We start from the raw sequence: 113,226 nt of genomic DNA on the forward strand, positions 1-113,226 counted from the left end.
ATTAACAATATGTCAACCACACTATAAATAAGGCTGGCTGAGGTAAAACAAACGTCGTAGTGAATCGAGAAGCTAGTTGCGTTAGGAAATTGCGTGAACAATAACAGTTATGGTGTGAATTGAATTAACTAAGTTGGAAAAGTGTATTTATTATCGGTTTGATGTAAGTCACATAGAATTGCATTAATGTAATGGCTAATGGACAAGAGAAAAATTAGACGAGTAGATATTTTTGACATAAAAAATATTTCATGTTTTCTTCCGAGATTAGAATTTTCATTGCATAATGATTAACTAAAAGGTACAAATTTTTAACACATTTGACAATTCACCTAAATATTTGTAATTGTCAAATATTAGTACATAACTAGATGTCGCTACACAATTCATAACGCCCTCTTTATTTTGTATTTGAAAATTAGACTGTTGGAATTATTCTGTTTCAATTAAACAGTAAGGGCGAATTAGTGTAAGCCTATGCGGATACAAAGTTAAAGGTAAAATTATTAATACATTTATCTATTTTGTCATTTACATTTATATTTATGATAGTATTGGATACACAAATTTATGCTTAATTAAGATACTTGTAGAGTATTATACTTATTTATAGATGACGTAGCCTCTCAGCAGTTTTTTCTCTTTAGAAAACATTGCATGTAAACGAATATAAACTTTAAAGCTAAGAGTTTGATTTTAAATTTAACAACTATTTATATTTAAATTAATGTTAGTAACATTAAAATAAATATTATGAATAAAGTAAAGGTTGTGGATGTACTTTACAAGTTCAATACATTTCTTGGGATAACCAAATTATTACAAATAATATAAGTTACAAGTTAGTTTGATGTAAGTTCTTACAGTGAAACAATAATGATAATATTTACAGTAGGGTTAACACACCTCGTAATCCTAGTTTTACATCAGGTAAGTAAGTATAAAAAATTTTGAAACAGTTCTAGGGCACAATCATTAACAAACTAATGTTGTAACATTACTAACAATAATAACATTACAAATTCAATTTACACTCGGCTACTATGTTACATGTAAACTTTTACTTTTATGATATCCACTACCATTAACTTAATACTTAAGCATCATTATAAGTGTCATTATTAGTGTTGCAATTACTATTGGGAATCTTACTTGTATCAATAATTTAAAGAGACAGTGGCTCCCTTGTAAGATATTTGTTTAGTTTATTTAATATATTATGATCATTTAGTTAAACTTTAAACTTCATTTAATTACCCCAAAATGGCACAGAGGATCCAAAACTAAAGTAATCCCATAGTTACTGAGTAGTTTATGGAGGATATTTAAATATATTTATATTTATACTAATAACTATCATAAATTTGTTTTACACTGAAATCTTGTTCATACAGAATATTATATGCTTATAACATTTATGTACAACAAGTGACGGGGCCTACTGTTCCATCTACTTTGTTACATCCACTTTAGAAAAAAAACTAACTCAAGACAGGCCTTTATTGTCCAAATATTTATTAAAATTTCCCTTAAACTCCTCTAAATTTACTGCATCTACTGTAAGTAAAGGCAATCCATTCCAAAGCTAACTACTGTGTTAAGAAAATAAAACTATCCTAGCTGATTCCTGCCCTGTAAGAATTTATATTTATGCCTCTGGTCCTAACATTTTCACCATTAAATATTAAAAGAAAATGCATTGATACTATTAGTTCTGTAAACAGTATTCAGCACCTCATGGGTCATCCCATGTCAAGTCATCCAGAATTTGGAAAATATTCCAGGTGACCCCATCAGAATGCCTTGAAACATTTTACGTGTGCTCATCTACTCATACAATGAAGAATTGCCAAAGATTAGATCAATATCTCTAATAGTTTCTGACTTACAGCCCTGTAAAATTGAATTAATTTTTTTTTATTTTTGGCAAATTCATTTTCGGGCAACTTTGGTTCCAAAAGCTGCAAGAGTAATGGTGGTAGAAGGCTGGAACTTGTTACACTGACTGAATTAATTTCATAGATTTCAAAAATGGTCTCAAACCAAGTTTATCTCTCTTAGGATTTACATAGTGAGGCTGTAAAAAACATTGGTTTATTTAATAAGCCATAGCTCTAAGTCTTAATAGGACACAAAGCTGAATTTTGTTTTCAAATTTCCTATAACATATCAGTTGATAGATCAGCAATTGTTGTAATTAAAAGTCTATTAGATTTCCTGTAAAACAAGGTAGCTGCATACAACTTTTTGATATTGCTAAAAATAGCCCTACTTCAGGCCACAGTTTGACCACGTCACCAGTTATTCAGCCTTTTCAGATTTTTACCATATTTTCTTACATCTCTGAATATGATCTACAAAAAAAATCAAGGTGTTCAACCTACTTTTTGAGTTATAATTTTTTAAAGTATCCTCTGACCATATGTTGTTTACTTGAAAACTTCAATTCAGGTGTTACTGTGTGCAAATATATCCATACAATTTTGAAATAATTTATGAATATCATTGAAATATTCTAATCAGCCTTTACCATATATTCTTACAACTCTGAACATGATCTTCAAAAAAATCAAGGTTGTGAAAAATAATAAATTATCAAATTTCAAGTGTCTCTGATATGTACCATTGGGCAAAGGACCACATTCAGAGCATCCAGTTCTTTCTTGTCAATCAGGAATCAGTCCTGCAGAATTGTGTAAAGTTTGATCTTCTTGAGCACTATGAAAAATGCAAAACTGTGGCAGGTATTAGGTCACATCATAGCTTTATTCCCCACTCTACCAACAAATTGTATATGAGAAGGCTATCAGATGATGATGTGTACACAGTTGTAACTGTGGGTAGTAGTAGTGAAAGTGATGCTGCAGCAGCTCAAACAGGGTCTAATGATAGCAATGACAATTATCAGCCAGGGAAATATGTGGCATGCATATACGATCATGAATGGTATGTGGGAAACATGAAAGATAGATCAGATGAACTTTCAGATGTGTTGGTGTCATTTATGAAGAAATCAAGAAACAAACTGTTCTCATGGCCTGCAAGGTCATGTAAAGATGAAAGCTGGATTCCTTTCCAACATATTCTTTGTCTGATAAGTGCACCTATCGTGCAAGGCAGTAGTGCTTGTCACTATGTTCTAAATCAGGGGTTCCCAACCTTTTGGCACTCGCGACATGAAAATGTAATTGATGAAATAAAATTAATGTTATCCCAAGCTACTTCTAACAAGGCTACGCGACTCCCCTGCCAAGGCTTCGCGACCCCTCCGGGGGGTTGCAACCCACCGGTTGGGAACCCTGTTCTAAATCAAAGTGATCTTAACATAATCAAACTTGAATTTCAGAAATTTATTCAAGCTGTCTGAACAAAGCAATGTTTATTTGATGTTATTAAGGCTAATTTATTGCCAAAGCAGTTTGTGAAATATTTCATTGTCATGATTATTTCAGTTTGGTGTGACTATAATTTTTCTCAGTTATCCCCTGTTGTAGCACTATGCTTTTTGTGTCTGATTTACCTTTGTATTTATTATATTATGAATCTTAAATTCAGCCATATCTGCATAACTGTAATGCATACACAATATATTTGCATTGCCATGTGATCTAACTAGTTATGCCAATAAACTTGTTCAGAAATGAATTAATTCTTTCTTGTTGTTTCTTACAACTTCATTATTTAACATTGTGAAAGGCTGGTTAGAATATTTTAGTGGGATTCATAAACTTCTGACAGGTATTTTTCAAATTTGTATGGATATATTTGCACATTGTAACACACCTGAACTAAATTTTTTTAAATAAAAACATATGGTCAGAGGATGCTTGAAAAAATTGTAACTCAAGAAGTAGGTTGAACACCATTCTGAATTTTTTTGTAGATCATATTCAGAGATGGAAGAATATATAGTAAAAATCTGAAAAGGCTGAATAACTGGTGATGCGGTCAAATTATGGCCTGAAGTAGGGCTATTTTTAGCTAAATCATAAAAAGTTGCATGCAGCTAAATTTTGTTACAGGAGATCTAATAGACTTTTAATTACAACAATTACTGATTTACCAACTGATATGTTATAGGAAATTTGAAAACAAAATTCAGCTTTGTATCACATTAAGTCTTAGAGCTATGGTTTGTTATATAAACCATTGTTTTTTACAATTTTGGGTTTTCAGGTGATTTTACTGCCTCACTATGCAAATTCTAAGAGAGAGAAACTTGGTTTGAGACCATTTTTGAATTCTGTGAGATTAATTCAGTCAGTGTAGCAAATTCCAGCCTTCTACCACCATTACTCTTGCAGCTTTAGGAACCAAAGTTGCCCAAAAATGAATTTGCCAAAAATAAAAAAAAATAATTCAATTTTACAGGGTTGTAAATCAGAAACTATTAGAGATATTGATCTAATCTTTGGCAATTTTTCATTATATGGATAGATGAGGACATGTGAATTTTTTCAAGGCATTCTGTGGAGGTCACCTGTAGCCCCCTGGATGATTTGACATGGAATGACCCTCATTTGGATCCATTTTAAAATCTACTTTTTCTAAAGAAAATTTTAGAGATCTTAGTTTGTAAAATATGACATCCTTTACATCCAAGGTATCCTAATAACCTTTCTCTGAACCCTTTCCAATAATTCAGTGCCTTTTCAATAATAAAGGCTCAAGGCTGAACACACTAATCCTAATCTGAATGTGACTCAACCAATGACTGGTACATTGAAATAACATTTTTAGGCTTATGTTCAATATTCCTATAGATGCAACCTAAAATTGTATTTGGTCTACCACTAGCAATAGCATACTGCACAGACATGAGGCTGATCAATCAGAATACCAAGTATTTTTCTTCTGTAACAGTGTTAAGGTTATTCTCATCAAAATTATAATTCTAATTATAATAATGCACATCTATTATCTGCATTTATTTGCCCAGTTAACCAAAAATGACCTAAATTCTTTTAAGTACCATCATCCTTCTAACAGCCAGCAACACCCAAGTCTGTAATACCTGCAAATTTATGTAATTTATTCATCATCCATGTGCAGGTGTAAACATTATAGATTACAAGATGTGCTACTCCATTCTGCAAGAAGTACGTCCATCCTTGCCGTGCACTGAGAAGTGTAGACATCAGCATTGGGTCAGAATACTTGTGTTGTTCTCTTGAAGACTGTAATTCTTTTAATTTGAACAAGTGCTATCATATTTTACTTTGTTATGCACTTGTTTGTTTTTAACAATTATTTAAATAAAATGCTGATGTCCTGAAATAATGAAAGTGAAATTGGGCTTAGTAATTGTTTTAAGTAGAACAAGAAACTGATGTTCATATGCTGAAAAATTAAGCCATGAAATTCAGAAGTATAATAAACTCTTAATAAAGTAAAAGTTTAGCAATTCTGTACACATTTAAATTTTTATCTGTAAATGTACTGTTTTCTTGCAAAATATTTCCCTTTGGGGAATGAAGTGGGCAGTAAAGTTTATTCTGTGCTATATAACCATTATATCTGGTGTGTTATATTATCTTTTGATATCTGGAATGTAGAATGGTCTGACAATGACTAAAATGTCTTTCTTACCTTTAACAGTTTATGTACTTTCCTAAGAAATTTCCAAAAAGATCATTTTACAACTTTACACAACAAACTTTTTGCAAGAATGAACATTATAATAACTGTCAAATGATAACATCCACTTACATAATAAACATCACATGCTTTGCTATGCTTAGGTTCCACACCTATTTATTTTTCCAGGAAGTTACATGTAGTATTCTATTCAAGTTTAAGTGATAAATGAACTAAGTTTTCTTATACAGGTGATTTACAAACTGTAAAAGAATACTACATTATGCAAATTGTCAGCACAATTCTTCTATTGTAAATTTCAAGTAATCGGATCAAAAATTATACATATAGGTACAAATACAGAAGTCAAAGGTTATTAGATAAGAAAGTAAGGATGCCGGTAAATTGCTTTTCATAATGAAATTGTGAACATTTTATTCCAGATTGCTGATTGTGTCTATGGGTTATAATTATAAGGCATTTCTCTAAATCATGGGGTCTTGGTATTCTAGTGACTCAAATCCCAAAATTCCAAATATGTATTTGTTCGATTTTGTCATTACTAAAAGTAATTAAAGTATATGTATTCCATATCTAACTTAAATTATGAAACAAACAATAGAAACACAGTTGATTAGTAAAACTTTAAGCATTTTTATGAATAGCTTTGTTATTAAAATTGTTACCTTATAGGTGCTTGAATCTGATTTTTTTTATTCATCACTATCATCCATAAGAATGGTTGCTTGTTATCTGTGGTGTAAGCAGTTAAACTTTCTATTAGATTTTAATAAAGTTCAAACATCTACTGTGGGTAAATTTGTTTATGCAATTTTAAGTATCAATGTGAAGAGAATAAAATTAGGATAACAGTGGCTCACACCTCTAGTCTGGAAAGGGTTACTACAATCCTGAAAATTAGGATAACAGTGACACATAACACCCCTCTGGTCTGGAAAGGGTTACTACAATCCTGAAAATTCCAGGATTTACAGCCACTCATTGCATCACACACTCACCTTGAGGATTAGATATATAAATTTTAATTCTGGATATGATGAATGAGCATATTTTGATATAATTGGCATTCAGCTGTATGGTAAATTTACTTGTATAACAAGCTAGATGACAAAGTCTTTAAACTTCTATTTATATTTATACATGTAATGCTGGTGAGGAATTAAAGAGAACTTTTAAAATGGATTTTTTATTGAACCTAACAGTATTATTCTCCCAATAAATCAAAATAACAGCTTTTATCAAATGACTTTTGCTTTTCTCTACAATCATATCTCATTCACTTTGTACCTTTTTGAAATAAGTACAAGATTTTATATTTGTTATTAACAAATGAAAGGGTGTATGTATATGTAGACATCTGTTATGAATAGCTTTGTGCTATTAGGTGACATCATCCAGAAATAAAAAGATATTTAAAATAAGTTGAGAGGAAAAATAATTATTTTTCTAAAATCATATGGTGTGTGAAATTAGTTTTCTAAAGCTTTTATAAGCAAACTGTTAAAAGAGAAAACACCTGTACATGTACCTTTCTGTGACAATGCAAGTCAAACTAGTTCTGATGTGACTGTGATTGCCTGGATTTTCATTCATCCTTATCTTTTTAAATATAGTGACCACACTAGATGTTCTGGAATTAGATCATACTAAATTAATTTTCTGTTTCCCATCAAGAAAAACATCCAAACTAGGAAGGGTAATAATGTTCTGTCTTGCACTAGTGTTGTTTAAAATGAAATAAAGCATACACTAGTTTTTATATGGTCTTTTTCTCATTAGTTTATTTGATTGCTTAGAAAAATAAACTTTGGAACATTTTGTGATAGCACTTAATCTTTATAATGTCGGTCAATAGAAAGCTATAAAGTACAGAATGCATAATCTTAAATGTTTGAGATGCAGAATGCCAAAGTTAATGTGGTAATGTTTACAAAATGACCTTTGATCTAAAGTTACTCTGTTTTAATTCAAACAGCTGCTTTATATATTAGATTGTACACAAAACCCAATAAGAGTACAATAGAAATATTAATCATATTATGAAAGTGAAATAAAAACATTTTCTAGAGAGATAAGTCAGATAACATTTCATTCAGTAGCATGAACTAAATTATAATAATATAGCAGTTAAGGGATAACATAGAGTGGGCTAGCCAATTAACTTTAATAAAACAACTTAAATCTAGTCCTGCTCATTTAAATATTTATTAGGTCTTCTCTTACACTTTCTTAAATTTACTGCATCTACCACATTGAAAGCATTCCATTCCATAGGCCAGTTTAAAAACTAAAACTGTTTAAGCTAATATCTTGTACCTTGCCAAAGTTTATATTTCCATTCTCTTGTTCTATCATTCTCACCACTAAAATGGAAATATCTGAAGCATTAGCACTGTCAATTTTGTTAATAATCTTGAACACCTCAACCATATCTCTATTTTTTTCAAAAGATAATTTCAAAGATTGTAACCTTTACTTGTGTGAAAACCTTTGTCTCTATCATTTTAGTAGTCTATCTTTGAACTCCTGCCAACATTTCAATGTTCTTAAGGAACCCAGAACTTAACACAATATTCAAATGAGTATTGGGGTCAGTTCTTAGCTGTTTTACCTTAACAACACTGAACAGTTGGAAAGAGCTCATAGTAGTGAAATTATAACCACTTTTTGAGTTTAACCTTATATTCAATGTTTTTGTAAAAGCAACCAAAAATCCTCCTTTCACTAGCGACAGCACAATGCTTGGATGGCGTAAGAGATTGACAGCCAGTAAGACCTGCAACATTAATATTTTAACATTTAGTATTTTCAAACATGCAATTAAAAATATTTTAATTATTGATACGTTCTACTAGTATAGTTATGTTTCAGCACATAATATACTGAACATGAGTATGCAATTAATTAAAAATCACAAGTGTAAATGTTTTCATCTTAAGTCTGCACAATATTATAAGTTTTGAGAAAAAATACATTCATTAGTAGCTTGAATAATGTTAACAGTTTATCAAGTGAAGTTTAACTTACAATAGGCTTAAACGTACTGTTGGTGTGAACCTACTTTCTGTTCATTATGAGGAAAGACTATAAACTGAATAGAATAACCCACTAACACATGTTGATCACGTGCAGATTGAACTGGACCTCCCTTAAACTTAGACTTTGAAATTAAACAGTCTTTGGGATACTAAGTTTATTGATTATAATAGGCTTAGTTTTTAAAGCTTGATACTACTTAACCTTGTTTGTAGGCCTAAGTTAATTTCGAAGCTTTTATAATGTACTATCGTATTTCTCAGATGATATATCACATCCTCATACTGAATAGTTATGTCAATTATGCATCTGCCAATAAAACGTTCATGCCACTAGCCTTGAGCTAACTTTCTTCTAAAATTCACTAAACGTCTTTGCTATATTTCTACAATTCATCGTTTTAAGGCTTTGTGTCATGATTGTCATATTTAGTAAAGAAACTTGCACATTACTGTTTTCCATCTTGTCCTTGACTTTCTTCAGTTGTATCACATTTAACCTTTTTGCTGAGATATACTTCATCTAAGTGCCTTACATTTTAACATTTGTTTCCCTCAGGGACCTCTTTGTTGCACTCCTTTTTCGTTATTTTTTTTCTCACGTGTTTCTTATACTTAGGAATCTTGAACTGATGCACTTTGTCAAGAGTTGTAATCATAGTTTCCATCTTTTTTTTTTCAACAAATAGGGCACCCAGTTGTGCAGTGACATTTGCACTCCTTTTTCGTTATTTTTTTTCTCACGTGTTTCTTATACTTAGGAATCTTGAACTGATGCACTTTGTCAAGAGTTGTAATAATAGTTTCCATCTTTTTTTTTTCAACAAATAGGGCACCCAGTTGTGCAGTGACATTTCTTCAGACTTGCAATGCTAGAAACTGGGTTTTGATGCTTGTGATAGCTGTTGTTTGTTGTGGAATTAACTTGCTTTTGGAGCCACCCCTCAACTCCAGTTTGGTGGAAGCTAATTTCTTTCATTCTGTTAATCTGTGTACTCCATTTGTTGCAGCATATTGTTACACCAGTGATATCTTGGAGGTTTACTTTCTTTCACTTACCATGGAACAGTGGTTTTATTCCTTGGGATATGATGTCCAGGATTGCATCTCACAGGTTTTTCTTCATATCCAGATTCATTTTTCTCCTCTCTAGGTTCATCCACCATAGTCAAATACTCTGTTCACTCAATTGGTCAGCATTAAGTTTATGGAATTATAATACTAAAACCTAGAGCTAAATTCACGATAGTGGACGAAATGCAGATAGCTCATTCTGAAATTCTATGCTAAAGTAAACAGGTTTTAGGATTTTAAACTGTGTTCAAAATTTAAAGTTTAATGTATGTGTGGCACAGGTAGCTTGGAGTCTCTTTTGACTAGAAAACCCAGTGTGTTTTCATCAAATCCAATGAGTTTTTGCTCAGAAGTTAAATTCTTTAGGCCTACTGTTCTAATACTCCATGGATGTTTGGCCTCTACTTACTCTGTCCATCATGGTTTTCACTGTTTTTCCCTTTGGCATGATTGGTTCAAGGCTTTACTCAAGTTGGCTGTTTGATGAGCTTGCCACCATCTTTTGACTTATCTCTTTGGTCTTCTTATTGTGATTCATTCAGACACTTCCTTTGTTTCTTCATTCCACCAACAGGGAGACATTTGGTTTCAGGCCACTGTTTTACTAATTGTACTATTTCTTACTTGGTTCCTGTTCTGGACTGGAACATCTAATTAATGTTGGGGCTTTTACATACCCTTTATAGAAACTTAGACCATATTTTCTCTAAAGACATTTTCTTTTCCTTCTTATCTATGGAAAACACCACTCTGACATGCTTCCTGGACTCTTCCACAGGGGCAGGTTAATATTATTCTTTGACTGCTTTTTTTTCCAAAACCTGAGCTGCTCAGCAGGAAGATCAGATGTCTTCTTCAATCATCCTCTTCAGAGTAATCTCCTAGTTCTATAAGGGCGGTTCATTGTTATTTTAACTCGTACTGTCCCATTTCAAAGCAGTTGTCAACATCTTTCCTTGCTATGGGATTCATCTTTCTCTAATAACTTATCTCATTCCACTTTGACCAGTTAGGAAATGCATCTCATTTGGATAATTTATTCTTCTGTGGATCTCGTAGCTTCTGCTTCTAGGCATTGACTTACCCTGGATGAGGTCTTGTAGGTGGAATGAAGATGATGATGAATATCTCTCCTTCAACATTTTTATGTTGCATTACTTACATGACATTGCAATTTCATTTTTCCTTTGTTGTTGTTTTTTCCTTTCACTCCTCTAATTATTTCTATATGTTATGGAGACAGTAAAACCAGCTGCATGGCTGGTGTTACCTTACAAGGATTACTCTTTTTCTGCAATCTACATCAAATAGGGATAACATATTGTTAAGCTGTTCTGCCCTTGCTTATAGTGCTTGCTGTTGAGATGGGGTTTTTACAAGTTTACTTTGGCAGTATATATATATTTACCTTTGAGAGGAAAAAAATAAAAAAAAAGTTCTTGCAAGTATCCTGCCCACATATTTGGCTGGCATCTGCTGTCCCTCTCATGAAAACCTATTTTATTGTATTTCAGTGCGGGACCTTGTGCAGGAGTATTGATTCTTTGATTACCTCCCTAGCTTTCTTCCCCATGCTACTTCCTCTCTCTTGTTTATTTTAGCAGGGTAAAAGGAGTAACCTTGCTTTTCCAGCCCCAAGAAACAGAAGTCCTTATTGAAAGTTCCCTTTGAGGTCAGTGTAATCCCACTGGTATGAGACCAAGTGGACACAACTTTTGATTGGAAGTACAGGGTGGCCCGTAAGTCCCTACCCATCCATATACAGATCTAATTTGTCCCTGCTGCTAATTTTTTTCCAGTACTGTATGTCTTGACTTATTGTCCTAGCCACATTATTCACTCATGCTCAGCTGAGAGATTGTAGCCAGTTGAATGATCTTTAGTAATTTAGCACTGTGCAGAAAGTTATTTTGCTGTTCCACCTTTCTTGGATAACGAGTATTATTTGGATTCTCCACTAACATGTGCATGGGTGGGTGGCATTTCCCATTAGTTTTCTCTTTTCAGTGCTGTAAATTCACAAAGGAACTTTAATTTCTTAATCTGCACTAACTATTTCATCTTGTCAATGTGGGATTCTAGCTCTTTGTAGAGCTGTGATATGATCAGTTACCTTTGAGCAGCAATTACATTTATAAATATCACATAAGGTAATTAATTTACTGAAATTGTGATTAAATTACTTGTCAAAACAATAATAACCTAATTGAAATTAGTGTTTCCAATTATTTCAACAGTTGATTAATAGAAACTGATTATATTTATTGCCTTTAAAGTAATCAACTAACTGAAATTAGTTTTTCTGATTTTTACTGTGTTTGTTGTTAAGCACAAAGCCACATAATGGGCTATCTGTGCTCTGCCCAAGTTTAGCATCTTAATTTTTTTATTATTATTGTTTGATTCTTGTCATTACATTTGCTACTAAAGTTATCTGTCACTGCCCCTAATTTTGTACTGTTGACTGGAGAGAAGCCAACTGTCTAGCAACATCCACTGCCAACTTTTTTTTTTTCAACTGCTGATTGGAATGAAAGCAACAGTATGGCATGATCCACATTAATACTCATAAGGGTTGGAGTTTCAAGGCTTGTGGCACGCACTAAAATTCATCTTGGCAGGTGGTCAAGGGAAAGTTTTACTTCTTTGGAGTGGGAACTTTTTATCTGAAATACATTTTCAGGTTAGGAAGGTAAAATGTTAACATTGGGAAAGAACTTAGCATGATTCTTAGAAAATTAAATTACTACATTAGTAACAAGTTTTTGTGTTGTGCCACACAACCAAATCGTTTTCTTTTGTTACACAGTAGTGTCTTATGTGGTGCTTTATTAAATTAGGAAAATTATAAGACATAGCCTATTTTTCTAAAATAATTTTGATTATTTGTTAAATTATGTAGATGCTTTGGTAAAATATAGTTAATTACTAACTACTAATTTTTCAGTTAGTGAGGTTAGACTGACTGTCCATACATTACTTGGGTATTGTGTATTTCCAGGCTTAAAATCCGTTGCACATTGGTAATCTTTATTCTTGCACCATACCACTTTAAAGGTTTCATTTAAAAGTAAAGTTAACAGCTCATAAATCTCCCCTTGTTTCTATCATTATCCTTGGATAGATATTTTATGAACCAGATGACTTTCTTCAGTTGTCTTGCAGCTTACCTGTTCTAGTTTAATTCTAACATCATTCAAGGAAATCATGTTATTAACCTGCATCTTTCGTAGCAAAAGCTATTGAGAGAAAAGTGTTCAGTCATCTCAGAATGGTAAACTAACATAACTATTTTTTCATTTAAAAAAAATGTCAAGCATCTCTTAATATTCTTTAATGAAAAGTATTTACTATCAGTGTCAACATTTTCAGCCTTATATTTCTCAATGCCCTTTAGTAAACAGGTATTTAATACTTTTAAATTTTTGTGCTAGCTGGCTCTTTAAATTTTGTAACTGTTTTGCTCTTCCTTAATTTTTCATTTGATTTATTGTGTAAACCATTTGGGCTTTAAGTTTAGAATTTGGTCTTATTTCTTAAACATTAATATACATGCATAATATATATTTTTGATATATTGGCTTATTTGTTACCTCTCTCAACTTCCTTTTAAATAAATAGAATATTTTGAACTGTAGTATCTCTTTTTTCTTTTTTTTATCATGATCTTAGTATCAATAATTAAGAAACATTACTGCCCAAGAATCCAACTTAATGTTATACAGACGTAAATAGTAAATTCTGACAAAATCCCTTACTTTTCTATTCATACATTTACTTTACATAAATTCTGTTGTTGTTCACTGTTGTGCTTTATTTGTGGAAACTGTTTTTTGCATGCCACAATATTTTCATTCCCACATGCCCCTCATTTCACCTTGTTTACCTGATTCTTGCATGCAAATTATCATGTGAGAAACTTGTGATTCTTTCTATGCTATTCTTCCAAACTATCACTTCAAGTTTAGGCAGAAATGTAAGCACCAGGTGACAGGGGGTTGGAAGGTTGAAAAGTGTGAGCAGAAACAAGTACCTGTTGGAAATATATTTTCACTGTAAGAAAACTAACTTCCAGTAAGCTACCTTATTTCTGCTGACATTTGTAGCTAGAATCCCACGTTGAATATTTAACAGTTGTGGTCCAGAAAGTGATATCTGTTGTAACTGTGTAATTATTAAAAGTTGGATGTTTGTTTGATTCATTTTGTGGATATATCTTCCTTTTATGGACTTAACTATTGTGGCACTTCTTCACAACATTATATCGCCTGTTAACTAGGTTTTCCTTGTTAACAAAGATCTAATTTGTATGTTTCATTCATTTCGTAGACATATCTTCCATTTATAGACTTAACTTTTGCAGCACTACTTCACAACATTATATCACTTGTTAACTAGGTTTTCCTTGTTAACAAAGATCTGACTTGTATGTTATTTGCATGTTGATGATTGATATCTCATATCATTGTCAACAACAACACTATCACATAGCATAGTTTCTTACAAATGTAGTTTGTTGTGTGAATCATTATGTACAGTTATTTTTCTAATCATTCAAGCTTTAGACTCCTACCTGATAATGAGCTCTTGAAGAAGCTTTAATGTTTGTGTTTAAATAAGTGTCATTATGTGTTGAAAAAAATCTTGTTAAATCTGTCATTTATGCTCTATGAAAGGTATTCAGAAAGCAGGTAATATGAGTTTTGGTACTGTTATCCAAAAGTAGAGAAAATCCTATAAATAAAATCCAAAAAACTGTGATATGGCAAGAAACTTACCTTTTTCTTTTCATAAGTATATTGAAAAATCATTATTTAAATGTTAACTTTCTAAATAGTTTCTGACAATGATTTCAACACCTTGGTAGTACACTACCAAAGTAAAGCTATAGGCCTTTGAATTTCTATATTCTATCTAGACCCTTTGGTTGTTGTGTTTTTTTAAGCCAGTGGTGGAGATCATGCTGATGTATATTGTGTAAAAGAAACTGATTAACCAGTTGTTTTCATGTTTGTTCTCAGCTTAAATAACTATGGCATGATATCCCAAGGTAAAAGATTTTCTCTTGAATTCTGTGTACATTAAAAAACATGTAAGATAGCATGGTTCATTATGTAAGTGCTTTGTGAGTTTGGCACTCAACCATCAGTTACACCTGTTATTAGGGTCACCTGAATTGTATGAATGTCAAGCAGTGTATATTTCATGCAAAGTGGTATTGGGATTGTGTTTCATGATGACAAGAACCCCGCTTGAAGTAAAAATATATTGGGACAGCTTGTATGGATATTAACACTTTTACTAATAAAACATAAAATACTGGGGTTGTGTTTGTAATGTTGATTTCAGAATGCAGTTGACTTTAAGTAGTGAGGATAGGAGTTGATAGAAAAGTTAAGCCCTTACATTAAAAGTTGGTAGGGAATTACTATTCAACAAGTTTTGGGCCCTTGAAGATCTTAAACCTACATTCACTACACTATCTATACCTATGTAAATTTGTGTGTGTGGATATAAATACACACACATACACACATATAATGCTTTATTTTTAATATTCCACTCTTGATGGTAATGAAAACTAGTGGTTATGAGTGTGCTTAATTTTAATGAGAAACTGTAAAGAAGCCTATATTATCAGCATAAAAATAAACCAGAAATGAATAAAAAGTGTTAACATGTCATATTTAGATAAATTGTTGTGTGCTATGAATAGTTGACAAATTTAACAACTAGAGACCACAACAGCATATACAGTCCATGGCGGTTGGCTGTTGTATTAGTTAATATATGTTCAAACACAATAAATAATAAAATTATAATTTTTTGTAATTGAACTACATGTACAACCTGTATTCTTTGTCATGCCCAACCAACTTAGAATTAGGTTAAGTAAATTCAATTTGCCTGAGTTGCTAGAATGGTTTTATGTGCAGTATGAACAAATACAGCCATACTGTATTGAAAAAAGTGATTTTTATAAAAGTTTTAATTTTTAAGAAAATGTTTCACACTTCATAAAAACAATGAATACTAGCATCGGACATAATGACAAAATGTTTGATTGGGCAGTTCATAGAAATCTAAAGATAAATTTTGATGGGTTTAAAACAACCAAGTTCAGAGAAAAGGTTTGACATCCTAAAGAACAGTGCAAGTTACTTGTTAATAATGTGAAATTATTCAGAATTGATAGGCTTGTGGGATTTACTTACCAAGAAAATACATGATTTTGCTACAGATAAAACAAAATACAGTTTATGTTCATTCATTTCTATAATGCTGTGATTTTGTTTTTCCTTTTAGGTTTAAATACTGAGTTAAAAAGTGAGTTTAATGTTTCTCAAGGCTACTAGCTTTTAGATTCTTGACATATTTGATTACTCATTGCTGAAAATACCAGTAACAACTAGGTTACTTATTCATTTCATTATACTCATTATAAATTTAATATTTCATATTTATGTTAGGTATATTAAATTATCTACAATAACCTACCAAGTTAATTTGTAGTTTTGATATTTGTTGTTGCTTGCTTTTATCTGTTTTTCTACAAGTTTTTTTACTAAAATGTGGACTTTATTTTTTATATACATCATGTAATAAATCAAGTTTAAGTACTGAAATCTTGACCTTCCATACATATTACATCATTTAAATAGTGCTTCCAGTCATTAGTAATGTCAGTTAATTAGAAATATTGTGATTCAGTGACTGTTTCATTATAAACTCAAGTTGGAAAAAAAACAATATTTTATGTCTGTATAAATACTTCCTCAAGAAATATCAGAATTGTTAGCCAGTATAATTAATCACACATGCTTGGTCAGTAGTAAAAGGCTTCTTACAGAATATTCTGTGGGTTTGTGAGTATTGAAATTACACAAGTTGGTAATCAATAGTTATACACCTTGGATCTTCCACAACTATATGTAGTCATTGCCTCTCCTATAATGGTTGTTCAAAATATTCTTCTTTCAGTGGGTCTTGGCATTTTTATGGTACAGAAACAGTAAGCTTTTAATGGTGGACTAATATCACTATCAAGATTGAAGAAAATAATACTGTGAGCACATACCAGTTCAATGAGAATTATCTGGAAATGAATCATGATACAAACTTGTTTTCTTTGTGTGCAAGTATACCTTTCTATTGGTAAATAAAGAAAAATAACTTATTGTATTCACACAATTTATAATTCAGTGTTTATCTTTGCTTTAGTCTAAACAGTTATTGTAGTTTAAATTAATGTGAAAATAAATCTATCGTTTGACTTGATCACTTGTCACTGAGCTACAACAGTTGCAAGGAATTCAGACCATGGACTGAAGCAAATCGAAAGAATGAGACTTGCCTCCATACACTAGTTGTTGGATTACATATTATATGGTGTTCTGAAGTCTCCTTTACTTGTGTAGCAATCCTATACTTATGAAATTCTTGAATTCCCATGTAAATATTGGATTACTGTGTGTGTAAAAGCTGTATATAGTGTTTGCTAGACTAGAATGTTGAGTATTTACAACTAATTTAATATTTCGCCAGCTTTATAAATTGTTTCAAAGTAACTTTGGTTCCTCATAAAACATGATGCTGTTTATATAGAACAATGGTATGAACTACATCAGTGATTAATTATGTAAATATATTTTGAAAATATTCCATCTTCTGAGTTATTCCATGTCTGAGTTTACGCATACCGTGTAACAGTCAATGACCTTAGGAGAGCTACAGAAGTATATTAAGCTAATCTTAGAAAGAAAAAAATAGTTCCTTAAAAGCTATATTCTGCTTGCGTATAACGTGAAGGAAGCGTGTGTTTAAGAAGTAGTCTGTAACCATAGTGTCCGTAGCTAGAGTCGTCAAAGCATTTGACCTTGAATTTAGCGAACAAACTATATAACCAAGTTTTTCAGACTGCTGTGACAGTAGTGAGGCAGTAATTCATTCACTGTTAAACTATTTGTGCACGTGAAATGTTGGGACCATATTTGGTAGAAAGCTTCGGTTATTAGGCATTCAAGAACTAAGAAAGTGCAATACGAATTTTGGATTTCAAGTCATGATATTCAAGACTTTCTCAAAACATTGACAATTACCGTTCAAGGACTTGTTATGGGTACGAGTTACAGCAGATGTTTGAATTTATTATTTTTGCCTCGTAATTAGATCGTAAGACTTAATCTAGATATCTTACATTTGTGAAAGCATAATTTAAAACTAATACTTTTCGAATATACTACAAGCTTTACTATTATTATTTTATTTTTAAAAATCTCGAGAAAAATGTTAACGTATTTGTCATTTACACAAGCATTGTAAACAAAACGTAATTGTACAGAAGTAAACCACCTAGTGAATTTCCGAATCCAACATACGTTTGAAATAAAATCGAGTGCAGTATATAAAATAACAAAAAATTGGGGTTAACCTAAACGTATTGTAATATTGTCGCAATTATCTTCGTTACGAATTTGGAAGACTAACCCGAAAATAAGTTAACACATTGTGACCAAATATCAGTCATCATGTTTTATGCGAATATTAAACGTGTTTGCGAAAAAAAATCAGAATTGTTAATTTATCACATCACGCATAACTTTATTTCGATATATAAATTAGAAAATGTTTATATTCACATTAAAATAAGTTACTTCAATTTAAGTACGTTAATTACATACTGCTGCCTTCTAAAGTTTGTATTTTATCCGTTTCTACAATATCTACTAACCAGACGAATATTTTTAACATATGCTAAGATATATATGGAGTCGAGACACCAATTTCTATAAGATATAGAATCAGACCAACGTGTTTGTCTTAACAGTGGTGAGTACACTTAAACAAGAATGGAATTTGAATAAAATTAAGTAGGGTTTGTCATAGAATGTGGACCAAACAAATATAAAGTTGTGCCACAAGATAAAGTATGCATAGGTTATAGATGTTTCATAAACAGATGTAATATTCGTGAAATTCATCGTGTGTGTGTGTATGTATATATATATATATATATATATATATGTAAAAAATGGTCATACATTTTACATACAACTAAGAATATTGCAAATTTTCATGTGATCAGAATTTTAATTATCCAGACAAGACTTTACAATACGTATAAATTGCCATGAGAATCCTATTTGCGATAATTAGAATTCAGTCGTATATTAAGTGTTTTCGCTGAGAAAAAGCCGTAATGGAGTAGTTGAAATCCTCCTTAGTTGTGTGTGTTTGCATGCGTGAATAAGATTACTATATGCTCACTTAAAACGAGTGGACCAATCACAAAATAAAGTAAAAAGGTCTTAAGTGACAGGATGTCAGAACAGAAAGTGAAATACGTGTTGACCTAAAGAAAAAAGAGGAATGATTACTACACTTCATATTTTGCTCAAGTTTTAAACAATTTAGTTTCAAGTTTTCTAAAACTCAGAATTTAAAAATAACTATTACGTTAAAACAAAATGAAAAGTTTACACGTGTGGGAGAGATTTAAAATAATTACAAAAGTGAAATCTCGCTTTTGATCATCAGATTCATGAAAATATGAACTACACGAATGAGAATAAACAATAATCAAAAACTAGTTAAAACTGGGTTAATTTAAAATTTTATTTTAAAGTAAAATTTGTAAAAAACCGAAGTATTCGTAATCTAAAAAAGAAATAAAGCACTATTAATATATATAATTCGATTCGTTGCCTATGTGTGTCAGCTTCTTAGACCTGTACAGTGATGGTGTGTTTTACAATCAATATTCATAAAATTTCATGTTGCAGACACCCAATGTGTAATGTTATCCCCTCTTCTTTGATCCAACGTGTGTTATTTGAAATAAACTACGTAACATCTATTGTAATTTTGTACTTTTACAAAATTTGTGATTTAGCGTTTTAATAAAGTGTGAAGTGATTAATGTATGTGTATCTGTGTTAGCAAGCCTTTAATTGCTGAACTGTTCGTATTGGCTGCACGTGATAAGTTATGTCGCTGCTTGTTGATGCATTAACTTGGCATGGCGAATTGTAGTCGTCAGTAGAAATCTTGTGGAACGAATGTGCCTCGGGTGGCGGTATGAGATATGTTTACTCTATGTGTTTGAATAAGTTATAGCCGTTGCAGATTAGTGTCTACTATGACAGATAATTCTACAAACTCTTAAATAGTAGATATTATGGTACGATAAGAGAAATAAAAATGTTCTTTCTTTTAGTTTAATCAGTAAAAATCGTATAATTACAATGGTCGGTGCATAAAATAAGCAATTTTCTTCATCCTAGACGTATATACATCAACACAAACCTAAGAAATATTTGAACTTTCATTTTATAATTTTATTAATCTACACCAAAACTTGTGCTGGGCCAGTCGTTTCCCACTGTGTAGATACTGTAGGCATTATTTTCTCAAACTACAAATCCCGATTTTGGTTGCGACAAATGTAATTAGCTAACAGCATGTAGGCAAAATAGACATTTTTTATCCTGACCAAACGTACTTGAATGCAACCTCAAACATTCATCACGCCAATAACGATTTAAAATCTCATCTGTTACATCTTACTTTATTTAAATTCTTAAGCTGTTATTTTGCCTTTCATAACTAGTCACGTTTGATTTATTCCCTTTACAAGTCTGGCCTTTAGGCAGAGTTTATTCGAAGGATCGACCATTGTGTGTAAGGCTTCAATTAAAGTCGTACACAATAAGGGTTTAAACTGCAACTGTTTTTGTAAAAACTAATTTTCATTATCAAGTTATCTCCTTTTCAGTATCAGTCGCTATCCTAATTTAGTAACATAAAGAATAAAAACCAACATTAGGCACCTGTTAAAAAAAAGTCCAGAAATGTTGGTTCAGATAGTCATTATCATTGGTGAGAAATGTTTCTGATGTGGAACATTTGTGTAATCAAATGTACGCGAATCAAAGCTTGCATTACAAAATGCTCTTCCAATGAGATGTCGTTTGTAGACCATTAAATAATGTTTTAATGGGTGAAATGGCAAGATGTAGTTCTATCGTAATTATTTCTACGGTAATCGTTCGACTTAGAAAGGTGGATACAAAGTATTAGCACCAGAATATAACGAGTTTGACGTGGGACAAGATACCATCATTGTTACAAGTACTTCAGGACAGCGTACGAGTGAAAATGTGCAGTAACAACACTCCTCATTTGTGCTCTGTGCGTGTCTTTACTCGTGATAAGGTGTGACTCTTGTAACCTGTTTTACTGCAAAAATGAGGTTATCACCCACTGTTAACTGAACACGGTTGTGAGGTGTTTGGTATTGGTTTTGTGTAGTGTCACCGTATCAGGACATTTTTTGGAGAAAGTGTAATGTGTATTTTAAAGCTTACACGACCTATACAGTATTCAGTTGTAAGTGGATAGTGACATTTTACGATTTAATTTTATAGTTTAAAAATTTGCACACACATCATGTACAACAAACATATATAATTTTCTGGTTTGAAATTGTTTTTATTTTTGAAACGTTTGATACCTATAAAGTTTTATGTTATATTTAAATCTGCCGGCTAAAGTACGTTATATCTATCAAACTACTGAAACATTAGTACACTAGTAATGCGATATAATAATATTCAGTATTTGTGTATTTATGTGTGTTACGTAACTCTTCTTATACAGCTGGTCGCAACAACATTCAAATGATACTGAACGAATCGTCTCGAGATTTCCCGACAACCCCTTCTAAACTGCTGCACTCTCCAGCTTCTAAAGGTGATGATAAACGAATTGTCTCGGTACCAAGGTTTGCACAAAGATAAGTTTTCACCCAGTTCTTTAGGGAATCTGGGTATTTCGTAAAGACACTTTTACGGAGATTCCCCGAAAGCGGCCTTATAAATATGGAAAATTGGGTTTCCTAGTATTAAATTTATGTGCTTAACAATGGATTAAATTATTCTATTATTATGTTTAACTAGGGGATTATTATACACTTTGTACTTACCCAGTTGGTTAGTGTGACAGTTTCCTCTTTATTTCCTAATATTTCTGTTAAGATTATGTTTTCATTTGCTTAAATACCGTCGTAAACTGCCCCCCAGTGGCTTAGCGGTATGTCTGCGGACTTAAAACGCTAAAACCCGGGTTTTTAGCGTCATGGTGGGCAGAGCACAGATAGCCCATTATGTAGCTTTGTGCTTAATTCAAAACAACAACCGTCGTAAACGGCACTGTACATGTTCATACATCACTGAAGGCATTATAGTTTTCTTAATCTGATTTTATAACACAAAAAAAAAACGTTATCTCGATAATGTATTAAGAGTAATTTGCCATATTTCTTTTATAATAATAAACTAAGTGTTTATTAATAAAGAATAAATTATAATTCTAATACGATCAACACAGGGCTAACCTAGGAATAACGTACATTCGTGTTGTACAGTATGTCGTATATCACCATTACATTGGAAGTGTCCCATGCCAGAACATACAGTTGTGAAGGCACGTGATGTCTGTCATTTACTGCACGTATTGTTTTTGCAACTTGAATTTGTTTCGTCAGTTCTCAACCGGACCAGTTAAATTAGGAATGAATGTGTTTATATACCGTATGTTTCATCGTACTGAAGTTAGTTGTGTAAAATAAATGGACGATGTAGATGGTATGTAATAATTTGTTCTTTCTTTAATTGTTTGAATCAGCTGGTATATGAATGAATGTGTGCGTGTGTGTGTTACCAATTTGTTAGGAAAACGCCTTTGCCCACACTTCAATTTTTGTATACTTACTGTCACATAGTTGTCAAACATAAGAAATTTGAAACTAAAACTTCTGAGTATGTGTGGTAATTTAAAATAATGCTCATGCAAGGTCAACGTTTTGCTTTTCAGAATGATTTTACACGCACGTGTGAGAACATGTCAATTTCCTGTTCACTGTTACATGTTAGAGCCTTCTGAATGGGAAGTCTGTTCTTTTAAGTACGCCCCCGTGCTGCACTCATGATCTGAAGAATCCTGGGAAAAATGAGCTGTTTATTACTCATCATGTAAAACACATTCTGAATGTAACACTTTTTTAAAAGCCTGTTTCGGTGTTACGAAAGTTTCTCCATTTTCTATTAAAGATAATTGTTATAATAAGTGGGCTAAACTATGTCATGTAGAAAATATATTTCTTTCGTGCTTTGACCCTCTTTAGGTATTCACGTATCTGTAAAAGTAAATATTGTAAGAAAATAGTTAAGCTAAGATGTTTTAATAGATTTGTTCAACTAACGACAATTTTTATAGGCACGTATACATAACACTCCAAACCCTCTTTTCACACGTTACATTGTTGAATAAGCTGGTAGAGGCTTTCAAAACAGGTTTTTTTTAGTCGTATAATTGGTGGAACTCATTTTTGATAATTCTTAATTGTGTACAAGCAACCTAGCAGTGCGTAGTAACTAGGATGCTCGATCTACTGGTTGCGGGACCGAAACCCATCATCGAACCACTCCTTTCAGTTGTGGGAGCGTAATGATGTGGTGTTGACTTACTGTCTTTTCTGCAGTCTATCTCTTGAAAAGTAGGAGCGACTAGCGCAAATATCCCTCTTGTAGCTTTGCGTGAAATTGCACAACAACAAAAGGCCTACAAACATTAGATAATTCCATATTTTTGTGCGTATGTACTTCAGATAATAGCATATTTTTTAAATATTAATATAATTTAATGTTGGAGGTCAGAATATATTTCTCATCTTAAAAATAATAAAAGTTTTAACTTTCACAATAATTAAACGTCTGACGGTGTACTTGTAAAATGCCAATATCCATGTTACACTTCTATGCAGCAGGCTTTTACAGTTATTGAAATTTTTAAATAGCTTGACTGCTGAATAGGAAATTACAGGGGTGAACTGCCATTAATATTTGCTTTCTCAAGTAATTGTATATGGTTTAGTTTGGAGTACAAGTTGTAATACTTGGAGACGAACGAAACTTGGCATAAATCATCCGAACCTTCCAGTCTCACGTGAGTTTTAATATCTGATTTCACTGCACAACAAAGTTTTTACTTCTTGAACACTGTTGGGTGTTCCTTTTAGATTTTTAGCTGCTGATCACGAAAGTCACATTCAAATATGCCCATCACGTACCGTTGCATCAAAATCTTGGTTTCACCAGGACATTGCTACAATGGAAAAACGATATCAGGGCAACTGGAATCCGTCAATGCTTGCTGACTGCTGTTGGATATTGCAACCTGATGCACCGGACATTGAATACAAACGAAAATCAGGAGCAAAACACTTTTAATTATGCTGAACTTAATAGCTTATTAGAAACATAAACGCAGTTAAATACGTTATTGCCGGTAAACAGTTAACTGTCTATTTCTCATAGTTCCTACGTGATGAAGCAAAACCAAACCTATATTTGTGCATATCTATCAGGTACCTGTCACAATCAGCAAAAACTTTTCAAGAAACAACACTTTAAATAAAAAAAAAATTGTTGTGCAGTGTTTTTGGTGATCCAGCAACGAGGCTCAAGTCTCGCTTCTAAATCAAACCATATTAGAGATCAGGTCAACCTTCCAGTTGTAAATTGAAAGCATTATTATTATAACTGTTGACTGTGACATGCATGGATAATCGATAAAGTCAGACCCATTCATCAGGTCTTTATTAATTGTCCTAATTATATGTAACGGTATGTAGTTAAGCATCGAACAAAGAAAGAATATGCTCCGCGTATCTTTAAAATTATTAATATACCAGTTTCCAAAAAGTGCACAATGTATTTGTCCTTTTATGTTTTAACTTGTATATATCGCAATGAATGGAAACAGTGAATGGTATTTAATGAATTAAAAAAAAAAATTGTAAGTCACATTCTTGTTTGAAGAAAGTAATCCTGTTTTTATATACACATGATTTGTACGACTGTCAATACGTGTTTGTGTAATTTCACTATTGGAAAGAGTTATTTGTTTGGATGAAATATTGTGTGCTTCTTTGTACAACAGCTACATTGTGCCTGTTGTGTGATTTCATACGAAAGATGTTACCGATCTATAGTTATTTTTATGAGATACAAACTAATTTTATAATGTAAATAAGGTATGGTAAGAATACAGTTTTGGATGACATTGAAGAAAGATCAATGTATGGAGCAAGAGAACGTTCAGGCTTACGGTTAATTATTTTAAAACATTATGAACTTTGTTTTTATATGAAACATGAAACATCTTAAGTGTAAGAGGTAAGAAATTGTGTAACAAATGACCATTTGCGGAAAGGTTTATCGATCGATAAGTCCCATTACAAATTGTTAGGGGCCCGGCATGGCTAGATGGTTAAGGCACTTGACTCGTAATTCGAGAATCGCGGGTTCGAATCCCCGTTACACCAAACATGCTCGCCTTTTCAGCCGTGGGGGCGTTATAATGTGATGGTCAATCCCACTATTTGTTGGTAAAAGTAGCCCAAGAGTTGGCGGTGGGTGGTGTTAACTAGCTGCCTTCCCTCTAGTCTTACACTGCTAAATTAGGGACGACTAGAGCAGATAGCCCTCGTGTAGCCTTACTCGAAATTCAAAAGAAATAAACTGTCAGGGAACAGAATTCGATGGCTATATAGGCTACTAACCATGACAACGAATTAATTACAAGTAGTTGTATTTTCAAACCCATTTTTTTTCAAATTCTATTATACGCAAAATGTATTGTTAGTATATTACTTTATTACAGGGTCTTAAATAATGCACAAAAGCAATTTGAATTTTTAAAAAAGTCATTAATATTTCGGTTAATTCCACTAACTACCGCTCGATTTTCCCCGTGCAATTTACATAAAAAAATTATCTTATTTCTTTTGGTAAAGTTCTTACACTAAGCACTTAGCATAAAATCGTTCAGTCTGTGGAATGTGAACTTCAGTGATCGCGAAAGTATAAGAACAACACTACTTTAAAGGTTGAGAAATAACTTTTAAGGTTCGCCTGTTCTGCAATGAATTTGAAAGAGGATCAGAGAAATAACCTCTGCTATAAAACTGCTTTTTGTAGCCAAAGAACGAAAAAACATCTCAGATATATACAAACACACATGTGCGCGCGCGCGAAGTTTATTATCATTCCGAATATCTAAATCTCAGTATCTGGTTAATCTATACCGAAGCGTATGCGTTGCAATTTCCTTATAAAGTCAAGTTCGGGTGTCAGGAGAGCATGGGGAATCACAGAAGTTGCTCTAGTAAAGAATACAAGTATGATGATTCCATAAAAAAACATAAAAATGTGATTAAAATACTTTTCATACTAAAGTTTCTAGGTTGAATGCTTAACATATTTTGCAAGCTTTCTACTTGTATGACACAGTTTGTACTAGCCGCGACCCCCTAATTGTTTGCGGTAGTTTTCATGCCCTTCGCTTGAATTTTCCTTATTCTGTTATATTCATGTACACCATTTAAGCTAGACTTCCTTGAAGGTATTATGTTATATCGATAAATCTTGATCTACTTGAAAAATTAGTCGAACAAACTCACGTAGACGTAACTTTTATTTAATAAAAACTACAAATAAAGTAAAAATAATGTTTATAATAGTATAAAGAGTGTGAAACAGATGTAAGCGTTCAGTATATACAGTTTTACAAGTTGAAACAAAGAAACTCGTAAAAACGAAAAATAAAATCTGTAGTTAAGTAACAATAAACAGGTGTTTATAACAGTCTATGAAACGAATCGAAGCTACGTTATTGTAAAGTAAATGTAAAGTTGTAGCCAAATGTTGCTGAATGTGCAAAAACGTCTGAATGAGTGTTCACAAAGTGAAAAAGCATACAGTTTTGAACGAACTGTTCATGTGTTTATTAAACCTAACTAAGTCGAGAAAGACTATAGAAACTGTATTAAGTGTAAGGTTCATTTTTTAGGAAATTACGTGCAGATTAGGTTTGGGTGAAATACTTTGTAGATTAAAAAAACTCAAGATCGAAGCTAGTCGTCACATGATGACAACAACATCGTATATCATACTCGTTGCATTAAAAAGTTTGACTAAGCAAGAAACAGGCAAGATGATTCTGAATGGAAAAGTCGATACGTTATATAGACTCCTCGAAGAAAAGCTTTTCTAACGATATGACATTTATAGCATTTGCGAGAGAAAAGTTCTGGGCAGACAAACACCAGTGTATTACTGATGTAGATGCATTTTGTTTTTTGTTAACCTTAGGTTTCATATCGATACTCAGGTTTACACTTAACAAAGTGTCGTCTCCATTGAATATAATTGTATTCCCTGTTAATTCTGTTATTTAACGCGATGTAACTGAACCAGTTTCGGGTTGAATCATTTTAATATCAGACTGGTGGGTTTTTTAAATGTAATGTAATTCTAAATAATTCATACTTCCGACCGAAAATAAGTTACAATTCAGATTTAAATAAACTACCAATTTAAGAAACAACGGTGTTGCTTCTATTCACACTAGGTCATTGGTGGTTAGTGATGTTTTTTTATTCAGCATTTAGTATGTAAATTACATTTAGTAATGAAAGGGTCATTGAACAAACAGGAGTTTTCACACTTAAAGTTCTATTAGAATTTAACTTCGTTAATTAAATGTATGCTTTTAGTTTTTGTTCTTAGTAATAGTAGCCCCCATTGGTACAGCGGTAAGTCTTAAGAATTTACAACGCTAAAATCAGGAGTTCGATTTCCCTTGGTAGACACAGCAGATAGCCCGATATGGCTTTGCTATAAGAAAACACACACACACACACACACACACACACACGTAATAGTAGATTGTTTTTGGTTTGTTTTGAATTTCGCGCAAAGCTACGAGGACTATCTGCGCTATCCGTCTCTAAATTAGCAGTGTAAAACTACATGGAAGGTCATCATCACCCACCGCCAACTCTTTGGCTAGTCTTTTACCAACGAATAGTGGGATTGGCTGTAATTTATAAAACCTTCACGGCTGAAAGCGTAATAGTAGAAGTAAAATGCATCGGTTCATGTAGTAAACGTGGCGGAAAAGGCTATTACCGAATTTGACATTCCATTTTGATACAACACTCACACTACAATACAAAAACAAAAAAACAACAGAAGAAGAACTATGACTTGTATCTTAGAACAGTTTAGAAATTGTTAGAAATAAGTGTTCGAGAAAGTTTGGGAGAAACAGACCAGATGTGTCCAGTTTCTTTCAGACTCTTTAATTTTCATTCAAACTTAACCAACCTTTCAAATTTGGAAGGTGTGCGTATTGTCTTTCAACAGTTTGAGGTGTTACAAATATCATCCAACAGCAATGACGTACATCGTCTGATCCATAGTTATTTGTTGTACAGTTGGGCCTGCACAGAATTACCAGGACGCGCTGCCTTGTTACGAACCTGAAGCTACAAATTGTCCTTGAGCCAACTGTTAATGATCGTTTCGTTTGTGAAAGATGGAACTCTATGACTTAACCACTGATACTATACAGATATTCTGTTTTATATATTTATCAAAAAATGATGTTTGTGTATTAGAAAACTAATTACAGATAAAATGACCATATTCTCATTTCGACTGAGCGTTCGTTCAATATTTTAATTTGAATGAGTCACTGACCCAGCTTGAAGTGGCCTGTTATCTATCTATCTAGCCTGCGGTGTTTAACAGCTCAGTTGGAGTTTGCGCCATACATTTTAAACACACGTGCTTCAGTGTTGAGAAACGTGCTGCGTTAGTCGAAACGCACCTCTATTTGTTGTTAAAATTAGACGGTGGGAAATTAAGTATAGAATAGGGATTCTGTAAAATGTTATTAAAAAAAACCTTAAACTAACCTTACTGTGAGTAATGCCTCCACAAGATTATTTGAGTGTTACGTAAATATATTAGACTAACCGATTCAGACAATCTTGAAGCAGAAGATTGGTAAGACTTTTAACAAAATGTTTACTAACCCTAAGAAAATTGCTTATTCGTATGGACCTTTCTGGTTTTCGTACGAAGACTTCTTTGGTCCTTTATTGTACGTTGTAAAGTACAGATGACAGATCTTCAGTTGAATGTTCTTAATTCCACATAAGTCTTAATAAACCGTGGAATTATTTTTTGTTGGTCCCTCACTTGAAAAATGTTACTTCTGTACAGTGTACTGCTTTATATCTTACTAAAATGTATTTCAAAGACATTGTATCCACTAACGCGGTGTTCTCATATGCGTGCAATAAAGGGTGAAAGCGTCTTACGTTAGTCAACTGTAATAAATTTGACTGATGTTAATCTTTGTTTTTCACGCTGTTTATATCTTTTAGAGCTTATTGTGGTAGTGCTTTTAAATAGATATTGTTTTGCAGACAATTTAGACAACACAATTTGATGATGGGAGTTTTGGAAACGGGTAAAATACGTAATAGTCTTCGCTTGCAATACTTGTGACGTCATGCAGAATGAATGTATCAGAACGCGAGTCGAACACACGACGTGGGAGACAGCATGCATGACTCATGGTTTTTGTTACCAAGTGATGAACTGGGGATGGATCTCGCTGAAGCTCGTCCCGTGGCTCATGGTGTGTTTTGGGCAAAGATTGAGCAAGAAAAATTGCATTGCATTTATTTCTTTTAAATATATTTTATTCAGTGAGTGGTGGTTCAAAACATTAGCTTTTATATTCTTACAGTTCAGTAAACTGTCAGAAGGGGAGTTTTAAGTAACTGATTATTAAATGCAGAATAATTTTTTACTTACAAAACTATTAATGATAATGTTTTACTGCTTTGCGTGGTATTGGCAATAATTTTCAAATATAATTATAAGAATGAGAATGAATGAACAAACCTCAATTAAAGCACCAGTTCATGACAGAAGTTTGGCTGTGTGGCTTTTAAACTCAATTTTAGCACTACATAAACAGTATTTTAGTCAGTAATGGAATATTTTGAATAATATTAAATTTAACCCAGTATCATCTCGCAACTAAAACCGATAAACATTATAAACCTGTCTTTAAAACAATGATAATTAATTCAGTATTTCTTATTTTGTCAAAAACTTTGATTTCATAAGTTTCCCAACAATACATTATAAAATCTTAAAAGTTGATCATATGTTTCAAACTGTTTTTCACTAAATACTAGTGGTCTATGATCTTACCTCATGTGGTCCACAGAAATGTTTCATAATTAAGGAAATGAGGTGTTAAAAACTCTGCTGTATAAGCAGGAAGATGTATCAATTTAGCAAAAAATTAAAAGCCTATATCATATGGCTTTTGAGTTTAAAGTAGGAATGTGTTCTTTACTTGGAATTGTTGCAAACTGCAAAATGACATAAACTACCAGCTGTTTTTGTACAAAAGAAGAATGGCACTTATCTGAGCTTTTAACAGAACGTTAAGATCAGAGTTTAAAATAAATCCAGTATTAGATGTTTTGCATTCAGAGAATTGGAAAATGGTTGGAACTGCCTAATCTTTCAAGTTTTTATTTAAAGTGTTTTGAATTATATAATTATGTGGACATTTTTATGTAATATTTTTATACAAACTAAAAGTTAGTTAAAATGTTCATGAGATTTGAAATCTGTTTCAGCATCTTTGTAATCATTCAAGTTCTAATTATATTTCAATTTTAAAATGCACTGCAGAATTTCCCTTAGAAAAACTATATTTGAATGTTGTTACATAACTTTTGAGGTTCAAAGGTTGTGTATGGTACTGGCAGGTATTACATGTACAGCACCTAACCTGATGTGAAATGGTGAAGTGAGTGGTGCTTAACCTACTTTGTTGCCACTGTGCTCTTCTAGTAATTAACACACTCATTAGAATTTCATCTAGCCCACTTAGAAAAACATAATTTTTTTAGGTATATTCGTATATTTTACTTGAACTTAGTGTTTTTACATTGTTTTGTGCTTATGCAATAGTATTTATGTAAGTTACAATTTTCATTTATCTCCATATTATTTAACTATAGGGATGAGAAAGGTAAACAGTTTACAGAATAATCCTTGGTATTACTATCTTTTTAACAGTTTTTAAAGAGGTAACTATATAGACCAAAGTTTATAGTGGTAAAAGATGCATTCATGTATGCTGATAAACTCCTACACAATTTTACCATATTTTATTTAAAAGTATTTTACATCATAAATGAGTTGCAGAAGTTTTGCTTAATACAGAATATCAGTATTTGCATGTCACCATAGTAGTTTAGAAATGTACAACATTCCATGTGATTTAGTCTTGTGTAAAAAATCTAGTATTTAAGATTTTGGAATTTTAATTTAATAATTGCATGAATGTAAGTAACTTTTATTTTAAAATCCATTTTTGGTAGAAGTACAGCACATAATATTAAATCAAAGTGTTTTGGAACTTGTATGATCTGTAGTTAAGTAATTTGTTTCACATAGATGATCTCTACTTATATCTGAAACATTGTGCAATTTTTAATAAAATACTATAATCTGTGGTTACTATTAACCAGTCTTACAGTGGAACAGCAGTAGGTCTATGGATTTACAATGCTGAAATCAGGGCTTCAATCTCCCTTCGTGGACACAGTAGATAGCTCGATGTGGCTTTGCTGTGGAAATCACATACATACCAAACAATCACTGTTTTCAAGAGTGTTCTGCTATTTGTATACTTGAATTTTGAGTTTTCTAGTCTTTAGCAATTAAACTATCTCCTTTTTCCTTATGCACCTTTTAGATACATTGTAATAGAACTGTACCTTGGACACAGATAAATTCTAGTTCATTTGTTTTTAAGTGCTCTATGTGTAGTGTACTTACGTGCTGCATTTTCAGACTTTTAACAGTAAAACTACTACTTTTACACTTACTGTACAATTTCCAGAATTATATACTTTATTGATACAGAAAGTCTAGTTCATGTAGTTATGTGTGCTGCATGTTCTAATGTTTTAAAATTTCTAGCCTTTCAAAGAAAAACTACTTCCTTTCACATTTATTCTTTATAGCTCCAAGAATTCTACAGAGAGAATGAGAAAATGTAGTTTACATGACATATAAGTTTACTACATTACTTTTGTGTTAGATGCTAAACTTTCACAACAAAACCACACGTATCTGTCATTTGTGTGTACTACCAACATTTCTTATAATACAAGAAAAAGACAAGACATGTATATATCATTTACTATTTTGTTTGAGCAAATTAAAGTGAATAATTTTCATTTAGGCACAGATTTTCTTATATAAACACTTATGTCCTGTTTGTGTACCCATGCAGTATCTCTGTGGCACATGATGCATGTTAGTGAAACAAACATTCATCATGTATGTAACTCATCCATAATCAAAATTTTAAAAGTAGAGTTTTGTCTGTGTCTAAAATTTTTTGCAACTTGTAAGATTGTGCATTGAAATTCTGTGTGAAGGTATGGTTGTCAGCAATCTTTGTGAAGCTTTCAGGAAATAAGTTCCAGAAGAAAAAAAAGTTGCCATTATTTTTTACCTAGTTTGTGTAGTATTCTGTACCACACCCTGCTTTTACCATGCGAAATGGGTGTGGATAATGATTGAACTTAGGTATTGCTTTTTAAATGACATGCATGTTACCAAATAAGGCTAAACTTCACTAACAGTAACTGGCCTTCACATATGTTATAAAATGAACCATTAGTGTTTGTTCCATTGTAGCAGATAAATGTTTCTTTAGAACCACCATTTTTGAAAACTTTTTTAATATTCAGTTTGTCAACCATATTTATAAGTTTTGTGAGAAAAACTGTGAAGTTTTATGGAAAGCAATAAGATGGTATATTCTTTTTTTATGTAAACAGCTTAATACAGAACATTAGTAGCATTATAGAAATTTATCTACTTATATAAGCAACATCCGCTAGTTTTTTCATATTTCTGAAATATAATTTGTGTCTGAGATAACATCATGCAACATCAAAATGGTAGTGGGCTCATATGCTTAGGTCTTAAAATCAAAGATTATTTATAGGACCATAAGTGTTCTAATTTTCACATTATTTTTTTAATCTTAATATTCATGTGCTTAGTAGAGTTTAAATTGCTGTTTCTTATTTCTCAGTAAAATGTAAGACTTGTTACCAATACATTATTTAATGTTGTCTAAACATATGCATGTCAAATTTACTAATAATGTATCACAGAGATTAACTGATATTATCACATTTTTTCCCAGTAGTTTAAGATAACGGCTAAGATATTAGTAATAACACTGCACTTGTACTGTAAAGTGTTTAGGTGAAATGAAAAGATTAATGTGAAGTTTATTAGAAATTACCTGTAATAAAATGTTTTAAGGTTATGTTTATATTTCATATATACTTTTTAAGGTCAAAGGCAAAAAGAACTGTACTAGTAGATATGTAAGATATCAAAATGTATTATCAAAAACATCCTTTCAGACTTTCTGAATAAGTTTAATCATTTTTTGAGTAGGCCAAAGTTGTAAACAATATATTTTGATCCACAAATGTGTAATAAGTTGTTTTTGAAAAGAACATTTTAAACTTGTCAATAGTAAATTTTGATTTGAGAAAAGGAATAAATTTATTTAAATACTATTTTTTATTTGAAATAAAATGCAAACACTTTTTTAATTGTAGATTTAACATGATTTAATCCTTTAGTGGATTTTATTTTTGTTTGATTAATTAGAATTTATGAATTAATTTTATATTTAACTATCATTTGTGTTTAGATATGAGTTAATATTTAGAAAAGAATCAGTACCTGAGCACCATGTTTGTGGTTGCTATGGATACAAGAAGCAGGATCAATCCCCATCTTGGTGGGGCTACACCAATGAGCCCAGAGAGTGCCATGGCCTCAGATGTTTTTGATCAGTTTCTGTGTGCAGGTACTTTCAAAGCTACATTGTCAACATATCGTTACCTGTGTGAAGTGCTTCGAATCAAACCCACAAATTACTCAACATTCTATCCAAAGTTAAAGGCCAAGTTGCGTTCTTGGAAAGCAGCATCTCTGTGGTCAAAGCTAGACAAAAGAGCTAGTCATAAGTGTTATAATCGAGGAAAGGCATGTCCAAATACTAGGGTAAGTAGTACATCCATTCATCTCAAGTTGTTTACATTCAAAAAATTAGTAACTTAGACTTGTATGGTTTTCTTCATTAATTACCTAATGGGAACAGTGTTTACACTTAATAGGATGTAAGTCGCTGTTGAGTGTCAGCATCTGGGATTTGTCTATGTACCTGCATGTAGGTCAATCTAGTGTAACAGAAGAAATGAAGTACATTGTAGTTTTCAGTAATGAAGCAAATCAAATTTTAGAATTATTTTTATAAAAATGTTCCATTATTTTATAGTTGCTTTTTTTAACTTTGTATTTCTTGGTAACTGATTGAGTGAGTTTTGGGCCATGTTATTTACAAAATACACAAAATATAAGTAGCTTTGAAAATTTTTGCAGATATTTATAGTTTAGAAATTAAAACTATTCAGCTATAATCAAAATGTAAAATATTAACATAAAACAAGTTCAAATGTATGGTAATGTTGTGATTCTCTTGTACAAATTACATATATTAATCAAAATTCTACAAGTTTTAAGAATACTGTTTACCAGTGAGCTGAGAAATAGGATGCTATTAAATATAATCATTAAATAAATGTGAAACTTTTTCATTGAAATGTTAGCCAGTATATTAAGAAAGGGAAGGTAAATCGAGCAAACAGTTTTAAAAATAATATTAAGTGTTTACAACTGGAAACTAAATACTTTGCATGAAGACATTGTAATTGTAGTACATAGCTGATGATCAGTTCTCATATTTTCAACACTTTCATGTCTTTTGAGAATATTATTTCTTCAGTATTCGACATCATGAATTTAATTAATTTTTAATGTTGCCATTCTAATTTAGTCATGCATACTGACTTGCTCTAATATTTGTTTTTGTTCATTATGTTAATTTTAATAGAATTTTACTTCCCTCAGTAATCAATAAGTTGTGTTTTCATTGAAAACTGCTACTGCAATTTTTCTTGGAAACAATCAATTTTAAATCAGTATTAGAAGATATCCTTTAAGTAAAACTGCTCTTCTTGAAAATATTATTCATGAGATTGTCTTGAGGTTGTTTTTAATTTAAAAAAAAAAGCAGTTTCTAAGAGTTACAATGTAATTCAAGTTACTCGTTCAATATTCTAACAATTCAAGTTGATATTGTCATAGAACTGTTATAAATGTCTTTTTCAGAATAAATTGTGTTAATTTTATTAAAATAGTATAATGATATGGTCTTGAGAAGCTTTGGTGGTGTTAGGACAAAATAGTGTTGTAATTGCAATTAATCACTAACTTTTTTTGTAGTCTAAGAATTCTGTAGATTATGTGTATTAATTGTTTAAAAATTAAAAGCTTAAAATAATTTAACTTCTTTTGAATAATTTCAGATGAAATGTATTAAGCTTCTTACCATTACAATAAACAGTTATGTTTACCTAGTATAGCCTTATCTTTTAGTTTGTGATGAAACGGAAGTTCTTGTATTGATTAACCCTTTTGCTACAGGACATGGGTCAAAGGCTGTGTTCACATTTGTTGACTTGCATTCAAAATTTTATTAAACTAGTATTTTATGAATTTATGTCAAGAAGTTTGGAATCACATTGTAGATTATAATTCAAACTTTAATATTATATCTGAATTAGTTTCTTAATTTAAAAGTAAATATTAAAAGAACACATCTAAATATAGATTTTAGTGAGTTGCATGGTATGTTGAATACAGCACATCGTAAAATTAGATGTTTGTGATGTCAAAATACTAGTTTCACACAAATTAGAAACTTGAATTACCAATATTAACAAACTAGAGTATAAAATGAGGACCTCAAATCTTTTCATTTTGCTGAGATATGGCTTATATACTGAATCAAACACAGTGGCCCCATTCAACTCCACTTTCCATTTTCTTAAATGGTCCCTTATATACTCTTACTACAGTATATGATATGTGCATAATTAATAAATAGCTTAGAATGTCCACAGAGTGATTTTACCTACCATTTTAATCTTTGGAAATGTTTCAATGTTCTTTCAATCCAAGTTTTTAAGGAAGTAGGTTGTCTTTAGCCTGCTCAAAGTTTCATATTGTTTTTTTTAAAAATCTAATTTTTTAAAAGGTTTAGTGATCTATGTCCAGCAGCAACTGAGTACATAGGGTGATAGCAAGAAGTGATAAGTGTTTGCTTTACCTCTTGATTTATTGTTTAATATTTTAAGAAAAATAAGTTTAATCATTTTTTTCAAATAGTAATAATTCATATAAATATGTATAATGTATAATAATTGAAATGTGACTGTATATTACAAAATACTAGTCCACTAAAACACAGCCAAGACTCAGAAGACTAATGGTCAGTTTTAAATTGCTTGATACATGACCTTGTATCAGTGCATGTTATGTAATATTATGTAGTCATGACTGGAGGGTCAGTGTAATAAAAAAATAATAAGCATATTTAAATATATATATATAGCATTATGAAACTTGAGCAACTTACACTAAACATTTGTACTTTTTTGTTATAAAATGTAGTCACTCTAGCATTGGAAAAAAGTAATTTATATTTATTTCATAATTTTTTATGATGGTTGTGATTTTGTTAAAGTACAGACCCCACACAGAATATAGAAAATAAAATATAAATTTTTACCGACAAAAAAAATTTAAATGTATTTAGGAGGTTCTAGGAATTACATAAATAATATTTGAGATTTTTGAGGCAAAGAATAGTTTGTTGTCTTTTTTAAATCATAACGTGAAACCACTTTGTACTCAGACTGGTAACAAAAAAAAACTATTTCAGTAAAAGTATTTCAATAAAAAATCTTATTTTTTGTATACAAAATATTTGTAATCTTTACTAAAAGTCTACCAACTTTTGTGAAGACATACACATTGTATCAAAAGGTATAAGTACAAATGTGTAAACAATCTTGTGTATATCATCTTGAGCTCGTAGTTAGATTTAGAATATTTGAAAAATTCATTAACTTTTAATCAAAAAAATGTCTGCAATTTTACATTGCAATGTTTCTGTAAGAGATATTTATATAAACTAAAGGTTTTCTATTTCAGTGGTAGTTGAGCAAATGTAACCATGTTTCTATTGTTTGTGAAGTTTAAGTATCAAAACTTGCTAACTTAAAATGTTTAATATATCAAGCCAAAAAACATAGTATTTTCTTTGCAATAGTCTTAGGTATAAATAATTAACTTTATTCTTTTGCTGTTTATAGTTCTTGTAATGCATAAAAGAAAGAATGCATGCACAAAAATGAAACGGAAAAAATTTATGAATAAATTGATTTTGACATATGAAAGTGACTTATGCTCACTAGTATCATCTTCCCTTCAAATGTCTGAAAGCTTAGTATTTTAATCAAAAGCATTCAAAATGTTTTATGTATAAACCTGACTAAATATACTATATTCTGAGTATTTATGGAAACATGTTAAAGACAGGATTATTGCTAACTCTTGGAAAAAGTTTGGGATTTGATACGAGAGAAATTATTACCTAGAATATTAAAAATATAATTGTAATATATTTTACTTGAAGATTTGAGGCACTGTGAAATACATTTGTTGCCCAGTGATGCCTTTGCTTAGAAGATATATGTAAATATAGCTGTTGTTTGCTAAATGCAGAGTAAATGAATGATAAAAATTGTCTTTGTTTTTAAAATTATAAACAGGTACTGATCATTGGAGCAGGCCCTTGTGGTTTAAGGACAGCAATTGAAGCACAACTCCTTGGAGCTAAAGTAGTTGTAGTTGAGAAAAGAGATCGCTTTTCTCGTAACAATGTGCTTCATTTGTGGCCAATAGTGATTCATGATCTCCGCAACCTTGGAGCCAAAAAGTTGTTTGGGAAATTCTGTGCAGGATCCATAGATCACATAAGTGAGATTCATTTGTTTATGTCTACAGTTCCTTTAAAAAATCTATCATACAAATAAGAGAAATGTATGAATGAGCTAATTGTGAAGCGTGTGAAGAGAATAAATAATATTGTATATGTAAAGATTAAATACTTATGAGCATACATACATTTTCAATATGAAATTTCACATAATTATAGGGATGTTTAATTCAAAGTTACAGGTTATTGTGATGTTGAATGACACAAAAACAGTACTGAAAAATATTACAAATGAGTGAGTTTATTTTACAGAAATTTCCCAAATAAGATTTAGTTTTCATGTAATATTGTGAGAGAAAATTTCCGACATTAGAAGTAAGTAGCATAGTTCTGGTTTGTAGGTAAATTTTGAAGTATATACATATAAGTAAATATTTTAACCCTCTATCTTTATTCTGTATATCTTTATTAGCAACTGAAATTCTAATATTTCATTTGACAGCTACAATAAAGCTTTAGAGCTTCTGTGCATTAAAATATGCCATTTGTTAATGCACAGATATACAAGTTTGATATTGCTGCATACATTATCACACTGTACAAGTAAGGTGTTGGATAATTCAAACTGTGTATTTTGAAATTTACTATTTTTCTTACACTATGGATTTGTGAGCTGTAAGGTGGCTACTTTCAAAATAATTTATTATTTCACCACTTTGTCCAGTATATACAGTATATATTAAAACAGGTTTGAATATAAAAACCAGCAAGTCACATTACCACACAGCTAATATAAAGTCATGGTGGAGTACCATATATCAGAATTACAGTTTGATATTGTTTGATGTTTCATAAGTAGTGTAATGCCATTAAAATTTATTATTTTGGCAAGGATACGTAAGTTTTTTCTAACACAAAATATTCATATATATATAAAGATGTGTTGAGATTGGGAAATTGAGAATTTCCGAAACAGGAATATTTCCAGTACTTAATGGTGTTGAAAAAGAAAGGAATATAGATCAACCTGGGGATCTAGGACCACCCAGAAAGAGACCTGCAACAAGTCACACCCCAGTTGTAGCAAACAATGTGATATTTTGTAACAAGTGAGAATTTGCTAATAGAAAGATCAGTGGGAAAATTTGCACATTTCTCATGGGTATTAGTATGAAAATAGTCAAGATAAAGCTTCCAGTCATGCTTTTCTTTAACTTATTGCATACCTCAAGTATCTCTAGAATGAAATTGGTATTAATGCTATTTCATACAAGACATACTGGCCATATTGCTTGATGTAGCATCTTTGGATAGCTCTGTGAACAGATTGTCAAAACAGGCATTGGGAAACCAACATCTTTGTACAAAATACAGATTGTGGTAAATTGTATAGGTAGAAATGGCATGCTTTGGACATAACAACCTTATGATAGTCTTTTACAATAGCAAATAAGCTGTGGGGCTATTGTCAAGATGCATAGCCATCAGATAGGTGCAACATGGACTGTTGTAGTGTATAGTGGCTCCAAAATGATATTAATATAACATACTCAACCCTCTGTAGTCAACCAAATATAAATTTGGTTATCAATAGAATAAGCTGATTAAAGTTTTGTGTAATAATTTTTAACCTATTATTAGCATTGTATTAATTTTCTAGGAGTATTGCAAGTTGTCTTGATATATAAATTTCTTTTTTACTTTTAATTTTTCAATATTTCAAAGGTATAAGGCAGCTACAGCTTATCCTACTCAAAGTGGCACTGTTGCTTGGTGTAGAAGTTCATGAAAATGTCACCTTTAAATCTCTTATTGAACCTCCTGAAAACCAGTCTCATGAGCGTAAGTAGGGTAAATTAGCATAAAGTGCATTGAATTATAGAAAGGAATTGTACAAAAGTAGTGTAATAAGCAGTAATTTATTGCCACTGTTTCAGAAAATTAACATTTTCTTTGTACTAAGGTTTTTTAGAAAACTATTTTCCATTATTTGCTGTTTGTACTTTTTTATGTCTGATTAAATATTGGGTTGAAAATATATGGAAATGTTCAGTCAACTGACTCATTGAAATTAAATAATATTCATTGGAAGTAACTTGATTTTTTTTCATTATGAAGTTTTATGAAAAAGTAAACTGAAACTTGAGATACTCTTCTAACACTTATTGTGTAGCTATGGAGTTAGTGCTTTTTGTTGAATATAATATGGAAGCTGAATAAAACTTCATGTGTTTGTGTGTCAAAAGATGGATATATTTGAGGTAGACTCAGATGATTGAACAAATCGACAGCAGTGTTGACAGATATATAATGATAGATGAACACAACTAGAAAGAGACAGATGCTAAACTGTTTAATATGCTTGTTTTCATATGTACCTTTGAATATTTCATGTTTAAAAATAATTCTGGGTATAAAATAGTATATCTTTGTGTGTGCGTGTGTGTAATTTCACTTTTTTATAATTGAACATAGGAGTTTTAGACTTTTACTGATCACATTTTGGTTTAATTTGAAGGAGTTGGGTGGCGGGCTCAAGTGCTACCTCCTGACCACCCTGTTTCACAGTACGAGTTTGATGTGCTTGTTGGTGCTGATGGTAAACGTAACACACTAATTGGTAAAGTATTTAACTTTCTATTTTTGTTGGGCATGCTGTTATAAGTGTTGTGGTGAAATTGATTTGATATTGTTCACATTCTATATCAATTTGCATGCCTAATTATCTTGTTACTAGACATATCCATGGTTTGTGACAAGATGGATCAAGTTTTGGGCATCATATTATGTTTCAAATTGATTATTTACAAATGTATATGGTTGGTAAACTTCACTCCTGAAGGGGTTATATTTCAGGGTCTTCTAACATAATGCTATAGGCTACAATACCTGTGTACTTAAATGACTGAAGAAACGTTTTGACTCTTGGTTATTGTTATGAGAGTGGTACAGCTTTTAAATATGATACAAAACATCATAAAAGACTTGCAATGGTTTGGTACTGATTATAGTTAACAGCTCTAATTGTAAGCTCAATGTCTGGAGATCATAGAAAGATGCCAAGAATACCTGTGTTTACTCTCATGCTCATAATATTGCTAGAAATTGTCACTTCCATCTTCACTATACATTAAAATGGCATTGTAAATATAAGTTTATAGCATATGTTACTTAAGAGTTTGAAATGGTGTGTGTTGAACACTAAAATAAAAATTCTTAAAACCAGAAGACTTTTGGAAATAGATATTTGTGTGTTTGTTTGATATTCAAATACTTATGGCCAGGTGGGTTAAGGTGTTTGATTCGTAATCTGAGGGTTGTGGCTTCAAACATGCTCACTCCTTTCAGTTGTGAGGGAGTTGTATGTGACGGTCAATCCTACTATTTGTTGGTAAAAGAGTAGCCCAAGAGTTGGCAGTGGGTAGTGATGACTAGCTGCATTCCCTCTAGTCTTAAACTGCTAAATTAGGGACAGCTAGCTTAGATAGCCCTCGTGTAGCTTTGTGCTAAATTCAAGAACGAAAAAACAAACAAAAACAAATTATTCAAACTTATTGGATTTTGTGTCAGCTGTGTAAATTTAAGAAAATCTTAATTATGTTTACTCTTTTTTTAGTAATAAATATCCATTTTCTCTAAATAAGGTACTTTTAAAGTATTTGAAAGTTGTTTTCTGTTCTTTACTTACTAAGCCAACTCTAGTGATATGTTGATGAGCCAAGTCATTATATTCAATATTCAGTACACTGTATTTTATTTTGACTTTCTAGTTTGTACTTGGAAACCTAAAAGCATGCACCCTTGAAACATGTTTGATTTATTTATAAGGAAAAAGTTACAGTAAATACATTTTTGCATAAATTAATGAAACTCATAAAATATTAATTATTTTTGATACTTTGTAAAAAAATAAATATCTTAATTCAGTGGTTAAATTTTAACATCACATTTATAATAGTTTCTTAAATACCTGTTGTGATGTAAAATATCTTTTTTAATTAATTTAGTTCTGAAATTATAGGCTTGTTACTTAAACACCTGTCTTTTAAAAAGTTTGTTCCTTGGAGAAACAAGTTTATATTATTCATTACTATGTTTAACAATGAATGCTCCAGTAAATTCACAATTAAAAAAAGTATTGTATAAAACAGTCTGTATATATTTTAACATATCATTTTATTCATGTTATGAATTTTAAAAACAATTTATAATGTTGTTGTAAAATTAGAGCACTTACAGCTTAATATATTTACAATTAGTTTAAGTATATAAATTATTTTAAATTTTTATTTTCCATATATCAACAAAATGTTTAATGGATTTTATGGTATGTTCTTCTCGTTTAAAAATATATTTTAAATTAATAATCTATCTGAAATATTGTTTTTTTTAAGTTAAATGTTTTTGTTTTTAAGTGTAAGCAGAAAAGCATATAGAGGTAAAATAGCAATTAATATCATTATTACCTTTATAAAAATTATACTTTAATGTTCTCATGTTTTATTCTTTATGATCTTAACAGGAAATATTTAGAAGTATCTATTCATTGTTCTCACTGGTAATTTTTCAACAGCTCTATGTTATTTATTCCAGGTTTTAACAGGAAAGAATTTAGAGGTAAACTAGCAATTGCTATTACTGCTAACTTCATTAACAGACATACATTAGAAGAACAACAAGTTCCTGAAATCAGCGGAGTTGCCTTCATTTTTAACCAGAAGTTTTTTCAGGTATAATATATTACTTAAATTATGTGACTATAGAATTACTTATTAACAGCACTTACTCACATGGCTTCAACAAAATTGTTAACAATAATTAATATTTTGCTCTAGTAAATGCAAAAGGTCTGTTTTAACACAATTTTTTGAAATAAATTAAAACTGAACTTAAATACTATAATATAGGTGTACTTTCTTGGTTTACCATTTCAAAGTTTTATGTTTTTAGAAAAAATTTTATAACATTGAGACATCAGGTTATTCACAATTAGTTAAATTTCTTTGTGTGGGATTCTTTGATTTATTTTGGAATAATGAATAATATATAGTTATTAGAATACTGTACTTAATGAACAACTTTTTATTAATAATCAATTTAATAACATTCACATGTGGATTTAAAGGAATTATGTTGATAAACAACTGTGAGTTCAAAATTAATATATAAGTAAGAAAATTAGGATATTTAGAAACATCTTAACATATACACTAAAATCAATAAAACAATCAAAATTGTACACTGAAAAAAGTACACTCTCTTTGAGTGTGTGCTCTTTAAAATGAAACTTTGATATTGTTGGTATATATTAAAATAGCTTGAAACACTTTTTTTAGTAACTTATTTTTTATAGCAAACTAACAGTAACATTAAAGCATGTTTTGAAGTGAAAGATTGCATTGTAATATTTTGATAAAGGAAAATATTATACATAACTAAATCAAAAATCTAGATTTTCATTTGTTAATAATCCTCACTTTATTTTAACCATCATTGCACTGCTGATGTTTTAGTATGATCTATCTTGTATGCTGTAAAACATCTCAATATTAAAGCTTATTGTTTAAATCAGTTTAGTTGATGTTTAGCCATATTGGGTGTATTTGTTTGTTGTGTTATCTTTTTTTTAGTGATTAACAATGATGAAACCAAATTTGGGGGTTACTAATCAGATTAAATTTATGAAGCTGATGTTTTTGATGAAAATAGTGGTGTGAGGACAGCAGATGTGAGATTTAAAAAGGATGGTGGATACGTGGGTGTTTATAGAAAGTGAAAATCAGTTTAAAATCAACCATTAGTAAACAAGTAAATTTGTATCTGGCATGAAACTAACTTTATGCCATCTTTGAGTGGCTTATCATATTGATAAATGTAGAATTCAAGATATATTTATAGTTTTGTAAACATTTTTTTTTTTTTCAGGACATGAAGGAGCAAACTGGAATTGACCTGGAAAATATTGTGTACTATAAAGATGACACCCATTATTTTGTCATGACAGCGAAGAAACAGTCACTTTTAGAGAGAGGAGTGATTCTTAATGTATGGTCACAGGCTTCATTTACTTAATCGCTGTTTTATTATACATTTTTTTCATGAGCTAGTAGAAGTTCTGTTGATTGGTTTAATATCGGTCATTTTCTATATAATAATTGTAAATTTTTTCATTGTAAGAGTTTGTATGAAGTACCTTAACATTTCAAGTACTAGCATTCTCAGAGATTAACAATATGCAGAAGTGAGTATGTAGCAAAAGAAAGAGCATGGAAAGTTTCATGTTTACAAAAATTTTGATTTAAAGGATTATAGTGATACAGCAAGACTTTTGGCTCCAGAAAATGTAGACAGAGAATCACTGATGGAATATGCTCGAGATGCTGCTGACTTTTCCACAGATGGTCAACTTCCAACCCTGGACTTTGCTGTCAATCATTATGGACAAGCTGATGTAGCAATGTTTGATTTTACATCAATGTATGCAGCTGAACATGCTTGTCGTGTACTGGAGAGGAGGGGTCACAAATTACTACAAGCATTAGTAGGAGACAGTCTTTTAGAAGTTAGTGTGTTATATATTTATTGTAGATTAATCTATTACTTGTCACCAGCAACAAATGTTACTTTATTTTCATTTTAAGAACTATTTTGAAAGTATATAAATTTTATTCTGAACCTACTTATAGCTGTTTTTTTCATTTAGTTGTAAAATGTTGGAGAAATATCTGCGTAAAGAATTTTCAAACATATGTAGGAGATAAACTTCAACTTTTATTTTACAGTATTAGTTGTTTAACCACTCTTTCCTGGAGCACCTTATTACTCTCACATTCCTAAAGATTTATATGATTTGTTCAAGTTAATTTTAAATCCTTACCATTTGTTTCAATATTTCTTCATGCGTGCCATTTTTCCGCTGAAACGCGGATTTCCGCGGTTTTCAAACAGCCAACGATCACCCACGAGATTCGTGTAAATTCGAGGAGAAAATATGAGCGATTTGGGGGCCGGGTAGGTGGTTTTTGAGGAGAAATCGTATTGTTTCAATGTTTATTGCAGAAAAAAAACATTCTGACCTCCATCTTGGAGGCAGTCTCGTTGCAGGTCTCGTGTGCATACCAGACGATAAAATATTCTCTACGCTCCAAAGAAACAACAGCGATTGAAATGTTTAAAAGGAAGGATGTTCATTTTGATCCTGTAGACAAGAGAATGTGTAAGGACATTAGATCAGCAGCTTCAAAGTATACCTCAAAGCTGAGGGAGAATCAGAAGAAAAGGGCAGAAAGGCTAGAGGCCTATGGTTCTGTGAAATCTGGCCCAGCCACCTTGGCTGAAGAAAAAGTCCAGAAAGCCGCAGAGGCACAGAGAGCTGCCCATTCAGAGAAGGAGAGAAAAAAAGCTTGGAAGAGAGCACTGGAAACCCTTGTCTCGAAAAAGAGGAAAGTAGCCAAGATTGATTAAAGGAAATTAAGTGATTTGAAATTTGACTGTAATTTATGCAGCAGAGCAGAAGTTGATATCAGTGACTGAAAAACATTTTATTATTATCTGCAGCATACAGTGCCAGTGGTTTATTTTAAAGCATATCATTAATTTTATTTTGAAGCAATGCCAAAGCTTTCCTTGATTTGCTGTTTCAGTTTGTATTGTGAAAGAATGAAAAATATATTGATATTGAGGTACCAGTAATTTACTGACAAGATTGTATAGATGAACAAGTTTTACTGTAGGTAGTCATGTAGAGTAATTTTAAGTAATTTGAAATTTTAATGGAATACATGCAGCAGAGCAGTAGTTGTTGATGTCAGTGACTGTACAAAATTTAATTTCTGAGGCATATAACTGATATCAGTAGTTTAATATTGAACCATATCAGTAGTTGAATTTTTAATCAATGTCATATCTTTCCTTCAAATGCTGTTTTAGTTTGTATTGTCAATTTGTGAAAGAATGGAAAATTCACTGACATTAAGGTACCAGTAGTATAATGACAAGATTGCATAGATGAACAATTTGAACTATAGGTAGTCATGATTAGTCAAAAGAGTAATTTTATGTGATTTGAAAATTGTATGGAATATATGCAGCAGAGAAGTAGTTATTGGCAATGACTGTAAAACATTTAATTGGCAGCATACCAGTAGTTGATGATGATGATGTTATTGATGACAAAAAAGGATAATAATGAAATGATTTGTATTTGAAATATTTACTGAGTTATTTTGGCTTTATTAACTCATATTACTAATATATTTTGATTTAGAAAAAAAAATAAACTGAATAAATAGCAAATAAACAATCCTAAATTTCATTTATTTACTTTTTATTTTATTTGTTAATTTTAGATATTTTGATATATCTTCTAAAAAATGAATGCAAATTAAAAGAATAAATCAATCTGCTAAAAACTGTAAATGAAAGTTATAGTTTTTATTAGTTTGATTTAGTCTTTTAATTTTCTTTTGTTATTTTATATGATATATATTGTGTACTTTTCCAACATTGCAATGTCAAAAAACATAAAGAAATTATGTCCCAGATTGCACCAAATCACACCAAATAGCATCCATTTTTTTTAAATTTCCCGGGGGCATGCCCCCAGACCCCCCCTAGTCAGGCGCGGCTGAGCCTCGCTGTGGCGCCAGCCTATATACCTTTTCCTCTTTTTTTCATAAATGTCATTGGCATGCCTGTTTCATGTACAAGAGTTTTGACAGCTTTTATTTGTCTGTAATCTTCTGTAAGTAACTGCTTAAGTTAAATCTCGTGTTCAGGTCTGTATTTTTATTATTTTCTAGAGCTTTGTTTGTTTTGGTCTGTCTTTGCATCGTTATCTGCTATCCTAGGTTTTGGGGTAATTACTTTCTCTTGCTTACAGCCATCTTCACCTTTTCAAGTTATTCTTTGTCATATGCAATTTTACCCCCTCCTTCATTATATAAAAAAGTTACATGTCATTCCCATTTTCACAGTTGTTAATACTTAACATTTGTTTCTATTCATTTCCATATCAGTTAAATATTCTTAGCACCATATCTCTCCCTGACCCTTTCCCTCCCATCTTTTATTTGCAAAAAAGCTTTCTAGGGTGTTAGTGAATTATATGAATAATTGGCTTTTGTTCTGTATCTTTTGAGATAATTCTGGCTCTTGAGAGGGGGAGATTTTAGGGGATTTTGTGTATCATCACAGCCCCTTCTGCTCAGCATATGTTTTGATTCTTCCCGTTTAGAATTGTTTTTGTGTTCATTTGTTTTGTTGGTTAGATTCATTGCTTCAGATTTTGTACAGTTATTTATAAACTGATTTATACATTAATACATGAAGGATCAACTGTGGCATTGGTGACCTTTTCACTCAGTGGCTCAACCAACCCAGGCTTTAATTCACCTAATGTTGATTGGACTTATGTAAGTGAGATTCATCAACAATCAAACATCTTCTAAGGTGTTACAGGGAGAAGGCTCAAAATGTTCTATTTTTGTTTCTCTGATAAATATATCCTGTCTTTTACTTGTCTGTATAATTTGTTCATTTTCAATTCTTATAATGGAATTTTTCAAACTGATGGAAGATGTCATATCTGCTTTATGACCCTATAGATATTTGAGACATTTGGCATAATAGTGATGATTAATATTTTTGGATGTTCCACACAGTGAAGTTGCAAATAGTACAAAACACATTATGAAATATTATGAAATTGTAATTTATAATTTATCAAAAAAGTATAAATCCTGTATGTGCCTGTGCTTTCTTGGATATTGGACATATATTAATATTTTTCAGTTATCTGTTTATACATATATTTGTAGACACTGTGTAGTTAATTGTCTATGTGCAGGCTCAGTCATTTTGATCAACCTTGTAACCACCATGAAGCTATATATACTATAAGGTTTAATATAGTTAGTATATATTCAAAAATTTGGAAAATATTAATTTTTTTTGTACACATCAGATTTTTTTAAAAGTATTTTTGCACATAAATTTACGTAGTCTTTCTTGAATAAGTGTGAATGCATGGTGATTCTCATGTTAAGGTTGAAAAAAATGTTTTCTTTCTAGACTTCATAATGGGATTTTTTTGTATTTTATGTGTTACTTTATGCTAACACTGTATACAGGCTTGGTCTAATTGACTGACTTTGTAACCACCATTTAAAAAATGTATACAGAGTGAATATAAACTGCCATTTTATATCCAGAATGACAGTACATTGTAATAGAAAATTGCATCAAAAACTAAATCGTTTAAAATATTCCAGTCATTAAAGTATATTGCTTTACAAGTTACTGTTTGGGTTACTAACACACTAAAACATTTTATTATCTAACCTAGTATGCTCATAGTTTTTACATTCTAATTACTTTTATAACAGTGAATTCAAAATTTACCTGAGAAACAAGAAAATTAGCACTTATGTAACATCTTTTTTATACATTTGCTTTTGAAGTCTCAAAAGCATTAACTCTACATTTTGTTAGGGTTGCTGGTAGTACTTTATGTACTTTGTATTTTATTTCAAATATGCAATTTAGAACATAAAATATAACATCCAGACAAACAGAATGCCTTAAAACCAATTTAATTTAACTGTCTCTCTAACTAAGATACAAGTGGATTAATACAGTTCTATTAGCTGATTGAGGTAATTTTGATGATAACAACAGTGAAAATGTGGGCTGAATAATTCTAAAACTATTGTCAGAATAAGCATAACTTATTAATTCCAGTATTTATAAGTTCCTTCTCTTGATTCTAAGTAATTCAATAGTAAACGTAAGAGAGAGAGAATTGTTTAAACTTTTTAAAAATTAGGATATGATAGGAGGCATGTTATGCATGTGGTTTTGATTCACACATACATTTCAGTAAATCAAGAATATTGGAGGCTATATTACATCATGGTTTATAAATACCTATATGTTAAGTGTTAATTTGTGCCAAACTCAAAAATCATAAAGGGGTAGAAAGAACATCTAAAACGGGCAGTTCAGAAAAAGTCAGGTGATGTAGAAAAATGACAATTGAGAATTAATATATTTCTTTTACAAATTAAGAAATTAAAACATTAGTTGAATTATAAACTACATGATATAGGTTGTTTTGTGCACACTTTGACCCTACTTAATGTTAAAGCATCAAATCCACAGTTATAAACAACACTACTGAATGACCAAGCTTCATCATGTATGTAAATAATTTATACAGCTATTCAATATTAAAGAAAAGAAAGTGCTGTGATAAGTGATCATGTGATGATATTTTCGGTATTGGAATGCCATGCGCATAATTGGATATTGTTAAATCAATCAATTTTTTATAAAATGTGTTTCTATTATAAGAGTGTGACTTGTATATTTTAAAAATAAATTGTGTGAAATATGTAACTAAAACAGTGTTTGGTTTAATTTAAAAGAAATTTGAAATGTAATAAACAAAGGTGTTGTGAGAAACACCTTACTATATCAACTGCAACAAACTGTTAACATTTGAACATTAATGGTTATGATCATGTTATCTTAAGTACAACTCCATCTTATAAGTGTGGTCAGTTCACATTAGCATAGTGATTTATGTTGCATTCATTGCATATGTTACACATTAAAACTCCTTTATTGTATAACTGAATTTTTTTTATCCAGTATATGAATGATTACTTTAATAGTCTCTGAATTATCAACATACAATTAGCTGTACTTTTGTAGGATCCCTGAAAGTCTCCTGTTTCAAGAGTAAATACAAACAAAATTAGGAGTGTTTAACAAATATTATTTCTTGCTTTTGAAGTTCATATATCATTTTGTGTTATTTACTATAGTACATGATTCTTCTTGAAATATATGAAGTGCACATATTTTACTTGTGTCGGAATAGTACAATTTGCAACACCAAGCATCCTTCGTGAGGTCATTTTAATGTCTACTGACTTGAAAGACAACGCACTACTTTATAGTGATTCCAGTTGTTAAAACAAATGGCCTTCAGCTCCATTTCAGGGAAATTATATGCAATCAGAAGGATTTCCATAACTGTCATCCATAGAAATTTTAATACAAGTAGGTCAAATTACATTATCTATTTTAGAAAAAAAAAAAAAAACTGACAACCTGCCAGTATTTTATTTAGACCTAAAATTATCATTGTAGGTTTCTTATGGCTAGTTGTTTGCCAGTTTACTCTTTATAACCTCTTTTTCCATATCTTTTGAGAGAGAATCTTGTTATCTAACAATCCTAACCTACTTTTTCATCAGGTCATAGCAGTTTTTTTAGTTTAAGATAAGTTATTTCTGTATCAGTTATTTATTGAGTTATTAGCCCAGTTTTTTGTCATTACAAGTTATTCTTTAGCAGTCAAAGTGAAACTTTTTTTTTGTTAGCATTGTTATCACTGTTCTCTTACATCTTTTTTCCAACTGACTGTTTTTTTTAAATATTACCATTTATGCTAGCTCAGTGTGTTTTAGTACTGTGATGGCATTTCCTACATTTATCAGTTCTTGATACATTCATCACCTTGCTAGACTGAATATTACATTGGTTTTAAGACTTGTATTGTCATGGTATACTTCAAATTCTAAACTGAGTGCTTAAAGCTGTTAATAAATTTGTTCCTAAAGACTTGTAAAAACTTATGAATTGCACTCAGTGTACTTATAAACAAATAGTGTGCCTAATATTTGTGTTTTTTCACTTATATTGTACTGGGATTTCAGTTGGCTTTTCTGATAAGGGGTCTAGAATAAGTTTTCTTATTCAGTTGAAAGCTGTTATAAAGAAAAAAAAAAAGTATAGTGCCACTTTACAAATACTTTGGTTTGATAATTTATTGATACAATAAATACATGTTACCTGTGGATAAATAGTACCCATTGGAGTATTGTATGTGTGTAAAAATGTATTTGAGTATTCTTCAGATTCCTGAATTCTTCATTTTTCTTTATCCAAACATTTTAGTTTTGTAAAGTTTTCTCTTTCCTGTTATAGGATTTCTATATAGTTTGTGTATTTTCCTTTTTATTTCTGTACTTAAAAGAGTTTCATCTGTCTGCTTTCAGACCCTTTTTTCTATTGATTAAAGGGATTTTAATTCTCTGTATATAGAGATAAATGCTATTATTAGAATTCTGGATTTTCCTAAGTAAAATAGATTTCAAATAGCTGTTTGGCCTATTTATTTATATTTTGGTTATCTTTAATGAAATGGACTTGGGAAAATGTGGAAGTGAAATTATACTTTATTCGGCACTACAAAAATACTTAAACTGTTACTGCTTAGTCCTGTCATGACTGGACACAGGTCAAAACCCATATCACGTTTGTTGACTTGCATTTGAAAGTTTATCAAACTATTTTATGAATTTAGGTCAATAATATTGGTATAAAATTGTAGATTATAATTCAATTTTAGTATAATACATTATTTAACTTCTTAATTTAAAAGTAAACATTAAAAGAACACATCTAAATATCAACTAAGTCTAATTTTGTACAAATTAGGAACTCAAATTACAAATATTAACAAGCTAGAATATAAAATAAGAACCTTATATCTTTTCATTTTGCTCAAATATGTCTTATGTACTGAACCAAACACAGTGGGCCCCATTCATCTCTTTCCATTTTTGGAAACATTATTTTATATACACTTACTTCAGTATACGACAGCTTAAAATGTCCCCTAGTGGTTGTCTCAGCCATTTTAATCTGTTAAAATTTACTTCTTGCTTTCAAACCAAGATTTTAAGGAGGTAGACTGTGTCTTTAGTCTGCTTGAAATGTTATATTTTTTACATCTAAATGTAGCTCAGTTACTAAGCTTGATAAATTATAGTGGAATTCTATGGTATCGACACAGTAATTTATGATTTTCTGTTTATTCAACTGTATACCATAAAAACCTTAAAAAATTGTTTCATATCCTCCATGTGTGAAATTTTAGAAGGCTTAAATTATCAACCAATTTGAAAGGTCATAGCTGGAAGAGATAACTGTTTTCTTTACTTCTTTATTTACTGTTTTATATTTTAAGAAAAATAAAGTTAACAACTTATTTCTAAATAGTAGTAATGAAATGTGATGTATGTTACAAAATACTAGTCCACCAAAACACAGCTGAGACAGAGACACTTTGTAAAGAGTGAAGGTCAGTTTTATATTATTGGATACGTTAACATGTGCTGTGTCAGTGCAGGTTATATAATGTTTGCCAAATACAACTGGAATATCAGTATAATAAAAATAATAAATATTATAATGTTGTGAGTCTTTAGCTATTTAATCAAACATTTGTAGTCATTCTAGAACAAAAGAGCATAATTCATACTTCTTTTTTTTTTTTTTTACAGTTGTTACAAGGTTGGTCATATTGACAGACCACACATGATTGGGGTGGAGAAAATAATGGACGGAATATAAAATCATACTAAATTTGAACATTTTAAATGTATTTACAAAGTATTAGAGATTAAACAAATAATATTTTAGATTTTTTGGGATGACTAATAGTTTTTAATCATAACATGAGTATCACCTTGTGCTTGGACTGGTAACACAAGTAGTTTCACAAACAAATCTTTATTAAAAAAAATGATTTTTTTGTATACAGAAAATTTGCAGTTTCTACTAAAAGCCTACTAAATTTTGTGAAGATACATGTACTGCATCAAATGTTATAGAATAAATACTTAATATTTGCAAATGTATATATGAACATGTTTATATTAAACTGAGCCCATCATCAAAGGATTAAACGCTGTAACCTCATAAACAGATATAGGTTTTATAAATATTAGTAGTATTCCTAATTTTTTCATATTGTGATAGAAAAGAAGCAACAGGATAAAGACTGAATGTGACAGTAAAATGTGAAGTATTTTTTATCAAGAGATACACAAGTGTTTCTCTGTAATCTGTTTTATGTGTGATATTGTAGACATTTTGTGTAATCTGTGAATTAATGAGTAATGAAAATTGGCTTTAATTTTCTGTACTATATTTGTTTTATATTTAACGCAGTCTAGAATGTATTTGAGATTTGCTTTTACCATTCATCTTATTTAAAAAGTTTGGTGTTTTCATTATGGAGCCATCCAGTTTTTTGTGTTTTTGTAATTGTTAAAAATAAATTTCGGAGAATGTTATTTGACCAGACTTGAAGAAAAGGTTGTAATAGAAATTAAAGTGTTGCTTCTGTGTTTTAGAAAAACACGATATACTAAAAGTCCTGTTGAAGACTTGTAGTTAAAAGTAGTTTTGTTTATCTGTGTGAGATGTCACAAGTTTATAAAATTAATTGAATGAAATAAAATTTAAAAGATATGTTTATCTTCAGAGAACATTTAAGACTGTTAAACAATACTTATTATATATATTACTATTTAACAGCCTTTTTGGCCAACGGGATCTGGATGTGCCAGGGGCTTCCTTGGCTCTTTTGATGCAGCTTGGATGATTCGTAGCTGGGCATCTGGAAAAATGACTCCTTTACAGGTTTAATAATAAACTATTAAACATAAGAATTAATTTTCTTATTAAATTTAAATTTACCTGAATGTGTAAGAAAGAGTTGTGAAAGAATGTGTACAGTGTTAAAAGATATGGCATATAAACCTAGGCAGTTAATAGGGGTAAGTAGTATATTTTGTTTAAATATCAAGCTTGGTTATGGTTTAGATAGTTTTAGTGTTTTGATAGAATTTTGTGTATCAAAAGAGAAATAGGTTTCCTTTAAATTTTTACTTTTGTTGGTCTACTTTGTATACATTGGAGCAGTACTCCTCATGTTAAAAGCAGTAACTCAAAGCTGAAGCCCACTGTTTGTTTCCCCTGGAGCTAACGTAAACAGCATGCTATTGTTTTATGTTTTACACATACTTTAACTTATAAATTTTTTTTAAGTTAAACTGAGAAGGTTCTAACTTTTACATTTTGTATCTGTTAAAAAGAAAGCAGAAAATGAAATATAAACATAAAAACAGGGATCTGTAGTACTTGTTGTATACTTGCTCACTTGCAATTATTAAAATTGTAAATGGTCTTTTGTCATCCTATTTGAGTTTTACAAATTTGGGTGTCAAAAAGGGATTTCATATAGCTTTCAAATATACATCTTAGAACACAAAATATCAGTCACTTGAATATCCCAATTCTTCCTAAGTAAGCTGTAAATGCATAAAAAAAAATTCTTTAGCATTCAGAGCAGCAAATATTATCACACAAAAACGAGTAATTTTACTGATTAACAATTTATGATAGGAAAACTAAACATACTTCTAATATTCACGTAGTGGGGAATTTTGCTTTCTGTTAGTTATGAGCATATCCATCAGTCATGGAAGCTGATTAACAAAAGAGTTAAAGGTCAGAAAATGGGTGTGGGGGTTTGTCTGGTTGGTTTAACAGATTTATTGGTATCTCAGCATATGAAGAAGGAAGGAGCCTCAAATTTTATATTCTTACTTGTTATGTATAGTTTACATTTCAAATTGATTGGAAATTATAGCATCAATGTTTCTGAAGTTAGAAAATTCTAAAAGGGAGAAATTGTTACTTGGACACATCTTGTGACACAGAAAAATAAAGACACAGGATTTTGTAAATATTTCTTTTGAGAAAAAGGAAGTTACCCAGGTAGTATACAAAATAAGTTAAAATACATTATCATGCACAGTGTACTGACATAGTGACAATAAGTTAAATTACTTTTTGTATGTTGCACTGAAATGTCTTAATGTACAATAGTGCCATACCTAAATGTGAATTGGCAGTGTAGTTGTACTTTGCTATCTGAATGTGATAACATACTCTAGTGGTTAAGTGAGCAAAGTATTTTATAAAAGTAAAAAGTTTGTGATTGTTAGTTTTAGTTTCACCCAAACTATTATTCTTTCTATTTATCATTTTATGCAAAGCAGTGTATAGAAGAGTTTTCACTATATTGTTAGTCGTGTATAATAAATATTTCTGAAATATAGTGTTACGTTTACAGGTTCACTGCTAAATTTTTTTACTATTAATTCTTGTATGGTTTCATAAACCACCCACATGTCTATCTGTAACAACACTTTTGTTAGTTTTCTAGGTTGCTGTGTTTCATAGTAGAATGTTTATTGAATTAAGGATTATCAAATTCATGTTTGCAAAAACTTGTTAAACTTCACCATTTATAACCAGGTGTTAGCAGAAAGAGAAGCTGTCTATAGATTATTAGCCCAGACAACTCCAGAGAATCTCAACAAAGACTTTAACCAGCATACCATAAATCCCACATCTCGTTATCCAAATCTTAACCTTCAGAGTGTCCTACCTGCTCAGGTGAAAGGCTTATATGACACAGATGCTGAAATCATTGACCAACTTCCTGATGTTGTGGCAGACATACCTAGAAAAAGGAGGAGAAGAGGTAAGCTTGTTTAAAAACTAATAATTTGTTATTAACTATTTACATGTAATTGTCTGGTTAAGAAAACAAATACTTCACTTTTTTCATCTGTGCTGTTATATTTTATTAACTTTTTCATGGCAGGCTCAGTATAATATACACAAGTATTTATACTATAACTTTTCATGCAGTATGAGTACCTTCATAAAATTTGTCAGACTGTTAGTGAAGGTTGCAAGTCTTTTATACTCAAAAAATGTTATTTTTAATAAAGATTTGTTTATGAAAATAAAGAGCCAATTTCATTACTAGTCCAAGTGTAAAGTACAATGTATCTGCTTGTAATCTTGGTTCTAAAGAATAAGATGGCTTCCAAGCACTTTAAAATGGCTGAGAAAGCAAATAGGGGGACATTGTCCTTTGGTTTATTCACTTATTGTATATTTTAGAAAGGGCATATATGGGACTGTTTCTAAAAATGGAAAGAAATGAGTGGTGCCTCTGTATTTGATTCAGTGCATAAGCTATATTTCAACAAATAGAAAAGATATGAGGTTCTTGGGGCCTGGCATGGCCAAGTATGTTAAGATGTTCAACTCATAATCTGAGGGTAGCGAGTTCAAATCCAGGTTGCACCAAACATGCACGCCCTCCCAGCCATGGGGCCTTATAATGTGACAGTCAATTCCACTATTCATTGGTAAAAGAGTAGCCCAAGAGTTGGCAGTGGGTGGTGATGACCAGCTGCCTTCCATCTAGTCTTTCACTGCTAAATTAGGGACACTAGTACAGATAGCCCTCAAGTAGCTTTGCACGTAATTCAAAAACACACAATGAGGTTCTTGTTTTATATTCTAGCTTATCAACATAGATAGTATGAGTTCCTAATTCATATGGAACTATATACTTAGTATTTTGGCATCACAAATATCTAATTTGAACCAGTGCTGCATTCAGTGTAACTTCACACACAAAAATCAGTTTAGTTGTGTTATTTTAATATTTACTTTTAAATTAAGAAATTTACTAATATATGATACTGAAATTTGAATTATCTACAATTGAATACTAAACTTGTTGAATAAATTGATAAAACAGTTCAAGTTAACAAATGTGATAACCTTTGACCTGCAACCTGTTGTGATAGGGTTAACAGTTAAATTTAACTGTTATTTTAAAACTATGCATTTCAATCTTTCCCCCCCTTCATTTTATCTAATAATAATATGATCTTAATTATATAATTATAAATAACTTACAGTTAGTTACAAAGTAGTTTTTGCATTATTGTTATTGCTGTAGTCTTGAGTTTGGAAAGTTGCATATGTCTTTAGTTACCAGATAAGACTCTTTCAGTGTGTGTGAAAAAGTTTGTATTGAAAAGATAATATTGAGTTGTATTAATTCTGTGAGGTCTTGTTTTTTGTTTGTAGATTAGATTTGGTTTGAAGTTTGTTTAGAACACAGAAATTAAATTTGGAAATTTGTGTATCTTTCTATTTTGGATGTATATCGAAACTATCAAATGTGAAGTTTGCTGCTGTAAAATGTGCTATGTGGGAGCACAAACTAAAAATTTTGTAGCACATGCAAGTGAATGAATATTCTGTTTCTTTTTTTATATGTATGTGTACACTTTTATAAAGTTTAAGTTAGTTCTTGTACATAGGTTCTTATTAATATATTGTTTAGATATCTATTGTGAAATTATAAATTATTCAAACAAATAGTAGGATATTGTATCTTTATCTGATTTTGTCTGTTGTGTACCAAAAGGTAACATGAACTGAAAATTCATGAATTATGAACACTACTGATAACATCACTGGTACTTCAAACAAGATGCATCACTTTTTATATTGAAGTCATATGTCACACTCTTAAGTAACCATAGTGTTAGTTTTTTTGTTTAAGTAGTATTGTGTTTTGCAGAGAAGAATTAATGGTAACAGTACAAAGATGAGTTCCTTTGTCTTGGAGTCCCTTCTTCTACTATAAATGATGTTATTTGTGATGGCTCTAGTATTGGACTGTTGTTTCATAATGTAATTTTTTTGCTTATTAGTTACTGCCCAGTAGCTCAGCACACTAAAAAAAAAAAAAGGTTTTGATTGTCAGCCCATTTTGTAGCTTTGTGGTTTAACATTACAGATGTCTGTTTCTTTGTAACATTGTAAAATTTCATGATTTTATAATATATGAACAGGAGAACTTGGAAATTCTTACAATGTAATTCTTTGAGGAAAGGTCAATTTCAGACATCTGCATGTACAAGCAACTATATTTCAGCTGAATTGCAACAGGAGGGTCTGGACTTTTATTAACTTGTGCAGTCATAGGCCTTTACCCTATCAACATGTGTCAAAGGTCATGTCATTGAATTTCCTAATTTGCATTCAAAATTTTATTTAGCTACTATTTTTTGAATTTATGTCAAGTTTGGTATTAATTTGAAGATAACTTGAATTTTAGTATTATATATTAATTTCTTGATTTAAAAGTAAATACCGAAAAAAAAAAGAAAAACACCTAAATGTCGATGATTGTGTCACATGCTATTTTGAATGCAGCAGTGGTTCAAATTATGTTTGTGATGTCTAAATTGAAATTATACAGTTATTTATAAATTAGTAATTCAAATTACTAATACTGAATAGCTAGAATATGTCATAAGAACTTCCTATCTTTTCTCTTTGCTGAGATATTGCTACATTTATTGATTCAAACACAGTGGCCATGCTCACCTCTTTCCATTTTCAGAAGCTTATGTATGCCTTCTTCTACCTATGTCATGTGAATAACCAATTGAAAGCATAAGAAAGTTCCCCTAATAGGTTTGTCAGCATTTTTCAAATATACAGAAACGAAACTTTACACTTAAGACTTTAGTGAGCTCAATTCCATATATTTTTAAGACCCAAATACAGCTTTGTTACTGTGAGAGTTTTCTGTGGTATTTATTTAATAATCTGTGATGTATGGTTATTTCAAAAATATATATATAAAACCTTAAGATTATTTTGTTTCATGTCCTCCACATGAAATTTGATAAGGCATATTAACACTACAACAAGACAAGTAATTATAAAGTATGTAACTATGAAAGCTAATTTTCTATACTTCTTTATTTAAAGTTCTATTTTTTAAGAAAATATAAGTTTAAGAACTTATTTGGAAATATTAATCTATATGCACACTTATATAATGTATAATAATTTGAATATAACTACACTTTACAAAATACTAGTCCACTAAAACAGTCAAGATGGATCACTTTGTAAAAGCCAGTTTTATATTCTTGGATCTGGTAACATAGTACATGTGCTCCACGTCATTGTAATGTACGTAATGTTAGCCAGGCATGATCAAAAAGCTCAATATAATAAAAATATATTAATGTATAATATTGAGATTTAAATTATTTGGACTAAACAGTTGTGTTTTCATGTTATAATTTGTAGTCATTCTAGAACAATAAGAATGCAATTTATTTATTACCTAATTTTTTTATGGTGATTATGAGAAAATAAATAAAATATAAAAATAAATGGAAATAAATATTTGAAATGCATTTAGGAGATTGTATAGATTACACAAAAGATATCAGACTAGTAATGAAACTGAATTGATATATTCATCAACAAATCTTTAGCAAAAAAACTTCATTAAAAAATCTTATTTTTATGTACAAAAGACTTGCACTCTTCACTAAAAGTCTGCCAATTTTTTGAGGGTACACACACTACATTGAAAGTTAGTATACATACTTATCATGTACAAATGTGTATATGAACTTGTGTAATTTATATCGAGCTCATTGCAAATGGCTTAGTTGGACAAGGGCAGTGTGACTTCATATGTAAATTACCATAATATGTAAATAATACTTTATATTCTCATAAATATGTGGTATATAAATATATTTATTAAGACAATTTCTCAGTTCTAGTTGAATTCAGACTTTGGATTAGTTACTTAAAGCTTGTTATTTTAATTTTTTTTCCCAAGAAAGTTGTGAAACTTTGATCAGTTAACTATATAAAGTGAGTTTTACAGTTAACACTTCTCAGTGAATTGTTGTTTATTCATATGGTGTAAATGGCCCATTTGCTATTAATTATAAGACTAAACATAATGCCATTATTTTAAAAAAGACAACTAATGAAAATCTAGTTTCTTTATGATTTCAATATTTCTTCTAAAGTGTATAAGAACTGGTTTGTCCTCACAAAATATCATTAAGAAACAACTTTTCACATTATTTAGAATCCATCATTCATCCAGATGCACTTCTTTCTTGGTGTAAACGACAGGTGGTGCAGCATGACAACATTAAGGTTGAAAATATGACAACATCCTGGAAAAATGGTTTAGCTCTGTGTGCAATAATTCATCGGTATCGCCCAGATTTAATAGATCTTGATTCTTTTAATCCAGAAGATGTAGCTAAAAACAACCAACTTGTAAGTTTCTTAAACTTTTATAATGTTTCAATGCTTTCTAGTCTGGTGGCATCATGTTGACCATTTTTGTCATTATATTCATAGAAATTGATAACTTAGTAAGCAAATTATCTTAAACATGGATACTTCAAACATACAGCATGATAACCATTGAATGCTTTTGGTAAATTAACAATTTATAATGAAATAAGAAATCAATGTGTGGTCTAATTATACATGAGATGAATACACAATGTGCCAGTACCATTTCATCTGAGAGCTAAGCACAGTTATTAGCAAAATGCAGCCTCAGGCCTAATGACATCATTTGTTAATTCATTCAGTGGAAAGAAAATTTGCAAGCGTATGCTGTATATATCATTAAAAGTAATATAAATATATAGTATTTATTTCATTATATCTGATATATAACATTTAAATCTTTCATAATTTAGCTGACATTGAGGTAAGTCCACCATAAGAATGATTAGTTTGAAATATTACCAATTTTAATTTGAAAAGCAAATAGAAACTGCTCTAATACTTGTATCAACAAAATAAGTAAGTGTAGGACCAATAAAATCAGGTTATCAACTTTGTGTCCCCTAGTGGTTCTGTGATATGTTTGTGCTTATAATACTGAACTGTGGTGTTTGATTCCCTGCTGTGTTCAATATGCAGATAGCCTATTTTGTAATTGTGTGTAAAAATAAGAACAATGTTACATACGTGTAGCAAAATGAAACATGGTATAGTTAAATTATTTAAAAGGGTGTGCTCACAAAACATGCTTGACAAATAGCAAAAGCAAATTTACAGTCCATTTTTATATTTAGAAAAGAAAGCTCCATGGCAGGTTGATTTAAATGCTGAATTTAATTTAATATATTTTGACAATTTCAGAAATTCACCATTTTCAAGTAATTTGAAGTAAAACATGTTGGAAAATATTTTGAGTAGTTTTTATTACTTCAAATCAAAATTCCAGCTGTGAACATTTCAACTGTATTTTTATTGTACAGATATGCAGTTTTCAAATTTTAATAACACAAGAACCCCTTTTAATTTAAAATGTTCACAGACTTCCAAATTTATCAGTTTTTTGTTTAGAAAAAATATTCTGTGTACATGAAAAGTGAATTTTGCAAAAATATTTTTATTCTAAATCTATTTTCAAATATTCTGATAAACTTTTGGACACAGCTTGCACACCCCTTGGAGTAACTTGTAGATCACAGTTTGAAAAAATGCTAGTATAAATGATTTGAGGGGAGAGATCATACATAATTTTAGAAAACTTGATGGCATTTTCAGGTAAGCTTATTTCATGAAAAAATATATGAAGTAGGTCCACTATGAAGCAGGAGGCGCAAGATAATTTGTGATGTTTTAATTAATTTTGTTATTTAAAAAGCTAGTCTGTGCTTTCCAAATAAAAGACTGGACACAAAATTCAATCCATAGTAAAAAAAAACTATATTCAAACATCAGCGTTGGACAGTTGCCTCTGCTGGACATATGTGTTGGATTTACTCTCTTAAGGTGATGTTTCAAACTGTCTATATCTTGTGTTACTTACTGAATCTGTAACACCAGACTTTCACAGAATAACTAGCATTATCCATGTAACTGGTCAATGCCATTCAAATATAAGGGGGGGCTGTAACCATGAAATATAACCTGCTCTACCATTGGAGAATGCTACTATTTGTGTATGAGATGCAACTTTAGCTATATTGTCTTTGGGTGGACTAAATCTTATTTCCAAGGGAATGACAAAAACAAAAGTAGCTAGAATGAAATCATCTAGAATTTTTTGACCATGTGTCCTGTGGATAATGCATAACTCAGAAATAATGAAAAATTTTGATAAGTTTATTCATCCAAATTACAATACAAAAAATTCATGGTATGTTTGCATGTGACATTCATAAAAAAGAAATGAGATACCAGGCTGGAAAAGGTTAAGTATTTTTATAGAAATACATTTGTTTGTTGCTTGATGTAGTGCCATGCTTCATCATAAAGATATATAACCATAATGAGTGCTCTTAGTAAAATCACAATTTGTGAGTTTACCAAAAGTAAAACTCTTCTGGAGATGCTGCTTTGCTCTCTTCTCCCCCTCACCTCCTCAGATTTGTTTATTGTTACCTTAATACCCCAGATAGTGCATACTTGTTTGGGAGGCAATAGAAACTATGATATTGTAATTAAGTTCTGTGTCTGTGGCTTGGATTTGCACGAAGACCTCTTATAGACCAGATGAATGCTCTACAAATTGAAATTAGGGAGTTAACCCTCTAGCAGTTGTTAGATAGATAGACAACAACTCCAACTAACGCAATCTAGGTTTTTTGTGTTTTAGAGAAAGAAAAAGGATGATAACAATAGATATTTTTTGTAAGTATGTAGGTACAGGAATTAGTTGTATTTTTTAGGCATTTGATATTTGTGAGCGAGAATTTGGCATTCCTCCAGTAATGACTGGTCAAGAAATGGAGGACTATGAGGTTCCAGACAAGCTTACTATGGTTTCCTATATTTCCCAGATCTACGAGACATTTCGTGGTGAAATTCCACACATTGGTGAGTAAGCACCATTAATTGTTGCAACATGCATGTGCTGTATTTTAAAAACAAAAATACATGTATTATTAATTAAACTGTTATAATCCAAGACATGCTTGTATCATGTGCTTTTAGTTGAGATTAATTTTGTGACTCTTGGTGATTTTAATTAAAGTGACAATGCTAAATCAATAATGTGAACTTGAACTATTAATGAATATCTTATTCATCAACCATAAAATAATGTTAGAAATACCAATACAAATGCTGAAATTAAGATATTTTAATCATCTTTCAGTTCGACCTCACAAGGCAGGAGACATTTCGGAACAGATACCTCTCCAGCAGACACAAAATACTACGTCCTTTCTCAGTCGATTTAGTCAGAAACTCCAAAGTAAAAAACGAGTGAGCTAGAAAGTTTTTAATTTTTCAAACCTGTACAGTTATCTTTCCTGTATTCATATTAATGTAAATACAACCATTGTTTTAAATTTTATAAATGCATTTCAAAATTTAAATGTATAAAACACTTAAGATGGTTTTCTGAAAGAAAAATCATGTTCAGTAGTCAATAGTTTTCAACTATGCAATTTCACTTCAAAGTTACTGAAATGATGATATTGAAGGCTTCTCCATTTTGAAAAGTATTTTTTGCTTATTTTAAGTATTTTTTCAGCATTCATTGGAACGTGATTCATCTAAAGAGAAAAGTGACAGCTTAAAGCGTAACAGGATACCTTTTGCAATGGGTAACAGAAGACGATCTCGAGAAAAAGGCATTTCTCTGGTAAGAATAAAGTTGTGCATGAGAACTTCCAATTCTTGTATTATATAGAACATGAGTAAAATCTCTCAGGATACTAGGTGCCACAGGACTCTAATTTAAATTACAAGTGTAGCTCTTTTTAAATACTTGATACTGTAAATAAAAATAGAATAATTGAAGCTTGTGTTTGTTTTTTATTTTACAAAGTTATTATCAATGGGTATTAGCATCTTTACAAGAATATAAATTTTTGTATATATTTAGTCAGTAACTAGAATTGTAATAAAGTTGCTTTTAATTCTTCTGTTAGTCATGTTGTATATCATATCAACTTTCAGATAAATAAGAGGGCACTATAAGCATAATAAATGTATGTAGTTTGCTAATTCAAGAGTGAAAGCTGGCAGTCACAAATAGCATACAATTAAACAGTAATTTAAGTGTGCCATTAAGAGATAAGTATTGATAAGATATCTTGTGCCAGTTTAAAAGAATTAGAACTTTCCTTACCATTATGTTTTATTTAATTGATTATAACAGTAATATACAAATCCTCTTTCTAATGAGTGAAGGTAAATGGTAACAGAAATCATTATGGTTTAGAAAAACGTAAAGAGAATATTAACATTAATAATTATTTAAATAAAAAGATCATTGCTTTAAGCAAATCAAGACACCTATACTGATTGGAATTAATTTACATTTTAGGATCTTTCATCACCTGATACATCACAATCTAGTAAAAGAAAAGTTGGAAGTCATGAAAGGGTCCCATTTAGTTCCCGACTTAAAATTCTTGAAGAGAAGTTAAATCAGAACTCAGGGTTACAACATGGAGTTGGAGGAGATTTATCAGGAAACAAAAGACAGTTAGTGGGTCGTCTTTGTCAAGATGAGTGGAGTTCTAGGATTCTAGAAGAGCAAGGACGAAGACAAAATGCTGATAAAAAACAAGCAGTTAAGGTTGGCAGATTAACCAAAGATGAATGGAATATCAAGTTTTGGGAAGATCAAATGAAAGAAGAATCAAAGGAAAAACTTCAAAAAACAGCCACTGGAAACAGACCAAAAGTTATGCAAGAAATCTTTGATGAAAGGGTTAGTTTTTGTAACTGGATCAGCTTTTTAATGCTAACCTTGGATATTTTGTAATATGATATAGAACAGAACCTTTTATGTGATAAAACTGATATATGCAAAGTTCAGTAACGTATCATTTACACAAACAGGAACACAAAAGCTAGTTAGTCAAAAATTTTTTATTTCTCTTCTTGGTTGAGTGGCATTGTAAAAGTATTGAAAGTAGTTGAGAAGCAACAGAAAAACCATAAACTGTAGATCATAAGATTTGGTTTCTTTGTGACAAAGTTTGAAAATTAGTATTACCAAGTCACTCTGCTCAAATGTACATGAACAGGGAATTTAAGGGTTAAAAGCTTGAGAAAAATAAATATGCTAAAAGAATAACTTGGAATAATCCAGAAGTTAATATTGAGAAACTGTAAACGTGTCAGATCTATGGCTTTTTGCAATTTCAAAGCTTGAAACTGTAGTGTGCACTTGTTATAATAACATTTTAACACTAAAATAGCATAACAGTTTCTTAGGAATTGCAGTTTAGCAGTTAAATTTTTATTATAGAAATTCTGATCAAATGATGAAGCTATCTTAATGGAACCAATGTTAAAGTAAATCAAAATAGTGTTAAATGCTGTTATTGATAAGAATGGATTCCTACCGTACATGTGTACATCAGCATGTAAAGCTTGATTTTAGAAAGGTTTAAAAAATTATCAGAGGTTTGAGCTTAATGTAGTGATATAGTGTGAGTGATGTGCATGAAAGGAGGAAAATAAGCTTTATATCGTAAAGTGGCTATTTTCAGTTTTATTTTACATCAATCATTCAGAGGAAGCTATTGTATAATTTGTATGCAACATGAAGTTTCAAGAACATGTGACACTGAACAGATTTGTTTAAATGGTATTTTAAATATCATAAAATCACAAGGGCAGTGTTACATCTTTACAGCTAATTACTTTTAGCCTTACTAATTTTATGTAATTTGTAACAGTTTCATCAGTTAAATGTTTGTCACATTGAAAAGATTGTTCATAGTTCACTTGTCTGTGTAGCTAAAATCAAAATTAATATTTAGTAACAGTATTGGTGTCTTAGAATGGCTACAAAGTGCCAAAATTTTTTTAGACCATCCAAAAGTGGTAATGTTACAAGTTGAACTATTACATTCATTCATTATCAACATACAGTTCCCATGGGTCAGGGAAACCAGAAAAGATTGAATTATGTGTTGTATTGCCAGTCTGGTAAACATTATGTGATTTAATTGTAAAACCAGAAACCAAGGAAAATTCAGTGAATTTCAACTGATTCAGTAATTCTTATAGGATATGGATGATAAGGAAGTAAATTATCATTAGCACCAAAATTTCACATACACATTAATTCAAATGTGTATACCACATCAGTGTATTTCGTACTTAAACACTTTTACGTACTTTGGTATTTTCGCTTATCATTGATTATCGCGGAGTGTAAGGCAATAGTAATAAATTGCTTAAAAAGTTACTTGGTTCCTGCCTTAATGGAATGTCAGGACTTTAGAAAAGGCTCCATTTTATCTTCCTAATTAGTTTATGGAGTGATTATTTATTACAACATAAAAATCCTAAAAATATACTTTTTAGAAAAAGGCTACTTCCATTGAATAAATTTTATTCTTACAAAGTTTGATACATCATGTCAGTAATCATTACGTATACGAGTATATTATGTCACTGACATATTTCTGTGTTTGTGTAGAAAAGATTTGGAAGGTATTAAATTGGGTTTTATCTTATAATTATATTTTGAGCTAAACTGTAAGCTTTTTGAACAAGTATTGTGCCTGTTGACTTTACTGACTTGTAGCTGTTGTTTTGGGTAACTCTAAGGGTATTTTGTAAAAAAATTAAATGATGTTGATTATATTTTTTCTCATAGCTGAAAGCCATGGATGCTAAATTGAAAGCAGGAGGTATTTTGGAAGAGGAACAAGTCAAATTTAGAGATTTTGACTCTAACCTCAAACGCCTTAATAAACAGTTAAAAGAGGGAAGTCTGACTGCAGGCACTGGAGAAATAAATAAAGTAGCCACTATAACATCACGCATATTCAATACAGGGAAAAAGACTGATATCAAAGGCGAGGTTCCTTTAACTTCTCTACTGCCAACACCAAATTATGTAAGTATTTTAGAATACCTGTAATGATATGGTATATTAATATAGTTAAGTTCTGTTTAATGATTTATTACACATAACATTTTGAAAGAAGGAAAATAATTTAATTTGAATGTGTGCATCTTTTTTTGTACAAGTTCATGTTTTTTATGTGATATGAAAGTTGACATGGTGAACAAATCTTTTTTTTTCTTCAAGCCCAACGTTGTTACAGGTGATCAAGTCTCAACTCCCTCTGGTGGTAGTGAGATTTGTTATTTCTGTAATAAGAGAGTTTATCTTATGGAAAGACTGAGTGCTCAAGGATTTTTTTTTCATCGCAGCTGTTTTAAATGTGAATATTGTAATGGTAGCTTGAGGTTGAGGAACTATGCATTTGATAGCACAGCAGCATGTGGAGGTAAGTCTTATGTGTTAATCATTTCAGTAGTCCATATCTGTAAATAGTAGCAATAATGTTTTTAAAAATAAAAGAAAGTATTGCAGAAACTTTTATCTGAATAGTTATACAGCATTGATACATCAAGTTTTTAATTCCTTTTGCAGGCTTTTGCCTAGTTTGTTGCCCTGGAAGATGTCATTTTCGTTGTTAAAATTATATTTTTTAATCTGGTATTCAGTTCTTTGAAATTCTCATAAATAAGCCATCATATTACATGCAGAAATTAATCTCTCATTAACTCAAACACGTATTGCATTCCCTGAATGTGCACAAAACTTGATTGAAGAAACAATGGTTGCTATATTTCTGATTTGGCAATCATATAGTAAAATGTACAAGACTGTAATGTGCAAAACATCAAATGTGTTACAGAAATATTTGTGCTGAAGATATGTATGTGAACTGATGACAATCTGTCACAGATGCTGACAATCTGGAGGGCAAGGTGATGTTCATATGAAGAATAAATATACTTATGATCACCATATAGTTTGCACATTTCATAACCTATAGAATTTCTGAAAGGCATATTTAGATTTTGTCAGTATTTCTATATACTGGTGTTTGCTTTTCTCTCCCTTGAAGTGTTGCTAAATGAGTAATGTAGCATACATTTATAGTTGATAAATGTGACATCAAATACATAATACCATGTTAAATGGTACTCTATGAAAGTCATGACATGCACACATTGATGCCAAAAACACACACACACACACACACAAAGATAAAAGTTTGCAGAGTAACTTCAGTAGTTGTTACAACATTATAAGACTGTAGTATAATTTTGTAATTAGAAATGTGAGTAAGATCAACTATCTGAATTTTAAGTTCTCTGAACTTTAATTGGTATTGTGGACTACTGCCACACCCTCAACCTGCAGCAGCTGCAAAGTGGCAGATCAGATTGGAATATTGTGAGTTTAAGCTTTAAGAACCCTTTTTATCATTTTCCTTTGGTAGTCTGCATTAAATGTAGAAAAACAGAATTTTATATAATGCTTTTTTGGACACTATCACTGAAATTGACTACTAGGGAAATGGTCTGTCTTCTCTTTTTGTTTTGTACTGCATGATGTACCCTTAAACATACTTATGTAAATTACTTTCATTATTGGTTCATGGTGCTAATTTTTTTCCCTATCTTAAGCTCTTATATTAAAATTAAAAATTAAAATTCTAGTGCTTTAATTTTTTTCTCATTTTATATTTTGCTAAATGTATGTGAGGGTGTAAGTATTAAATTGTTTAGATTATTTTTTGTTATTGTAGGAAGATTTTATTGTTGGTCACATTATCGTATGCCTAAGCCAGATCGTAGATGGCAGGAAATGATGAAACGTAAGCAAGCCTTTTTAGCAGATAGCTCGGCTCCCAACTTGCTGGGTAAGAGTCCACAGAAAGAACAACATCCAGTTTCTCCCATTCAGGAGCCAGAGCCACCACCTCATAAAGAACCTAAAATGACTTCAGTTTTTGCAAGGAATGTGGATAATCCTGATATGGCTGTACTTGGAAGTAGCTCTTCAGAGACTGTACTAGCAACTCCACATTTGTTACCACAGCCTTCAAGTAGCATTGATGTAAGAGATAAAACACCTGAAAGAGCAGAATATGAGAACAGCTTGGAGCTTTCTGAAGAAGAACTTCTAACAAGTGAACTAGAAGAGGAGGAATTAACACAGAAGAACTTGGGTCCATCACAGGAAATAGCTACTAGTGATGATGAATTTTCAGATTTAAGGTAGGCTGAGATTGTCCCCAAAAATGTTAAATACCAATTTCACTCTTGTATACTTATTTTACACTCATGCTACCCTCATGATTGAAGGTGCATCTACTTTCTTTTGTTTAGTTATAATTACAGAAAGTTTCCCCAACACTGGCTAACAGTTAGTAAAACACATGCTCTAAAGGACTGAAATCCATATATAAAGTGTATTTGGAGTTGTAATTGCTACTGCAAATATTGATACATAAAATTGCATATTACAATGATATACATTTTGTTTTATTTCTATGCTCTTAATTTTCTATCACTGCATTTCACACCATATGCATGAAATATTCTATTACTTTAGAATTAATCTCAGAAAACCATAAATACATTTATTTGTCTGAGGGTGAAACTCAAAAATTATACATATAAAATTAAAATGTGTAAATAAAATTTTTATTATAATATCTTTTTAGTATTTGTGTTTTTTGTATGTTATATTCTCTAGCTTTTTAAAAGAAAAATAAGGTTATCAACATACGTATGTTATCCTTCAAAAGTACTTAAGCATTGAGAAACATTTTTCTATGTCTTATGCTAACATCTGAAGCTAAACCAATTTTTTTACCATAGGATATCAGTGATGGAATTTTCAGATATTTGTAAGTGTAAAATTATACACAACTGTCAACAGGTTGGATAAAGAACTAACATGGTAGGAGAAAATGTAATTTCTCTGCTCATTACCTTAGTATCTAGAAAATCATGACTTAAAAAACAGTAAATGTTATAACAATTTTAACAATATTTTTGTACGAATAGTATGAGACTTTTAGATAAATATACGATATATTCTGTGTTGCATGATACTATACAGAATTACTGTTTAGTACTTTGGACTTAAGCTTTCCATTTTGCTTTTTGTTACCTGTAGTACAGACACTGAATCTGAAGAGGAGGAAGAGGCATATGCTGAGGAGCTTGAGAGGTCACTTACAGCTGATGAAACTCGAAAACTTGCAAAGACTTGGCAAAGAAGATATTCTAGAGATCTTTTATCAGATAGTGAGACAACAGATGATGAACAATCCTCTACAGAGTCTCTTACAGAGACAGGAGGAGAAGATACTAGTGAGGATGTTGATAGCAATGAAGAGTACAGTTCTTATGAAAGTAAGATTCATTTATGAGAAATGTTTTTGGTGGGAAAATACAGATTTTAAAATCCACTAAATATGTTAAGTAAAGAAATAATTGGTTAAATACATAATTGTATTTGCTTTAGACAGCAACACTGTCACCTGTTAATTTTTCCAATTTGTAATACATTATCTTAGCTTTTTACGAGTTGTACTGTCTCCTAGATATATATATATTTATATACAGTTTTTGTTTTTGCGTATCCTTATGTATTTACATGTAACATAGCTGTGCTGTAGCATGCAATAATCCTCCACCAATAGGAATACAGTATACAGCTGACTCCCTCTTTACTGTAGAACACTGTCATCGCTTCTGGATTTGGCATTCCAATGTATAATTGTACTCAATATTTTTTTTTATATATTTCTCATTCTTATATACAACTTCAGTTATCTTTATTGTATTTCAATGATTTAATTTGTTGTAATTTCATATCTGCACACTTAGTTTTTTGTGGAATATCTTCGTTTTAATTTCCACATTGTGAACTCTTACTTTAATGTTACTACAACAACTTTTATAGTGGATCTTGTCACTGCTGATCCACCTGCTACTACTGTGGCTTTGAGATCCATACTTTCTGCTGAAGTCTTGGCTATGGTACATTGTGAATTGGAAATTATCATGCAACTTGCTGTGTCTCAAGAAACAAGGCTAGATATCACGTCTCAGAGTGAATCTTGTCAGGACAGAGGATTTTGACAGCTTTTATCCACCTCCTTCCTTCACAGTGCAGTCCCATGCTATCTCTTTAGAGTCACCTTGTCCTTCATCCACTCTTTTGGAAATGATTTCCCAGGTATGTTACCTTTTGTTTCTTTTCCTGTGTCTTATTATTATTCTTCCCCCCTTCTTCATTCTGCACATTTGCTGAATTATTTGGTTTTCCCTCATCTCTCTAATCTTTAAATCCATGCTGATCAATTTTTTAACCCAGTTACATTTAAGTGCCAGCATGATTTATCTTCCACATTTATGACTTTTTTACTTTGGTTTACTATATGGCAGCTCTTCCACTTTTGGACTTGCAGACCTTGGACTCTGATTCAATCGTGGTGTTCTGATCCAAAAACTTCATTGAGATTTTCCTTAGTCTGGGTCCTTGTCTTCAGCTTACTCTCGCCATTGTCCTCTGCTGTCTTTCTTCAACATGCCTTCTGTCCAAGGCTATTCACCATTCCCAATTGTGGATTTCATTGAATATGTGTATTCTTCTCTTCCAGGTTGATGTGCATACCTTCCTCAACCTTATCTCTACAAATATGGCTCCTTTGTTGTTGGGATCTTTTTTAGAAGGGACACTCTCTTGTCATGCATTCTTCTCCCTGTTTCCTATTCAAAAGAGTTTTTGTTTGGCTCCCTTTTTGCACTAGTCTTTATTTGAGGACTTTCCTGATACATTGGTATCTAGGGTGAAAGGCTGCATGTCAACATTCCTTCCTTCCTTCCTTCCTTCGTTTCCTATATTTCCCAGCTTTTTTCTGCTTCAGTTCCTGTCTTGCACCCTGCTTCCTCCTCTTGACCAGTGGCATATCATTCCCTCCATCACAGGATCTCATTTCACACCAGTATCTGTCAGAAGAAGTTTGAAATCTTTACACAAGATTGCTATCCTACAAATAAGCCACCCTTCTGGGGTTTTATTCCCTGTTGTTCATGGTTCCAAAAGAGACTGGATATTGGCATTTTTTCATTCAGTTTTTCCTTGCAATTTGGTGGGCATTCACTCTAGGTCTCTGGATGATGAAAATCAGTGTCTTGGATGCGTACCTTTGTATTTCTATCTCTTCATCCTCCAGATGTTACCTTTATTTTGTTCACAAAATTGAAATGTTCTTATTCCACATTTGACCTTTTCATCTGTCATTGGCACCTTATATCATCTGTCATGTTATTATAGCCTTTTCCCACCATCTTCACAGCCACTATTTGGAGTTCCATCATTATATGGAAAACGTTTCTTTTAGCTCCATTCCAACAAGTCTCTATCACTTGTACATATTTCCTCCTACAAGAGGCTGTTTGTGTGGGATGGTTGTCAAGCTGAATATGTCTTATCTCAGCCCCACACAGTATTTGTTATATTCCTGTTTTTTAACATCTTCCTCTACAGACTTTAGCCTTTGAGGTCATTGGAGCTCGTGAATTCCAAATTCATGTCCTCTCCATCTTTTTTGATTTGCACCTGTTTACAGATGCTTTGCTTGTGGGATAATGAATGTATATAGATACTCAGAAGGTTGCAGACCATTGGATGCTGGTCAAAATTTCCCACTACATCACCATATTGGAACTCATTGCAGTTTGTCAGGACTTAGGTCATCCTCGGTCTTCTTAAAGGGGCCATTTGGTCATGATCCATTTTAACAGATCAACCATTGTCTTTTACATCAGTCAGCAAAAGGGCAATTACCACACTTTCTTTGATTTCAAACCATGGATCTCATTTTCCAGGCACAATTTCAGCAAATTAACCTTTTTACTTGTCACATCCCAGAGGTTCTGAATCTTCTAGCAAATTGATCATCTCATTCTGATAAGATTCTACCTACAGAGTAGTCTCTTGCTGCCCAACTGTTTCAGTGGTTATGTTCTCAGTTTTGTACTCCTCTTCTGAATTTATTTGCCACCCATCTTAATACCAAGTTGCCATTCTTTTAGTCTCTAATTCCACATCTTTTTAGCTTCAGTGGTGAATGCTTTCAGTCAGGATTGGACTGATCTTTACCTTTATACCTATTCACGTGTTTTCCTTGATCCAAACCACTCCATGTGAGTCCTTCTAACTGCTCTATTTTGACCTGCTAAACTGTGGTTTCTGATCCTTCTCTTCCTTCAGTAAACATCAGCCTGCCATATTTCACATTGCTGTCATCACACCTGGCCTTCTGTATAAATTTTGTTTGGTACTTTATGACATGATATAGACTCTTTACACAGGTAACCATTTCTGTTTCCTTTGGTCTGCTATTTTTTTTTTTAATGTCTGCCAGAGGAAATGATGCATTTTCCACTCCATTAAGTCGTGTAGGTTTATAACACTAGCTGCACAGTTGGGGTATTTTATAAACAACTCGTGGACTATAAGGAGTAAAGAGTGCCAGGATCACTGTTCATACCTTTGATCCTTGTTGAAGAAATTGGGAATAGCCTGCTTTTCAAAATAGGGTTTTTGTGGTCACAGTCTTACAGTATTGTTACTTCATCAACATCAACAAATTTTTGGAGAAAAACATTTTCTCCAATAACTGTTGAAAAAATCATACACACACCTAGATTAACAACACAGTCAACAACAAACAAACAATAATAAATCCCAAAAAATAACAAACTACAAAACTTTACCTTGCTGCACACTGTATATCCCTGATATCGGCAAAAAAAATAACAAATATTTGGAAAAAACTTGTAACAAGACACAACATTCCAATTTATTCAAACACCAGGTACAAAACTAAAGTCCATACTGAGAAAAACTACGACAAATACAATGCAACAACTGCCACAACTTCTATATTGGAGAAACAAGCAGAAAAAGGGAAACCAGATTCAAAGAACAAAAAAAACAAAAAACCTTCATGCATTTTTGAATGCTGCAGATCAAATAAACACAACATAACCATAGAAAACATCCTGAAACTAAGCAGGGAAATAAGCATAAACAAATTGAAAATCAAAGAAACCCTATTTATACAACAACTCAAACCAAAATTAAACCAATATAAAGGATTATCTTTATATATATACTAATTAATAACCTAACACATATTGCAACTCCCTCTACAATCCCATACCTATTTACACTCTCGTCCCTAAGACGTGCCTGGCATTGGTCATTTGCAAACTCTTTGTTAACCTGAAGATGACATAAAAAGGTTGAAATCTTATTTTCTATTTCAATAAAAGTTTTAATACCCATACCAGCCATCTTGAGATACATTTTTACTTCTTCAAGTGGGTTTCCCACCCTCACAAATGTTTTTTAACGTATTTGTAATTCTATCTATAAAAAACAAAAAATTGAAGATTTTATTCCAATATTGTATTGAGTTAATTTATACAATTCCAATACGATATATTATCTCTTCTCACATAAATAGCTATTTTTGCACCCACTCACCCATAATTGACTATTGCAATGGATCTCCCATGCAAACTATTATTCAATAATCCTCCACCAAGAAGAATAGGACATATTCTCTTGACACATGTTAATTATTCTATTCAATTCTACTAAATTATCACTTTGACAATGCTTGTGTCCTAATTTTTAGTTTGTACTCTCTTCAGTTTTTTTTTAATTTTTGTATCTTTGTATTAATTTCTCTTAAGTTACAAATATTACTGTATAGTTTTTGCATTATGAATTCTGCATTACCATGTTGGAGGAGGTTGTGTTCTATTAGCAAATTTACAGACTTCAGGTCACAGTACTAAATAGGAAGATTTTCAGCTTTATTTCATCAAGTCTCACCTCGAGTTTGAGTATCCACATATTTTGACATGTAGTTAATTTTGAAACTAGGACAGTGATGTTCTGTTGATGTAGATGACACGATGTCCTGTACAATGTAACATTGGAGTGTGCCATCAAAATTGCATTTCAACATTTTGATTGGGATCCCTCATCTTACCCGCATGTGTTTGTTAGTTCCCAATTGTTGGATTTTGGATTTAGAGCTGAGCCAGTTAACATGAGTTCCCACGCATGTATTATAAATGTCTATTCTCTCACTCATTTATACTCTTGTAAATCTGTACATATTATGGATCACAATGGAGATACTTGCAGACTACTACTGTTCTTCCCCTTCTGCTACCTTTTAATGTTCTTATTATTCTGAGAATGCTACTGCACTTTGGGTGGTTTTTGTAATTTTGATTTTGAGTAAGATGGTTCACATTACATAGACATCTTTTCAATGCTAAATGTCAAGCTCCTGGATCCATTGACCAAACTCATTTTGCTATCACTTGTCCCATTCCTAGTTTGGGAGGGAGGTGGGGGAGTATTAGATTACCTACAGTCTCATGAACTTGAAGTGAAGATAATATGATCCTCTTTTCTACCCCAACCAGATGGCTCCATTTTGGATTTAGTTAACTTTCCACTAGTATGATCCTCTTTCCTATCCCCAACCTGAATGTATATTCCCAGTGGTCTGGGTTTTGGATGTAATCGACTTGCTGTGTACAATCTGTTGTGCCTTAGCCTCTCTAACCTGATGGCAGATTCTTTTGCTCTTGCCCACATTTATCTTTATGGGATTGAGATTCATGTGTAGTGTGTTTCAGATTAGTATCCAAACATAGTTCTCTCCCTATTGTATGTGTTACTCCTTATTTCTGCCCATATCTACAACACGTTTTTCCATACTGAGCAAAGAGTATACCTGGTGATGTAGCAAAAGTGATGTAGTTTCCCATGTATGGTCTTTGACTCTAAAGATTTCTTTGGGAGTGTCCTTAGGATGCCTTCTTCTTTTCCAAGCACCCTTTACCTCTTGAACGCGGGATTCTAGCTATTTGTGTGAGGTTTAATGTACCATGTCAGAAGTTATAATTTTCCAATACTGAAAATATGTTTCTGATAGGCACTTACCTTCTCTCATGCTTCCTCCCCACCTAACAGCAGTGTTTCCATTTACTGCCCGAAATTGAAGAGATAATTCAATAAAATTGAATAGAGGGAGTCATATGTATCAAGAGAGTATGTTGCACTCTTATTGGTGGAAGGCTGACCCATGATGATTTGCATGCATGACATATTGGACTAGTCAATAGATGGCAGCACTGAATGAGAATATCTATTTATATGAGAAAATTGGAAATACATTTTCAGTATGGGAAAATTATAACATCTGTTATATCTAAAAATTCTGTAAACGTAATGACCCAAATTACTCAGTAGAAATGAGAAGCCAAATGCTTTTACAATGCACTAATACTTTACAGCGTCAGATGATGCCAGTGAAATCTGTTCAGATGATGGAAAAGTTCCAAAAGCTCCAGAAGAATCCAAAGACGTTGTAGTGAAAGTGCCTGTACCAGATATTCCTTCTCAGATGAAAAAGAAGACAGAAGGTTAATAAAATAGCTTTTGTTTTTCATGGGAGAAGAAGCGTAAACATTATTACACTTTCTATATGTTGAGCATATGTTTTTTGGAATTGACAATATCAGACAAAGTAAATATAACACATTTACTTAGTATTAATATACTGTGTCAGTTTACAGGTATCAACAAGATATGCTTGCAGTGTAAACTAAATATGTTTGCTTTATATTGACGCGGGGAGTTTAATACTGTTTTTTGTTTTTTCCCATTTCTGGGGGAACTCGTACATTTATATTATTATTATTATCATTTCTAACATTTTTAATTCAAATTTGACTTTGCAGGGATGAGAAATTTAACCCATGGTTAAATTTAATTATGTGATGTGATCAAATCATACTTTTGTAATATTAAATAGGATAACTAATATAAATGTTATGGTTTACCAATGTAAGTACTATTATTTCAGTTGTACGTTATACTTCTTAATTCTTTCTGGAATTAAAATGAATACACAGACAACCATCTACAAAGACTGGCATCTAATCAATCCTTGCTGTATGCTATAGTCACTTTACAAAGATGTATGCATGCATGCAACAGTTATGGTGTTTTATTTGGTAGCCAAATGTTACTATTTAGGAAAATGCTTATGAATATACACATATATTTCATACATCTGTGAAGAGATCTAGACAATATCTTAATATTTTTGCAATTAATGGTATTTTGCCTCTTGCACTATATATTATCATTACTAATTAGAATTATTTATAATATTTAATTAAGAAGTAAGCATTAAAACTTTTTAAGCTTAAAACATTTTCTGGTTTGGAAGCACTTTCTTGTCTCTGAGTATGAAGTGCCACATGATTATATGAAAGAAGTTTTCTCATGTGCATCTTTCTACATTCAGAGGGTTTGTACTAGAATAAACATGTACTGCAGTCAAATCCTTATAAGTTATATTTTGCTAGTGTACTAGTCAATAAAATTTGTCTATTTATTGTTCAGGAAGGAATTCATTTAAATTGTTGCTTTAGTTCTAATCTTTATGGTGATTTAATTTTTATAGGTGCTCAGTCTTGTAAATAAGAAGCTTGTTACAAACAATTACAGCTCTTTGTGTATTTTGCATAATAAGGAAATACTTAATGACTTTTTTCAAAATTTTATTTATATCCATAACTTTGTAAACAGTGTTCAACTAATTTAAACTTCGTCAACTTTTTTACAGTACTAACAATCATATGTTTTCAATGATAACATGGTAAAGTTAATAAGTGTTTCTATAATACTTAACCCTTTCACAACAGGTTAGGGTCCAAATGCCATGTCATCAAATATTGACAAGCTATAATACAAAATAAGAACTTTATATCTTTTTATTTTGGTGAGATACGGCTTATTTACTGAATCAAACACTGGGCACGGTTCAGCTCTTTCCATTTTTTGAAACGGTCCTTTACATAGTCTTGCTACAGTTATATGACGTGTGAATAACCAATCAGCAGCTTAGAATGTCTCCAGAGTGGTTTTTCTCGGCCGTTGTGTCTTTAGCCTGCTTGAAGTTTCATATTTTTTAAAATCTAAATAAATCTTAGTTACTAAGCCTAATAAATTATAGTGGAATTCTGTGGTATCAGAATTGTTTGCTTTACTTCTTGATTTGTTCTATATTTTAAGAAAAATAAGTTTAATTTATTTATAGTGATGATTTGTTTACACACAGACATTATAATCATAAGTTTTTAAGCCAAAATAAAACGCATTAAAATTGAACAAAATATGCTGCACGTGGGATTATAAAATATATCCTAGGTTTTGGAGGTGACTGAAGAAGTAGGACCCACATTGCAGTGGGGATACACCATCTATTGGTCTTAACCTCCAATTGACTAGTCTCACATGAGAAGATTAGAAATTAGGAGAGCGAGATGTGGGTGCTCAAGCCCACATCTGTATCACTCTACTGCCTGCAGACAGTTGTGGGAGGGTGACTGCTCTCCCAAGTTAAAATGAGAATAAGAAAGAGATAAATATAAAAAGGTGAAAAAAAAAAAATAAGGTACTACCATTTGGGGGTAAGAAAGATAAATCATACCTCTTGAAATTAGCATTTCTGCCCCCAGTATGTTAGAGGCACTGATAATTATTATTTTTAGTTAAAAATAAGGTAATTTAAGAACTTGGCACTACTTTATGGAGATATACCCATTGAGCTGCATGTAAAAGAATGACAGTCACAGTAAACTTAGTATACTGATATGGTTCAGTGTCATGTTAATTAGTACTTCTATGATGTTGGGGGCAAGAATGCTAACTTCAAGAGGTAAGTTTCATCTCATGTACCCCCATATGGAAGAACCTTTTTTTTATTTTCATCTCTTTATTTTTTATATTTTTTTATCTTTTTATATTTATCTTTCTCTTATTTTAACATGAGAGCAGTTACCTTCCCACAAATGTCTGCTGGCAGTGAAGGGTGATATAGATGTGGGACATTGTGGATTGAACACCCACATCTATAATATAAAATACCAATCCACTGAAACACAGCCAAAACAGGGGAGTCTAAAGGTCAGTTTTATATTACTGGATATGTGACTTAGGTGCACATGTAGAATTGTCAGTCCAAGTTATATAATGTTACGTAGACATGACTGGAACATCAGTATGATAAATATATATGTTTGTATATAGAGTTTTAAGACATAAGCTATATAGGTTAAACATTTGTATTTTCATGTTCCAATATGTAGTCATTATAGGACAAAAAAAAGCATAATATATATTACCTATTATTTTATATATGTATATATTATTTTTGATAATGGTTACGAGGTTGGTTGAGTGACAGAGCCCACATAATTGGAGTATAGAAAATAACACAAAATATTAAGTCTTACTCAAAACAAATGTTTGAAGTGAATTTAAGAGGTTTTAGAGATTACGCAAATGATATTTGAGATTTGGGTATGAAGATTTTTTTATCGTAACATCTAATCACATTGTGCAGAGATTAGTAATGAAACAGACTGTTTTCTAAAACAAAACTTTAGTAAAAGTATTTCATTAAAAAAATCTGACTTTGTTTATTCCAAAATACTTGTAATCTTTACTAAAAGTCTACTCAATTTTATGAGGATACACATTCGGTATCAAAAGTTATAGTGCAAATGAACAGGTGTATATTATATCAAGCCCATTGTAAAATGGTTGATTCAGTAAAAATTGTAAAGAGATATTGTGCTGAACAAAAAAGTTGTTGCAGGTTTAGAAGAACTGAAGTACTGGGCATATATTTTATGAACTGGTTGTTCTAAGTCTAGATGGCACTAAAGCAATGCTAATGATTATATATGTAAAAACGGCTCATTTGGGTTGAGAATATATTTTACGTAGAGGAGCGAACAACGTTTCAACTTTCTTCGGACATCGTCAGGTTCATAAACGATGACCGAAGAAGGTCGAAACGTTGTTTGCTCCTCTACGTAAAATATTTTCTCAACCCAAACAAGCCGTTTTTACATATATATTTCTCTGCAAGTGGGTTTTCTCGACATCATCACCAATGCAAATGATTATCAACATTTACTCTTGAAGATGATGGTGTAAGAACATTGAAATATGTAGCATCTTTTTAGGGCTGGTTCCTGTTTTTAATAAATATTTTGTGTACAGTCTTGGTTCATTGTGCAAATTTGGTGGCTGATGTGATCAAGTGAGTTTATGGTACAACTTGGTGATAAGACAAGTTTACATGATATGTACAGTGGAACCCCTCTAAAGCAACCACCTTTGGAATTGAGACAAACTAACCTGATTAGAGGGGGCTCCACTGTATGTAGATTGCATTCAGTGTATATTGATTCATTTAACAATTTAAGAGTTTTGTAATGTTCAAACTTTCTATAAAAAGTATTATATAGCTGTTGCATATGTAGCTTACATAAATATTAATTGTACATTTTTGAGGTTTCATTAACACTTTGAATGAATATTAAGTCTGTTTTACATCAGATGACAGTTTTCTCTTTACATTACAATCCAAACTATAATTTTATTGTTATTTGACAGACCTATCATCATCTGAAGCTGAAGGTAGTGATAGTTACACAGAATCTCTAACTTCAGGAGAAACAACCAATACTGGAACAGATTCCGAGACAGAATCGGAACCAGAACCTCCTAGGCATCAGATTCCAACAATTGTCATTGACGAGTCTCCCCCACAAGAAGCTGAAGAACAGGAATGGGTTGAAGATACTGCTGTAGCAGCACTGAAAGATGTGTGTAAAGTGGAAGCTAAAAGAAATGATGAAGGAAATACATCATTTAGCATTAGCAACTTCAGTACACTGTCATCAGCCATATCTGTATCTGAAGACAACACCCTGGTTCATCCAAAAGAATCAATTGATATAGAAAAAGTTGAGTTGAAGGGTAAGGTTGTAGAGGAAGACACAGAAAACATTCACATTTCAGATGTAGATCCTCATGTGTCATATTTAGTATCAGATGAAAGTAGAATAAAACTTGATGAAGATTTGCAGGAAGACCTCAAGACAGAAGACAGTGCTGTAAAACCAGACAATTCTACATCGTTTATTAGTGACGGTGGTATTTTTGGTTCTGTGAAAATGTATGTGAATGATGATGATCATTGTAATGAAGAAAAACAAAATGATGAAAATAATTTAGAACACTTAGACCTAATGGATTTAAATGAATATGTAAAAATATGTGATGATGCAGTGAATCAAAAGATTATAGCAGATAAACCTAAGTTGGAAAGTTTTGCTAACACACAAGATAATAGTGTTCCTCTACTTGAACTAAATTATAATAAAAATCTTAATGATCAGTTTACTTTACAAGATCTTGTAGATGAAGAAACTGTTGATAAAGTAAAACTTACTAGCCCATTACCTGTAAAGGACCAAATTAAGGAGCTGTTGGATTTTGAAAATGGTGAGGAGAAGTCAACAAGGATGGCAAGTACACATGAAAGCACATGTGAATTTGAGAGTTCTTATGGTGATAGTATAGGAATACATCAAGATGCATTGAGTTTTAAAAATATAAGAGATAATGTTTGTCCACCAGAAAGTATTGTAACAAATTCTTCAATCCCTTTCTCTAGTCATGCAATAACTGATTTAATGGAAAGTAATGAAAATGGTAATGTATTTGTAATGACCACAGATTTAGTTTCTGGTGCAGAATTAATTTCAAAACCTGAAGTTGAAGGTTTAAAAATCAAGGATGATACTGAAATTGAGAATGTAAGTTTACAGAATGTCTTGGCTGACACAGAAATGGGGGTTTCCTCAGTTGGTGCAATATTTGGTAACCAATTTCCAGCCTCAGCTACTGCAAAAGATGAGGACTCAATTACATATCAGCAGAAGATTTCTTTAATGCCAACTGCAACAGATGGTCATAATTTCTCTCTCCAGATCTTGGATAACCAGTCCTCAAATCTTGAAGGCAGTTATATCAGTGAAACAAATAATGGTCGAAATACAATACAACAAGAGGAGTTAAAATATGAAAATGAACAATCAGTGTCATTAAATGGCTTTGAAAACATTAATAGTCATGAAACAAATAACAAGGAGTTAAGTGAAGATCTTGCATATATTTCTGATCAGGAAATTTTACAGAATAATTTATCTGATACAGAAAAAGGGGTTTCTTCTGTTGATGTAGTATTTAACCAGCTTTCAGCCTTAGATACTGCAACAGATGATTCTAATCTCTCCTTCCAAGTACTGGGTGCCCAGTCCTCAGGTAATTGTACTAGTGAATCAAAAAATGGTCAAAATGCTATACAACAAGAACAGTTGTATGAAAATGAACAGTTAATGTCACTAAAGAGCTTTGAAAATGTTAATAGTTATGAAACAGATACAGGATTACTAATTGAGGGCTCTATTTGTACTTCAGAACAGGAAGATATTTCTAATAGTGTTATAAACACTGTTGAAATTAAACCACCTTCTTTAGGTCTATATTCAGATCATTCCTCAGAAACTGACAGTGACCATGAAGTAAACAAGGAAATTGATTATTCCAGATGTTACATTCCCTTTAAGAGCTCTGTGTCCTCAGTAAATTCTGAGTCTACATCTGAGGAATGGTTAGATAGTCAATCATTTGTTGAGGTACCAGAGAATATTTATGAAACACCAATTTCTAAAGATTATTCTGATGCAACTGTTAATGTAAAAAATTCTTTGATGTTAGATGAATTATATTCGAACATTCCAGAAACATCGCATGTTCATAATTTAACCAAAATTATACTTAGTCCAGTGATGGATACAGAGGAAGAGCAAGAGTTTGAGCAACTAAATAACATTTCAGGTTTTCAAGAATGTGGCAATAGGTCTAATGATATTTCAGATGCTTCTCTTTCCTTTAAAAGAGCCCAAATAGAAACTGATAATGTATATATTAGTCCTTTTGTGACAATACGTGATAAGACCAAACAAAGTAAACAAGCACAAAATACTTTCACTTGGGATAGTGATAATAGTTTTTCTACACCTTGGTATGCTACTGACTTTGATACGACCATATCAAGCTCTGCAAATGAATATAACATTCCTGCTACCTCTTCCAAATCCAGTAATGAAAAGCCAACTAGAGAAGAAACTGAACTGTTATGTGACAAACCCACTATAAAGACACTATCTCGATCTGAAGACAGCATTCTTTCAACTCCATCTATTTCTTCAGAAGATTCAGCAGCAATGAAAAATTCATTAAGTTTTAAAGAATCTACTCCTCTGGTAAAGAATGAATCTACTTCATATTTAGAGAAACCATCATCTTCACCTGTTAATAGTATAAAGAAAGATACCAAACTTAAAGGTTATAGTGGAAGTTTTGTAGAAAAAGTTCGTCCTCGCAGCGTATCAGGAGATTCTCTTTATTTAAAGTCTTTAGACATTAGCTTACAAAAACTAAAATTTCCTTCTCTTTCTAAGGAAAATGTACAGTTAAAAGGAGAAGATAATAAAAATGTATCACTTGCTACGGAAAAGTCACATGAACCTTCCCCTTTAGCACCAAAATGTGTTCCCAGCAGAACTGTAGATGATGCTGATCGAGCTAAAAAACTTCGTCTTAAACGTTTACATCGAAGGAGTCTTCATGATGATATTCAGGGTGTTCCTTTTGCTGATGATGAAAAATCTAAACTTAAAGATGATGTTTTTTACACTCCAAATTCTTCATTTTCAAAAGTAGATAAAGAAAAACCTCTTGAATTTGATATTTTGACTCCTTCATTAACTCCAACTGAAGAACAAGGATTTACATGTGTTGAAAATCAAAAATTAGGTCAAGATCTTCGTCTCCAAAGAACTGTGGAACAACAAAAAGCTAGACAAGAAGCTAGAGAAAGAGCCAAACTAATGAGTGATGAAGAACTAGGGTTAAGTCCTTACAATTGTCGCAAAAAGATAAATAGTTTGTCAGAGAAGGGCAATGTTCTGTATGAGGAGCTCAGTTCTGAGGAACTATTAGATGATGATGATGAGGAGGAGGAAGAACAATTGGATTTTGTTGATGATAATTCTTCAGGGACATATAGAGCAAAGCGAGTTGAGATTTTAGATCCTCGTGACAGTCATTCTACTCTTGTGCCACTGACCAAAGATGTGATGACTGAAAACACTTTGAGTCCAACCTCAGCCCAACAAGTAATGAATGAAAGCACACAAAGCTCTCAATTTTCTGAAACAGGTACTTCGGAAGGTCTGCTTTCTACTTTAAGCCCTTCTTCTAATGAATCTATGAAAACATCTGGTACAACATCATCAAGTAAATCCCCTTCAGCAGTAGAAAGCTCTTCGAAAACAGACAATAGTGCTAGCTATTTAGAATCATCTGTTTGCACTAGTGACATTGACATTAGTATTGTACTTTCTAAATCATCACAGCAGGCAGAAAACCCTGATATCCAACAGAGTAGTGATCCAAATGAGGTTGCAAAAATTTCTATGAAACCAATCACAAAAAATGATTCTATCTTGGAAAGTGAGAAACCCAAATCAAATGGTAAAAAAAATATTCTGTCCCTTTTGACCTTTGCTAAACACTCTCCTAGTAAGGAAAGAACTAAAGAAAAAACAAAAGAAGACAGTAAGGAACGCTCTGCTTCTTTACCTTCCACTTTCCAGTCCAAAACTCCACAAAAAGAAAAGAAGTTTCCACGTTTGAAGCTTTCAAGGACCAAAGAGAAATCACGAGATAAGCACAGAAATAAATACTTAATCTCCAGAAATCCCGAAACAGTAGAACATTATTCCTCAGTGTCTCCTGAAGCTGCTTCTCATTTACCAGTCATGAAATCCCAAACAAAAGAAAGGAGTGTTGAACTTGCCAAAGCCAAGGAATCTCTTAAACAACTAGAGGAAACAGCAAGACTAAAGTCAGGATCATTGGTGGCTCCCAAAACAAGTGGTACACCATCACAAACTGGAATTGCTCCTAAGGCATCAGGTTAGTAACCAGTCTACCTCTATTTTATGTAAGTATTTATTTCAGTAATCTTTGAGATTTCAAAGTGATTATGAATATGCTTCATCACTGAGTAGGGATTTATGAAGTGTATTTCAAAATAAAAAATTTTTTTCAAAGGACAAAATGCTGTAGAAATGTACTTGTCTCCCTCTCCATCTGATAAAACACAACAAAAGAAGTAGGATATACTTATTTTTAAAAAACTGAGCACAATCAAAACAGTTAATTTGGTGGCTTGATTTTGTCGGAAGAACATAACATGACATTTTGAACATAAACCTTTCATTTTATCTTTATATATGATTTTATAATGCAGCATGTAGAATACCCCAAGTATGAACTGATAATGAAATCATGATTTATATGAATGCTTTCATGAACTAGACTGACGTGTAATATTTATAAAAGGTTTAAAGCTTTTTCATAATTATTGTTATATATTCCTTCTAAAGCTGGTGTTCTGTCTTTATTGGACTTCTCACATAAACAAAAGCAATGTAATATTAATATAAATACACCAACCAACTACCTTTGTGTGTGACTGAAGGTTTATGAGTGAGTAGGATATGTATATTAATATATGTAAGTTTGGTTTGAAGTTTAGTGGTATGCATTTCTAAATACTTGTATGTGCTACACTTCTGCAGCATAGAATTTTCAGGAAATTGACCAGTTCCTTAAAATCTACCTGAAAAGTTTGTCTAACAATAAAGTGAATATGAAAACAAACAAAAACTATATGTCATAGGTAAAATTGAATGGTAAAACTTGTTATCCCAGATGTTGGTCAATGTAAATAGCACACATCTTCTAAGTAGAATTTGTATTTCCCTGAAAATGACATCAGTGTTACATTTTACTCTAAGCAATGGTGTACATCATTTAGTTTAAAGTAATTCTGTGTGGGATGTAAGTCATGATAATACATAAATTTATAGAATTTGTCAAATGAAAATATGAAATTCAAAAGTGACCATATTTGTTTAGTGTACAGAAATGAGCAAAAATTATACTTATATAGATAGATGGCATTTAAATACTTCCTCTATTTCTTTTTAATAATTTTTGTATTGAATAATACTGATGCATTTTATTATCTGCATGGGAACAGTAACTAATAATTTCTATTAACAGATAGGAGCTGTTAAAGAAGCAAAAATTTTATAAAAGACAGTGTTAATGTTTCTTTTCTTTCCATTTGTTATTAAATCCCTAATTATTTTATTATATGCCAATTGCACATTTTGCTTTGTGTAAATTAAATTCAAAACCATAAGTCTATAAAAAAAAAAAAAAAGTGGAAGTGTGCTCTATTGAGAGTATTTTTTATCTCCCTTCTTGGGTAAAACATTCTAAAACAAAAGAGCCCACATACACCATTGGATAGTTTTTATTTACCAGTTACAAAAAATTGTAGTAATCAAGTCAGCCATCTGTGGATTATAGATGCTAACACACGGCATGCATGCATGCACTTACACTCACACATGCAATGGATCATCTCTATATTAAGGTATCTGTCAAGAAGGACTTAAGCCTTGTGTATGTTAGTAGCAACATTTTCTCACCAAAAGTGTTTGGAATAAAATACTTTTATATAAAGTTTTTGGTACTGTTCTTGAACATTTGTGAAAACATTTATGAAAGGAACACCTGATTATATAAATGCAAAACTTTTTCTTTTTGAAATTTCATAGTTGTTGATGTATTAAATATAGTGGTTGGATTAAGCTTGTTAGGAAATGTTTTCTATCTTTGTTTCCAAACATCAAAGTTAAACTAAATGTCCAAGTTGAATAAATGTATCAGAAACACTGATTAGTTATTATCACTTTATAGCATGGCTCTAATTCTAGTCTACTGAAGGTTTAATTCTAGTATTAAAATTGTTTCACTTTCTGCAGTACTGGTGATTTTTTATTTCAAAAAAAGGTTTTTATGCAGAAGATAGCTTTTCTGACACAGAAGAAGAGACACAGAACAGCAAGACTCAAGAACCTAGGGAAGAGCAGGGAAAAAAGGAAAAGGTAATGAAAGTTGATTGGTTTATATATCTTTGTAATTAGATTAGTGGAAGAAATATATTTCATCTAGTAATAGTTTTTTTGGGGGATTGTGTGTGATATTTTCAGGTACACCCAATTTTCCTATAAGTATTAGATTTATTCAAAAAATAGAAGTGATTTGTTAACAAAATGGCAGTTCTTTCTACTAGGTTGTGTTTAACTCAGTAGCTTTCTATATCACAGTATTAATCTTCTTAGAACCAAAATACATTGAAACAAGTCTTGATCTCCTAGTAAAAACTGGCTGCAAAAAGGAAGCCTGAATTCAACAGATAAACTTTCTTTGACCAGTCAAAAGTATTTCTTTGTAACCTTTGATCCTATACAGTGTTGATTGTTTGTTACATTTAATCAGTATCATAAATAGTAAAGGATGTTACGCTGCCAATCATTTAAACACAGATACCATATGTTTTGGGCAAGAAAGATATCAACTATTATAAAGAACAAAAAATGAAGCAACCATAAAAAAACAATCTTAAGGACTTTCTGGACCACATGTTGATGCCATTACAGCATGGAAACTAATTAATTAAAAATACTTTTTTTTTTATCACTGTAGCAGATATAAGGCTTGCATATCACATCTGAAAGTACACCATTCTTATGAAGCAGGAGTAGAACAAAGTCAGAAATTAAAATATTTAATTGTTTATTATTAGTTTATATTAATTTTTAAGGATAAATATAAAATTTATTTTGGGACTTGATATTTAATAATAAAATACTAGAATAAGTTATGTGATATTTTACAGGTTAAACTTTCTCTACAGGCAAAAAAGGGTTATAGTTTTAATTTCTTATGTCTGTAAAACAAGATTTCAGGAAAGAACTGAAGAATAAAGTCTAAAAGCATGGTTTGATATTAAAATCTAAGGACAAGACAGTAGCATAAGATATAACAGCAAGACTGTAGTTTATGGTCTGGTGATGAAACTATTTCAAGCTTATAATTTTGTTGATACATCTGCACTAAGAGATCTGAAAGTGGGAATTTAGCTTGAGATCTGAAGGTATCACGACAGATTACTGAAATATGAGGTTGGTACTAACTAAAAGATTTTAAAAAAGAGACGATTAACTTTGAATAGTTTCAAAAATATTTTGATATTAACAGGAAATTAGTGTTAACTTACTTACCTATAATGATTAAACTGGATTATTTTGTCAGTTAACTGGGGCTGTTATGTTTTATTGTAAATTAAAATATTATCTTGTGAGGTTTGGTCAGCTTAGGAGGTTTAAATTAGTCCTAAATTCATATACTAAACTATTAATGCAGACCTACATATAGTAAACATTCTGTTTCAGTATCAAATCATTTAATTTTCTCTTCATATTCAATGGAATTACTAATAATAATGAATAGATTAATACTGATTCTATCTTTCATAGTATTAAAGTATTTATTTAAAAGGTCTTTAATGTGTGTCCGACCATTAAATATTAAAATGAACAAATCATTATTCATAATTGTTTAGCCTCAGCAATAAACATATTTCTATGGTATTTTGTATAATTTGAGGATCCAAAGTAATTCAAAATTACATTATAAGACACACTGTGTTATTAACAGGAATGATAATATAAAAATAATTCAAATTATCACATACTTTCAGTGAATGTGCTGTACTTGAACTCTTACTTCAATTTCAAGGTAATCCATTAAAAAATACCTGAGATGTAACATCTCCAATTTTGATTAAGTTTCTTCATTTTTTTCCTTTTCTTTATACCAAAAGTACAGAAACTTTCTTTGATAGAAAAACATACTTTTTTATGAATTGTTACAAATTTGGTACACAGATTGATCTTTGCAACTTGCAATTAGAAGTCTTGTTTAGTGTAAATATAAGCTACATGTGCAAAAATTATTCAAGAAAAACTGCTCAATTTTGACCAGACCTTTTGCACACACCTACACAAAAAGTAGTGAGCTATTATAAAAGGTAAGAATGAACTGTTTTTAGTTTTTTTGTCATTTATATCATAAATGGTTGATATAAAGTAGCAAAATTATGAAGTTAAAGGATGTGCAGATACGTAAATATTGGTTGCAACCAAGCAAACTATATTAGCAATGTTTCGCTCACATTTTCAAAAGAATCTTATGAGTGGATGGTTATTAGTAATCATTTATTGCCAACTTTTCAGCACAAATTTATTAAATTTTATGAAATTATTGTAATTAAAGGGCGTTTAGCATCGAGTAATAAGCTTAAACAGTTAGCATAAATAATGATGGTTGATGTGGCTGTATCAACTGTATGAGTTATGATAAACTGTTAATCTAAGTTCCAAAGCATTGGTGTTAACATTTAATCTCTGAAGTTAAATAGTTTATGATGTTCGAAATCTATAAACGTACCTGGTCAAATATCTAGTTTCCTGATTAATGAGGGATAATAATTATAGCTTCTGAGGTTTATAGTATACCAGTTGTAGCAAACCAATAATATATACTGATGTGTTGCATTGGTTACCTTTTACAGGCTTGAAAGGAGATTTTCTAGAATTTTTGGCTTGTACAATACTACTGGCATTTACATACACACACATACATTGTTGATTCTTACATTTGAGAGTTTTCTACAACTTTACTGAATGGGTGGGAATTTTGAAATACAGACTTAACAGTATAATATTATGCATTATAATTTATCTTGGACCAATCTTCAGTTTATGTTACATATTATAATTTCAAATAGCTGGAAATTTGAAGTTAGAAGTTAACTGAATGTCAGTGTGTATCAAATTTATGATATTTGCCTACAATATTGACACATACAATTCTCTTTCTTAACACAAGTATATTTTAATATAAAAAAACATGATACAATTAATAATAAGTTACTACAAATAATTATATATATATATAAATTTTACAAGCTCACAATCAATGTTGTCTTTAATCTGGTATGGAACTGAATATTTTATTAACATTCCAGATCCATGATGAGAGAATTAATTTTATTTTGATATATAGATACACTTCATTTCATGGCAGTGCTGGATGGCTCTATTCTTGTTTGGTTTAATGTTGTATACAAGCTTACTTTTCACAGAGGAGATAGATATCTAAAGTCCTCAAATTCTGACATCTGAAGTTATTGTACAAAACTAAATGGTTCGTAACATTCAAAATCTATAAACATACCTGGTAAAATATCTGTAGTTTTCTTATTAATAAGTGTTTATCACAATTGTAGTTTACTTTACTACAGTTACTTACTGTAGTAATCAAATAATATCTGTTTGTTTCTCCTTGTGTTGCTGTGGCTAATTTTTATACTCATTAGGCAAGATTCTTGAAATTTTGCTTCGCAACAGTATTTGAAGATAAAGTAGTGCTTTGTTTAAAACGTTGATTTTTACACTTGAGAATCTTCTATACATTTAGAGTACAGATAAGATTTGTGCAATACATATTTAACAATATACATTACATGCTTTAAACTTAAACAAATGTAGATATTAAAATAATAAATCTATTGCAATAATTTACATTTCTAAATATATTAAATCTGTCATATATAGTACTATCTCATTCACAACACTAACAATTGTTTACATCTTTTTTATTTTGTGAAGTCATGTTTTTTCTATTTTACTTTTTAAAGCATTCAAAATGTGAAAATCAGTATACTGTTTTCAGATTTAATGAGAGGTGTGTGTCAGTTGAAAACTGTGTGATAAGTATAAGCCATTGTTTTATACATTTTTACAGTTTAAATGTGTGTGAAAGAGAAGCTTTTATTTGTTAATATTAAGAAACTTAATTATCTATTATTTCTATGATTTTCTTTTGAGACATGAACATAATTATAAATCAGTTTTTTAGAGGTAACTACGTAAAATTGTAAATGAAATGTATTTAGTGATAATTAAAATTGATATTAAATGGATATTTATACTATGCTTTGACAACCAAATGAGATAGAAACATTCATTAAATTGTTCAAGTGTTTTACCTCTAACAAGTTCTTGAGAAAAATATTATTGTATGAACTGTGACATATTAATAGTCACTAATTAATAGTTATATATAGATAATCATATAGGCTACTGACCATGATCAACATTTGAGTTTCAATCACCACAACCTTACCATAAGTATTTAGTGAACAGAATAAAATGTTCAGTAACCTAGTTGTCAGTATTCTTGTTTTCACCATAGGGGGCCATTGATAAAGAACGTAAAGCTCGAGTAATTGAGCGAGTTCAGCGACAACAGGAGTTAAAGCGATTACGAACAGCTCAAGAAATACAACGTCAACTAGCTGAATTAGAAGTGAAACAGAGGGATCTGGAGCAACAAGGTGTTAGTGTTGAAAAATCTCTCCGAGGAGAAGCCACTGGTATTTTAGTCTGTTACATATCTTAATGTATAAATTAATCTAAGTAAACACTGTAGGTAAACCAATCATTCTTTATTTTTACCATTATTATTTAATAATAAATATTATCAATTGTTTTGGGGTGCATCTAATACTTCTTTGGTGGTGATATTCAATATTTAGATGTATTAGATCATTGAAAACTAAAAACTGCCATCTCCAGCCAAAAGAATATAGACTTGGTAGAATGATTTAATTGATGTCTTAATTACATCAAAAAGTATTTCATAAAATAATGAACAGAGTCAGAACATAGAAAAATTTAGCTAATTCTTAATTTGTTCATCTGTTGTGACACTTGATTTATTAATTTGTGAGAATTCTTTACTACAAAAAAAAAAACCTAACAGAAACAATGTTATTCAGTTCTCACTTGAAAATAATTAGGCAGAGGAGAGTATACTTCAAAAGTGTAGTTAATGGACTACATCTGTTTAGGACATTATAGATGTTATTAAGAGCTGACAATGCAGATCTGATGAACTACAATAGGAGTTTGAAATGTCATCCAAAACTACCTTGATGTCTTTCAGTGGTATGTCTGGACTTACAATGCTAGAAACTGAGTTTTGATACCCAAGGTTGGGTGAACCCAGATAGCCCATTGTGTATCTTTGTGCTTAAAACAAATTAAACTGTAGACAAATTCAATCCATTGATAACACCTTTTGAGCTTTATTCAGCCTGATTGTTTTGTTTTTCAAACAACTAGAATTTTTCATTAATTAATGAAATTAATTAATTAGTTTTCAGTGTTCAATATTTCTTTCAATTTAGCACATGGTAAACAGAAGTCAGAAACAGAACTGATGACAGAATGGTTTTCTCTAGTTCACCAGAAAAACAAGTTAGCGAGAGAGGAACAAGAATTATTGATCAGGTTTGAATATTTTATTTATATGACTAACCTGTAATTCAAATACAGCACTTTGCTTCCAAACCTCAAAGAGTATTTCTGCTTCACTCCTATAAAGTCAGATTGTTTTGTTGTTGTTGTTGTTGTTTTTGTAAAAACACAATTATTATTGAATGTTATATAGGAACACTTCAGAGAGTTCAAAATAAGAATAAAATCTGTCTGAGTATAAACCTGCAAAGTATTTCATTTTACTTGCATACACTGTGTTAAACAAAGAATATTTTCTGCTATTTTTAGAAGCAAACTATTTCACAAATAACAAATAAGTTCCAGACATACTACACTTGAGGTTTAATTGTTCAATCAAATCTGCACATTTTGCTAAAATTTTAATAGTTTAGAACTTGTATTCATTTAAAAGAGAATGTTAGCTGTACTACAAACCTAAAATATCTTTTTCATTATGCCAAGAATTGAATCTTTCATTCTTGTTTCCATTATATAATCTGGCATTATCTAAATGCCAATAAAAGTTACAACTATTTTTACTGAGTTCAACCATTTCAAAGAGTAGTACAGTGGGTTCACAAACATTTTTCATATTCAAGTGAGTATGGACAGTACTGGCAAACCCATTTCATAAAGGGCACATAAAGATATAATCTACCTACTTGGTTTTAGAGTAAACCAAGTTGTGCTTTCTCAGAGGACTTCTACAATACCAGACATTTTTCCAGATTCCTTAAATGAAGATAATGTAAGAAATTGAGATAAAATCTGTCTACATTGAATATATGTTCACAAAGAGAAATCCCAAAAAAATCATCCACAGGAAAAACTTGGATGTGTTAGTGATAAGGTTAAAATGTATTGGACCAAGATGAAGATCTCTGAAAGTAAATCTGTTACTGTAGCTAAAGTAAGATACAATTAACTAATCTATATATAAGTTGAAATGCCTGACAAAGATCACTCAGGTGGACAGGTTAAGCTAATAAATGGATAAAATAAAAAGCAGATAGTAGGTAATCTTACTTGTTCTCAAATGCTAAAAAAGAACAAGCTAGTCATAACTTTTTAATTTTAAATCAAGACTCTTAAGTGTTGCGAAGAAAGATGGAAATCTTGAGTACTTGTCAAATAAGACACAACAGAAATGAAAATCAAAATTTGACAAAATATTCTAGATAATTAAAATATATATCAACCTTAAGCAAGATAATGGGTAATGAAAAAATGTGAGTTATAGGTGAAGGAATCCTAACACAAGTGCATGAACAAACCAGGAAAAGCCACTGATGCAAATTTTAACTTGTGTTAAAGTGCAGTGTTGGTCTATTAAGTTCCTAGTAAATTCATGATTTTAGAAAAACAGGTTCATGAAGTCTTGATAGAAATTAACCAAAAACCCTGTGTAAGCCAAGTGCATTTAAAAGGTGGACCTTTCATCTTCAGGGGCAAGCTGAACAAATGCCTGAACAAAAGCAAGGTTCACCTCACCAAAATGCTCAGTTTATGGGGATTTTATTTCATTTATATCAAGTTCCCAGTGAAGACAGAGGGCTTAATTAAAGGCTATAAGTATGCAGAAATGTTTACCCATTAAATATGTTAAACTTTTAAATTTCTAAATGCACCATCCTTGTGAGGTTAAATATGATATGGGAAAAAAAAAGATTTGGTTTTCTTCTATATAGTTAGTCTTTTCACAATTAAATTTACAGATAATATCCATAAGTACATTTTAAACATATCTTTAAATCAGAATGCATACTTAACTTTTTTCTTAATAATGATAACACAAAGTGCATACTTCCTTGGCAGTATGGTATTTCAAAATCATATATTTTGTTCTTCTAAATCTTCTAGTTGAGGTCATATGTTGAATGACTTCAGCCTTATGTGTTACTTCTATAGCAAGAGTCCAGTCATAGAAACTATTTACTATTTTATGGAATAGTAATTTTGCACCTTACTTTACCTTGTGGTAGAAGCTTTTATGATTCTTACATGGAGTAAATATATTTCCAGATTCTTGTAATCTAGTTTTGTGATTGGTCAGCTATAGAGAAAAAATTAATTGTGAATATATAATGTATTCATTTCCAAATTGGAAAAATGGATCATTCTTGTCAGGTTAAATATAATATGCCAAAAAAACAAAAAACAACTAGAAAATAGTGTAATTCAAAAAATCTATTTTATTTTTTTTAAAGTTTGCTAAATCTACTTCAGTAATAATACAGTATTTTTAATTTTCATCTCAAGTTGTTGTTCTAACAATAACTAAACTGTCTATGGTCAATCTAAACTCATAGTTATCCAAAATATACAAATAAAGTAAAAACTTGACAGTTGTAGTTTAGTTTTGCTTGAAGTTGTTTATGTAAACATTTAAGTTTATGTTTTATATATAAATACATTTGTTCCAGAAAGCAATGAAGTTAATATAAACCTTCTAGCTTTATTCTACAATTTTTGTAGGTTTTAAAGCTGGTTGTTCAAAAACAAACTTTCAACACAATCACACTAACTTTGATTAGGTATCTAAAGTATTAAAAAGAAAGAGGTGGAAAACTTTCAATTTAGTTTTGCATGAATCAGTTTATCCAAATACTTGTTGTTTTTTGTAGTATTTTGAAAATCTTTTTTTTTTCCACTGTATTTAATAGTAACTTTTAACTACAAGACACAGTGAAACTAACAGCATATTTTGACTGCCAGCAATTTTTTCTCTGTCAGACTACACATATTGTTGTAATTTTGTTATTAAAATATTCTGCTTATTTTACTAGAGCTAAAGACCTAGAATTAGAAGACAGACACGTTCGTCTTCAGCAAGAGATTAGAGAAAGAATGGCCAGGAATGGTAAGTTTACCTTAATTTCATAGAATTTATGTCTGTAATAGTAATAATACTAGTGAATGTATGTATGTGTGTACTCACATAAAGTAATTGTAAATGTTGTTCAGTTAAAAAAAATTAGTTGAAAAAAAAAGATTACCTCTTCTAACAAAACCTCAGCATTGTTCCTTCACATTGTACTTATTATTGTTTAATTACAGTAAAAAAAACACTTTTAGTGAAAAAAAACTGAAGAAAGGAAACCACTACTAACAAAACATTAGCAGTGTTTCTCTGTGGTATGTTTACTTATTTTTGAGTAATTACAGTAAAAACAACATTTTTAATACAAACAAAAACCTGACAAGATGGAAACCACTGCTGACAAAACATTATCAGTGTTTTTCTGTGTTTACTTATTATCATGTAATTACAGTTTTAAAAAATGTTCTTAAAATAAAATTTCATAACAATAACTTGGTAATGTGAAATGAATGAGCTAGTTGATCTATTAACTATCACAACACAGGCAGGTGCTGTCAGTTTGACCAATCATGTAACATCTCAGGACTTCTTTTAAGTCATATATATATATATAATACTTCCAATTTTCATTACAGTGTGTATATCTTCAAAAAATTTGGCAATGTTTCAGTTAATGTTAAGTCTTTCACGCAGAAATAGAAATGATATTTTTAATAAACTAAAATAAAGATTTGTCAATGAATATATTGAGTATATGTTTTGTCCATGTACAAAGCAATTTTCATAGTTCAAATTTAAGAAAAAGCATTTCTTCATGTCAAAAATATCAGATTTTCTTTGTGTAATTCCTAACACCTCCTAAGTACATTTCAGTAGAGGATCAGCTATTTTATTTCTAGAATGACTTCAGATTGTAACATGAAACTACATTTGTTTATTCTAAGTACACCGCACAACAATTTTTTTGAAAAGTTTTTGCTGATTGTGACAGGTACCTGGTGGGGATGCACAAATATTGTTTTGGTTTTGCTTCATCACGTAAAAATTCTGAGAAATAGACAGTTAACTGCTTACCGGCAATAATGTATTTAATTGCATTTATGTTTTTAATATGCTATTAAGTTGAACATAATGAAAAGTATTTTGCTCTTGATTTTTTTTTGCATTCAATGTCCAGTGCATCACATTACAGTATCCAACAGTAGTCAGCAAGCATTGACGGATTCCAGTTGCCCTGATATTATTTTTTTTTTGTAACAATGTCCTGGTGCAACCAAGATTTTGATGCAACGGTATGTGATGGGCAAACTTGGATGTGATTTTTATGAACAGCAGCCACAAATCTATAAGGAACACCCAGCAGTGTTCAAGAAGTAAAAACTTTGTTGTGCAGTGGTATCTTTAAGCTCATACAATATGTACATCTATTTATAATCAAATTTTATTGTCTTGTTGCCATTTTGATTGCCCTTTGAACAGTATCTAACTACTATTCATGCCATTGTAAGTTGTAAATTAAGAAAGGTGCAGCTCATGTTATGTTATTGAATTATATTACCCCACAAGCTGCTCATTTGTATGTCTTGTGAAACATTTTTATTGATGTCATTGGTATTTTTATTTATTTTACCTAACTTAATCTTAACTAATATAAAAAAATCCATATTTTTACATTTTAATTATTTTTATAATGATAAAGAATAAACATGAAAAGACGAAAAATAAAGTCCATTTTCTTGCTGTGGATTTTACGTGACACTTAACCCTAAATTTTTTATACAAATGATAATAATGCACTAAATTTTTATCAAATTAAATAACGCATCAAAAAACAGATTGATAACATACAAAAAGTGGACAGTTTCCTTAAGTCTGAAAATGTTTTTGGCTTTTTAACTATGTGACAAGAGCCATTGCAAATTCCTTGAAGTTAGTCATTAACTATCCCATGGAAACAAAGCTTGTGTTCTGAGTGAAATTGATGCTTATCTATTCAGAACAGTATGTTATACAATACATCATTTAATTGTAACAGATGACAGCCTTGACTTTCTATTGCTTATAGGTAATAAATGATTAAACTTTAGAGAAAACTATTAATAAACCTAGAGGATGTGACAGGAAGGGCCTGATTTTCTACATGATAACTTTGTAGTGAAACAAATTGAGTTGAGGGCTATAAAAATTATGGTCTGTTTGAGCAATGATGATTTTCGTGTGAATAATGTACATTTAATTTTGTACACTGTAGAGAGGTGGTGAATAAAACAAAAAAGATGTCTAGAGAAAAATGTCATACTAAAGAAAATTCAGGATTTTTTTACATATTGCTTTATAGGATTAAGAATTTAAAAATTTGTAAACTATTAAAATAGGGATTATTAGCTAAAACTGTATGCTTTACTAATTGATATAGCATAAAGTAGTTTTATAAAATTTTGATTGTGAGACAGTAAAATTTTGTCATGCTCAGTTAAGGATACCAATGTGATAGGGTGAATATAGGCATCATAATGATACATTTATTTTTACACCTGCTTGAAATCACTACTATACTTGTGTCAAGTGAGTTTGTTTCAATGAATGTCCCATGAAGTAGTAGCTTTAAGTTTTCATGTGCCTCAGAATAAGAAACAGAAGTTAGAATTGAGCAGTGAAAAATGAATAATTTGTATCTGTGTGAGAGTGAAAACCCACTACATTGCTCAAGCACCTTGCATTTTGATGGATGCATCTCCACGAACATTAAAATGTTTCAATGCATATAACTTGAAAGAATGTACATTCACAAAATTTCATTATCAAATTTATTCAAAAATTCCCTTGAAATGGATACAAAAATATAAAATATAGACTTAGTAATTGAATTGTTTGAAAACAGTTGAAAGAAAATGATTTTGTGCTAAAGAAGCTGAACATTTAACTTTTGAACTTAGCTATTTGAACTATACAGAGGATCACAAACAATTGAATGGAATAAAGTGCTATGAAATGACAAAGTTTTGTTAGATGAAGAAATGAACATTAGAAATTAAATAACACAGAAAACCATGTGGTTCTATACTGTGAGCAATACTGACTGAATTTAATTGTGATGAAAACTGAGATAAAAGTATATGTTCAAGGAATGTTTTGTAGTTTATCCATAAAGCTCAAATTGAGCTGAATAAATTAGGCAAAATACAACCTGTTTCAAGGCTTGTGTAGGAAGTTTCTGTATTATTAAACAAAAATTGATACTAATGGCAGATAATGAAAATTGGATTGAACATTTTTTGTTCTACCAGATTATTAAAATTAAATTACTTGATACATCAATTAAATGTTTTATCTATTGTTATATTTAATGTTGAAGTATGTGATTTTATTACTCTTGTCATTAAGACTCTGAGAAAAATCGCACTGAAATAGAAGAAGAAGGAAAGATGTTAACTGAAATGCTGGAAATTGTCAAGGAAAGAGATGAACTGGTAGCCATGTTAGACCAACTTAAAGTCAGGTGAAAATTTTGCAGTATTTAATGTATTTAGTAGACTATATGATAATTAATTTTGATATCTTTAATTGAAAAATATCATAACTAGTGTAATTTGCTATCTTAATCAAAATAGCAGTGGGTTATATAAATTAGTGTTTGGAACCCTTTTGAAATGTTTCAGCTGTTCATGTTACAATAGTTACGATTGTTTGATAAATTTTTACTGAAACTCGTAGATACCAGGTATATATTCAAGATCTGTGTGGTAGGAGCATTTACTGCTTGCAGGTAAATAAAATATATTGCTATTATTAAGAACTGTGGATTGATTAAAGATAGTGTCATTAATGTGCAAAAAATTAAGAAGGAAGAGAAGATATATTAAATAATGCATGAAATAAATATCAAGGAAGTATTTCTTCAACAATATATGACAAAAACATAATGTGGCCAAAAATTACATATATATATATTTGGATAGATTATTTCACTATTTAGACTTTTCCTATTACACATGTAAGTCGATACTTATGGAAAAATGGTTGAAGGTATTTTATTTCTTTTTAAACACCTAACTGATGTCAAATTTTAGTAGTACAAAAAATGACCTGATTCAGTTTATATACTTATTATGTTGTATATTACAAGCATTTTTGTTTTGTTTGTTTTTTTCAAAAAGTACAGTCAGTACCACCCTCCCAAATTTAAAGTAACTTCAATGGACTGGATCAATTTCATAATCTCGAGATGCATTTTTAGTAGTGTTTCTAAGGTTGATATAATTTATCCAGTGTAACACAGTTCACACACATAAGTATAATTCATTTTTGTATTTATATCTGAATGAACATTTGTCATTGTTAATAAGGCTGCTTTGGTTCAATTTTAAAACCTTAGGAACATTCACTAAAATCAAGTATCTTGCTAAACACTATACTAAGTATTCTATTTATTAAAAATATTTCAGAATTGTCAGAAGTATTGATACTCTTGGATTAAACAGTAGTTTGCCGATTTGCTAGAAGTAAAATAAAACAACAGTGAAAAACTTTTAGAATATCCTAGTTTCAAAATTGTTTTTTGTCATTTTTCATTTTAAAATATCTTTTCCATTTTATTATTAACCAGTGTGTACTTTTTTAAAAGAAACATTTCTTATTAGCTGTAACTGCTAGAACTGTCCCATTCATAGTGTGAATTTTAAAGGATTGTGTGAGAAGTTGCTTTGAATGTAATTGTGTGATCCAAATATTCATCTGGTTATTGGTAATTTCTTTTGAACACTTGGTTCATCACTGGCAATTGGCTCATGTGTTTGGCTACAAACCTTTAATGAAGGTAATAAAGTCTTACATAATTGACAGAAGAAACATTTACCATTTTGATCCTCCAAAGTTTATGCTGAAACATAGACTTTGACCTTGTCACAGTACAAGATGATGGAAAAGGTCTGGACAAGTTACATTGTCAACTGAATAAGTATGTTGGTGTAATGTGAAGGCAACAATAACTAATATGTTAAGTGCATTGGCAATAAAATTCTACCATACTTTTTTTGTAATTTAAGTATTGAATGTTAAACTTCCAATATGTGATCTGCAGGATCAATATGTTCTTGACATGTACTCTCTGTTTTGAATTTTTAATGAAATAGCATTTAAAACTGAATGTAAGATCTTTAACATTCTGAGTCACAAGAACTCCACATCATTTGTAGTTCATTTAATGTATTTTAAGTAACATTTACACTTTTAATCTTTATGTATACGACAGGTGCAAATGCCTTTTCCAGAATGCCCAAGCTAATACTATGTAACAAATTGGACAAATATACAGTATACAAAGATGGGTTTTTGGTTAATAGATAGCACATAAAGTATTTCAAGACCATAAGTATTGGTTTTAGAACATTTAACTCTTACACAGTAGATTTATGTATCATAAATCATGCTGCTACAAATTCAGATTTGAAACCATATCTGGTATATTTGTCTTCTATTAAAAAAAAATTGTAACAAGGTGCAAAGTGGGAAGTTATACCACACAGAGCCCGGCATGGCCAAGTGTGTTAAGGCATTCGACTCGTAATCCGAGGGTCACGGGTTCGAATCCCAGTTGCACCAAACATTCTTGCCCTTTCAGCTGTGGGGGCCTTATAATATGATGGTCGATCCCACTATTTGTTGGTAAAAGAGTAGCTCAAAGGTTGGCGATGGGTGATGAGGATTAGCTGTCTTCCCTTTCGTCTTGCACTGCTAAATTAGGGACGGCTAGCGCAGATAGCCCTCGAATAGCTTTGTGCAAAATTCAAAACAAAAACAAATATACCACACAAAGAAAAGTGTTCAAAACCTTGTGAATGGTTTTTGTGTGCATGTCTATATATATATATATATGTGTGTGTGTGTGTGTGTGTGTGTGTGTACAAATGTTTAAATGGTCTAAAGTGTTTGAATTGTAAGGTATTATTTGTTAATGTCCTCTCATTATGCACAGTGGTGTGTCATGCGGCCAAAACAACCCTTATGGCAAACTGTGTTATTAAGAGGAGTGATAGACTGTGGTCATCTAAACTATCCCATATTTTCAGCGGAAATACCCTAGTGAACTGTTATTTCACACATCAAATTTAGAGGCAATCTGTCAAGAAGGTATAAAATCTCCAATTTTCATTGAATTTTTGTCAAATTTGGTGCACTAATAAAATAAAAATAAAATTTGTGGCAGGTATTTCAATTTAACACTTTGCATCTCAAGAAGAGGTGCAAAGTAATCAAGGGCACTTAGAAATAACCTTCTCTTCACCCTACACGCGAAGTTAGATTTAGCTGGACTGATTATTAATAGCTATACCTACAAAATTTAAAATTAACAAGATTATGCAGTCAACTGATGGCAAAGGTCTATTGGTGTTTCACGAGAGGTTAAATGTTGACTCCATAAACAAAAAAACACAACATAAGGGTAGGGATCTGTACCTAATACCTGGTATTTTATCTGTGGGGGGGAAAACAGGAGTACCTCGAGAAAAACCCACTTTCACTAACCATATGCTGAAAAATATCTGGCTAGTGCCTGAGCTGCAAACAAAAAAGATAATTAGACAAGATAATCATAACTCAATTGAGGTAAAAAGACATTAGCAAAAAGAGTTAAGTGTATTAAAAGGTGAAATGTAGTTTTGCCAAGAGGAGGGGGGTAAACTTGGCTGTAAGCAAATTACAGTTTACTGCTTTTTTTATAAAATTTAGTGGCTAGTTGAAGTAAATGTTTTAATAGGTGGTATGTCATATATTTTATCAACGTAGCAATGGGAAGTGTAGCATGGTAAACGGAAGGCAGTCCTGATAGCCGTGTATTGTCATGCTTGTAATTTTTTGGTGAGAAAGTCTGGCATGTTACAGAGTAGCATGAAACCATATTAGACTAGAGGTCTAATGTACACTTTGTATATGAACATAATAGTTTGAGGGGTACATCCTTTGTTTATACTGCTAATCCTACGAAGGAAGGAGATGCTCTAGCTGATATGTGATGCAATTATGTTAATATGGGTTGACCAGGTAAGTTTAGAATTAAAATGGACACCTAGAAATTTAACAGGTTTTGAGAGGGGGATCACAGTATCATGGATTTTAATTTGTACCTTGGACATTCTTTTCTTTTTCTTTCTAAAGCATCTATAAAATAAAATGACTTGAGATTTGTGAGGATTAAGTGCTACCCACCATTTGTCACACCATTGCATGATGGCATTGATGGCAGTCTGAACACGATAAGAGGCTGCAACCGGGTTAGTAGACGTACTCTAAACAGCTATGTCATCGGCATATTGTGAGGCATGAGTGTGAGTAATGGAAGGGAAAGGAATGTCATTCACAAAGAGAATGTATAAGAAAGAGCTGAGCACGGAGCCTTGGGGGCTCCTGCTAAAAAGGGGGACGAGTGAGAGAGTTCATTGTTAACTTTAACTCTGGCAAAACAGTTATTTAAAAAGCTAGCTATCCAACAGATAAAGGTATATGGAATGTTCATGGAGAATAGCTTATAGAGGAGAGTGTTATGTCACACCGAATCAAAAGCTCACCTAACATAAAGTAATACACCCACAGCTACTTGGTTCCAGTTAAAAGCTTGAAATAGAGATTTGGTAAATCTAATGAGATGGTCAGCAGTTTGATGTTTTTGCCAGGATGCATTCTGAATATTAGATAGGAGATTATTAGTCTCAGTGAAGAAAATAAGTCTATTAGTAACGATGTTTTCTAGTAATTTGCCTGGGGTGTTAATAAGGCTAATAGGTCTAATTAGAAGGATCAGACAAGTTAGTTGAAGACTTGGGGATGACAGTTATAATGGCTGTTTTCCAACAACTAGGATAGTTGCCATGCAAAAAGGAGTAATTGTAAACAGAAAGTAAATGAATTAGAAAGTTTAAGGGTAGATGTTTAATGGCACGATTATTTATGCCATCTTCTCCGGGGTCACTACTGATTTTAAGTCGTTTAAGGGAAATTTTGAGTTTGGCTGACGTGAGCGGTTTGGCGATATAGGAGTTATGGATGGGAAGAGCTAAACTAAAGTTGGGATTTAATAAATTGTGATGTTGGGATATGAAATTATTTATTTTGAGGAGGTTAGTGCTGTCAAAAGTGGGAAGGTTAGGTGTAGTGAAGGATTTCTTGAGGACTTCAGCAAAAATGGTCTATTTATCTTTATCAGTAGAAGCTGTTTGGTTGTTATATACCAAATTATGAGAGTTAAGGGTTAGTGATGTTTTACAAACAAATTTAAATTTCTTCCAGAATTCTTTAGGGTGGTTGTGGGAATTGTCTACTGAGATGCAGAATTTTTCCCATTTAATTATTTGTTGTTCTTTTACTAGTCATTTAGTGGTATTGATTGATTGATTAATGTTTTAAGATGTTGGTTGCGTGTAGAGATAAATGGTCTGCATAGGCAACGTCTTTCGGTAATATGACCGTGGATTTCAGGGATAAAGTCCAATGGTTTAATGGCAGAGTGCAGGCTTAAGTGGGAGTGACAGAATGGAGAGCATCAGTAATAGATTTAGCGAATTTAAGAACAAGATTGTCTAGGACTTGGGAACCAGAGATTAAGGGAGGAATATAGAAGGGGGTGTTAGATAGAATAGAGTTTAAAGATGGTATTAGAAAAGTTAAGGGTAGGGGATGTGGGAGGGGGAGAGTGATTAGAATTATCAAAAAGACAAAAGGAAATAGGAAGGTGATCATTAACTTGAAAATCAGAAGTATGAGACAGAAGGTTAGGAGTAACTATAACCAGATCAAGGATGTCGTCAGAACGACTGACATGTGTATGTGCTGTGTGATCGCTATTGATACATGTTAAATTGTTCGAACGTAGAAAATTACGAATAATAAGTCCATTGCGATTGTTAGTACAGCAAAATAATTCTTTATGTTTGGAATTTAAATCGCCTATGATTATGGAGTGCTTGTTGAGAGAAAGGGCATATTGTAAAAAAACAGAGTTGTGGGGCTGACTAGAGTGATGGGGGGAAGTTAAAGAGGGTTAATTCAGCTAAAATAATTTCGTTAATTTCACTGAGAGGGAGGCTTTAGAATTTTAATATTTAAGTTAGGTTTAAAAACAAGGGCTATGCTTCTTGTGGGGGCAGAATGGGTAACAGAGAAAATTTTATAACCAGAGAGGGTGAAAGAATGATTGCTACTTAAAAGGGTTTCCTTAATGGAGATGATATCAGTGTATTACAGAAGTCAAAAAGCTCATATTTCTTAAAATAAAGGCCACCTTGGATATTTATATGTAGAAAAGAAACCATTATACTTACCTAGGGGTGACCTTGGTCCTTCTTGTTTCAGTCCAGTGATGTATGGCATATGGATTTGGGTTTTTGATATCTAAGAAAACTTGGAAGATTGGGCTATCGAGGAAAATAGTTGGTACCATGACTCAACTCGTTTTCAGAGCACCATGGTGGCAACATCAGCTACAAAAGTAGCTAGCTGCTCGAGGAAAGCATCATCAAAACCTCTGGGATTCCTTGGGGTAGTCCCCAAGGTTTGTTGTGCTCCAGTCCTGTTGACATTTGGGCTCTGTGATTTCAGGGCTGCTGCATATTCTACATGTTGCACCTGGATGGACTTGGTATTGGTCGCAGGAAGGCTGGGGAAATCGCTTGAAGGTCCAGCCAAGGGTGCTGGTTTACCAAACTTCAAGTTTTTCAGTTCTGATACTTGTTGATTTTTGGGGCACCCATGGTAGGATGCAGCATGATTATCATTACAGTTGCTGCAAGTGGTTTCCAGATGGAGCTTCTGGCAGTTACTTACATGATGAAGACCTCCACAACGAGCACACTGAGTGTGACCAAAATGTTGACAGTTGTAACACTAGAGGACAGCATTCATTGACGAGATTTTAGCTGTATCAACAGGGTATTTAGCACACCAGAGAGTTATATCATTGGCAATGAGGGTGTTGGCTATAACTTGATCTTCGAGGGCAAGTTTCACAAGAGGGGTAGGGAGGCCAGTCTTGAAAGATTTAATCCTTTCTACACTAAGTGCATTTATATTGGTGGCAACATGTTCAAGTTTTACTTCATCTTTGGTAATGTCTAAAGGAATTCCATGTACAACCACCTTAAACGTATTCTGAGGAGCATCATGAATGTGCGTCGAGATTTTGGATCCTTTGAATGTGGATCCAGGCAACGGAAATAATAATTTGGTATAGTGTCTCGGATGAGACTATATCCCCCTTCGGGAGTCTTCTTATTTCCGTGAATTAAATGTCTAGAAAGGGTTTTACGATCTCTTGAGCAACGTTGGGATGGCAGTAAGAAGCTGGAACACCTTCAATTATGATAGCAGGGGGATTTTAGGATTAGCATACCTGACTGGGGACTTGTTTTTTGGCGACTGGACGGGTTAACAAGTAATTGAAGACTAGTAGACTTCTGATGATGCAGTCTTGCTAGTTGTGGAGGGAGCTAAGCTTGGACGACGAGGTGATGAAGAAGTGGCCTGGGGCTTGTTAGAGTCTACAGAGACAGGATCGTCCATGGAAGATAACGATGAGTTTAGACTACGGTCTGCAGAATCAACAGATTTGGTGAGAGGTTTCCCTAGCAGTCTTTGTACCACTGAAAATGGTGGAACGGCTGCATCGTCTGTCTGGAGACATTTTTGCTGCTTCATAGCACTAGTTGAAGTCCTAATAAGGACTGTTTATCAAGAGTTAAAACAAAGCAAAAATCACATTCCGTCTATGGAGCTAAAGAAGAGACATCTACTCAGCTCGAGTGATCGACGAAGAATGAAAATGAAAAACGAAAACGTACACTGATAAATGTTTATATCCTACATTTATATGTCAGATGTTTATTTTGACCCAAATTTTTACTCATGCTTACACTGAAAGTCACATGAGCTATAAGTCTGAAATTTTACCATAGTTTCATCTGAGATTACAAGTGGACTGTACTTTTCATAGTTTTAAGTTAACTTTTTCTTATGTTATGAATTGTTTTATTACTTTATACCTTCTAATGCAGTAGTCCTTCTGTGAAAGCTATAAATCACAGAAGCATCTCAGTAGTTATGTATTGTAAACAACACAAATGAAGCACATGATTTTATCTTAGGAAATTGTCTAGATAAGCATGGAAAAAAGACAACCATAATAACACTAGTAAAAGCAAAAAACTTTGTTGTTTATAAACATGTTTGTCAAATAAGGACACATGGTTTTAATATAATCCTTCAAACCTGAGGTAGATAGATGGAGCTTCACTTGTAGATTGCACAAGTTGATCTTCCAACAGATCAAGAATATAGGAGGTTCTACTTCTATATTAAATTTTGGATACACTTGAGCACTTTGACCAAGCTGAGGACATGGTGAATGATTAAATTGCATTAAAAACTGTTAGACTGTCATTAATCCAAGTCTAGTAGTTTCTGACAAATACAGTTAAATGAAAAAGTTATTCAGCATTTAAAATTGTTTTTTGAACAAATAAAAAATAATAATAGATATTAACTTGCTATAACTTTTTATTAATCTTGCCCCAAGTAAGAATGATTATATTTGTATGTCTTAAGCAGTATATAAAGTTATATAAAAAGCTATATTGTGTAGAATTACATAGGTTTTTCTCTCTGTTAAAATACTTTTATTTGCAAGCTTTCATTCTTGTTGCTGGAGCCTTCTTTGGTTAACAACGTACATTGTTGCCAAATGAAGGCTCTGGTAAGAAGGCCAAAAGCTTGGAAATAAAAGTATTTTAGCATAGAGAAAAGTCTGTATACGGCTCTGCATATTAATTTGTGTTGGTACTAAATCTTAAACACTTATAAAGCTATACTGTTCTATAATTCAAACGAGGTAAACGTGAGCAAACATCACTTTGACTAGTTATTAGAGCTGGATGATTAAATTGATATCATGAATATAATTAAGCAGTGTTTCCAGGTATCATGTATGGTTTTTTACATGTCTTATGCACAGTCTGATTTTTTTAGTAAATTACCTTTACGAAGACTTTGTCTTTGAATTTATGGAATCAGTCGTACTCTGGCTAGTCTTGAGTGTAAAATGATATTAATGGCAAGAGAAACAATTCTTTCATCGTAGTTTTCATATTTAATTTCAATAATGTCTAGAATCTCTTAAATGAATATGAATTTTTTAATATATATATATATCTGCTATTTTGTCTACCTAACACTAACTCAAGCTAAATCATTAATATATGGCAAAATGAAATTCTAAAAATTTTGAAATACAATGAATATTCTTTCTCATCTCTGAATAAATAATTTTTCCACAACTTGATTTCATAATATCCAGAATATAAACTGCTTACCTTTTCACATAGTCATAATATATGGTTTATATTGTGCAGCTTTAATGGTACCACTCCACAGGATGTAGAGATTCTTTTGCACGTCAGTTCACATTTTTGTTTTGATCATGTATGTCACAGTTCTATATGTAAATGGAGTGCATCTAATTCAATTATTCTTTCAAATTGGGTGCTAGTTCCCTTACTGAACATATAATAAAATATAACTCCTCTGTCAAAAGATTATTGTTGCAAATACTGTTAGTCCACTTAATGTGTTATTTGAACCACTGCACAAGATCTGTATTATGCCTTCCATCTAACATATAGAACAGCATTATTTCTAAACACCTATACATGGCACAATATCCAGATGCATCTTAAAACACCTAACTCAATCTTCAGGTCCATACCCTATGTTCCCATGTGTCAAAATCAATAGATAATAATTTTTCACTTGTGTTATGAATGGCAGCTTTCCTTGTCTGAAAAATGGATCATTGGTTTGAAACAGGTTTTACATTTTGCTAAAACTGCTTTAAGCCAACTCGCAACAAACTGCCTTAAGGTGGCTGGCTGCCATTTGGTTCTCTAACTCTGAGCAAAATTTGGAATTATGTTTTCTGAACTATAGTTACGATTCCTGAGAAATATGTAGTTTTTAAACTCTTATTCAATTTGTAACAGTTACTGAAACAAGACTGTATGGAACCATTATATATTGCATAGACCAAATAACCAGTCCTTTTATTTCAGATCATGTGATTAATAATAAAATGATTTTCATAACCATGAACTTAGGTTTGTATGGTTGACATTATTTTGTAACAGTAATTTTTACTTTGCTATATATATATAGTAATACAAATCCCATTGATCGTTTAGTTGTTTTTTTAGTAGTGTAGATCCTTGTTCGTAACTAAAAGTTTACCATATAACCAAAATGTTATACTTTGTTATTTTTAAGAAAAGGTTTAGCTTGGTAAAATGGGTTGAATAATAATTCCTTAATTACTAAATTTAATTTAAATGATTGGAAATCTAGTGTTATTTGCTTTGTAAATGTGCAAGTTACAAAAACTCACTCAACTTATAGTAATTGCATTCTTCTATTTTTGAGGTTTCTGTGCATGTATTCTTTACTTTTAACTTAAAATTCATCAATTTACCAACTAATGTTAGCTCATGCTTGGTTTACTGTTTATCACTTATTTCTCGTCACTGCATATTCATGTTGTATTTTGCTTTTTTTAACTACCGTGTTATTTCAGCAACTTTTGATAGTATAAATTTTCTTGTTTATAATATTTTTTGTGTGTGTAACTAAATCTTAAGTATATGTTTGTTATGTTTGACAGTTTGGAAAGGGAAGATCAGTTATTCCACTGTGATAGCATTAATATTTCTATGCACTATATAATTTACCTAAAGGATTGTAAATAAAGTATTGTATATTTTATAACACCATTTAATAGATCCCTGAAAATGCTGAACAGTATTTGTTGTACTTAAAGCTATTAGTTGTTGTAATGAATGATATTGAGTGTTTTATGTTAAATGTGTAACCATGTTTATTTTTTATTAAATGTTTCACTTCAATAATTTGTTAGGGTTAATACCGAGCAATAACTACTCTCAGTATTCTATTACATAGATATTCCCCACTTTGGGAAAGCTTTGTTTTGTTTTTGCTTTTCACTCTTTTTTTTTTTTTTCTAATCACAAGTTTTACAACTTGTAATGTATTTCTGACATAACTTTTAGTATATTGAGTAAAAAATCTCTTAACAAAAAAACATCCTTTCACGTAATTTTTGATAACTAAAATTGTTTTTCACTCTGATCATATATATATATTATAACTACATAGGGAAGAAGAAGAAGACAGAGACTTGGAGTCAAAAATGTTAGCAAAAGGTCTTCATCTGTCACCAGTGAGCAAGTCTTGAGGGAGTTTTATACCATCTTACTGTTACTTCCATGCTAAACAAGCACTAGGAATCTTGTTTGTGGAAGTTTTGCAGAATTAACTACTCTTTGTTGTTGTACTCTTACTCCAGAATCTAAGTCAATGAGAAAATGATCAGGAGAAGTGTGGAAAAGAAGTCTTTTTACTAAAACACAATCAAATTTCTAATAGATGTAGCAACTTGAGAGGTTTCACTCAATAGCTATAACTTAGATGAGAGAATATCTTTTGACAGGACAGATATAATTAATAGATTTGGGTGGATTTCTGAAAAAAAACTAAAGGTTCAGAATTAGTTCATGAATTTGTAGTGTCTGTACTGTAATTAATGTTTCAAAAAGGAAAGGAATGGAAGAATGAGTGTCTTGAAAAGTTTGGTGTCTTTTTATTTCTCTAGCAAGGGAATTATTCTATGCCATTAACTGCTGGTTGTATAAATATATCTGTTCTTGTTTTTTTGTTGTATTAAGTCTAATTATTTTTACTTTGTTTTTAATGAACAAAGAATTTCAAAAGAATGATTGTGATCATTTTTCATGGAAACATATATATATAGTTAATACTAAAGTATGTGCTTTTCTGTTATTTTTAATTCAAGTTGAAAGATGATATAAATAGCTTGTAGATTAAAAGTAACAACTGCACAGCATTTCTTGATGGACATTTTAGCTTGCTAATGGTTTTTAATATTTTCAGAATATTAATTTTGACTCGTATATTCTGGGATGAACACTGTAATACCATTTATGAGGAAAATGGACTGAAACATTTCATCAGCTATTTTATTTAAACAGGTACTGATGTAAAGAGTGATCTTGTCAAGTTTTCAAGTTAATGTATCATTGAATAAAACTAGACTATTTAGATATTTATAATCTATACATAAGAGTAAAAATATAAAATTATAGTACAATTGATAAATTTGTATGAAAAAAATATTGATGATACATACAGCTTACTTTGTGTAAAAAAAAAAAAAATTTTTGTGATTCATGTTTGTGCAACAGGTAATTGATATTACCATCTTTAAAATTATCATAATTATTGTAAGAAAATAAAGTTTACTACTTTGTATATATAAATGTAGAAGTGCTTCAAAATAGTATGACTTATGTGGAGATATTTCATATATTTCTAAAATTAGATTGCAAATTAATTACATGAACATCTATGGGAATAAATCTATTAACTATAAGCAGTTTATAATAGATATCTTAGAGTTTTAAGATAGAATAACAAGTTTTTTTATTATTATTATTACATAAATGTTCATTTTGAAATATAATGCTATGTTTACCCTTTATTGTTTTGTTCAATTGATTATTGACAAGAAAACTGAGAAAGTTTATTTGGTATGCTGACTAATATTGCAAAAGTTTAGGCATATTTACAAGTTAACCAACTATAAATGTTAGAGATTCATTAACATTTCTTTTAGCAGAATGTTTGTATAATAACTGTTTATATATGCATCTTTGTTTTTGTTAGGTATGCATATATCTTCATCCCATTCTCTTTTGAAATGCACATGTTAGTTTATTTGGCACAGTAAAACTAAAGCACCAAGTTTGATTCAATATTGAGGAGCCAAATCCTGATGAATGTTCATTACATTCAAGTTGTAGAAATCCAGCATCAGTGTTTTATGATTTAGCTATTTCATCAAACTGAATTAAGAACTGTATAAAGCATTTACTAGTACTAACTAATTTCAGAATAGTATATATCTTTCATTTAATAGTTTTAGTGTAGTATGTTTTTGTATTGTACTCGTGAAAATACAGGGGTAGAATAAAAAGAGAACAGTAAACTTTGATGATTTAAGGTAATGGTGCAGCTCAGGAATATTAAATCACATGTTTTGTATAAATGATACATTTTTACTGGGTTCTGCTGTACATAAAGGTTGATTACATACTCTGTTTTAGCAACTCCTTTGTAAACAGGATGTGCTAGAAAGATTATTTATCTAAATTTGAACACTGCTTACATTGGTAGTTCTCCATGAATACATTACGCAATTGGTGTTTAAGTTATTGGATAAATATTCATTTTTAAATTAAAAAAACTGTGTGCTTTTGGTATGAGGATGGGAATTTGTTTTTATTTACAACAAAGAAACTGATCTCATGCAACATCCTATAGAAAAGTTATTCCTCAGAAAAAAAAAATATTTTCTTCTCTCTCTTTTGACTGAGCTTATATTTAGAGCAAAGTTATACATCAGTTATTGATAACATGTTCACTATGCTGTGATCTTTGTTATTTTAATTACAGAAAACAATTTCAGCCTCTTGTAATGCTTTATAATTCACTAGTGCCTACAGTTTTTAATTTTAAGTGTGTGTATATATATGTGTGTTTGTATGTGTGTGTGCATGCGTGTGTTCTGTCTTCACATTGTACACAAGCAGACTATAACTTCAATTTGTTTTATGTTCTTTTTAGTGGTTAATTTTTATCATAAAGCATTGCTGTTTTATTAGAAATATAAATAAAATTGTGTTGCAGACCAAATGATAAGTTTGATAAGAAACCTTGAGATATGCTGAGTTAACAATAGTGTTATCAGCATGGATATTATATGAGCTATTCTTAACTTAAGTTAACTTAACTGTGGTAAAAGTAATGAAGGTTAGTGACAATGTATTATTATTCCTAATTAATTGTTAATTCAGAATTTCTAAAAGATAATATTACTTATAAATTTAAACTTAAGTAACCTTTATAACTGTAAGTCTCAGAAAAGACATATTTTCCTAAAATAATATGGATCAGATGTAATGATAAAACATTTTTTTTTTAATATTGGTTCGAGCTTTATGCTTGGGGAAACTATTTTTATTACAATATTTACTAAATATTTTCATAAACTCTGAGTTAAAGTTATGATATTGCTATTTACTGCAATATGCTTAAAATTACTGAAAAGTATTATAAAAAATAAACTTTTGTGTTTGCAAATCAGAGGAACTGTATCAAGTTTTTGCTTTTATATTTTTTTTATTGAACCTGAGTTTAGTTTATAAAATGTGATTTGTTGAGTATTTTAGCACCATAATTTTCAGCTAATGTGTGGCCGTTTGTTTTAGGCAAGGCTTTTTTTTTTAATCTTTAACTGTACATTAAAATTGTAAAGGATTCAGCTGAATGATTGGGAAACTAAAATAAAGTTGACTGTTGTTTCATATAATGTTCATTTGTACCTTTGAAATCTTGATTGTTTTTAGCATTTCATATGACAAGTAAAGTTAAAAGGAACATCAGAATGTTCTTATACCAGATTTGACTAAGTTTTTATAACTGACATAGTATTCCCTTTGTTCATAAGAAAAATTGAATATATTATTATCAAACCAAGAGTCTTGAAATATTGTCTTGATTTATTTCTTCATCTTTATTGGAGAAATCACTGAATGTCTAAAGTAATTGTGACCTGACTTTACCTAGAAATCCATATATTTAATGTTTGGTACAATGAAGTGTGCTCCAATTTATGGTCAGTTTAATGAAGTGTTTTGAAAGAATCCTTTGAGGATCTTGGAGTGTGGAAAAGTTATCTTCTGAGTTGGATATTAGTAAATAAATAAAATAAATATCCCATCAGAATCAACTTTCTTAACACATTTAGTAACTGTCACTGCCCTCTTACATTCAGAAACAAATCTACAAAATATTAGGTTGAGGAATAATTCGTGAGCGTTTTTAAATAATTTCATTCAAGCATTACATGCAAGACTATACAATACTTCAATGCATGAACACATTACACCCAAAACATTTATTATGATACTTTATTTCATGTAATACCTAGGTATATAGTATGCATTGTTTTAAACGAAATTGCAAGAAATTAAATGCGAAAAGCAAATTTGAAAAAATGCTCGATTTTGTGCACTCGACATTCCATTTAATGAGCTGAAAATGAAAGCAAAAATTAAAGACATATGAAAATCAAACACACCATCTATTAGAGCAAAAAATTATCTACCAAATGACATGAAATATTTTGCGAAAGCGTTTCATTTATGAATATATTTTTTAACTTGAAAAAACGCTCACAAATTATTCCTCAACCCAATACAATAAAAAAAATTAAATTGACTGTTCTTAATCCTCAAAACAGTTTTGACAATAAAGATGCCGCATCTTTAAAACTGCCTTTAAGGTCACAGAAAATAAATGTTTGAACCTCAGATTATTAATTACTAGTTTTTGGTTAATTTAAGAAAATGATTCTTCCTCTCTCAAGCTTTATGTGTAATGCTGTACTACACTTTTTATGTAGTTAAAGTGAGGTTTATGAAGTAAATTCATGCTTAAGTATAGTGTTATAAAAACAGTATAAAGAAATATTTATGCTCTAGAATTTGCAAGCAACTTTTGCTTTACAGATTGCACTGATCTCTTGGATTACTACTTCAAAGCTATTTGGTTCTGTCACTTTAAAGATCTCAAATGAGAAAAATCAACTTTTGTTTCAATGTTGAATAGGTGCATAATAATCATGATGTTAATTGTGCTCAGCATGATTATAGAAACAAAATTTTTCAATGAAAGGTAATGCCTTTGAAGTTATAAATGCACTTCCAAATTTCATATCACTGTTAGTGGCTATTTTTGAGGTCAGACGTAAAGATGTACAAATGCTAATACTAATTACAGTAATGTAGCATGTTGAGTTACAATGTTTGTGGTTGTTATATCATAATAAATTGGGAAATTAAAATTTTAACAAAATTGAGATCCTTTGGATATCCATAAAATCACTTTAAGAAGCATCCAAAACAATAAATG

At 31.2% G+C, this 113,226-nt stretch overlaps 1 protein-coding gene across 9 annotated transcripts; it reads left to right on the forward strand.

Moving 5' to 3' along the window:
- Nucleotides 1-399: 399 nt before the first annotated feature.
- Nucleotides 400-111,622, forward strand: Mical (Molecule interacting with CasL). Of its 9 annotated transcripts, none has more exons than XM_076455337.1 (27): nt 400-497; nt 33,402-33,757; nt 37,432-37,639; nt 39,324-39,440; nt 40,117-40,218; nt 42,192-42,328; nt 43,524-43,643; nt 43,903-44,160; nt 52,995-53,099; nt 54,783-55,011; nt 59,257-59,453; nt 61,874-62,021; nt 62,302-62,411; nt 62,683-62,793; nt 63,481-63,870; nt 65,776-66,018; nt 66,214-66,415; nt 67,730-68,201; nt 69,109-69,347; nt 75,333-75,461; nt 79,516-83,952; nt 85,906-86,000; nt 90,217-90,397; nt 91,214-91,316; nt 94,091-94,164; nt 97,510-97,624; nt 108,331-111,622. In XM_076455337.1, exons 2-27 carry the CDS (start codon nt 33,443-33,445, stop codon nt 108,407-108,409), a joined length of 8,916 nt encoding a protein of 2,971 aa, XP_076311452.1. In that variant the 5' UTR covers nt 400-497; nt 33,402-33,442; the 3' UTR covers nt 108,410-111,622. The 9 variants fall into 9 exon arrangements, with proteins under 9 accessions (XP_076311452.1, XP_076311451.1, XP_076311455.1 ...); XM_076455336.1 differs by having other exon boundaries at nt 406-497; nt 85,918-86,000; XM_076455338.1 differs by lacking the exon at nt 400-497 and adding an exon at nt 19,740-19,782.
- The last annotated feature ends 1,604 nt before the right edge of the window (nt 111,623-113,226 follow it).

This window comes from Tachypleus tridentatus, chromosome 9, assembly GCF_004210375.1.
Source record: "Tachypleus tridentatus isolate NWPU-2018 chromosome 9, ASM421037v1, whole genome shotgun sequence".
Lineage (NCBI taxonomy): Eukaryota > Metazoa > Arthropoda > Merostomata > Xiphosura > Limulidae > Tachypleus > Tachypleus tridentatus.

Coding starts and splice junctions, on each gene's coding strand:
- Mical (XM_076455337.1), top strand. CDS start 33,443: ATGTTTGTGGTTGCTATGGATACAAGAAGCAGGATCAATCCCCATCTT. Junction 62,794..63,480: donor GAGAAAAAGGCATTTCTCTG/GTAAGAATAAAG, acceptor TTTACATTTTAG/GATCTTTCATCACCTGATAC. Junction 90,398..91,213: donor TCTCCGAGGAGAAGCCACTG/GTATTTTAGTCT, acceptor CTTTCAATTTAG/CACATGGTAAACAGAAGTCA.